Genomic DNA, 144,179 nt, shown 5'->3' with positions numbered 1-144,179 from the left:
AACCTTCACATGCTGTCTGACCACCTCAGCAGGGTGTCATTCAGAGGCAGGGGACAAAAAGCAAAGGTTTTGTTTAAGTAATTACTCCTCCATAAAGAAGGGTAAAATGTTTTCTGAAATGGTTTTTAGTGGGATGAAGACTTCAATTATTTTTAGACTGGAAGAAACAAAGTAACTAACCCATGCTTTTCCCTGGATTTGTGTTTTCTTCCTGAAGTTCTACTCGGTCAATTTGTTAGCATGCTAACAAACCACTATACAACAATTTTGAAACACAGAAATTAGAGTTTCTGCTCCACTTACTGTAGTGATCACAGGCCTTTTTGCTCCTCCTTCTCTTTTCTTAATGCAAGTCTTTGGCTTTTGAGCTTCTGCTTCTATTTTTTTTTTTCCTATCTGGTTTTAGTTTGGGGATCTGATACTGAGGCACTCCAGAGCTACTGGGGGCATTTGCTTGCAAAATGCTGGATTATATTTATTTTAGAAAAAGCACTTTAAATTATACCCAGAAAAAAAAAAAAAAGACACCTTAAATCTGTAGGAAAACTTTTTTTTTCCACTTTTAAAAGCAAGAGTAGAGAACCTGCCAGTAATACTCACTCTCCCTGCCAATATATAATGTTGCAGGCCACAGTATTGTCCAGGTTTTGAGACTTGTGATTTTCAGTATGAAAGAGATCCAGAAACTCGACTGCCAGGTTTGAAGAAGATGAGTTCAATACACTTCAAAATAATATGACAGTTCAGCTAAGTCTGCATATTCTGTTAGCAACTGAGAGCCAGACTTTTGATCCTTTCACTTTTAAATAAAGCCATTACACCAGGCAAAGAGGATTTCTGGATATGTTGATGTTACTTTTAAAAAAACATACCACTACTTCAGTTCATTTCTCTTTTTTAAATATGAGCTTAAGACTTGTGTTCTTTATTGCTAAAATCTGAATGCTTTTTTCCATTAGTTTGCGGAATTTCTTTTTACTGGAAATGTCCGTGTGTGGAATTTTCACTTCTTCCTCTTTTGGGGGGGAGGGAGGTAGAGGAAACTTTTGATTTTTTTTCTTGACTCACAAGTTTCCATCTATAAGAGGAACTGTATTCTGTTAAGAATAAACTGCTAAGAAGATCTTGTCAGTCTTAAGTTGTTCTGTTTTCTCGTACTTTTGGGAGGAAGAAAGTGAATTGCTGTGACTTCTCATGTGTGTTCTGTGCTTTTTTTTGTTTAGCCAATCAAAAACCCTCCTTCAGGGAAGAAGTATGTTAGATGTCAGTGTAATTGTCTTCTTATCTGTAAGGATACCTCTCGGAAGATAGGCTGTCCAAGACCAAACTGGTAAGAGTAACATCCATAATTTCCTGAAAAATTAATTATTGCAAATGCACAGGTTGCTCACTGTCTAATTCAGAGTGGGGAATTCAGAATGAAACAGGAAATGAAGTAGCAGGTTGGCTTCAGTCCTGCCCTCTTTTCTGTTACACTGAGCTTTCAATCTCTTCTTAGCCCTCAACTTTAATTTACATATTTTTTAGAACAGAAATGAGTGTGATTTCCATAGTGGGCATTCTTACTGTTGAGCTTACGGTGTTAAAGATCCCACTGAGGTAGGAGTGTTTCTTTTTCAAATGTTGCAGCCCAAATAAGAGAAACTGAAATGAAAGCTGGGTCTGCAGATACTTGAATAGAGACTACCACACTGAGTGCCCTAGTTACCAGTCTGTTGTCTCTTCTGGTTTTGAATCATAGTTTGAGACCTGGGGGGTGAGGGGGAGGATTTTTTTTTTTATTATTATTTATTTTGATTACTATGGTATTAGGGAAAACCAATAACATTGGGAATCTTTTTGTAGAGGGAAAAGTGTTCATGGGAAACTTCGGTTGTAATACATCCTACATTTGGTAAACAGGTTAAAGCAGACGGTCTCCAATTTTATTAAAATACTTCTTGAAAGACTGCATCTCAGCAGTTTTCCTAAGATAGCCTGTGTATTTGTCTTATTAAAAGACAAGTAAAATTGGAGCAGTTTGAAGCAAAAAGTTGGGGAGTATGATGTAAATGGAAGGCTCTAGTCTGAAGGGAGGCCGTCCAGCCTATGATGTTGGTTGCATAAGAGTAGATAAGATGTAGTACAAGTTAAATAATACTTTCATTTTTCCCCCCCTTTTTTTTTTTTCACGGTAGGAAGTCTGATCCTTGTTTTGCTTTTTGTTTCTTAATGTGGGTACTGTCATTTTGGATGACAAATTGTGTAATTAAGTTGGAAATGCGCTGAACATAAAAGCAAATGCTTACGAACTAATTTTTTCCTTCAGGTGAAATAATTGTGTATAGTCAAAATAGGGTGTTTTTCCTCTAATTCACTCAATTTGAACAGTGTTTTTACCTGCTGATGTTGACTTGTTTATCAGTAGTGTGGGAAGAAGCAGAATCTGACTTGGGAAGAAGAGTTAGATTATGAAAGAGCAGAGACTCTTTCAACATGTTTCACACAGGCATGTACCTTCCATTTCACAGGCTTGCTCAGCCTAGTTATTAAGACTTCTTTTTCCTGAGGAGTGTTTCTACCATCATATGACAAGTCTTTGATCTGTACAGGGTTCTGGCTTGTGTAGCTGATAGTGAAAGAATGTTTTTGAAATTGAATGAAGACACCTTAGAGAAAAAACAAAATGTGGTCCATAATCTCTTTAAAAAAACAAAACACTATTGTAGCTTAAAAGTATAACATATTTGGTAGTGACTGACTGAACTAATTGCTTCAGTGCATCATCCTTTTGCCTGCTTAATTACGTGTACATTTAATGTTCTTAACACAGTAGACGCATCATTACTCTTGGTCCAGTAATGCTGATCCCAGAAGAGCAGCCAGCTCAGCCTGCCTTGCCAGTTCAACCAGATGGAACTAGAGTGGTGTGTGGGCACTGTGGAAATACATTCCTTGTAAGTAAAGCACCAGATTCTCCTCACCAAAACATGGTATTGCTCAGGCTATTGTAAGCACTTCTAAGAACGTATTGTCTCACTCTGTGGCATCTTTGAGGAACTAAAGCTTCTTCTGTGCTCATATTGCTGTGGATATCTAGTCTGTATTGGTTAATCTTTGCATTTCAAGAAAATGTGTATTGGTTTTCCTGTGCATGCATGGGTAAAGCCCAAAGTCACTGTTTCCACTCAGTGGTACAAGAGTTGACAGTGCTGGAAGAGGAAGTTACACTTATTGGGTTCTGTTTGGATTCTCAATGATGGCTATGTTCTGCTGTGGCTAAGATGGCATAGTTTCTGCCTTTTCTGCATGGGACCCTGAACTCTGTTGATTATAGATAGTACTAAACCATTAATCTGTCTGTCAGTTGTTAATGATGTGGAGATTATGGCTTATATCCAAGGCTGAAAGTTTCTCCTGCTCTTGTAGTGGAAGGATGCAGAATACTCTTTTGTTGCAAAGGCATTTTTTTCTTTTATATGAATAAGGGTCTGCTGTACTTGAATTTTGAGTTGGGAACAGTCTCTGCGATGCAGTAAGTAAGGTTTAACTTTATTACCTAGCAGTGCTGAAATGTGTGTCAGTTTTCTTTGTTATGGGAAATGGTTAAGATCAGTGATACAGCTGAATGACCTGTATTTATCACTGGAGTGTTGTGCTCCTGAAACAAAGGACTGTAAGATATGTAAGGGCCAGAGAATACTCGAGTGCGTTTCATGAAAGGAAAAGGGAAGCTTAGAAGGTGGCACTGCATGTTGTACTGTATTAGCAGAGAGGGAAAGTGATAGGTTCTGTAATGGAATAGCCGTGTTGCTTCAAATCCTTGCATCAGGCTTATGGTTCAGTGGGGTGTGTAGTAACGGCTTAATTACTATGGTAGGTGAAGAATGCAAGGAGCAAGAGATGGCTCTTAGTTTTTTTTTAAAGGGGAAATAAGAATTTGGTTGGGAATTTACAAGTAATGTAGTATGGGAGAAACCATTAGATGCTTGAGAAATTCTTTCTAGAAACATATATATTTAATCCTATTATAAGCCCTACTGAAGAAGTCTATAGTTAGAGATAGCTGGAGTGGGTTTTCTGTTTGCTTTTATTTCTTTTAAATGCAAGTCTGCATGTGAACTTATTTTTAATATTATATTATTACTAATTAACGTTACTAACAGAAAATTACTGGACCTGTGGAAGAGAGGCTTTTTTTTTTTTTTTTTGAAGGTATTTTTTTAAGGTATTTTTTTTTGAAGGTATTTTTTTTTATTACCACCTTAGGTACTTGCATAAACACTGTAGTCTGATACAAAGTCGTAATTTTATTTTGTAATGTAGTTATATTGTTTAGCAGTGTTTTAAAACTGCATAGGCAAAAGTAATGCTGTAAAAGAGTTATGGTATTAAATTTTATTTTGTTAACAGGAAAAAAAAAATCTCCGTGGTTTAATCGTGTTTTTTTTTGTTGTTGTTGTTTTTTAATTAGTCAGAGTCACTGAAGTAAAAATCTTGTTAGTAAGTTGCTGGCCTAACTTTGGATGCTCTCATAAGCATGGGGTTTTTATTTTAGCCCCATTTTCTTTCTCTGCAGAGAGACCAAGTAAACTTGGTAGTTTACACCTTGAACTACTTTAGGTGAAATTCTTCTGTGAACAGTTAGGATAGCATAAGAAAAAAAAAAAAAAAAAAAACACAGGAGGCTAGTATTGTGCATAACTACCAGATTAGGCCTTAAAAAGCTAAGGTCTCTGATTGGGAATTTGTGCATGTGACTTCAGATCTGATGGTTGCTTTCATGAACTGCATAACTTTGAAATTTGTATTACTCCTACCTGCCAGTAAGACTGGTTTACACAGTGTTTTAAAAAGAAGCCCTCAAAATCATTAAAAATACGAGGCTTGCGTTCTCTTACGAGAAGCATGAAATAAACCTTTTTACTTTATACGGCTTTCCCACTTTTCTTTGCTTCAGTCTTTTTCTGTTACTAAGTTTAAGGTTCTACAAATGAACATTTTTCATTAGGAAAAATCAAATTAGTTGGGGTTGGGAGTGAGCAGGGAAGCAAAACATAGTAGCAGTGCTTTAGGAAACCTGGAAATTTGAGTTTTGTGAGGGTATATCTGTACGTTGGCATCTCTACACTGTAAAGCAAATACATAACACTAGATGCACCTCTCAGCAACTCCATAAGGTACCTCCTTTGATTCACGTAGCAGTAAGATCATTAAAATTGTATTTATATATATTATAAAAACTTTCTGTATAAAGAGAGAAATGTTATATATGTATATAATTTTAATATAAACTTTCTATGTATATAAACTTTATATATAAATGTAGTAGACAGGCAAAGCTAGAATGCCTGGGATGAGAAAGGCAAATTGCCAGTTGCTTTTTCTGTGTTGTCTTGTAAGAGTATCAACTTACCACCTTTCAAAGAGGTTATTTTTGTTATTAAAAAAAAGCATAATTATGGGCTGCTCCCTCATACCACGTGCGTACTGTTCATTTTAGCTTATTTTTTAGCTTATTAAAAGCACGCTATGCAGTGTCCTCAGGTTTCTCAACTGGGAAAATATATTAACACTGAAGTGATGGTGTAGCTGAACTATGATAGTTAGTTGCATTTTGTTCACCAGATTTTTTTTTTCTTGGATAACCTGATAGGAGCCTTATTTGTGTTAAAGTTTCCACTGTTTCTGGCAGATTTCAAAGTTGGACGTGTAGATAAAGTGGTAGAATAGAAATGGAGGGCAAGACAAGAGTTTAACCATTGTGCTAAATCTCAGTTTGATCTGGTTTGGGCATTTCTGAGAGCTTGTGGACTCGTTCTGTGGCTGAGTTACTGCTCCTGCCAGCAGTAAGTCACTCCCTGCATCCCTCTGCCAGGGGCTCTGCTGCTGATTTGTAGCCATCAGGGGGCTGAGCTGCATTTGGAAATGGTGGCAGGTGGGAGTGGGGGGCCTGTCCCCCCATCCGCCTGTGACCTTTCTGCTTCCAGAGACCCTTGAAGGTCGGAGCAGGCTGCATAAGGCACAGGCTGGGGGATAAGCACTGTGCTCTGTCAGTTTGGTTTGGTAAAACTAATCAAATACAAAAACAGTCTGAAATAATTTAATGACACAAAAAAAAAAATAGAAAAAAATTAAATGTTTTAATGTTTTAAAGAATTTAAATTTGCATAAGTGTCTTGCTTTCCTAAGGGAATCTTGGGGTGGTACTGGGGTTGAGTGAGGGGTTTTTTTGTCAGAAGCACCTGCATGTGCTTACACAGCCATGTAAGTCAATTAAAAAACCACACTTAGTCACTTTGTCTTGTACTGAATGCATTGAGAACTAATCCAGGCTCAGAAGGTTAAAAAGTTTTTTAATATTCTTCTAGTAATTCTTCCACCTGATGTCTCTCATTTTTATCCCTAGTTGAAATGTGTAAGATCTCTATAATTGTCTCCTAATTGGTGATTTGGGTAATCATTTATTGTGTTTCAGTTGGAGGGGGAGCAGTTTATATTGCTAATTTTCATGTATCTAAACTCAAGTTTTATTAACACCATGAAACAGTGTTAGGGTACTCCAAAGCACTCGGACATGTCCATTAAAATACCAGCTATAACTGTAACTTAAGCTACTTGTAAACACACCAAAACTCCAAGAATTAAGACACGTTAAAATGACCTTTCCCTACTCTGATAATGTGATCTGAATTCTTGTAGTTTGAATGTTGACACGTTTTTTGTTCTTTCTATGAGTATGTCCTGTGTGTGCAGAAAGCATCATAAAAGTTAGTGCTTCTGGTACTTCCAGGTAAACTGAAAACAGAATATAAACGCTTTTGAAGCTCAAATGCATTTGAGTTTATATCCATTAATGATTATGGTTAATAATTAATACGGAATCTTAAATAAAACCATAGAAAGATCATTAATGAATAACTTTGGAAATACAGTTGCCTACTCTGGAATAAAACAGTAAACAGAAATGAAGTTGAATTACAGGTATGCAAAATGAAAGCCCTGGATTTAGACTGGCTTCTATTTCTGGAACTGCAGTTTAAGTAGCTGAAAAACCATCGCTGAAGAGGCCTGGTGCTATCTCTGGTGCTGACCACTGCACGTTACCCACTGTCACTGAGGACACCTAAGGGAAATGAGAGTAGTTTTTGCCATGGATGCATGTAAATAATCAACTTCTCCCACAGTCCTGCCAGAGGAATTAGCTTTAATGCTCATAAGATGAGATGCTCAGGTGGGAGCAGAACTACAGAACCTTTCATTTTATCCTTTTAGGGATCAAACCGAACTGTGTTAAATCAGTTTGGTTGAGTCCTTGCCTTGTCCAGAACCAGGGGGAAAATCAGTGGAGAATTTTCCCCATTAGAAGTAATTAAAACTGAGGGATAGAGGCAGGAAAATGTACAGTAAGCATTATGAACCAGATCTTTGCTCACAGAAAAACCTACTGGTACCAGTTAGGCATTATAGGTTACATCCTCTGTTTGCTTGCAGAGAAGATTGTAAATTTGTTCTCGGTGCTGTGCTGTAGCCAGGTCCCATGTTCTCTGGGGCCTGTGTGTATGGGCTCTGATTTTGATTTGTGTTTATAGCAGTTAAAATAATACGATTTGCTTCAGTGGACTGACTCCTGATTTCTCACAGAGATAAGGAGGATCTGAATGGAGGCTTCAGTATCCTGGGCAATAGCTTCTAGGTGCTAGCAATTTGCAGTGTGACTCTTGCATGAATTATGAGGGGAGGAGAGAATTATGCTTAACAAGGGAACTGTGCTAACTACCTCCAGTTGGGAAAGGCAGCAGGGAAGAGCTGTAATTACACTATAAATATTTACAGAGTGAAGAGGGATGGTATCCTCTTGTTCGAGGCAAACATCTTTGAAATGGCTGCTTAATACTCACACTACCACAGAGTACAGTGTAAGAAATATTGCTGGTTTTGAACAGGTACATGACTGCATCCTTTGGTGGGCGTAGTGCTAGGTGTTACTTCTGCTAAGGCTGTTCCCAGGGAGACTTTAGTTTGTGCATGGAAGGCTGTGACTGTACGATGCATGGATTTATGTATCACCTTTTAAAGATGTTATCTTAAGTAGTCAATAGCATTCTTAATTTCATTTGTGTAAAACTTATATTTTAGAAAATAAGTGTCCTTGTTCTTTAATCTTTCAATGTTTAACTCAGTCTTCCCAAGTGATGCAATGGTTGGGGAAAGATGGGAAAATGAATCTATCGGTAATTATGCCAAAGAAAACACATTTATTTTGATTCAGGGTATGTTCGTAGACTTGGAAGAGAAAAAAAACTGTATTAATATTTTGTTGCCCATACTGTGCCTGTGGTTGAAACCACATTACGTCAAGTGAATCTTGTAATGCTAAGACGAGTCATGGGAAATTTTCACATGGAAATCGTAATCCTATGTTGCCACTGACAAAAGGGCACCCCATTTACGGAGGAAAGCAAGAAACAAGTCAAAGAAAGCCTGAGAAGCAAAAATGTTTTCACAGTGACGTTTAGCATGAAGTAAAACAAACATTTTCTCAGGCCAGTTTTTCAACCTTTTTTTTTTCTTTTTACAGTGGATGGAACTGAGGTTTAACACGCTAGCAAAATGCCCGCACTGCAAAAAAATGTAAGTTTTCCGAAAGCAAGGTTGCACAGTCTATCTTTAAAATAAGTTGCCAGTTTCTTCCATAGAAGTCGTTGGAGTAAAGTCTGTTTGTCATGCTGATTATTTTTGCCATGTTCATACGAATTTCAAGGCTCAACAGCATGTTACATTCACATGAATTTTCCACTGTATGTATGAGTCGGTAACTTCTGACAAATCCAACCTGCGTTTATTAAAGTGCTCTGGTTGACTTGTCAGAGGTAAAAATAAGCTGCTAACAATAGACAGAAATGGGTTGCTAAAATTAACGGAGGCTAGGATTTCTTCGTCTTGTCTTTTTTTCTTTCATCCTTGAAATTTTCCTGCTTCATGCAGTTAATCAGGTAACGCGTTTAAAAGTAGAATTTGAATTGTCTTATTGTGAATGACTGGAAGGAAATAAGCTTGTCTTAATTTCAAAGAGGCTTTACTGATTTCATAAACTCAACAACTACCTTACGTTAAGCATCTTATTAAGTTTGTGAGTTTAATATTTATAAACTGGAATAACTCGTCTACTTTTTTTGCTATTACTTCAGTAAGAGGGAAGTATTCCTTGTGAGTGAAAAATTAGAAGATGAGAGCTATAAAATGGCTTGGTTTTATTTGGCTTTTGTTTTCTTAGTTTTTTTGTTTGTTTTTTTTTTTTTTCTGAAGATTTGTTTTGCCATTTTTAGGAGAAGATGGCATTGGATTGGTATATATGGATTATTAGGTTGAAATAGCGTTGATCTTAAATGTTACAGTACCAACATTAAATTTGTATGGAATGTCAACCATAGTGTGTGGAATACAACTTGAAGATCTTACTTCAGAGGCTTCCTTATCCTGCCGATTTATTTACAAACTTGCCTTCCTTTGATAGGGAAGTCCAAGTTCCAGTTAAAGGAGCAAATATATTGGGAACAGAGAACTGCAGTTGTGTTGAAGGGAAACTAGCAGGTCCCTTAGGAAACAGGAGGCTTAGAATAAATGTACTTCAGCTGTTGGCATAGCTCGGACTTCAGAAGTGATAAAAATCTTTTAGCAGAGTATGTGATAGCGAAGTCTTTGTAGTGGTATGTCTGACCTCAGGGGTGTAAGTGATTGGCTATGGAACAGTGCATGTGTTTGAGTTTGCTGAGGTCAAATAAACTCAGGCTCTTAATGAGATATTACTTTGCAGGTTTTTTGTTTGTTTTTACTGGCTGCAGTCACATTCAGTTTTTTCCTTTTCAGGGCTGGGGGAAGGGCTGATACTTTGTAGGGTTTGTTTGTTTGTTTGTTTTTGAACTAGTTGCAGTTAATGTTTTATTTTTTTTATCACTTAACACTTGACAGTTAACCTCATGCCATCTTTCTTTCTGGACTGTCCTTAAGTACAGAATATTTAATTTGCTGTTTAACGTTTGGGGCTGTTGCTGTTGGGAAGTTTTTTTTTTTTTTTTCCTCTTCCCAAAAGTTACACCATGTGATCTCTTGGCCTGCCTGCTGTTGATTTATATTACTTGGATTTTAAAAGATAGCTGGAGTCAAAGATCCCTTAGCATTTTGTCTTCAAAGTGCAAAGCATGTTGTGTGTATGTAATAAAACTGGACTATCTCTGCAGTGCAGCCTGGGAAAGTGACAGCGTAAGCAGCAGCTGAGTTGCAGAATACAAAACAGATTTTAACAAATCACCTTTTCTGTCCATGAACTGAGGATGCAAATCATTAAATACTGTAATTTAACTTTGAATGGATTGCTTGGTCTCTTCCCGCCTTTGCGATGTGATGGCCAGGAGCTCTGCACTTCCAGCAGCATAAACACTTCTAATGCATGGATTTAGGGCACAGCATAGGTGAGGCAGAACTTTGAGCCATGGTGATGGAATAAACAACCGCAGTGACCTGCTGCTTTCTCTCAGCCCTTTGTTCAAGGTCACTGTATCTGTAGCCAGGTACACAGAAGGGAACCTGGGGTGTTGCCAACTAGTGCAAAACTTTCTTCATTAGTAGCTGACGGGTCAGGTGCAAAAGTGCTTCTTTCTTCTGTTGAACCAGTTGTGGATTGTCACTTAAAACAAGGATAGTATAGATTGAAACAAAAGGCACCTCAAATACTGCAACAGTAAGGCTTCCAAGAAGATATCTGTTGAGAATGAAATTCTCAAATACTCCTTGTGACTTTTTCCACAAATTTACACTGCAGTGAATCTCTGCAAATGGCTTTTGAAAAAGGAAAAAAAATAAAGAGAAAAAAAATTGTTAGGAAATGTAGGAAATGAGCTGTGATGCAGGTTATAATCACTTTTTTGTTAACCGACCAAATCTTTTTGGAGATGGATTACAAAGCTGCTGATGCCAATGTGGGTGAGGTGTTTGTGGAAGTCATGGCAACATGCACATTACCTACTGCATCAGGACAAACAAAGGTAGTTACTGAGGAAGTTGTTGCCATAGGTTTTTATTTTATCATATAGACGATGACCTAAGAGCAGGGTGCTAAAGTGTTTCTTTCACTGTTGTAGTGTTGTGTGTTTCAAAATACCCGTTGTTTTGTCAGCCTGTTCTCCCACCTCCCCACAGAAAAGGAACCCACATTGATTTTGCTATCTTTTTGCCTCCATAAAACCTGCAGGACCTTTAAGCAAGAGAGGGGTTGGGATTCTGGCATTATTGCAGCCTCTAGTTCCAGCAGTGCTTTTCACCTTCAAAATACTGGCATTTTGATTTTGCCTCTTAAAAACACTCCTAAAGGCACATCTGAAATCGTGGTAATAACTCCTATTATTTGGAACATAAAGAGGCCCTCTGTTCTTTTCTGGGCCACTTCTTTAATAGACTCGGTCCCTTGTGGTTTTCTGCTTGTTACCACCTGGTGCTTAATTGGCTTTGGTGTCTCCTGTACCTGCTACTGCTGCCTGAAGATCTGCAGGTGCCTCTGCTTCCTGAGCAGTAGCTTTTGTAAGACAGGATTCTAGATTAACAGAATGGTTTGGGTTGGAAGGGACCTTAAAGCCCACCCAGTTCCAGCCCCCTGCCATGGGCAGGGACACCTCCCACCAGCCCAGGTTGCCCAAAGCCCCATCCAGCCTGGCCTTGAGCACCTCCAGGGATGGGGCATCCACAGCTTCTCTGGACAGGTGGACTGCTGCCTTCTTGATGGTTTTGTGGTGTCTTCACCCTCTTTAGTCACACAATGAAAACAGCTTCTGCTATTGAAAAATGTTGTTTTGACCCTAGTTTTGTTATTTCTGAAGGTGACTGTCAAACCTAGTGCAGTTTGTAGGTTTTGGGATATGGTTCAGCTTTCTGTATTAAAATTAGATCGTATGATTGTGTGTCTAATTTGAGGTAGGTAGAATGAAACTTTAATACTTAGAGTGGCCCAGTGACTAGTATCACTGAAAACTAAATTCCTAATTTATCAGGATTGCTAAATATTCCCATGTTTATTATGTGATGTTAGAAATGTAATATTTGTACTTCAGCTTTCGGTAGGAGGGAAAAAATGCAGTTAAAATTAAATGAAGACTTTTTACTTTTCTTCCATCATTTGAGGACATTTCTCCCTCACCTTTTTTTTTATGGGTAGTAGGGGGCAAAGCTTGAGAGAAATATGGATGGAGAATAAACATGGCACCTTCACTACTATGATTACAAAAACAGGATCATAAGTCAGACAGCTCTGAAAGTGAAGGTTTCTCTCCTAGAATGAACTTTCCCTGTGAAATATGGAGTGCAGTAAATATCATGCATGTTTTAGGTGTGTTAACCATGATGTTTCTACCAGCTTGCTGGCTAGTTACTACAGATTTTAAATTATCCAGCTCCATAATGGAAATAACTTTGAGCATTGAGCTGGCAAGTTCTGCAGGAGGAAGGAACCTACAACCAATTTGGCAAGCTCAGTGCTCATCAACTCAATTTTTAGACACTTGACTCCCTTTTACACAGCTTCTGGTTGGTTTTGTTTTCCTTCAGCAGCTTGGAATCAGACAACACATTCCTCCTCTAGAATGACTGTGGAAGTATTTAAGGAGGTTTGGGGGAACTGTGTGTGTATGTCTGTGTTAAGATTTGTCTCTTGCTGATAGTGACCGTTAACCAGTGATCAGGGTGAGGGAATTTCCACTTGGGGAAATAGCAATACCTATGTGCAACCCTTGCCTTACAAGATGAAGCTCAACCTGTGTGCACTAGTTCGAGTTTTTTCCCTATTTTTTTTTTTTTTTTTTTTCCCTGGGGCATTTTAGAAATTCCTTGTAGAGGAATAAAATTGGAGTAAAGCTGCTTAAGTCACTCTATTTGAAGGCTTTCTAAGGTGAATGCTTTAAAAAATGCTAGTCACATGCAAAGCATATGAGGCCTTACTATGTGGTTAAGTAATTGGAGCCAGAAATTTGGTCAGTCATATGATGGATGCGCTACTTTAGTCCAGCAGGGCTTTCTTCTGTTATATGTTTATCTCAAATATGTTGAACCATCATGAGATGAAAATGACTTTCTCTTGCATCTTTGAACACAGTACAAGAATCCCAGTATTTCCAAAGGCATGCCAATCTCCCAGAGTGGGAGCAAGTACTTTAATGATGATGATATACTTCAGGTTGCTTTGAAACTACCTCAAAGACAGATCATAAATGTTACATGAAAGCATTTCAATCTGTTTGGCTTCTTCAGTTCTCTGTATTTCAAGGGAATCAAGTAATATTCCTCATTACTGTAGCTATATGTGATTGGAAATGCTTGACCAATAATCCTTAAGTCAACCAATGCTGAGCTTCTAGCCAAAACTTTCTAACCTGTAGTGAAGAATCTAACATTTTATTAGCATTTTGTATTCAATTTAGCTGAAGCACTATAATAGTTTGTTTAATGCAGTAGGCAGAGACTGCTGTCTCTCTTGGAGTTTGTAGCCTAGATGATGTGTGACAGAACTTCCAAAGGATTTATTTAACTTGGTTGCCAGCAGGGGTTTGCACAGCTAATTTAGCTTGCAGCAGAACTAAAAGAAAATTGGTAAGCAAAAATATCTTGTCAGATTTTTACAGTTACTACAACTGACTTAAATGTCTAAGGAATTCCTCGTGCTGAAAAGTTTTTGTCATGTTTCTGACTAAAACAGTTGGGGGGGAGGTTGTTTTGTCTGTGTGTTCATTTTTGCTCTTCAAGAAATGGGGTAGTGTTTAGCCAATTCACAATACTGAGTGAAATATTCCAGTAAATTGTGCAGGTTGTTACTGTTCAGACGTTTAGGGGCAGCAGAACTGATTTCCTGGTGCTTAGATGCAGTGGATGTATTAGAGATGTGTATTGATGTATTAAAAGACTAAAAAGTGTCTTACAACCTACACTGAAGCTTCAAAGCAAATTTAAGGGTTTTGCAATCCAAAGACTACTCAAGATTCTTACCTGGGTGCACTGTGAATCCTGGATGTGGATGCATACAAACCATAGGTGTGTTACTACTCTTTGTTGCAAGTATCTAGATATTGAGATTTTTTTCTTTTGTACATCTTCATTTATTGTGCTTCTTTAAACAAATGTAGACTGTCCTTCACTGTTTGATAAAATTGTAGAATTGCCCTTCAATTCCATAAACTCAAAATGGTGTATACGTATTGCCGTTCTCTCCCTTCCTCCCCTCCTTTTAGACTGAAGATACTTTTGTGTGGTTCTCTTTGAATTTAATGTGCCATTTATTTTCTAACAGTTCTTCTGTTGGAAGTGCGCTGCCTCGGAGACGTTGCTGTGCATATATTACAATTGGCATGATATGCATCTTCATTGGAGTTGGATTAACTGTGAGTGATGTACTGCTTTATGCTTGCAATGGTGCAGAGGAGCTCCCTGGATTTGAGCAAGACCTCTTAAATTTGTGTATTTTTGTCATCTCTGTTAAAACCATGGACTTAATCATTTGAGTTAGCTAGAGAAATGAAATGTTCCTAAAAGATCTTCACTCACTTGGAGATTATTTTCCTCCTGGTGTTAAATTGGACTTTTCATCTTTCTATGAAAAATAATTTTACTTCTTTTTAGAAATACCAGAACATCTTGATCTCACTAGGGCTCTTAAAGCTTCTAGGTTTCCAGAAATACATATTGATGCATAGCCAGGAATAAAAGTCTCACTGCAGTGGAGGGGAGTGGGCCTCCAAAAGAGTTGGAACTTGTACAAATTATAAAGGAAAATACATGTTTCTAAGGAGTAAAACCAGATAATAAGCTATTTACAAGTAATTTACAAATAAAAGTAACAAATTGTATTTACAATATAAATATTTACAGAAGACTCCTGCTGCTATTATTCTATTATTTAGAAAACTGTCTGGCTTGCTTCATGCTGAAGTATCTAGTAGTGATTATTAGAGCCACCTTTTTACCCCATAGTCACAAAAATAAATATTGGGAAATGCCATTAGTTGGATTCATGTGTGATTCTCTCTGTACCTCTAACTTGCGTTACAACCTGATAACTTATGTGTGTGAGCGTAAATGAGTTTTGAAGGATTTTTCCATTTTTTTTCCTACTAAAAACAGTTACAGCCAGAAATAAAGACAGATTTTTTTTTTGACAACCTTACTGAATTTGGTCAAAATGTTTCCTCATGAGGTATGCCCAAGAGGCTTGGCTTGTGCAGTCTCCATCCTTGGAAATTTTTGGGACCCAACCAAATTAGAACCCTGAGCAATTTGGCTGACCCTGCTTTGATCAAGAAGTTGGACTAGAGACCTCTTGATGTCCCTTCCAAGTTCATGATCACAATCCAATTTTATGACCATAAAATTGAGCTAATGAAATATTTGATTGATCCTTAACAAAGTGAAAAAGATGCTGAAATACTTTTTAATACTGTTTCTTCCCTGAAGAGCGGGTAGTGCTATGTTTCACACTGTTTATTTTTCTTTTTTTTTCAGGTTGGTACGCAAGATTTCGCCAGGAGATATCATGCAACATATGTTTCTTGGGCTATTGCTTATCTCTTAGGTTTAATCTGCCTCATCCGAGCCTGCTACTGGGGAGCCATAAAAGTCAGTTATCCAGAGCACAGTTTTGCATAGAAAAATTGTTAGGTTATAGCAGATGAGCATCTAGTAATTCTGGATATTACATCTTGGACACTTTTAAATCTTTCCTGTAAGGATTCCATTCTGTTCAAAGTAGTTCTAAGACTGGGGGTCTCTAAGAACAAATGTTCATTGCACTACATAATATGCAACTAGTTTGTTTTGCTGCTAGATTCCCTAGCTCTGAATACTAAAGCTGTGTTTACATGTTCATAACTCTGTCCTTATAGGTGTTGAATTTTATTTCAACAGACAGTATTAAGTTTTACATTTCCTTTGTTATGTTAAAATCAGTCTGCCATTTTTCTAGATGATCAGTAAGAATTCAAAAGCGAGAGTGTTTATAAGTGTTTCTACAGTAGCTTCACATTTGTACTTAACGTTTTAACTAAAATTACATTAAAGTGGCTTGCTTTAAAACCTAAGCAATAAGCATTTTGCTTGAACTGCTTACTGTATCTTTTGCCTAAGATCATAGTGACCTTATTCAGGAAATGAAAGTTACGAGTGTACTTCAAAAGACTGTGACACTGTTGCTAGAGAGACATTTGTAAACACTGTATGCTTTGAGATTTTCAGGTAAAGAGATGCTCTTTTGGTAGTCCAATTAAATTTCCACTTATCCAGGATTGGATTTCAGTTAGGATAAATGCTTTCTTCTCAAGGATCCTGGGACTTTGGTGGGTTTTTGTTTTTATGTTTTAACCGGCAAATCCTAAAAGCCATGCTCGGATTATGGAACTCCAGTTACTTGTGCAAGTTCCTTTACAGGGTCTAAGGGAAGCATTTCATATGACTTGTTTAGAAATACTCCAGCGTCATGTAGGTGACTATAAGGCGGTGATGGGTTGCCTCTTACTTTCCTTTGATCATGTCAGATTTTCCCTCTTTGGGAGAGTTATGCACGGGTCACTGCAAAGGGAGACACTGTAAATTCACATCTACTGCTGTAGTAAGAAAATGAGCATTACTTGGATCATTCCAAAGTAATTCAAAGTACATCTAGTCAATTTAGCACTGACTTAATAAGAGAATACGGAAACAGAAAGCTTTTTCTAATGATGTATTCACAAAGGATTGAGGGACCAGTTCTTGCACTGCTCATCTTTACAGTTTTAAACAAGTTTTTGCTAAATTCAGAAGGAATGTCCTGAGTAATTTAGACTGTAGTAATTTAGATAATGGGGTTGGATGAGTAAATTAATGTGGATGTTTCAGGGATACATGTAATTTAAATTATCTGTGTTTCTCCGAGGACAAAATGCTATTCAGATACGGATTTTGGAGCACAATAAATGTAAATGATCAAACTGTAAATGATCTGTCTTTGTATGATGCTAAATGTATAAAAGCAGTAGCTCAGGATTACATTGTACCTTTTACAAATAAACTAATAAAGAAATAAAGATTATTATTCAAACTTAATATATCTTGTTATTTATAAACAAAAATACAGAAGTGGAAGAATTCATTAATGATGTGTAGAAACAACATAGATATTGTGCAACAGGAGTGAGTTTTGCCTTTTTTCCAAATGGCAGCTTCAGGAACGTGAACAAGCTGCTGTTTTCCTCATGGTTTTGGTAGAATTTGGAGAAAATAAATAAGGGATGAGACCACTGTTGAGGTTAGTAAGGTTCTCCTTAGTCAATGGCTTATTGAGGGGAATATGGTAATGTACTCTGTGGATTACTGTGCTCCCTTGCATCTTAAACCTTTGAATACTTTTTTTCTGGTTGTATTTCAAAATACTGTACGCTATGTCCTGAAAAAAAGTAGATCAGGGTTGTACAGAAAATCACACAGAAAATCATCCACTGTTCTTGTAACTTAAGAGGTTAAAAAAAAAAAAAAAAGCTGGCTATAATGTTAGATCAATGAATCATTTTTTTTTTTTTTTCCCCTCTGTTAACCTGTGCTTTATTTCCTAGCTCATACTTCTTCTTTTTCTTCTCATTCACTTGAGTGGAAGGGAATATATATGGACAGCATAATTTATTTGTGCTATTGTCTTGATGAAGACAAAGTATCTACTACAGTTTCCTTTTGCAGAGTAAGCTGCTGTAGTTATTTCTATAAAAATATAAAATGTTGTCATTACATTTCAACCACTTTCTGGTACAGAAAAGTCATGATTTTAAAACACAAAGTTAATATAGAAATCAAAGGCACTTGAATCTATTCCAGTTCCTGGTAACTTGTAAGCAGGCTTGTTTGCAGGCAGTCCTTGTCTTCTGTGCCAGATTACATCTCAGTCCATTAAACCTTCCTCTAAGCTTTAAACGTAAAGAATCCTGTCCTGTCCTTCCGGAAAAAGTTCAAGGTTTGTTTTTAATCACCAGTTTATTTTGTTGACTCTTATTGGTCTCTTCTGTGATGGTATTATTTTGTATTGGGTAGAGAAATTGGCTTTCTGAACACAATGAAGGGCTCCTGTGCTTTCAGGTTTTATCTTTCCCCTTTTTGTTACTCTCCTTCCCACCCAAGAATTTTTATACAAACTGATTAAAAACTTAAAGAACTTAAAAACTGTATTTTCTAATTATGAGCACACTATGACCATCTTAATGGTTTTGTTTGAGTCCCTCATCAATGGTGAGATATCTTACTTTAAAAATAAAGACTAGAAGATAGCATTTCTGAAAGCATTTCAGTTTTTTTTTTTTGATTATCAGGAGATCTTTGACATCAGTAGCACGTTGAAAGGAGATAAAGGTTTCAAATCAGCCAGATAAGAAATTCATTCTGAAGTGCTTAGATAAGGTGCTGAAACAACCTTGGAGCCATTATTGTTGGAAACTGGGTGATGTGCAATATTTAATTTTTTTGTGGTCTTTCAAAGAGTGTACGTCTTCACACACAGAGGGCAAGACAAGGCAGCAGCTTACTATCAAACGTTAGAAAATCCCTGTAACTAACTATATGAACTTGAAAAAATAAATACTTGAGTAGCAGCAAAGATGAGTTGTCGTGTTAGATCAAGCTAACTGCCTTTCAAGGCAGGGCAAAAATATTGCACTGAATGCAGCGTGCCCCCTAATCATCAGCAAGGCTTCTAAAAATATTTGTGAAATGTTCTTCTAAGCCAGCTTATGAAGCACAGCAGTAAAATTATTCAAAATTATGAAACTGGGGGGAGGTAGTTGGCATGTATTTGCCACTTAGAAATACTTAATGCTCTTGTATAGTTTGTGTGTTCCTCACATAATGGGTTTCGTTTTTAGCTGATGATAAAAAGCTGATGCAAACTGAAAGCAAGTTGACCAGTTGGATTCAAAGTCAAATTCTTAAATTGAGGGAAAAATGCAAATAAATAAAATCCATTGCAAAATTCCGTAGCAAGGAAGGAATGCTTTCTAAAATGCCTTCACCAGCATGACAGTGGGCTGAGAGCACTGAGTAGGTGATGAAACTCATTTCTGCTTCTCTGCTGTATTGCAAAAGCCCTGGCTGAATCGCTATCTCCAGTTTGGGGTGGTGCATTTCAAGTAAGATAACAATTGATTGCTTCTAATATGGAAAACTGAAAAGGATAACTGGAGATATCGGTCTTCTCAGTCTTCTCATGCTTTTGGCAAGGGAACATTCAAATAAAGACAAGGCTGCAACACAACCAGGGGATAAAAAGTGGACATGGCAAAGACATGACATAGATTGCAAAACAGTCTTAAGTTAGACTAGAAACTTAGGCAAAACAGTAAGAAAAATTAAAATGCTGTTGTGAGGCAGCCATGAAGCTATAACAGTGCCCATTATGAATGGGATATTAATGTGCATAGTTGTGCCAGGAGAGGAAAAGTCACACCTCTCATAGCCTTGTTCCCCAGCATGGTGGTTCTAAGGTACTTCTGGTAGCTTCTGATGCCTAAAACACTGACTTATAAGTTTTTAAGCAATCATTAGAATAATTTATAGATGCATTAAAGATTATTGGAGATTATTATTATTTTTTTTAACTTAGGCCATCATGAAAACAAGGCACTTTTGACCAAGACCTTCAGATCTGGAACCAAGTTCCAGAAGACTGGATTGATGCAGTGCCATCCTTGCTACGTACCAACCTGGACAGTCTTCTGTGAAGGTCTCTTTATTGTATTATTGCTCTAACAGTGAAACAATATTTTCCCCTTAGATCATACCAGGAATTAAATACAAAGCAGTAAAACAAAGCCCAAACACCGTTTTTTTAATGCATGAAATCTTTCTTTCCCAGGGTTGTTGAAAGTCACTGAGGATTTCATTTTCTGATTTTTGCATGTGAGGAATGTGGAGATAAGAGAATGACAAATGATGACTGTTTGATTTGCATTAACCTTTTTTTTTTCTTTTCTTTTTTTTTTTTTTTTTCCCTGAAAAAAATGTGAAACATCAAATTTACTTTGCTGGTTTGCATTTTTGGCCAAAAAATTAGAGATTGACTTTATTTGCTCATCAGTACTCTGTCATAACATCTAAAATCCTTTCTTATTTCAAGCTTAGAAGAATTACAGTATCCAAAACAAGAGCTTCACAGAAGAGAGCTGCAGCTCAGTGCCTGTGCTGGAGGGCAGGCCAGTGAAGGGCTGTTTGCCTTGTGGCTTGGGGAATCGACCTGCATCATCTAGGGGGACAGTGGTGGGGGTGTGACTGTGAACTACAAAGGGCAAGGCTATAGGAAAGAAAATGTGAGTTTGTATTGAAAGCAAACTCAATCGGTTTACTCACTTGTGGAGCAAGCTGTTTGCTTTTCTGAGATTTTAAATATTTCAGTTAACCCAGCCTGTCTCTCTGCTTATTTTCTTTGTGTGATTTTGGTTCATGATGGCAGGGTCTGAGGTTTCTCTTTAAAAAAAATAAAAATAAAAAATGAAGAAATAGATCAGCGTTGAAGAAATGAGAATTGTTCTTTTATTTGCAATAGAAAACTTCAATCATGGCATTTGGTATGCTGTGTAATTTTTCAAAGCTGGATGCTCATTAAGCCATGTCAATACCAAGGATTCTTTTCTTTCTAATAAAGTTAAAATATGCATTTGTCTTAGCCAGGTCAGATTAAACTGTCCCCATTCCTTAGCCCTTCACTGGTGTCTGTCCCCGTACCGTGGCTCAGCAGCAGTGCTGTACTGTCAGAGGGCTGTCAGCAATTGCACTTTAAGAACATCACTGGAGGAAAAAGCTTAGTAGAAAATACCTTTAACACCATCTCGATTCAGATTGCTTTCAGTGATTTTGTTGGCGCGGTTGACATGCAGCTGATTGCTTGAAGATGAAGGAACAAAAGGCTGGAGGTCACGAAGGAGAGGGGAGAGAGGAACTTAAGCCAATTGAAATTGCTTGCAAGATTTTGTTATGGTTATTTGAGCCACCACGAAAGAATATCTAGACTCAGTTCCTTACAGCTTTAATCACAAAGGGGCTTTTTTGGGGGGAACAATGAAGCTATTTGTTAGCCTGATTAGCTCGCAGCTTGTCGTGTTACACTTCACTGGAAGCTTGAAAGGTTTGCTAGGGAGGTATCCCTCTGTCACTGTCTGCTTTTTGTTCATCTGTAGGCATTCTCTGTTGGCTGCTTTTGGAAAATAAAACAACAAAAAAGGACATTTGGGCTAAACAGTTCCTTGATCTGGGCCTGCACAGGTGTTTTTAGGGTTCCTTTTTAACAGATTATTAGCAAAAAGTGCATTCAGCTAAATCTCGCAAACAAACGTAGCAGCTCTGACGGCGTACTGGGAAGGAAATTGCTGATCTGGATGATGGATCAGATGTCGTTGCAATGATTTAGTAAAATGTTTATCCAATGGCTTTATTAAGAACACTAGCTATAAACAATGGCTAAAGGACAAAACTGGATGAGAAGCATGGGTTCATAAGGACAGTTGGATATTATGGTTTTATTCAATAAAAGTGCATCTCTTTTTATGGAGAAACAACAATTTATTTCAGAATAAATATAATAATAGCTCTTTGTATGGCTTTCTATTAATTTGTAATGAAATGATTGACATTCCAGCTTGCTTAAAGTTGAGTATGTTTCTTAATGTTAAAAAAAAATAATGGGGGAGGGATGGAGGATTGGGGTTAGAAAAACACCTCAGAGGGCATGCCTTGGACTATTTACTAGGAAAAATGATGTGGCTGATGGATTTTCAAGACTGACTGGAGTAGAAGCTCTGTGAGAAAGAAGTTGCTACTAGGCTCAGGGGTCCTGGCCTGAAGACATGCAGCACGTTACCTTCGTAGTAAGGCCAGGCTGAATTTGTAGTATTTCCAAAGCAACATCTTTAAACTTTCTCTGCTATTTAATGAAGTCTCTTACACATGTAATGTCCTTCTAGCTATGTTTTCAAACCTTTATTAAGGAAATTAATGTAGATACCTAAATAGAAAATTAGCAGAGAATTTGATTTTATGCTCTTTGCCCCCCCAGATTTTCCTATTTAATATTAATTTGAGTTCTTATTTTTGTAATGAGATTTTCTTTTCTTTATTCTTTTTTTTTTTTTTGGTATCATTTTCAATTTTATATCTGTAACTGATACTACTGTATGTAAAATCTGCCAGTCTCAAACTCTTGAAATACTTAGAATTTTTGTCTAATTAAGGGATTTCTTTATTCAAAGACGTAAAATACAAAGCACCTTGAAGGAATGAATCTCAAATAAAATTTCTATCAAATATCAATCAGAACAGTATCATGTACCTCCTGAGAAGCTCTGCAAGCTTGGAGCCTCTTACCCTGAGCAGGCTGCATGGCAAAGCACCCTAAACACCCCCCAGGTGAGCCAACAGAGAGCGTGCAGGTTTTCCAGAGGGGTCTGGGTCTGTGTTTCATTGGAAAGGCAATCACCTTAGGAGCCTTCCCTTCAGAAATCTGAGTTTGCTAAACTGGCATTCTCTGAATTTTTTCCCTGTCAAGAAATCACTCAGCCAGCCCTAATCTGTGCTGAAGAGGGCTGTAAGAGCCTGCAGTGCTGTCTGCAGTTTGTGTACCTTTGTTATTTAGGGAGGCAGAAGATGGTCCTGTACCCCTTAACACAAATGCACACTACTGTTATTTTGATGGGAAGGCCAATGAACTGGAAAGTGTGCTTTATAAAATTACATTTAGCTTTTTTTTTTTTTTTTTTTTTTTCTCTAAGATTTACCTGTCTTTTATTTCAGATTTGATGCTTGTAATGTCAAACATTAACCTTTTAGATGAAGAAAAATAAAATCCATCACAGGTGTCTGTCTCGGGCATATTTCCAGCGCAGTTTCAGTTTAAACAGTGCAGGTTTTTCCAGGAATGTGAGCAGGGGAAAAAAAAACACTATTTGTTTATGCTTTATAACAACAGAGCCAGAAAATTCCAGCTATCCCTACCCGATATGTTGACACACTTTCACAAGATTAGTTGGCATTCTGTCCAGCATGTTTTCAACTCTCCTGAGAACGTGTGCTGAAATATGGCTGAGTTACAAGACTCTGAAAAATTTCCCTTGTGTGTTCTCAGTAGATACTTGTTAGAAGATGTCAGCTGAAATCTCAGGAAATGTGTTTTATACTGGACAACTCCTGCTTCCTCTGAATCGATCAAATCAGTACCTTCATTCCAGACATACAAGAAATACAAATGGCTTTCCCTAACTCCTCCTCCTCCCATACCTGAGAGAAGAAAAAGATTGCCTCCTCCAGTGCTGTGGACTATTTCATTGGCTACGAGAAGGAAGAAAAGTAAAAAGGAGAGTGAGAATGAAGAAGTAGCCTGGATGAGGATAGGGATACAAAAGCAGATGCAGGAAGCACAGTTTGTGAGAGTCAGGCCAAGGAATAGGACTAGAGGAAATCACACTATGGAAAATGAAGAAGTAATACTTGATAATGTTGTTGATAACATTAATTTCTGCTTAAACCATGCCTTATGCAGGTTGCTCCTTTTCTGTGTGTTGGATGCCTTTTGGCATAGCATCTAGTCTGTGGTGGGTTGCAGCATCTCTGAGAAGTTTTAGTACTCCAAATCCCTATCCACCTGACTTCAAAGCCAAGGATGAGGATGGAGAGACCCTGGGCCACAAGCTGGGCTTTAATCTTTGCAACTGCTGCTGTCTGCATCTGTCTAGCTGGTGTCAGCTAACGGGAGCTGGAACACCTGCAGAAGCAAGAGCCCTCTCTGAGATTCAAGTGTGCTCATGATCCCCACATGTTCCCTCCATCAGCACCGTGTTATGTGACCGAGGGACTTTGGAACTCCAGGCAGAAGTGCCCTGAGCTTGACCGTGCCCGAGGACCTCCCACGTGTCCCAAGAGAGAGGGGAGCCAATATAAATTTTGGAGTTGAACCCATCACCCAAGGGCCAAAACAACTGAGGAAAAAGAGCTACAAGAGCAATCTTAGTTTTACATTTTTTTAATTATAATTGATTAAATGCCACTTCACAAAACCAATTCTATGCAATGCTATATTTAGATTGTCTAAATTGGACGCTTGGATAGAGCTAAGCACAATTGTTAAAAATGCATGTATGGTAAATGAAAAATCAAAGCGTGCTCTGAAATGGCTTAGATTTTGCCCAGAGATCTGGCGCACAGCAAAAAATAACCCACAACCCATAGGGTTCTCATCGTTGCAATGCATTAATCTCTTCCTAAGTTTGTGTGCTATCAGCCTTCTTCACTAGCCCCAGTAAGGTTAATGAAATGCACCCTGTAAGCATCACTATTTATGTACTGTTATATAGGGCTAGCACAAGAACTGTCCCCAAATCCATTGATTTTATTCTGATTAGAAAAACACTAGAGTGATCTTATTAATGTATTGCTGAACAAAGCAGATGCTGCAGATTTCCAGAAAAAAAATAAAAATATATATATAAATAAAATAAAATAACGAGAATCTGCGTTTCTATTCAAAATACTTGCAGTTTTGTTTAAAATGCCCTTTCACCAGTAAGGGAACTGGCATACAATAGGTTTCACTGACTGGTAGGCTTTCAGCAAATCAACATGGTTTGTGACTGTTAGCAAAAAGAAGACACAAACATTACATATGGGCTTTCCTTCCCAATTAGAAAGAATATAACGTAGCAGCTGCCATTTACAGTAAAGCCTCAGATGTACAAGCACACTGTGATTTATTTTGAAAAGGCAGAAATGGCCCAGTCATGAGACACGACATAGTTCTGGTATTGTGCTTATAGGAGGAAGCTTAACAAGAATGCTTTTACCACATTACCAAAGTAAAAAATGAAAATAAAAATAAAAATATTTTTTCTTCATCTTTGTTTTGAAGTAAAATGCAGAAAATGTAATTGTTAAATATATAGTGATTTTTAAACCAACTTCATAAAACCAGAACAAAAAATACTGTGCAGCCCCTTCTCCTTCAAGTTACATTACAGATGGTCTGGAGCTAAAGCAAAAGTTCATGCAATTTAGTGCAATTGGCTTGAAGAAAAAAAAATATTTAAAGAGATCCAAACTGAAAGCTTGGCATATATCTCATTTTGGGAGGGAGCAAATGAAAGCTTTCTAATCCCTAGTTTTCCACCTGACAGATTATAGAAAGAATATTGCCACCTCTAATTCAGGCTTTGTCAAGTGAACTGCTGCATTTCCCTGGGCTTTCAATGTTAAGAAGACAGAGCAGGTTAGGAGTGGAGGGTTTTTATGTCATGCTTCACTGGCTATGGATAAAGCAGTCTGCTGTCACGCACAGACCTAAGACTGGTGCTGTGGCGTGTGTGCCACTGCCCGTTCCTAAGCCAAAGATCCCGGCTGCCCCACACCCAGCCAGCAGTGCAGTGATGAGAGCAGGAACTTCAGCCCTGACAGCCAACACATTACCACAGAGCAGTTTGTAATCCTGTTATGCCCAAAATAGCTCACATTTTTTTTAATGCAGCATTAAGTGTATTGGACTGTTGCAAACGCTGATTTGATTTTTGAGAGCAGGCAAAGGAAGAAGATGATAAAATTTACAATTTAAATCTCTGAGTGTATGCTCAGAGAACAGCCTGGTTAACAAATGGTATTTCCTCCTTAGAAATAAGAACTTGATCTGACTTTTTATGTTTTCTTCTCATTTTTAGTGCAATGAGTCTAAAATCCTTCTGATTGTGCCAGTTAGGGGACCACAAAAATACCGTGCTCATTCTCAGTAATGTCAAAGACTTCCGCTGTTCGTTTTGCAGACAGAGAACTTTTTCCAATTTACACGCAAAACAGACTTGGGTATTCAAAAAATCAAATTATCTTTGATTCTTGTGGTGGTGGTAGGGCTTCAGTTCCAGAGTAAAGTTTCTAGGCACTATTTTTACTTTTTTGTGTGTGTGTGATTTTGATTAAACCTGTTTCGTTGAGGGCATCAACAATGATTTTGTTTCGTGCCTGCTCCTGTTCCCTATTTGTATTTGCTGTTTGGTGACCTCTGCCTTTCCCTCACCTTTGTCAGCGTTTCAGAAGAGCACAGTAAGTTACAGGATAAAACCCAGGCAAGGAAAACAACTTGGCCAGATCAACTTGCTGTCCGAAGTTATGTTACCAGCCAAAATTTGATGGGTCCGCTGCTACGATAAAATGGCAAGCTGAGGTGATTGAGTGTAAGTAAATGACGAATGTATAGGAGCATAAATATCACAGTTTCTGTCTTCTATTAGCTGGGTAATCTCCAGTAGGGAATGCCAAGCCCCACATTTTCCCTTGGTGAACCCCAGTACTGTTTCAGTTTTAGGCAAGACACAGTCTCACCCCTTGCTTTGTCCTTGCCCTGCTTCCAGAGGGAATTGGAGGCATGAATTGGGAAGAGGCTGCAGGGTGCTGCAGTAGTTCTCACTGTCCTTTTCCAAGATTAGCACGTATCTGCTGGATATTACACAATGCATGAGCCATTCTGGAGTACAAATACAGGTGCAAAGACAGAAGGACTGGAAAGCACTTCTGCTGTACAGTGCTTTAAAAACCCTTATACACATGTACATAGAAGAACACAGAACCAGAGACGACATTACGTAATGCAGAAGATCAGTAAGTGCTAAAGTTACACTCAGGCTGCTGTCTGGTAGTTTGTCATTGCTGTCAGATACACGCTACCACCTAGAAAAACAGAAGGAACTGTCTTAGGACAGATACTAAACTAAAAGCTATAGAAATATTAATCTCTTATAAGTAAATTAAAACTTGAATGGCAATACAGGTAAGAAACTTTCTTCTATTTCATTATAAAACAGTCCTACCTTGCATTTAGGAAAAGCTAAAAGAGGTCAGAATTCTTCCATTCCAATATTTGGTAATTTCCATTTAGCCATTTTACAAAAAATATATTTCAGGATGACAAAGCAAATTTCATTTCCAGGGGTGTATGGCAATATATTAATTTTCATTAATGTTATTCTTACCCTCATAAATATATACACTTACTGAATGCATAACAGTTATGTTGGAATTGTACTGCCTATTTGGCATGTAAAGGAAAATTGTCAACAATTTTGAAAACTACTTTTCCCATCTGTGACATAAACAGATTATCATTATCTCAGTCCTGAGAAACATGAATGAATAGTTTTAATGTGGATTAATTTTCATTCATGCATTCATTTATTCATTCTTAGTTGAATATTTTTAGGACCACAGATCTTTCCTACCTTTTCTTCTGCTTTTGTTAATACAAAATATGAAATAGGCAAACAATAGATATCTTGATATTTTCTGCTTGTCTGTGGATGTCCTCCTTCATACACAAAGGTAGTTAAGCTGGCAAGAGCAGTATAGCAGTTTTCCATCTCTAGGATCAACAATACCATGACATCTTCCACATTATCCAATGCAATTATACCAAAATAAAGCTCTGCATCTTAGATGTACTCTCCACATGCTAGCTCCTTCAAAAGACGTGAAGGTTAGCATCCCAAAACCAAAAGAGCAACTCAGAGAAGTGCTCAGCACCTGTGCTGGTGTGGCAGCAGCCCCTGATGCTCATGTAAAACCCGTGACATAACAGATCCTACTGGTTCCATTGGCATTTCTGCCTTCTAATCCTCCTGCCAGTAGCTTCTGAGATCTCCTCTGTGAAGCTGGAAGTGCAGGTGATTCTCAGAGCCTACAAAACAAGGTCAGCTGAAATTACGATGTTCAGTGTCTACAGTCATTGAGAATACTCAGTTCATACAGCTCTGAGGGCACCGTTCAGTTTAGGTTCTGTAATTTAGGTTCTGTAACACTGAAAATAATGTTTTTTCCTTTGTGCTGAATTTACTTTGAAAGTGGCTTTAGAAATAAAAATCTCACCCGAACAAGTAATGCTAAATAAATCATAGTTACATATGCAAATAAACTGATTGCACTTGGCTGCACAACTGATTGACAAATTACACTGAAAATGTCTTTTTAAACTTGCAGCTACAAGTCTGACTCCAGGCTAGTCTTTTCACTTAAGCACACAGACATTACTTTGCTACTACCTGCCATCCATTTGGAAACTAAAATCACGTAAATTACAATTACATGCTCACTTAGATGTGCAATTGCTCATTTTTACACGTTCAATATGGATATTGTCTTTCATAAATGTTTTATGTTTTCTTGAACTGTATCTACTAGAGCCACTAAGTGCGACTGTGTGATCTGCAGACTTCAGGAGCACAAATGTTAAAAAAATAAATAATAATCTATTAGTTCACCAAGTTGAAGCTATATTTTTCTTTATATGTGAATTTTGCTCACACCAATGCAAGCTTTATTTTTTCTACTTTGCTATATATAATTAATTTCTCACGAATAAATCTGTCATTGTTTCTTCAAATTAATCACTGTGTATATCGGATATTTGAGAGCAGAGTGGATAATCAACATGTAATGTAAGAACATAACATCAAAGGAAGTAGAAATTTCTACTAGGGTGGAACCAGCACCAGGAAAACTGGGAGGGAGTGGACAAAGTGGAAAAAGAAAACATTCACTTATGTTTTCAGTTGCCACAGTCAGGAGCAGGATGCTCTCTAAGCACAGGCAAAGTATGACAGCGGGTTGCTGGGCTCTACAAAATGGCTGTGGTCCAGTGCTCCCTCTCTGCCTATGGCATAATGCAGGAAAACTGGTCACACTGCTACTGCTGGTACTGCCAAGTCACGGGTGGCAGCGTGTGAGGTGATAACTGTTCCTGCTGGGATGGTCAGTGCCTCAAAACAGCCATTACCAGCCCTAATATTCCCATCTTCCCAGCAGGACCAGGAGCAACAAGCTTTCAAAATAGCTGGCGCACACAACTTCTTTCCACTTCATGCCCTATTTCTGCTCCTGCCAGTTCTCCTTCCATTATACACTGACAGCAGCAGCACAGCCTACAGCCCCTGTGAAATATACACGTAAGGTCTTTACTGTTTAATTTGTCCTTAGTGTATTTAACCCTGCAAAAATACTAGAAGGCTATATGAGACTACATCACTGTCTGTGTAACATTTTGATACATCAACCACATGAAAAATTGTGCTGAATTGTGGAAATCTGTTTTGCAGCGCTTGACACACTTCTTACAAAAGCACAACAGCCCTATGAGAAACTGTACCTTCATCTTTGTTGCCTCATTGATTTTTTTGTCAGGAGCTGTTCTGGAGTAGCAGGAGATATTTAACATTTATTTGTACATACATATTAGTAATTAGTGCTGATTTAGGTAAGGGAGATGGTTGACATGAGTAAAGAAATAACTGTTTTACATGATAATCTTGGGAGAATAGATGACATGAGTCAGAAGAAACATGTCTGAGTGTAATACACTTGGAAGAAATGACTTCAAGTCATATCAAAACGGCAGCAAGTGGGTTAGCATTAGTGTAAGAATGATGGTGCACTGTGCACCAGGAAACGAGCTGGAAGATGGTGTGTTATGAGACAAGGCTCCAAGAACACAACATCTTTATCTATCAGCCTCTACTTCAGGGACAGTATCCAATTCCGCATACCTGATTTCAAAAAAACAAAATTCAGAGGTTGCAGCAAAGAAAAACCAAGATGCTTGGTGAAACAAACAAGTCTTTATATATAAAAACTAAGATTTTAAGTATTAACAATGGATATTAGTAATTGAATGACTAATTTAATTTATTGAAATGCCTATATATACCTATATATCTGCCATATATGTAATGAAGTTGTATACTCAGTGTTACCTATTCTGAATCTCTGGAGTCAGTAAATGTTATGTTATATATATATATATATATATATATATAATATATAATATATATAATATACATATATAAATATAAATTTATATTTATATAAAATAATATATATAAGGTATGTATTTTTATATATAAATTATATATATATATAAATATATATATATATAATATATATATGTGTGTATATATATGCATTGAAAAAAAAAAAAGGATTTTTAATTAAGATCGTGTACTTAAGTAACAAATAAGGTGACTACCTGGAAAGGAAAAAATTAACAAAAGTGAATTTTAGCTGCCTCCTTGGTAGTTAGGCCTTATTCACTGTTGCCGTTGACCACATACGGCAACAAAAATATATTTAAATTTCAAAACCCTGCAGGACACTGTCACTTGTGTGCCTGAGAAGCTGGTGGCAGCTCCCTGGTGCCCTGTACCTGTGTGAGGGGCCGGTGCCTTTGGGCAGGTTGGCACGGGCAATTTCCAGGCTTACAAAACACCTGCCTGCTTTCTCCAGCCTCTGGATTTTGCTCTTCTGTCTGGACGGCTGTAGTTAGGGAGGATGAGTCACTCATTTCCTCCTTATTTCTACTGTTAACCTGTAATACCTGAAGAATGAGACCCCCATTTTGTAGGGGGGATGAGTGACTCGAGGAGCAAACAGACTGCGTTTCTGAACGAGTGGGAGACCCCATTAGCTGCCAGCACACCGAGGCAGCACCATATGAAGAAACCCTTTCTGTTCAGCCGCATCCAGACTCCAACTGACCCCAAACCTTGCTTTTTATGGTCACCACGGCAACCTGGCCAGAAGCCGGGGGGGTATACACACGCCCCACTCCCTCCCACCCGGGGCCGGAGCTCTGCCCTCCGACCGGCCTCGGGCCACCGTTCAACGGCTGGCGGCGACCCCACAGCCGGCTGTGGGAGCACCGTGGGGCCGGGGGCGCTGCCTGAGGCGAGGGGCGAGGGGAACTGCTCCGAGGGGCGGCCACAGCCCGGCTGGGCATCCCCAGGGGGCCCGCGGCCCGAAGGGGAGCCGGGGATTGGGGATGGCGGCTGGGCTGGGGCAGGCTGAGGTGGTGCTGGGGACAGCGTGGGTCCTGGGGGGCTGTGGGGTCAGGCTGAAACAGGGAGCCCCTCGGGGCAAGGTGGGGTGGTCTCTGTTCTGTACTTGTGTGCCCACCTCGGGGCTTGGGGATTTTTTTATAAGATTTTTATTAGTGCTCTTTTATGGAAGCATTGAGCCATGCTGGCCCTGTGGGGGACATGTTTGTGAGCTGGTTGCTGAGAATGCCCAGCTTCTTCAGATGCTCAAAAAGTAATCGTACAGAAATCCTCCTAGACCTTACTGCTTCTGCAGAGGGCTTCCTTCATGATGGGCCTTCATCTCTGGAGATGAAAAAAAGGAAATAACTTGGGAGAAATGATGTGGGCTTGGCAAGGGGAAGGCCTGGGGCTGCAGCAGGCGCCCCAGTGGCAATAGCCTCTCCTGAAGGCAGTTTGTTTCTTAGCTATTAGAGCTGATTTCTCACCACTTTTCTTGATTTTACTAGGACGTTATATTGCTAGGATAATTACTAGGATATTGTATAAATCCAGATCACTCTAGATCATTTGTTGAGAGCTCATCTAGCCTCCTCCTACTGAAAGGTCTTAAAAAGGAGGATGTGGAACTATTTCAATACCTTAATGGATGTCACCCTTTCCCAAACATGCTTCTCATATATATTTTTTCTTCTTCTGCCTGTTTTGGGAGTATGTGGCTTCCTAGACATTGTCCCCTCCGAAATCTGGGAGCGGAGATGAGGGGGAGAAGGAGAATTGTGTTGTTTTGTCATCACTACAAGTCATCTTGTTTCTAACTACAGGAGAAAGCTGAAAAAAATACAGGTCTCCTTCACTGGAGAAGTTACCCAGACTTTTACACATTTTTTGCTGTTCTGAAAAAGTGTGTGCATGTCATTTACAACCAGGATATGGAGGAAAGCTTGTATTTTTTTCATCTTGTGATGCAACAAACATTACTGTATTGCTTTATGTGGAAATGTAGTCTCTAGTATAAATGTAGTTTAAATAAGCATTCCTAATCTGGATGAAATGAAATTTATCTTCCAGGTCAGTAGTCTCAGTTCATTCACCTGCAAGAATTTTCCTTGTTGCTTTGACTACAGCTTTCAAGCCCTTCTTTTTAAGTTGAGAAGGTAGGGAAAACAGGGAATCAGATCTGTTTGTTTGTTTGTTTTTTTTTTTTTTTTGTTTTGTTTTGTTTTGTTTTTGTTTTTGTTTTCCTCTTGTTTCAGTTTAATTGTTTTAATTCAGACAGTAACTGACAGTTGGTTTGCTAGATCTGGATGCATTCAAATTGTGTATGTTGGAAAACTTACTTGAAAATAATAAAAGATCAATGTTCAAAAGATTGTAATGTACTAAATAAACAATTATTTTTTTTTTTTTTATAGTGCAGAGACCATATGAAATGAGAGGGAATACTGACTGATTCATATTTTAAATAACCTAACTTTTACTTTCTGTTCCATATCAGAATCCGATAATATCTCTATAGTTTCCCTTCTTGAACTTTATCATTTCCTTTGAATCTTTTTTTTCTTGTTTTTGCAATTCTTTGTGTTATAAAGTCTTTTTGGAAGAAAATGTATTTCAGTACTGTTAATTAGTATATGTGCTATTATGTATATGTGCTGGTTGTTGTTTTAGTGGCAAGGAGAAGGACTAAACACTAGTTAAGAGTAGCCATTTATTTACAATGGCAAACCTCGGCGGCTTTTGGTGTTTCTATAGCAGCTAAATTGAGTAGGAAGATGCAAATCTGTATTAATTTAACTAAACCAGACAGTAAAAAACAATTATGGAAGTACACATATGTACATATAAGGAACATACAGCCAGCAGACTGTAAAGGGTAGACCAATATTAATTAATTTACCCCCGTTTTGATGAAGTTAACTGTTAGAAAATGCCCGTGTTTCCATTGTGTGTCCCCATCTTCTGACATACCTACAAAAAGTCTTATTGAGAAGCAGCTATGGCAGCTCAGTTGGAGGGAAAAATGAGGGAAATGTCTGATTATGTCTTTGCAAATTTTATCCAGTGCATTTTGTTATCTAAGAAAGGTTCTGTTAGGGCTTGCTTTTCTTTCCTGCCTGATTACTTAATAAATAGTATATGCTCTTGTCACACGTGACTAACAAATGGTAGACTGCTCTTCTCTCTTAACATCCATATGTGAAGCTGAATACTTTGTGTTGATTTCTGCTGCTTTTTTAAAGTGTGGCACTTCAAAATGCTAAAGGGAGCTAAAAAGTTTGTTGGTAAATCCCTTCAGCCAGCACGACCTGTGCGTCATTTGCCTTCAAAACAAGGTGAGTAACTCACAAAGCCAAAACTCTTATTTAAAGAAATAAGAATGGTGTGTAAGGTTTATTGTCTTTTTTATTATTATATTTATTTATTTATTTTACTGCTTTGTTCACAATACAGTGATGCATAACTGTTGTGCTCTGTGTTGGTCTCACTACATCACCTCTGTGATAAAATCTGATTTTAAACTACATCAGGTTTATGCAGAACTCTTCTTGGTGTTACTTCTATAGTTTGGCATCTGAATTTATAGCATACTTCAGGAAGCTCAATCAGTCTTACCTATTAGATTTAGATTTCTTGGGTTAGTTGACTCCTGTTGAAAACATTAAATATGCGTAAGTTAACAAATGGATTATTTAATTCTATTGCAAATACAAAGTACTGCACCATACCATTGTTATCAGGCCTTCATAAAAGTTTTTTTTCCTATGTCTGACAAAGACCACACAGTATTTATATAAGGTGTATGTATTATATATTTTTTTAAAATGATCTGTTTATGCCTTTTTGATATTACGTATTACAGCTGTTATTAAGTTAGAAATCTTTGGTAACTAGAGAAACAATGCCAGCATCGCTGATGTGGACAGAAGCTAAGTGGCATCATAAACTTTTACTTCAAATTCATGGAAGAAATGGAAAGTTCTATGACGACATTCATGGAACTTTTAAAATGTGAATAGATGCCTGTAAAATCTCCTTGCAGTTGGATTTCATCCTGCTTGCAGGTATCATAGAGTAGAGTCTAGTTACAATATTTTTATCTTAATGTTTTCTTTTATCTTCACCAGCATCAACAATTACTTTTGAGTTTCAGACTGAGTTACCTAGCAACAGTCAAGTATGTTTGCAGAGTAAGGTTGACTGGGTGAGTACTGAGTAAATACTAAATGATGAAGTTGATGAAAGAGCGTGTTCTGGAGTGCCATAAATTGGAGGTCAGCTAATCCTTTATGTTGGCAAATGAAAGGTAGGGGGTATTTCCCCAACTAGCAATGTCCTTGAATCTGTAATAAAACAGAAGCATTAGAAGTGTTTAAAAAGAACTGACTTTGAAGAGTTCCTCAATATTTGTGTAGTACCTAAAAAATACATCTTATGAATTACTTATTTTTGAAAGTCTGTGTGGCTTTTGTTTCATCTTCACTGAATTTAAGAGAGAGCTCTCTTAAAGTACACAGAATCAGTCTTTCTTCAGTCTGTGTAAAGAATAATACCAGAAATATATGTACATATGAGTTAGCACAGGCAGAAATTAATTTGAGGCAGCAAACTCAGAAAACTAGGTATTTAAATTGTGTGTGTGTTCTGAGTTCAGTTTCATTGGCTGTGCCGGACTGGGCTACAAATGGGGCTTAGCATTCAAAAAATGAAAGAGCTCTAGTGCTTTCCTGCCCCCAGATACTTGGTTTTAGGTATGGTACAAAATGTCTTTCATACATGAAATTGGTTGTAGCTGTTTGCTGCAAACTGAAGTTTGTAGTATTACAACTGCAGTGCTTAATGTTCTGTAGTCTGAATTTGATTTTCTGTTGATACTGCTTTGACTGTCTCTCAGAGCATACTAGAAGTGTTGAATTATTTTGTTTTATTTATTTTATTTATTTTTTGTAGGGCCTGTTCCTTCATCTTTTGTTTGAGTAACAGTTTAATTATCCTATTGTCCTTTTATGTATTGTGTGAAGCTTCTGGAAGATGCCTTTGGCTTTCTTTTTTCTTTACTTTTTTTGGGGGTGTGTGTGTTAAACTCAAGGTGTTGGCAGGCAATTTAATGAACTCTAGAATTACTACAGCTACATATTTATCTTTGATCACAGGGAGGGAGATGAACCATTACACTTGTCTCTTGAGCAATGTGGCTGTAGAGAACAAACATTTAGAATAGTCCTGGGGTCAGCAATGCTGTAGTACTGAATTTCAGTTTCATCAGTGTTTGGCTTCATGTAGCTACATACTGCATTTCTTTGATGATGGTAGAGGTTTTTTTGTTCTTTAATTTTAACTTTTTTCTCCAGCATAAGATTCTGAGAAGGCTTTTAAATAATGCTCACTGTCAGCTGTTTTGTAGGTACTTCCAAATACCAGCTGATAAATAAGTACCCAGTGAACTTGTTGATTTTAGTTGACAGGCTAAGCTTAGCTTAGAGGCTGGCATAGCAGCTTCACAGAATGGTTTTCTTAGGACTATGCAGTAGCCAGTTCTGAAGATACCAAGACTCTGATGACCGAAGACTCTTGATGACATCAAGAATCTGATGACCCATGAAAACATGATGGCATGCAAATTGGTGTCTTGCCAAATATTCTCCTGTGTTTTAAAAAACATCGGTGGCCATCTGAGAAGGCTGTGTGCTGTTACGCATTTGCTTTTTGTCTGTTGATATGGTGAGATATGGTTCCCATTCCTAGAGCAAGATACATATTTCACTTCAAGAACCTGTTCTTCAAAATTATAATTCTATTAAAGGTGGTTTAAATCTTACTGCCTTTTTGGCAGGATAGTAATAGTGCTCTGTCTGTGCAATAATAAATCTTTAATTTTCCTTATCCCTTTTCATCCTTCCCCCAATGCATTTCCTTTTACACAAGATAAAGGAGCACACCGCAAGGTACCAAACAGGAATATGTTGACGTAACACTTCATATTACTAAATGGTCTTAAGTAATACTGACCTGTTAAATATCAGAGAATAAATATTCAAGTTGGCATAGATTAGGATACAGGAAAATTAGTTTAGCTTTGGAAGGCTTGGTGAAAGATGAAGTAAAAAATAAAGCAAATTGTATTTGCCACTAACATTGATAGATTTTAGAAAAATAAGCTGTAGAAATAAAAATAAGCCAGCTCTGACAAATGAGGTACCTAAAGCAGTGAAGGAACTAGGAAGAATATGGCAACAAGCTGCTTTACTCAGGGGTATTTAATGTGGACACTTAAAGCTGTTTAGATACCTACCAGGAAAAAAAAAAAAAACACAAAAAAACAACCCCACAACACATCATTGCACATCAGGAGGTATAACATTAACTCTGAGTAATCTAAAGAACAGTGAATTACAGTCTTAAAGCTGCCATCCAAGGAACTTACTATTGTCTAAGTTCTAGAAATGTAGAGAATATCTACTGTTAATAACGAGTACAGTGACAGTGCTTGTGTAGAAGGTATTAGCCTTGATTCTAGGCAATTTCCAGACAGTTTTCTAGTACAGGAGGCATTTTAGTAATAAGACTGCAGCGATTTTTCTGTTTCGTGTGGATGAATGGAATCAAACTGTTCTGTAGTCAGTTTTTGAGTAGTCAGAACAGGTAACTGTGAACGAAACGATTTACATTTGTTAAATTTAACAAAAAAATTAGTTGAGAGATGTAGCCTGTGGAAAATTTCCAGGTATTCATGTGCCACAATGCAAGTAATGTAGAAGTTTGGGCCTTCTCTACAGGTGCTGCTTGCAACAAATACTAGCTGTGAAACTACTTTTTGCTTTTGTAGTTTTACCAGACAAACTGATACTCAGTGGGTGGAAGTGTCTGAGCATCCGGATGGGGCTTCTCCTGGGTCTTGTACAGTGAATAAAACAAAGAATTATTTTTATTCCTTTATGGCATGCAAAGAATTTTCAAAGAAAAGATCTGGAGAGTGTTGAGTCGGCTACCTCATATCTTTTGGAGGGAGAGAGAAAGGCTTGAAAAGCCTCCGACAGTCAATATCAGTTCTAACTTGCTACTCCTTAAATACCATTTTAAAATGATGCTGAGCTTCGGAAAGACATGCACTGCTCAAGGGATATTCTTTATAGGTGAACTCCATTCTTAGTAGATTTATTTTGGATGAGAACGTGTTTGGGAGCGTTCTTGTGAGTGATACTCAAATATTTAAGTTTTGGGTTGAAAACCAAAAACAGTATAAATCTTGATATTATAAAGCTGTTGGCAGAGTTGGGAGCGTGGTGCAGGAAGAAATACAAATCTGTTGTGGTGACGTCTCACACATTGATGTTAATTATGCATGCCTGTTTCTTGTATTAACGCGTTCTTTGAGAATGTATTAATACTCTTTCCTTTATTGTACTTGGGAAGGTTTCCCTTTTTAATATCTAAGACTCAACAAGACTGGTTGAACATTACAAAGCAGTTAGAATTAGCAGTATGTCTCTCTATTAACTGAATCATCTGAAATTCTTAAATGTTTAAGGTATGTTTTTTTTTTCTTCCCCAGAATATTTAGACAAATCAGTGTGTCAACCACAGAAGTGGAAGTATGAGCAGAGTGGTGATAAGCTGATATTCTAGAAATATTTTGCCATTTCACAATTCCTACTCTCTGACTGCACTGTGGTCAGCTCACCACAAAAGCTAGGTAGAGCAGTTAAGATACAAATGTTGACTGCTGTCTCTGCCCAGAAAATGAGCTTTGCTTTTGACAAATGTAGGTGTTGGAGAGAACGTGAAAGAATGCCTGTCCTTATTTGTGTGTAACCAATAGTAACAAATGTCCTACAGGTTCACAGGAAACCTCTCAGACATTTTGCATTAACTCTATTCCTATTTACAGTTCTTTTCTGTGTATGGACAAGACCGTCATCTTTCATCCATCAGCTGTTATTAATAACTACAGTTCTGACTGTGGTTTAATTTGTGCAAGCCTGTTTCCATAAAGAGGATTGTTATGAAATTATGAAAAGTAAAACAAAACCAACAAAAACCCAACCTTGAATCCTCTTTCTTTTTTTTTTTTTTTCATGTTCACAGAAAGTGTAAAAGGTCTAAGATCTTGGCAGCTGGTAAAAGAAAAAAATTAGAATGCTAAAACTCTGCTATAACTTCTTTCAACTAAGAAACCCAGAAACATATATCCTCATTTTAATAACTTCAACAACAAGTTTCATAACATGTTTGTCAAATATATTAAAAAAAAAAAAGTTTACATAACTTTTTCTTTCCCGTTTTAGTTATCTGAAATGACTGAAATGAAGATCTTAACTCAAAACACGATGCCTTGTCAACCAAACCAGCATGAATTAGAGACAAAAAAAGGTAAAATATTGCAAGCAGATTTGTATTTTCTGGGTGGAAGACAAAGGAAATTTGCTGCATATTATTTTTTTCTGATTTGAGAGTTTGTCTTCCTTCTATACCACAATATGCGAATGTTATGAAACTTGACTGTTTTTCATGTGACATTCCAAAGTGTAAAAGTTGGCCATAACTGAGGTGGGAAACCTCCATTGGTAGACTTGGCTTGTATATAAAGATGTGTCTGGGCAATGTTTTGGGAGTTCCTGTCTTGTAAAAATTGAGCATAAACATTTTTTCATGCAAGTCCTGGTTTTGTGTAAGTTGCTTCTGTGTGTGGAAGTACAGGCTTGATTTGCATCCTCTGATCTGTTGCAGGGGGTCAGTCCTCTGCTGTCCTCAACAATCTTTAAGATTAAGATGGCATGCAAGTAATTTAAGAATTTAAGACTTTGGCTTCTTCCTGCTCTTACTACAGTGCTTCTGAAGTACTAATATCCTGATGGCTAGAAACCACTTACTTTCTTCCATGATTTAGTCCCATCGAGTTTGTTCTTTTGTCAACACTGTCCTTAAGGTTTGTTCCTCTTGCTTTCAGTGAGACTCTTTTCTTTCTGTACTGCTTGTCACTCAGTAGTCATAAAACATACTTTTTTTTTTTTTCTTGGTCATGGTTTGGTAGGATAAAGCCAAATGTTTACTTTTTTGTTCTTTAAGGTATGTTCTCAGATTCCAAAATTATTTTCACAGCTGTCCTCTGCACCATTTTGCTGTTTAATTCTTCATTCTTAAACATACCACAGGAACTGAGATAGTGATCCATATCAGGTCATCAATTCACTGAGATAATTTTTTCTCTGAATGTATGCACATAAACAGGCATCTAAATTCTTCATTTGTAATCTACAGTCCTTCAACCTGAAGACGTCACTTGTTCTGTTGTTCTTAATACTCAAGAATTGAAAGAATTATGTTCAATTTCACCAAGTCTTTCCTGTTTTTCCTCAGTCTGAGTTTATTGTCATCCAGGTTCTTGAACCGTAATTCTCCGCTGATGTGTGTTACTGACTTTAAGGTAAGGTTATTTATTTCGATCCTGGTAAATAAAATTACCTGCTCTTTCGGTCTAACTTGAATCGTAGAATCATAAAATCATAGGTTATCCCAAGTTGGAAGCAATCCACCAGGATCATTGAGCCCAACTCCTAGCTCCACACAGCACCACCCAAAAATCAGACCATGTGTCTGAGAGTGTTGTCCAAATGTTTCTTGAGCTTGGAGCTGTGACCACGTCCCTGGGGAGCCTGTCCCAGTGCCCGACCACCCTCTGGGTGCAGACCCTTTCCCTAACCCCCAGCCTGACCCTCCCCTGTCCCAGCTCCATGCCGTTCCCTCGGGTCCTGTCGCTGTCCCCAGAGAGCAGAGCTCAGCACCTGCCCCTCCGCCCTTCTTGTGAGGAAGCTGTGGGCCACCATGAGGCCTCCCCTCAGCCTGCTCTGCTGTGGGCTGAGCAAACCAAGGGACCTCAGCTACTCCTTGCAAATCTTCCCCTCCTGACCTTTCACCATATTTGTAGTCCTCCTTTGAATGCTCTTTAATAGCTTTATATTCTTCTTATAATGTGGTACCCAAGACTGTACAGTTCTGTGCTGGACTTGGCGATTTCTGTCTGATGGTGTGAGCTTTCTGATCTCATTGATTTTCCTTGCGTGTAGAGACCATTCTGTTTTACAAGATTTTAATTTGTTTCTCCTCAGATCCTGGTTTTTATAAGTCATCACTTTTTCAATCTTTTGTTAATTGTTGTCATCCATTACTTCAGAGTAACACAATTTTAGAGGTCCACTTTTTCAGCTACTGCCTATAAATGTCTCCTTATTTCTTTTTTCTTTTTTTTTTTTCCCCTCTCCTGCATCACAGTGTGTAATTTCCACTGCAACTCATTTTTTATGGAGTTTTACATTTTTAGCTGTACCTATAACTGTCACCTAGGATAAGAAGTAAAGTTTGTCCCTTCCTTGCCTCATTCCTTTCTCCTTCCTTCTGCTCTTTTTAAAGAGTATCTGCTTAAAGTATGAACCATGGGTAGATATATCTGAGGCTGTGCTAGAGATAGTGGTACAAACTTGAGTTCTAACATGCTCATTCTAAGCAAATCCCTTAACTGTTATTGAGTCTGTAAAACTCTCAGAACTATTTCACTGGTACAAATTTGTTTGCCAGTTTATGTATGGCAGATTTCATTTTTTTTTTTTTAATTGTTGAAAGACAACCAAGTAAAAGCTCCAAGAAGAGAGTGACTTGGGTCTTGTTACCTGTCTCACAGAAACGTGGCACTTTGGCGTAGGTTACAAAGAGACACACATGTCTCTTTGAGAGACATGTCTTCTAGGGCTTAAAAACCAACTTGTGGTTATAATGAGAACAAGCTATAGGGAGTCTGTCTGTAGCATAAAATTGGATTCACTTTTTTGTGTTCCTTTGTATTAAAGCAACAAACCTTTATTAGCTTGGAATAGTCCTCCTGATTAACTAAGTCAGTTTAATAGAATTAAGAGCAAGATGCTCCGTAATTTACTACAAACGTCCAATGTAAGACTTAAATTAGTATTGCTTTTAATACTGATTTTTACATACATACATACAGCATTTCCATCCTTTTAATGAGAAGCCAGATCAGTTCTCTGAATTCCAAACTTGAGTGCATTAAATGTCAACATTGAACTTAATTATGTGTATTCACAGAAAGGATCAAATACAGCAGAGATTTCCTTCTGGAGTTGTCAAGTGTTTCACTCTCTCAGAAGAAGCCAGAGTTTCTGCCTGATCATCCAATTGTACTTGAAAAACCGGTAAGTGTGTTTTTCCTGTTAAGTTATGAAAAAACAGTCATGGAGGTTTTCACTAGCCATTTCTTATCTTGTTAAGTCTTACTGTTTGCAAGGTCTGCTTTTAAACTTCTTACTCTGCTTTGTGTTGTATATGCGTAAGCCTCACCTGCATATGCCAGTTTATCATACAGATGGAAATAACTGAGTTCTCTGATTCTACTCTGCTGCAAATTGGGATGTAAATTATAAACCATTATTAGCCAGGATTTTGTTATGTAACAGCATGAAGTGTATCACTTAGCTATTGTTCCTGGTGTCTTCAGCACAAACTATGGGTAGATGAACAGGACACCAAAGTGACGTGGTAATAAGCATTTATGACCTTCTGTAAAAATGTTTTTTATTATCCTGTTTTTTATTATTTTGATGTGCTGTTTTAATAGAAAACTCTTTTCAACTTGTAGCTATGCAGAAATATTAATACTGTCTTTCTTTAGTTGGTCCTTTTATTCTCTGTCTTCTGAAACAGACAAGTCATTTCTTCAGATCATGGTTTCTGGTGGTCTCCATGTACAACTACGTTAAGACTTTCAGGTGTCAAGTCAGTTGCTATTGCAGCTATGTTTTGTCTTTTTTTTCCTTCTTTTGCCTGACATATCACATACCAGTAATTGTTCTCCTGGTAAAGTATTTTATTTTTTGTGGGTGTTTGTTGTTGTTGTACAGTTTTCCTAGGTACATTGTATACAGTGTCGCTAGTCTGGGTCAGAATTTTCTTTTTCCCCTTCAATTTCATTTAAGGAAGTGGTTTTGGCATTAAATAAATCTTGTGAGAATTCCTGTTGCCATATACTGAAATAAAAATTTTGTGGTATGCATGTGCCCTGCCCAACTAGTCACTTTCTATTAAAAACTTTTAAGTACTTGGGGATGTGAAGTTTTTCTATATGGGAATCCAGGTGTAAGAACCTGAATAGAACAGAAGCTGAATCCTATCCAAGGAATGCCTTTACTCTGCCTGTTGTGAGTTAAACATCAGTTGGCAGCAAAACATCACAGCTGCTTGCTCACTGCTCCCCAGTGAAATGGGAAGGGCAAAAGAATTGGAAGGGAAAAAGTGAGAAAATTCGTGGGTTGAGATAAAGGCAGTTCGCTATGTAAAGCCAAAGCTGTGAGCACAAACAAAACAAAATATTTATTCACTACTTCCCATCAGTAGGCAGATGTTTAACTATTTCTAGAAAGGGTTTCTTCACGCATAATGGCTATTTAGGAAGACAGATGCCATCGCTCTGAATGTGTCTGTTCATGTACCTGTCCCCACCTCCCACCAGCTTTGCTGAATGTGACATCATGTGGTAGGGAATATCCCTTGGGCCAGGTTGGGGCTGTTATCCAGGATGAGGCAGGCCTCTGCCAACTTCTTGTGCACCCTCAGCATACTTGTGGGGTGGCAGGTTGAGAAACAGAGGGCTGTGATGGTGTGTAAGCATTGCTCAGCAATAGCTTTAACAACCACAAATCCAAACCAGCACTGTACCAGCTACTGTGAAGAAAATTGACTCTCTCCCAGCCAAAACCAGTACATCTGTCAACTAATAGATCCTACTTTCAGGCCTCAGAGGTTACTGTGAAAAGGTGCATGTTTAACTTTAAAAATAAGGAGTAATAAAGTACATTTCAAAATCAGAAGAAAAAAATAAGCATTTTATGTGACAGGCAAAGACCTGCATTATTTCCTCTTCTGTGTTGACTGCTTCTATTGGAAAACAGTGATAAGACTTAAATGAAATATAAAATTGATTTTTCAGCATGGAAATAGAAGAGACTTTGGTCTGATTAGAGTGTGGGAATCATTGGTGTGTAGGTCCCCTTAAAATAGTGACACTGAGTAAGCAATTTTTCTATCCAAGTGGGGATTTATCTCAAATAAGAATGTTCAGAGCCCAATATCCCATAAACGGATTGCGCCTGTTAAAGATTTTTCGTAGTGCTTCTTAAAATGTATGAATGGGAGAAAAGCATTTCATACTTCCCGATCATGTAATCTGAGAAAGTACCTGGAATTGAAGAAGTAAAGATAAATTCAAAACTATTTTAGCCAGTAAAGTGAAGGAATTTAGTCAGTGATTTCAGGCTCCTTCTCATGCAAAGGTGTGAAAGCTGTGTCTCCCTTTAGATCTTACAGAATGTCTAAGTCTAAATATATGTGTTTTTAAGTTCCCATTAGTTTAAAAAAAATAATTCTTACTCATAGCATTTGTGATTTCTAGAAGAATGGGAGAGACACAGACTGATTTTAATGACATCCTGTAAAGGAGTGCACTGCAAGACAATTTACTTGAACTGAACAGTAAATGGTGTTCAATTATTTCATTATCCATCCTCAGCCCTCTTCACTTGAGTTTCCTTCATGCAGCAGACCCTGTAATTACATGCGAAAATTCCCTAGTGTTAAATGATCCCACAGCACTCATTTTTCTACTTAGAAACCAGAGGGATTGATGAGATGCATGTATAAATTAAATAAATGATGTTTAAAAGGGGCAGAAGGAGCCCTCCAAATACCTGATGAGAAACATGCAATACTGCAGCACATCAGTAGCTTGTATTTCAGGAGCAGGCGGCTATCAAGAGTTTGCTGAATTGAATAGTTAAATAGCTTTTACCCATTTTAAAACTTTTGGTTGTGAGGTCATGACTGAAGTATATACCCATATATAAGTGAAAGCCATAATTTCCGATGGAGGAAGCTTCCTAGAATGACTTTTACAAGGGAGATGTGTTGTTACAATTAGTTACCTGTGGGTTACGTTTGTCCCTAAAGGCACTGTCTTTTTTTGAGAGAGGGGATCAGCCCTACATGTACATAACTCAGCATCTGAGCTGTACTGACGTAACTGTGTTGACAAATTATGCCAGGAAGATTTCAGATCAAGTCTGCACTGCTAATGGAAGTAGAACAGTTTGAATACCCCACCCCTGGAAGTGTTCATGGCCAGGCTGGATGGGGCCTTGGGCAACCTCATCAAGGTGTTTCTGCCCATGGCAGGGGAGTTGGAATTAGGTGATCTTTAAGATCATTTCCAATCTAAGCCATTCTATGAATTAATCTGAAAAATATCAAGTTGTTAAATGTATATGGAGTAGAAAAGGCTTATAAAAGTAGACTTGTGGAAACTTGGTTGAAATGATCTCTTATTGCTGAACTAACTTGAGGGTTTGTTTGTCTTGCAGGAATACAGCAACCCTTTTGTTGACATATGCAAGAAGTGACAGGTAGTTTGGAAGATGAGAAATCCGTCAGTGAAGGAGCTACATATAATGTAGAAATTCAGGATTCTTAAAGGTGCCTAGAGATGAAAACAGGACCTTACAAAATCTGTGGAAATGCCTGTTTCTATCTATAATTTCCAGAATGCTCTAAAAGGCAAACTACTTTGTAGTACCTGAAATGGTCATACAGTTGCAGTGAAAATAAATTATTTTACACTTTGGTGTGACAGATTTTTTTCTTCTGCATTTGTGTTATATAGTTATATGGTTTGTCTGACTATAAACTTTAAACCAATACTTGACTGAGGCTTCTTGCTTGCTCCTGACTTCCTTTCTTATCAGTAATAATAGAACAACAAATACTGCATCAAATCTCAAATGTGTTAGGATATGCAGTCTTCTTTTTTTCTTTTTTCTTTTATCTTTTTTCCTTTTTGTCAGAACTTCAGTTGCTTTCTCTCTTCACTTGAAATCTCTCTGTTGACAGAGGAGATTCCTTAATATTCTGTGGATGCACACAGTCTTTCAAGGTATGGAGTACCTTGTTGCTAACAGTTTCCCTAAAATGAGAACTGTTCTTACCACAGGTCAGAACACAGGAACTAGCTAAGCACTGTGTTTCTTGAAGCTCATTGTAAATAATTGCCCAGTGTTCTTGACTTTTCAAAGAGGAAGCAATGGGCAGCATTGAGGAACAAGACAGGTTTTCATCACTTGTGTCAGTAAAGTGTATACCAGAACATAGCGGATGCTGTAATTTATTTTTGTTCAATTAGAACAGTATTTAAAAGTGATAGCACTAGTTTATTTCTTTACAGTACCCTTCAGTTAACAAGCACCAATAATTGTTCTTTTGTGCAAATGTAGTCATCTTCGAAACCTGCATTCAGACCTGCAGTAACATACTTTGGGTGGTGAAAGCAATTTTTAAACCTCTGTGGCAAATAGAAGCTAAATCAGATTATGTTGAATAGTGACTGCAACAGTGCAGAAGACTTTCAAGTTGACTTTGATAGACCCTTGATTTTTTCCTAGAAGTATGGAATTATGGTAATAAACTAGTCATCTTTTTTTTTTTTAATATATATAATATATATTTAGCGTTAACTGTTCAATTAAAATAAGCTTGCAAGTATGTTCTGTTTGTGTACTGTTTGCAAGTGTGCTGGTTTAATACCAGCAGGTAGCTGAGCTCCACCACACTGCTCTCACTCCACCTCTGCAAAAGGACAAGGGTAGGAAATAGGATGAAAAAAAGCGCGTGCGTTGAGATAAGGGCAGGGAGATGACTCACCAGTTATTGTCACAGGCAAAACAGCATAGGAAGATTAATGTAATTTACTATGTATTGATAACAGACTAGAACAGTGAGAAGTAAAAGCAAATTCAAAACAACTTCCCCCCATTCACCCCCTTCTACGACCACCCCACAAGTGAGCGGCGCAGGGGAACGGGGGAATGGGGCTGTGGTCAGTCCATGATGCTTCATCTCTGCTGCTCCTTCACGGTCCCTCTCTGCCCCTGCTCCACGTGGGGTCCCTCCCATGGGATGCCGTCCTTCCCAAACTGAGCCTGCAAGGGCTGCCCACAGGCAGCAGATCTTCAAGCACTGCTTCCACACGGCTCCGTCCCACGGGGTCCATCCATCCCCCCAGAGCAAACTGCTCCAGCACGGGTCCCCCACGGGCGGCAGCTCCCCCCAGCCCCCTGCTCCTGCGTGGGCTCCTCTCCACGGGCTGCAGCTCCGGCCCGGGGCCTGCTCCTGCAGGGGCTCTCCATGGGCCGCAGCCTCCTCCAGGCCACATCCACCTGCTCCACCGTGGTTTTGGAGCCGTCTGGAGCGGGCTCTGACCTGACATGGGGCAGCTGCTGGGCTCTGCTCACAGAGGCCACCCCTGCAGCCCCCCTGCTACCAAAACCTATCAGGTAAACCTGATAGGGTAAGTAATGTTACAAAGAATGTTTGTTTGTTTATTTTTAATCACTGGTAGTCTCTTATAGTCCTGTGGGTCTTTTCCCCCAGTATGCATCGAAGGTAATTTCTGTCTGTTGCTCTCTCAAAACTCTCAAATGACAGAAACTTTTCAAACTTGTTCTTGTGAATGATTCATTCAAGGGTTTGTTTGCTAGCAAGCAAATGAAGACTTTCTATTAGGAGGACTTGTGGCCTACTCGAGTGTCTTTCTCTCTTCCAGCACCTGTTTGACACGAAGTTCTAAGGAGGTAATTTCTTACAACTGAAAAGTAAAAACATGACAAGCCTGAGTGTACCATGTCAGTTTTCACTTAACAAATGAGCCTGCATCACTGTATTTCCTTTCTTGCTAGATCAGTAGTGACAAGAAACCATGCCGTACACTAGGCTGACGTCATGGCATGGTAAATAAATCAGCCAGACCTTCAGGAAAATGAGCAGTTTTAATTTTACTTTGCTACAGAGGAGAAAGATTTAAACTCATCAGTGATCTATCATTTCGGAGTGTAATATGGCTATTGGAGTGCCTTTTCAGGATAAGCAAATTTGCTGGATCACGCAGTATCTCTGTACATAACATTGTCTGTGTCATTAAAGGAACAAGTGATGGAGAAGAAAGCTGCAGCTGATACTAATTCAGTATGGGAAAGCTTTGGACTCAGAAACATTTACTTTTGCTGAGATGCTGTAAGAAGATTTAAAGCTGAAATTTGGATCAAATGCGCACACTTAAATTTAGGTGTGTAGCCATCACTCTCTGACACCCATGTTTGCTCAGAGAACTGGTCTGCATTGACTTTGTTGCTCAAGGGTTTGATTCAGTTGCCTAAAGGCAACTATGCCTTGTGAGCCATGTAGGATAGCTGAAGGAGCACCATGGGGCTGGTGTATATGACACACAGCCTATAGGAAACTTGTGTCCTTCTCAGCTAGGAGCTGGAGGCAAGGCGGGATGCCCAACCTCACCTGCACTACATGCTTTTGTTTAGGCAATTATTTTTAACTTAGAACACCACTGATAAGATGCCTTGGTTACATGCAAGTACCTAAATGTGACACCTTTCTGAATTTTGGGCTCAGTCCAGTCCACAGCTTCTGGATTACAGAACCATAGTGCAATGAAGATTGCCTCTTTTTAGTCTAAATTTCCGAGTTTTAATTACGTGTGTCAGCGTGATATCTGAGGTGAAATAAAAATGGAGAAACACTACAGGGAAGAAGATATTTTATTGAATGTGACTTTCGAATTATTTTTGGGTACTGTTTGTAACCAGGGACTGCTAGGTGAGTGGAGAGTGGTATTTTAGTGTGTAGAGCTTGCCAACCTGTCACAGAGGTGTGAGATTGGCACCTGAGCAGTACACACACCACCCAGCCCAGGAACAAAAACCAAGAAGTGACAGGTACAAAGAGACAACAGCAAGTCTTGTTAGGGAAGAAAACATTTCTGCTTCCAGGATTGTGGTTGTGTGTGCTGTAGTAGCAGTTTCTCTAATGACTTCTCAGTGCAGTGCCAGTGTTAGGAGCTGATCTAACAGAAGGATTTGCAGAATGCTCAAGACATTGGGTCAAAGCACATCAGCTGTGAAACATTAGATCTGCAGATTCAAAGCAGCTAGGCAGACAGGCACACATTTCCTCTTGTGAGGAAGGGGAGAGGGCAGGGGCAATAGGGGCTGTGAAAAGAAAATGACATTGCCTTGTTTTTTGTCTTGGGCAGAAAATTTCCTGAATGAATGTATTAACAAAAAGAAGTTGTCCCAACATTTATTCTCTTAATTAATGACTTACAGATTCCCTGAAGCATCAGGCATTTATGAAAATATGTGTTCATGTTTATGCCTGTTTCTTCTGTAAAAGGAAAAAACAACAGCTTTAAGTAACCATTGTTTATTAATACAAGACTAAAAGTATTCACAAATACTTGGTCACGCCAATCAAGATGCACTTTTCTGTGATAGCTTGTCTGAACTAAATGTACACCATAAACAATTTAGCATAGTTGTCTTATTTAAGTTTTTACAATGCATTATTTCACTGAACTAGCCACAGCAATAGAAGGCAATAAACATGTTATTTTCCAAATTTTAAAATGGAAAAGATCGCATCCATAATATTGAGCAGCATCACATCAAGTATCTCTAACCTAGCACACCTGTATACTGCTAAATTGGTGTTATTGTAATGAAAAACACAACACGACTGACGTTACTTGGAGCCACAGCTTCTAGTTGTTGTTGAGGACCCACCACGATGCTGAAAAGAGAGAAGAATTCATTTATTTATTTCCATAAGCAGTGTTTCTTTTTCTACCTCAAGTAAAAATCCTAAATAAAGTAGCTGTAATGTATATGTCACTGCTGGTTAAAGAAACGTTCATTATATATGCAACTCTATGATAGCTGTATACTTAAGAACAAAACTTCTCCATACAGAGGAAGAGTAGATTGGCCTGAAGCAACTTCATCAATTAACAGGTGTGCAGATGATTATAATAGGTCATGGTTCCTATTAACTGACAGTAAATAAATTTGCTTTAGGATCTAACAGTCCTGAAAGCACACGTCTTCCTGAGTCATTCTTAGCCAGGTAAGCATTCATTAGGATTAATCAGAGGAGTACAGACTCGGGTTGTAGCTTTTGTTGAGTCAGATTTGGATTGTCATGTAGAACTGAGTCAGTTCTTACTTACCAAGATGCATGAAAAGGTGTGTTGCATCTGAGCTACAGTAAATCTGTTTGGAGAATAGAGCCTATCTATGTACTCATTGAACAGGTTGTTTTGTTTTTTCTTCCTGATTTTACAATGATACCAGATTACTGTGTCTAAAACTTTTCCATAAAACCCACCTGTAGCATTGCAGCCAGCATTTGATGCTTCACAAGCACATGCTGACTGTCACGTACAAATATGATTTGTATATCTTATGTATGGAAAATACTTCCCCCCCAGAAAAAACCCACACCACCACCACCACCAAACAAACAAGCAAAAATATCCTATAGATATCCACAGAGACTTCTACATTATCTATAATCTACAAAGCTGTGAAAACAGCTGTGAGCACATCACTCTGCGCTGCGCCACCCCGTAAGGAGCCAAGGTTGGGAGATGGAGTTTCTATGGCAACTGGCAGGATGCAGAGCTGGGGACCGAAATCCTTCTTAGCAGGCAGGGGGGATGCTCTTTTGAATCCAATTTCAGACACCTCTGTATTTAGTCATTTATAAATGATGCATACATTTTATTTTGTATTAATTGGATTTTCCCTTTCGCTAAGCAAACCACTCCTGGTCATACCCAGTCTGGCTCTTGGACACAAAGATGTGGTAAAGTGCTGCATTTTTTCCTATAGCCAAGTTTCTCTTAAATCCAGTAATTTCCCACTAAGACATAAGATTTGAAGGGATTCTTGGTTCATTAAGTGCAATCCCTTGCTACTGCAGGAACCCCTGACATATAATTGCAGGCTCATGAATTCTGAAAATTTCTTGGCATTTTTTAATTATATATATATAAAGGTAACCTTAGGTATAGGACTAGATACTTATTTTTATTTTTAATTATGTGGATTTTTTATTATTTTTAATTTAGGCTGTAGTCAGACATATTGGAAATCAGGGCCCTGCAGTGTGTCTCTTAGCTATCATCTCTCTGAAAAGGAAGATGCTGTATGCTCACTCGTTTGCATTGGAAATAATAATCTCAAATCTTTAACACCCTGCTTTTCCAAATTAGTTTTTTTCTTTGTTTGTTTTGTTCTGTTTTTCTCACCACACTTTATGATAGCAGGAAAGGTGTACAGTAAATTGGTTAGTAAGTATCAATAATTAACAACTAAGGCTCCCTTCTATCATTGTAAATACGATTAAACTGAGTCTTTATCAAGAGACATTTTTTTGCCTGAAAATCTTGAATGGGGTCTATTTACTATTCACCAATAGTATTGCATATTCTAGATATTTTCTTAAATAGAATGTGCAATTGTAATACCTTGCACTGTATGAAATAAAACATTGTGGGTTTCGTTCATGCTGATGCATTTTATGTCTCTCTGCTTAAAATAAATAATAATAATAAAAAAAAACCATTTGAGTCCCTTTCTCTTGCATATTTGACAAAACAGAGCCAACTAAGGGTAGACATGCACAAGGAACACACTAGTATAACAGAACTCTTCATATACAATAAATAAAATATTGTGGGAAAAAAAAGATATTTACCAGGGACTAGCATTGTTGTAATGAGCTCTGGAGTTTCCAAGAAGTCCACGTTACTTCTCTGGAATGTCTTGCTGTAATTTGTTTGAAGGTGGCTAAATCATTGTAAAAATGAGAATATACCAAATTTGAATGGACTAAATATATTTATGTGCATCAGATTTGTTACAATTCATGCCGTAAGATAGATTTTGTGTTCCAAAAGTTAGACAGTGATGACAGTGGGAGAGGAGATCACGTTATATGCAATGAAAGAACATGTCATTCTTGCATGTTCTGTTAAAAACACATTTTTTTCTGTACTGTTAACTGTTACTCTGATGTTCACCTCTTGGTTTTGACCCAGTATAGCAGTCCTTATTCCAAATGTGTTGACCTGTATTACTTCAGTCTTTCTGACAGTAACCTTACCTGTCTTGAACTGGGGCTGTGTTCAGAAGGGAAGATACTAAAGCTTCTCCATCTGGTTTCAGAACAGGGCAGATTTAGGACCTTAGGGTTGGTTTTTATTTTGATTTTTTTAATATTAGTTATGGAAAATCTTTTTGTCTCCACTCATTTTCTTAGCTATCTGCCTGCTGCAGGCTAGAAATCAGCTGGTAAGATTTTAGATTACCACAACTTAATCCTTCAGTCCCTAAGACACATTTTGAGAATCTGTCTGATGAGATTTTGTGCTGTGGGTTTGGGAGACCTGGGCAGAGGTCCTAATGATTGCTCATATGCTCACATGTGTTGCAGGGTGGTGGTGCACCTCCTCACTCCTTCGTTGGCCCCTGTTGCATCCCATGTTATCACCACTGAACTATGCTGAAGTTGTTTCCCCACTCATCTCTGATCAGCTACTACCCATCTGATGCTGTACCTTTCTCTATTCACTTTCAGACTTTTTCTGTCTGGAACTGGCTGTGTCTCTCTGCTGATTTTATCTATGACCTTCAGTATAATAGAAATTGAAGTGGTTTCTCTCTTTTTTTTTTTTTTTTTTCTCCTGAAGTGTTGTATATTCAGCAAGAGATTGATTGGCAGTAGTTAATTCATATTCAGTTCTTTTACGCAATTGCTCTCTAACCTTCAAAACCTTCCCTCTCCCTCTAAACCAAACAAAACAAAACCCACACAACTTACCTATTCCAGGCATTGCTGTTCTCCCAGAACTCATAAACAATGAAGCGGGAATCATTTGGAAGTTTCTGTATGGAAACACTAGGAAATGGAGGGCAGAACGAATTGAGTCAAGTGTAACAGAGCTACTGCGTGTATGCATCTTTTCCCACATGCCCCAAGAGTATGAATCAAATACAGGAATTTTTGAAAGAAAACTACAACAAAACAACAATTGAACACTTCATGAATTTTGAGAAGAAAGCTGCAAATTATCTGAGCTTTTTTTTTTTAAAAAAAAACACAAACAAAAAAAAACAAACAAAAAAAAACAACCAACATGAGATTTTAAAGGGTAGTTTCATGGCTTTTTATTTATTAACTTTAAAACTGGTAACTTTAATGATGGACTCATTTATGAAGCTCATTTTTCATATTGCTCCATTAGTGTCATTTATCCAAAGCAATGCCAATCAGTAATACAGAAAATTAATCAGACAACTGTGGTTCAAAGCAAATCAACTAATATAGCCCATTGCACGTAGAGAACAGCTCAAGGAGGTTTAGAGAGTGACTTGTGCACCTTCACTGAGGATTTACTTTGTGAAGTTTGCCCTGTTCTGTGAGGGGTACCCTAGGTGCCTTGGAAGCAAATAGCAGCAGAGAATAAAGACAGGTCGATGTCTATGGAAGATAAACTATGAAAATAATAACTTTTGCTATTATTTACTTGTTTTTATGTTATTCAGGTTATTTATCATGAGTAAAAGGTGACCCATGAAATACTTCTCATCCTCTACACAGAATCATCCTGCTTATTATCCTGAACATATCAGCTTTATTACATGTAGGGTAGTTATGCATTTGGGTACTCAACGTGGTGTTTAGATGTATAGCACAAAAAACATATATATGTATTTCTCCGAGTACCTGAGATTTCTCTGATCTTGCTACTGATGTGCTTGAAAACTGGTCTCTGATTATGTTTAACACCATAATATGTAATGAATTTATAGGAATGACTAGATTTTTCCTGCTATATGCAAAAGTACGTTGTAAAATATCAAAAATTATCAAGAACTGTTGGGAAAAAAAAAAAAAATCATGTCAAAAGCATAAACTCAAAACCAACCAGTAGGTGGCATTGCAGACTTACCAAATGCGTGTAAACTTCGGAAGGAAACTCAGTTTTTGCCATCGTTTATTAAGTTGTATTCTGAAGTGGTGTAAGCTCTCTCCCTGACAGGTCTGCATCGCTGCAGCGTTTTGTTGGATGTTCATTTTCAGAAGGATGGGGAGTGTCGATCATTGTTCTTTCAGCTAACTTTTCTTTTTCTGGTTTGTGTGAACACTACTGATACGATCATCGTAAGTGTGATGATCTCGTAGCAGTAAGACGCACAAATTAGGGATGTGGCATACAGCCACTGAAGCCTTTGAATATATAGGAACCATATTGTGTACACACTATAAAAATATCTATTTCATCGTGGTCTACATAGTCATGGTGGTACACATAGTGGAAATGCGTATGTTAGTAGCTTTCTCAAGTCTGTTAAATTTAGAAATTCAGTACAGTGGTGAGTCACTGAAACTTATTCTTAACTCAGTTCTAATGTTTTCGTTCATTCTAAAAGGAACAAAGCAAAAATACATTTTGTTTTAATGAAAATTTTGCTTTTTAATTTTTTTTTCATTCTTTATTATGAATGATATTTTATTTTTAATGACACCTTAAGGGAAAGATATTCAAAGCTTCCAAGCAAAGAAGTGGCAAACAAGTTGCTACATTGCTCGCTTACCAGGTGAGCAGAAATGCTGGATGGCAAATACAGTTTTCCAGTAAAGCTGAAACCCTAGGAGCTTCCAGAAGCTGTGAACTGGCAACCTGCAGAGCCTTTAAAAATTTTGTAGTATCTTTGGGATATCCTGTATGGCTTTGGCGGGGGGCTTGTACACAGAAGCGGGATTTTTTTCACAGCAAGATTCAATGTTTTTGAACATTGATTTTGTGCTTCCGATGAAAGTTCACACATCTGCTTCAACATCCCTTTCTGATTTTTGGTGTCTTTGAAAAGTTCTGTCTTAATACACATGCATAACCAGCCAGGAAAGAAGATACTACAGGTTCTTCATTAATAATCCATCTCTGCTTAGAGGTTATTCAAGAAAATAGATTATATTCCTGTGTTTGGCCCCAGGAGAGTAGCATTGTACTTACTGCAAGCAGCCGCCCTGAGCAGAAGCAGACTCCACGTACTGCTTCAGAGCAAGACGAAATTCCTCGATTTCCTCTTCTACCACTGACATTTGACGTTGAACAATCATTATGTGCTGGTGCAAAAATAAATAAATAAATAACAAAGATAAATAACATATGTATATGTATGTATATTGCCATATCATTCTATGAACTCCTTATACTTTAAACTAAGAAAAGTCTACTGCAAAACAACAGAAAATGAAATTATCAAAGAAAACCCTCAGAAGTTCCTTTGAAGTTTGCAATCCCTGTTTTAGCCCTAAAATAGAGAAGCAGAATTGCTTGTGGGATTGGCAGTACAGAAGACCTATTTACTCTGAATAATTGTGATTATTATTTAGCTGTCGTAAGTAGTTTACACACTGATTCAACCACTGAAGCTTGTCAACTTTACTAATGAAGTATATAAAGAAAGTCCATGTGCTTCCTAATTAGCACATCTTGACCTTTTGCACACATTTTGACTCATTTCTGCTTTGATTTTCAATACTGTTGTCTCACGGATTTCACAAGCAATCTGTCTAGCAATATTGTATAATCTCTTTTGGGTCTGAAATTTCAAAAATATTCAAATACATTAGCGCTCCTATATTCAGGGCGTTGAACCTAACAAAATGCAAATCAAATGCATTTGAAAAAATATCCAAAATAGATGATCCATAAAATTCCTTATTTTATCACAGAGTTACAAAGTTGTGGGGTCTCCTCCTTGGAGACCTTTAGAAGCCGCGTGGACATGATGCTGGGCACCCTGCTCTGGGTGTCCCTGCTTGGGCCCAGGTGGCACCAGGTGGCTCCAGAGGGCCCTGCCAGACTCCGCCATCCTGGGATTTTATGTTTATTGCTTTATGCTTGATGCTCTCCCATCTTTCTTGATAAGGTTTCCTATGGCAGATTTGGCAGGAAGGGAGACTGTACTATATTTGAAGTATCTATGTAGTATTAGATGATCAGGAGCAGAGAAGCTTAAATCTCATAGACTCTTTTGCCAAATCTGGTAAATCTTGCTAATGATGCCTTTTTCCTTTTTACAGAAGCTGAGTTTTTGTCTGATTGTATCCTCTGAAAATAATATAAAAAATAGTATAAGATTTTTGCATGGGTATTTTAAATTTTATTCTGTTGCCTCTTACACAACGTATTCTGCTAACTAAAATGAATTCTTTTTTTTAACAGAGATAAGGTGAGATTGTCATGTCAATACCTAGCATTGAAAATCAAACATTTATTATCTTGAAGAACACTTACAGATCTTGCATTTTCTTCCAAAACTTCTTCTTCAAATGGCTCAAGCTTTAAGTCCTTACAGGCAAATAAAAAGAAAGAAAAAAAAAGTGTAAGTGCAATGCTGCAATACTACAGATGTATTCTAGTCCTAGCTTTTAACAAACTATTCCAATACTTAGCTTCTGTTATATATCCAGAAATTATAATTAAATTTCTTCTCTATCAGCTGTAAGCCAAACACAAGCGTTGCTGAATCTTGTCTGTTTCAGTGGTTAAGTTCAACCCAGGCTGTTTGTAAAGTTATTTTTATTTTTATTATTATTTTTTTTTATAATGCTGAGCAGGTAGCTTTTCATTTGTAGCTAATCCCCTTGTTCATAAGCGTACGTTGGACTTCAGAGAAGAGAGATGTGACATGGAGAGGAGCAAGGATGGTAATTCGAAATAAACTCTCAGCTCCTATTATATCATCAGAAAACTTTATACAGATGAAACTTCTTTAGGTATGTTGTTTATAAGTAACTACTTTCTAGCATGGAAAACACATTCACAATGCTTCAGGTGAGACTTCTGATCTGATACCCTAGCCTCTGAGGACAGACGGAGCAGCAGCAAACAGATGCCTTAGTGAGGAAGCAGCATGCTGGCTGAACACACAACTGGGTGCGTGCTCCATGAGTCAGTGATTCATGCAAACACCATCCAGCACTGCACACAAAATTAACATTTTTGTACTAGGAACTCACAGTACTTGCTAACCCAGCGACATATGGATGTTCTAGTGCCTGAACCCCCCACACAACTATTTGCAATAGCAGCTGGAGCAAAAATCAGTGCTAGTGATGCTTCACTTCTTCTTGCAAACATTTCTTGTGTCACAAAGATTAAAAAAAATGAGCCTACAGCCGAGTGAGGATTGATTTATCTCAGGTAGCAGGCATTTTGCCAGCACAAATCCCCTGCTGGCTGCAAAGCCACCGAGAGGTGGGTGGGTGGAATTAAGATGGACACAGGGACTCCAGCAGCGGCAGCCACACATGAGCTGCTGTGCAGCTGTACCCTTCCTGCAGGCCTTGCATAGAACATCAAGGAGTGATGGGGAATTTTGATAGCTCATTTGTCAGCGCAGGCACCTCAGATAGTCCCTGAGGGAAAATGCATATTCCTGTGGTTCTCCTATATTTTCAATGCAAACTTTTTCTAGGGAAAGTTATGGAAAAAAGAAGCAAGGAATGACTCAAGTTGTACTGCAAACTGTCTCTTAAGATAGCGAGATTATATTTTTTCGGTATAACTTTAGAATTTGATGGAAAGAAATGACTTATGAGACTTATTCGTAGTTGAGTTCACCTTTGACAGAAGACAGATTGAGTTAGACAGCACTTTTAAGAGGCAATTTTCCTTGCTTCTTCTTCTGCTCTTCTTTATCCCCCCCCAAACAAACAAACAACAAAAAAACCTCACCACACAAAGACATAAACTGAATTTTAAAACCTAAGGTAGCAACAAATATGAGTGGAAAAAAGATATTAAATAGACATTTTCTGTACAGACTAATGCTACTCGTCCTTTTACAAGCCATTGGAAGCCTTGGTATCATTGGATTAGAGGCGGGTCATTGCCAGACTTTCCAGCATAAGAAAAGGCGACAATATGCTCCAGTCATACAGAAATGTGATATCAGATGTTTATAAATAGTTGTGTCTATTTATAAGGGAAGTGTATGAAAAGCTGCCAGTGGTAAGACTGTGGTGTATTCCTTGTGGTGAACTCAGTTTCTCATGGTGGGGCTTGTGGATGGGGAATAAGTAGTTATGAAAATGTCCAGTAATTTTTTTTCAGATTTTTTTAGAATTTTGATTGAATTCATCCAAAAAACTTTGTCTATGGAGTTGGGTTGAGTTTGAGGAAGGGAAAGCATGCAGAAAACCCAAACTTTTGGATCAAAATTTATGTTTTTATTTTTTTTTTCATTTGAAGCTATGCTTCCATTTTCAAGTTGTTATGTGTTTTGTAGGAAGGGTTAAAATCCCTCAAAGCAAAATAAAATGCTTATTTTTTAATTTGCCATATTGTTTTGTCAAAATGAGTTATTTTTGTTTTTATCTAGAAAATAAAAAAATTAGTTAATCTTGTAGCTTTACATGAAGCCTGAGTTTTATCTATTATTTTAGTCATTTTCTTCCAAACTGTGTTACACAGGCAATGACCTTAACTGTCCCAGGATGCTATTTTTGTGTATTATTAGTATTATTGCTGTTATATGCATGGAGTGTGCTTTATGTACATACTGTATGTGCACATACAATATTAAATACACTTGACAATTTGTCAGCTCCAAAAATGAGTTCTGTATATGTTTAGTAGATCGTGCTTTCATGAAAGAGAAATGAAGAAAGTAAAAGGAAAATGTAGGCACATAATGAGTGTTAGCTCACTTAGGTGGTGTTGAAGTTTCAGGCACTATTGATTGGGAAGATTGTCACTGGGACATTGACGAGCATTTGTAGTTTCAGGATTGCATCATAAATCTTTACTGAGAGTGAGCGAACAACCAGAAGAACAGAAATGCACACCTTCTTTTCCAGCCTGTCAATCAGCTTCTGGAGTCTGTTTATCTGGGTCATCCACTGGCTGTCTTCCTCAGTCCAGCCTTTGAAAAACATAAATAATGAAGAATAAAGTGTTACTAAATGCTGGAACATAGTACTTTCATTTATTTTGTAGAAATGTTTAACTTAGCTTGCAAATGATTTTGTTTCTCAAAAGAATGTGCTGCAATTATTTCAATGTTCATTTTGGTGTAACTAAGGCAAAGCATGATTTTGTCTGTATGAACGATTTTCTTTCTTCTTAAGATACAGTAGAAATCCAACACAGAAAGAAAACTACATGCTGATGTTACCCTGGGCTGATGTTTCCCTGGGCTGCATTAGGCAAAGTATCACAAGCAAGTCACGGGAGGTGATCCTGCCCCTCTGTTCAGCACTGGTAAGGCCACACCTGCAGCAGTGTGTCCAGTTCTGGGGGCCTCCAGTACAAGAGAGACCTGGACATACTGGAGAGAGTCCAGCAAAGGGCCATGAAGATGATCAAGGGCCTGGAGCAGCTCTCCTAGAAGGAAAGGGGCTGGGACTGCTCAGCATGGAGAAGAGGAGGCCCAGGGGATCTCATCACTGTCTGCAAATCCCTGAGGGGAGGGTGCAGGGAGGATGGAGCCAGGCTGTGTGCAGTGGTGCCCAGTGCCAGGACAGGAGGCCTTGGGCACAACCTGGCCCCCAGGAGGCTCCCCCTGAGCACCAGGAGCCCTTCTGTGCTGTGCGGGTGACGGAGCCCTGGCACAGGCTGCCCAGAGGCTGTGGGGTCTCCTCCTTGGAGCCCTTCAGCAGCCGCCTGGACGTGGTGCTGGGCACCCTGCTCTGGGTGTCCCTGCTTCGGCATGGGTGGCACCGGGTGGCCAGCCTCAGCCACCCTGGGAGTCTGTGATTATTTTCAAGTATATCCCACAGATGCTGTATCAGATTTTTTTTTTTTGTATAACCTTTAACAATTTAATAAATGAAATACTTCTTTTCCTTCAGATTTTGTATTTTCCTTTTCTGTTTCTCATTTGTTCCCCTCAGCTGGGATGTAAGTCATCCCATGAGAATTTGCTTCCATATAAGTTATGTTCTCACTGTTTCACTCTTATCTACAGGCTATAAATATTACCTAAGAAACGCTGGCTCAACCACCAGCCCCAAAACAATATCCCAATTTGGCCCCTATTTACATATATATGTATATTTTTCGCTTCATATCTTTGGCTACATTTATTTTCCCTACAGTTTGAGCTAATATCTCCTGTATTAAATTGAAGGTTTCTGCCAGTAAAGCACCTGAATGAGTTTGCACATCTACATTAAAGCTTTGAGAGGAAGATAAACATATATTTTTCTCTGTGTGTGTGTTTATGCATATGTTTTGTATATATTTAAAATGTGATATGCCTTACCTGTGTTAAAATGAGGGCTGTTTGGCGATAGGCTGTTGTTCCTTTGCAGCCTTCGAGCTGAGCGTTTTCCTGGCCACTGAACTGAGAGCACCTCTGGTTTTATTGGACCTTGTCTACACAGAAACACAGGACAGTTCATAAGTAATGTGTGTGGGAGAGCATGTCTCCTCTTTGTGTTTTCAGAAGTATGTTTTAATGTCCTTGTATCTGCTCCTTTAAATTAAAAAAGGACACAGAGCTACTGAGGCTACTGAATTCTTTTCCAGATTTTCACTACAAATAATCATTTCTGTTTTTAATGACTTTAATGACTAGACTAGATCACTAGGCATTAAAGATGGGAAAAAAAAGGGAAGGTTATGTTGTCCTAAACCTATCTTTTAGGGAAGGAAAACTTGAGGTCTGCCTGTGGTTCTTCCCCAGTCTGAGGAGCCAGTCTCCCAGTGTCTTCTTGTGGTTCATAAGAGTTTTCTCTCACCTCTGCAGAGGAACTGGGATCATAAGAAGAGCTGAACATGAGAGATGAACTTTAAATTGAGAAGATTTAACTATATTAAGGAGATATTTTAGGATGGTACTTGCTGCAGCACACGAACAGGATAAAATCTCTTAACTGTAAGCCAAATTATGGCAGTTCCCCAGTGTGAAGACTCTTAAATTAGCTTAGGAGTGCCTTAGTGGGTCAGACAGTTTGCCCCTCAGTTAAGTTAAGCATAATTAAAGATGATTTTACAAAAGGTCTCAGGCATCTGCAGTAGAAAATAACCCCATTTTCTCCAAAATAGCTGTAGTTAAAGTTCTGACTCTGTCTGGCTTTTCTATTGCTACCTCAGAAAATGGGGAATATACTTGGCTCAAAAGTATCACAGCTCCTTATGCTATACACCCAAGTTAATGGGTCAAGTTTCAAAGATACTTCCCACACTTTTTTCTAGATAGTTTTTCTACAGGGGCTACCCTAAAAGGCAAGTCAGAGAAGAAGCCTGTGATTACTGCACAGGATGGTTTAGAGTTAAGCTCTAGCTCTGAACTGGCCATTAGAGACTTCTTTCTCTCCTACTAAGTGTGTGGGGAGCCTAGAAAGAAGTACACATGAATAGATGGGTACTTATACTGTGCATACCCTGTACACCCCCATCCTCCAAAACCTGCTTGATCCTATGGTCAAGCTGCCAGCACAAAACCCCACCCAGCATGTCGTCCATGTACTTCAGAAACCTCATATCCAACAGCAAAGCAATCAAGAAAATGTCATTTCCAAGAAAAAGCTATGTGTTATGAAACATACGAAGCACTGAGTTCTTCTTTGCCCATGAAAAAACAGTTTGTACTTTGCTTTCCCTATCATCTTAAACAATAACATACCAAGGAAAACAAATCCATGAAGCCAAGTTCCTTTTCAAAAATGTTGTGGTCCTTGATCTTACAAATTCTCATCTATGAGGTGATGCTATTAAATTCAGCTAAACCTGTATATAGATTGAGCAGGTGATGGAGAATTTATAGACTTAGGTGTAAACCAATACTGTAGGCCCCGTGTTACAGCAAGACCCTGGCTGTTTCTCAATGTTGGGACTGTTGTGCAAACAGGATTGAAAAAAACACAAAACAACATAAAGCTGGAAGAAGCAAACAAGGAGGCAGTCAATGATGTTGGTAATTTCAGAGCTCTTCACCTTGCATTGCTCTGGTTTCTGCATTTGATATGAAATAGTCAATGGATTTTACAAGAAGTCAAAGGAGCAGAGGCTAGGGTGCAACAAAATGATCTCACTCAGCAGTTTCTCAGTCCTACATGCAGCCCACTATAGGATCAGAGCGGAAACCGCCTGTATTCAATATGAGGAAAACTCCTATTACTATCAATGAGTTCCATTGTGGAATAAAAAATATATCCTCGTTTCTCTGGTGATTCCCTACATCAGGGTGCTGGATGAAACATTAAATGGTCTCGGAGGTTGGTGGTGACCCCACTCACCCCTCACTGCAGTTTGCTGACCTTTCCTGCCGAGTCTGCTCCTCTGTGGTCTCCATGGCACACTCCAGGGAGGTCTGGAGGGACTGAAGCTGGTTCAGTGTTTCCTTCAGAAGAAAGCGAGTCACAAACTGCTCCAAATTAGAAGCTTCTTGATAGTCCTAAAAATTGAATTAAAAAAAAAGAAAAAAAAAAAAAAAGAAAAGAAAAGGTAAGGATCTGCCTACTATGTTAGAAATATGAGAGGAAAGATTCAGGTTTAGTTCAGAAAGGAGGCAGCTGGATGTTTTGGTGCTTATACATGCAAACTGCACAGGCAACCTGTATGCTTATGGATGAAAGGACCTCTGAATTTTCAGGTATGGATGCTGAATCCACCCAAGCTCAGAGAGGCCCAGGTACATGTGGAGGAATGGTTAAGTGAAGTAAGTCATGTGAATGTTGAGCAACTAGGAGGTCGCGAGCTAAAAAAGTATCGAACGCAGCTCATATGAGTCTGAGAAAGTACGTAACGTCTGGAAGCTAATCAGGCACAAGGACACGATATCTGTTGGAGGTTTGGGAAAGTACTAACTGTGTTATTTCGGTTGATGGGAGTGAGAAACTAGCTGATAAAATAGAGAAATGCACTAACCAATCATGAGCTTAGCTTTTGCAATATGTACGAGCTAATTATATTGAATTAGATAAAAGACGACTGAGCTATCCAATAAATCGAAGTTCACTGATCACTCATATTGAGCGTCTGTGTCTTCCTTCCATCGATAACAAATGTCCTCGCAACAGGCACACACTTCCACAACATCGTTTCTACTAAAAAAAAATCTACCTTTTCTGCACATTTCCTAACTCCAGTTGATTGCAATACCACATTACTTCTTAAGTATGGAAAAAACAAGATACGATTGACAGCTATAGAAGTGAATTTAAAATTTTTATTCACATCAACTCTTGTAAAAAGCCATTTCTCTAGTCAAGTGGCCTGTCTCTCTCCCATTGATTACGGGATGAGGCTTTGAGCAGGACACGTGTTGAGGGATGCTGCCTTGAAAAGCACCAGCAGTTTGGCTCAAGGACTGCCAGTGCCAGAAATGGTGTCTTTTGAATGTTGCAGTCCTTGACAGACTTTTGTTCCTGTAATTTGCTTAATTATTTTTGAAACTGTATATCTACTTATTTCATAATTATATGAAATGTGTCTAAGTGTTCTTTCAGTTGAAACTTGCTTATTATTGTACCTATATTTATCAGTCTGTAATGTTTCTTTGTACAACTACATTTTCAGTATATTTAATGTGTTCAAAAATATTTGTGCCTATTTTGCTTATATAATTAGATAGAGGTTTTGCCCTTGTACTTATTCTTTGATAGAGATATTTTATTTCTGGCGGAACTAAGAAGTTCAGACCAGTCTGTGACTTAAAGCCCTTGCACATCTTTCCCCAGGTTCCTTGTATCCATGATTTCATTCACAATTTCCTTTCTTTTTTTTTTTTTTTTTTTTCCTTTTTTTTTCTTTTTTTTTTTTCCCCCCATTCTTCCAGTTTTTCCTCCCTACTGCTTACAGGCAGTAGAACATTCAGCACAATGATGCCCATCTGGGCTTTTCTTTAAACTTATTAATGAATCTAGCATTTGTCTTGCTCTGAGCCAGTGTAAGACATGCCCTGATTTGAAAGTTCCACTTGATCCCATCAAGATCTGCAACAAAATCAGCTCCATGTTTGAACACAGGCTTAAAACAGAAAAATGTCTTTGAAAAATTCATAGAGCTGCTCTCTCCATCACACAAGGAATCAGATTTTAAGCTCTCCCCTTGTCTTCCCAATGTGAATTACAGCTGAAACGTTTTTCTGACTTTTAGACTTCTCTTTGAATTTGTTTGATTTTCACATGTACATGTTTGTAATCAGAACACAAATATGGGATGTTTTGAAATTTAAATGTAAAGCAAAAGATTGTATGATAATTGCTTCAAAAGCACCTTCTCTCTATTCACAATATAGGCTATTAAGCTGGTTCTTGCTGCAAGACTGCTACAGAAAACTTACATGTTGAGCCACCCATGAACCATCAGAGTTACTTATGTGACCAGGACCTTCATACTCATCTATATTTATTTTTTCTGCCTTCAAATGAATCAGGTGTGAGGCACTCACTCTACAACCAAAAAACTTCTTATTTATAAATTTTTAAAAGAGAGGTACTCGTGACAGATTATCTGTCTACCTTTTGCACAAATACCTGAGACTTATAACAGTCCTGTAAAGAACATTTTGGCAACCTTTATGAGTAGCGCATCTTATTATGCAACAGGAAAGCTATTTTTTTTTCCTTTGGCTAAATTTTCTGACCCCTCCATTGCAACTGATTCCAAACTCTGTTGCACCTGACAGAGATCATTCAATTTCCAACAGTTCTGTTGCTCTGTGCCATATAAGAACAATGTGTGTGAATCTGTGTAGTATGAGCAGCTAAGTAACATCCTGCAGCTGAGATCCCTGGTAAGTTTCTTTTCTCAGTTTTCACCAGTGCTTGGAAATGAACAAAATATGATAGAACTGACCGTTTCTTATAAATTTTTAAATATAAAGCAATATCACAAGGAGAGGAGGATAATCAGTGTGTCTTAAAATTTTGTGTATCCAAAAAGTAATCCCTACAGATACTTCTTTATAGCTTCCTGCTTGTAGTCATGGGAAGTAAGATACCAGCATGCTGAATTACAGCTTAAATTCACATCATTTTGCAAACTGCTCAGGCAGGCCCTTGCTGATGGGGGATGATATAAACTATGTAATACTTGCCAACACTTGTCTGAAGTTGGCTGCTTCCTAACTCCTTCAGAAATGCTTTCCTGCATGTGAAAGCTCTTAATGGATTTTTAATAAGACTGACTTCAGGTTTATGCATACACCAGGAGTTAGCCCTTTTTGTTCTGGTTCTGTTGTCCTTTAGTTGCATCTTTACAGGCTTCCCTGTGGAAAAAGTCCTTGTGATTTCTGAAAATGATTTAGGGCTACCTTTTCAGGTACATAGAGTCTTTATGAAAAGAAAGGTTAGGCAGGATGCTAACATCAACTGTGGGAGTCTAGAATTATCAAAGACTTTTTCCTTATATTTATATTTTATGAAAATATTGGTGTTTCCAACACATCTTGCCAGTTGGGCAAATGGCTATTCAATATTTTTCTTTAATTACTAAGAGAATTAAAAAAAAATAAAAATAATTTCTACAGATATCATTTAAATTTCCATTTAACTTTCCATCATATTTACAAACATGGTTAATTCATAGACTGAAACCAGTGGGAATATTTCCATTGCTTTAAATGGGGTGTCTCTGTATACCCCAATCAAAGAGTTCAACAGGCAACATCCCTTCTACATGGATTTGATGTGGCTCCCATGTAAGTGGGATTTTAAGATTTAACCAGCTTGCTGGTGTCCAAACTCCTACCCACTGACAGCTAACTACTCCTAATGGTCCTTGTAAAATTCTTTTGTAAAAAAGATTATGCAAGGAAGTACTTTGCATATATAAATCATTAACATTATCATAATTCAAGCCATGGAGGGAAAAAGACTTTCAGTTACAATTCCAATTACATCTCAACTGCAATTCTTAGCAATGAGGAATTACCAACCATGCTTTGTCATTTCACCATTCTCTTTCCTATAGAAAAAGGCCTTAATTTCCATTTTGCTAAATGGGCACTCTTACAACATTTCACCAGATGAAAGAAAATGTTAATTTTGAATTAAGAAAAGTGTGTACCAATTTATTAAGTGTATATTATGTTAGAATCAGCTTAGCTGGCAAGCAGAGCATTTGTATTGTTAGCCTACTGCACTGCCAATTAATAATGGGACACACTGATGGTCTCTGTACATAAACTAGAAAAATGGCCCGTTTCCTGAATGTCATTAACTGTAAATTACAGTTCATTAGCATACACATTATACTGCACAACAGTTTGGGCAGTCCAAATGAAACAAGTCTGTGTTAACATATCGCTCTGGTTGTCGGTTTTACTGATTGTGAATGAATGAGGGCAATTTTCCATATCGCCTTCATCAAGAGACAACTGTGACCTTTGTGAGCAGCTAAGATATGAGTTTCTATTAATGCTAGTGAAAATACATAAAATGAATGATTTCCCTGTGGAAAAGGTCACTGTGTTCTTTAAAATTGGCTTACAGCTACCTTAAAAGGTGCAGAAAAGGTTCTCCTTGTACAAAGGTGGAGTAGGAGTCTCCTGAGGGAGTTTACATCTCAGAGATGCTACAGATTAAGTGACTCTCTGGATCCTCTTAAGCCCTGGTTCCAGCCCCCAACCTCTTGATAGACCTGGTGCAGCACTGACCCATTTATCAGAAAAGCAGAAAGCTGAGATGGGGAAGGAGAGGGATGCCTGTCTTCATTTACTTGGGGCAAGCCAACTAAACATGTCTAGAAGAAAGAGAAAACTTAACTCATTTAGAATGGGTGGGATCAGAGGCAAAATCCCCACAAGCTTACTTGTAAAGGCCATCTGGCAGTCATGTAGCCCAGCCTCTGTTCAGAGCAGGGCCAACTTCTAAGCTAGGCTGCTCTGGGCTGTCCAGCTGAGCTCTGAACATCTCTGTGGATGGAGATTTTGCTGTCTCTCTGGGCAGCCTGGTCTGGTGTTGTGCCATCCTCACTGTGAAAATTATTTTCCATACATCTAGTCAGACTTTTCCTTTCTGCAAGCTGTAGCTGTTGCCTCTTGTTCTTTTGCTATGCACCCCCAAACAATTGTGCTGCCTTTTCCACAGCACTCCTTCAGGTAGAAGAATTATGTCTTCCCTCAGCCTCTTGTCCAGTCTGAACAAATTTAGTTCCCTTGGCCTCTCCTTCCTATATTTCTGTTTTACTATATATTAGTTTATGTCATATAACACCATTTTACATTTTTGTACCTTATTTGTAGCACTACTTATAGCATTTATTACCGTCATATGGCTGCAATTTTCTATTTCCTATTTTATGTGTCATATCAAAATAATTTAATAAAAAATTGCTTACATGTCTTTACAGAAAACACCTTCAAGCAACTGAAAAGTTCTTATCATTGAGTCAAAATCAGTAAAGAATAATCTATTTAAATTGTCACTGGTCATAGAAGGGCAGCAGACCTGCCCTGTATGTTTAAAGCCTACATTAATGGGATAGTGCCCCAGGTTATGATTTTAAAATGAGGATATAAAAGTAATCAGAGTAGCTGTGCTGAAATGAAGAACAATTCATGCCCTTTTCATTTCATTGTGTTGTCTTATGACTGCACACAAATGCAACTTTCACAGTATCCTCCTTATAAGAGTGAGTGAATGCATAATATCTCAAACTATTAGGTAGATTCAAATTCAATTTTAAAATGTGGCACAAATGTTACAAGTTTATTAAGGTATTATATTTCAAATAAATTGCATGTTTAAATTCTGTCTAGAGACATAACAACTTACAATGCTGATGTAAGACCAATGACATATGAACGGCCTTAAGTTGCACCAGGGGAGGTTTAGGTTGGAAATGAGGAGACATTTCTTCTCAGAAAGAGCAGTCAGGCACTGGGACAGGTTGCCCAGTGGAGTCACCATCCCTGGGGGTGTTCAAGGAAAGGTTGGACATGGTGCTTAGGGACATGGTCTGGTGACATTGGTAGTGGGGTGGTGGTCGGACCGGATCGTAAGTCTTTGCCAACCCTAATGATTCTATGGTTTTATAAAAAGTATCCACCAGCACTGTCTAACACTCTCCTTTACTGGGATTATTGAAAGGGTAATACAATAGTATCTTGTTACATCTTACAACAATAATATGTACAAAATTCACGGATGAATAAGAAGTAACTCTTATTTAAATCCTACTAAGACCACCAGGTAGCTTAAAGAAACGTAGCTGTGCTTTTGCTGTGTTTCATATCATCAGGTAGCAGAAATATCTGTAATACTGCTACTGGGAGAAAGTCGTAAGAATAAAAGTGTCAAAGCTGTTGGGGGTTTTGATAGATATTGACAGGAAAATGGCTAGATTTTTTTTCTTCCTGTTATGAAGTTATTTCTATGCACTTTCACACTTTCACGCTTAAAGACATGGTTATTAATTTACTTAATATATATATTTTTAAGACTATTAGCATATCTCTACTATCAGGAAAATCTGAACATTGTCTCCTTCTGACCCAGTAACTATCAAAGATCAAAAAAAGATCAAAAGAGTTCCCAAGAGTTTTCATTACACTGATAAGGACCTAGAAAGAGAGGAAAGGGGTGAATCTCTGGAATATGCCTGCACAAGTTCTTAGAATTCATTGCTTGAAGCTTTTTGAGTTAATCTGCGTTTGACTTGACTCACAATAGCAATCATTATATTAAATTTTATAGATAGAAAATAGTGTGCAATGAAATTCTAAAATTTCATTTAATAATGTCCCTAGATAAAAATAGCTGTTCAGTCATAGGATCCTCTCTGCCTCCTAGCAGATATATCACTATTCGGATGATATATTTAGCATACATATATATTTAGTACTGTCACCAGCATCCCTCTCCTCAGGTAAGTTTACAACAAACAGCTGATAAACAGTCGAGCATATATATTTATGCAAAAAGGATCCAGACTCCAATTCTAACCCCTGGCAAGACTGTATCACAAAAAATTAGGGAATGCAAAGAAATCAACCCATAGAATTTAGGTCATGACATCCATGGTCAAAAGAAAAGATTTGTGGATGGTTCTTTGTAGACTGCATTTAATCAGTTTTATAGCTATATTAGCTGGAAGGAGAATATGAGAACCAACTGTGCCTGCAAAGGGGAACAATTCCTAAAAGATAGATGCAGCAGGAGCTTAGTGACAAGTTAATTTATTACTCTGATATATTGTTGTTACCATTTTCTATCTTTGTTCAGTTTAAAAGGATTGTTGAAAAATTCCCATCAAAATTTTAACTTGCATCAAAGGCATCAGCTTTACTCCACTCTTTTCAATTTTCTTTTGTTCAAAACTTTTGACAATTCTTCAGGGTTCAGACAAGAAAGTCTAGTCTTTAGAACTTAATGTTTATTCAATATAACAAAGCTTTCTTTAGAATCCTCTCTCCTTATGTAGATGTAACTATGAACACTGTTAATATTTTAAAGGGGATATGCTTGGTCTGATACTACAGCTGAATGATGCGCCTGTGAGAAATAGAGAAATTTCTTTGCATGGGCAGTATGTAAGGGTTTCAGATCCTTTTTTTTTTTTTTTTCCCTAGAATGAAAAAGGAACTGTTTTTTATTTTATTTATTTATTTTTACTAAAATTATCTTCTTTTGTTCTTCTTTTGGCCAAAGAATTAACACCCCCCTTTTTTTTTCCCTGTAACAAGGCCAACTTCTGTCCAGAAGGGTAGGATGTTCCTCCTCAATTCAACTTTGTATTCTTGAGGTTGGCCACTGGCAGTGCAGGTCACATAAAGGCTAATGAGTAGGCAGCCACATCTTTCACTTGCTTCCTGTCTGACTTTCCCTTTGTCTTCTCTGTGAAAACCATGAATTTACAGAAAATCTTTCAACATTCATTCCCTGACGTAGTATTAGATAATAAATATTTTGTGAGGTTTTCTAACGTGATATTTAGAAAGGGTTAATTCTTCCTGAAACTCTCTCCTTTGTCTATGATCTTTTAATTGATGTCTTACCCCTGCTAGATAATTATGAGATTCAAAACACCTTCTAAATAATTACAAGAATCAAAACCCCTTGTCACTGTAGCGGAAGGACCTACAATATATGGCCAGTTAAACTAGTGTAATAGGGTTAACTGTAATTAAAAGATAGCCTGAAGCAATCAAATATACAAGAAGAATTAACTGTGAGCAGTTAAGAAACGCATTAGGTTGCGGTAATGTATTTTTATCAGTTGCCTTACACTATTAAAAATAGTCACTGCATACTGCCTTATTTCCACAGCTGCTCCCTCTGTCTTGAACTTCACTTGTCTACCTTCAGTCTCTTATGTAATCTTCATCACGAAAAGATTTATCTTTCTTTATAAGGAATACTACAGGGTGCTCCTTTTTGCTCTGCTTTTCACTTCCAATGGAATCTGGTTGTTTTGTCCACTTTAAAACATCAAAATACTAGATGGCTATGGTATTTTAGACTGAAACTGACCTGAAAAAATATATTGATGAATGTAAGGGACAAATGAACTGGATTCAAAGCAGAATAAGCATGAATAAGCAGGATAAACTAATACCTACCTGATATTATTCTCAGGTAGCAGGGATGTAATACAGTTTACACTGATTCTGAAGAAGGTGCGTTTGCAAAAAGTGCAATTTCAATGAGACCAAGACTATGATTCTATAAAATCTGATAATAAATTCTAGTCATGGGCAAAAACTGGTGCCAGCTGATTTAACACAGATTTTGACAAAACAAAACAACAAAAAAAACCCAACAATTTGAAACTTCATTTTCACTCAAACAGAATGTTAGACATGGAGTTCTATTGTTGACATTTGCTTATCTATTTTTTTTCTTCACAGTTATTTTGTTTGGGATTATAATTTACATAATAGCTACTGTTACTATTACTCAAATATGCAATTAAAAAAATCAAGGTATTCTGGTTTATAATAGGTATCAACCTACAAAAGAGCAGTGATTTACATAATTACTATAAATGCACCATTGGTAACTAAATTGCATGTCCCTGTATTACTGTTTCAGCTCCTATAATCTTCTCTCTTACTTTGACTGGTTCTTATTTTTAGACTATTCAAGAAGTTTTCCAATAATAACAAGGCTGCATTGATTTCCTTAGACTTTTTTTTGAGCAAAGCAGAAAAATAAATGATTTCATAGAAGCAAAGAATTAGACTTGCTATGTCAGTCAATGAATGCAGCATCTTATTCTTGCATAAAACACACTTCCTTTCCTACGTTATTATAAGCAACATGTAAAAAGCAGTGTGTTTTGGTTTTCTTTTAATGGTGGTGGTTTTGGTTTTGTTGGTTGTTTTGTTTTGTTTTGTTTTTCTTTTTGTCCCAAGTGATTGACAGACTATTTCAGAACTTGATTGCTCTAGAAAATAGAAATCATCTTTCATTTCCATCTTTTTTAAGAAATGTTTTACACATTTAAATGCTCGGTATGAAGCAGTCATTTTTATTGCTGCTTAAGAGCTGCTTGCTAGCTCACTGAGGCTGGTCCCCAGCTATCAGAGACAGATCATTTGGTCTCCCTCACAGAATAGTTTCAAAGGAGGAAGAAAAGTTCCTCCAAAGAAAAGACTGCAGTTTGAAAAGGAGAAATTTTGCAGCATCCCATCCCTCATTTTGTATGTTTGGCTGCCCTTCCTTTCAATGTAAGTTTGCAGTGCTTTTGTCTCCAAAAGAAAACCTGCAGAACTGTATTTAAAAGAGAACAGTGCACCCAGAGGTCATTTCTTTCTTGATTCAGTTTTGAAAAAGTACTTAGTATTTATTCTGTACTTATAAGTACTTAGTACTTATTCTGGCCAAAGGACTTTCTGGCTTTCATCTGTGGAGGAAACTTCTTGCTGTACTTTTGAAGAAGAAAAGAGGTATAAGACATGGAATGAAAACAATGAAATAAGGATGATGAAAAGAAGACAAAGAGGTAAAGATTAAGGGGGACTTCTCCAATATTTGTTTTAAAAAAGTCCTATTGTGCTGACAAGTCTGTCCAGGAGGTTGCTATTGTGTTACAGTTCATATAGACGGCAAGTGCCATCTACAATGTGTGTGTGGGGGTGTTCCACATTATTTAAATACTTTTTACCCCGCATTAAAACTATTTTAGAATCTGACTGAATATGTGTTATGTTGATGAGGCAGCAGTGCCTAAAGTAATATTCTCTTCTTATCTCACTTTTTATGGACTGCATGGAAATGATCAGCCTTGGGCCTAGAACAGAATAGGCTCCAATTAAAACATGCTGGCTTTATTGGATTTGCATTTCAGAAAGTTATACAGGGTCAAGCTCCACTCTTACCCACTGGATGAAAGTTTCATTTTATAAGCACTGTTAACTATGTAAGCCAGTTGTACTTTACATTTTTTAAAAATATAGGAGCTATTCCATAATTTGCTCTTGGGATTAAAATATCTGATCTAATATGTATACTCAATATAATATAAGAAACAGCTTAGGTATGAAGCTTTATATTGCTGAAGGTCAGATCACTCTTACAACAGGTCTAGTGGTCTTAAGTCACTTTGGAGACAGCTCCATGAGTGGTACAGACTGCATTTGTGGGGAAAAAGGAAAAAGCACATGGCCACTTAGGGCTGTTCTCCCAAGGAAGCATCTCTGCCGGGGTCAGTTGCTCTCACAATTCCCAATTTCTACTGTTTCACCAACAGGCTGATGCAAAAAGTCTGAATTTTAATTGTTACTCCAGTATGATAAGAGTTGGTACCCTGTATGTCAGGGCCATTGTCATGTCCATGGTAGAGTAATAGGTTAGGAGAGGCTCAAGCCAACAGCCATGGAAATCACGGAGAAGGAAGCATGTCCCATCCTGAAATCCCCCAGCACAGTCACTTGGCCACCTGACACCTGTGGTTAGACTTCCAGCAGCACAGATGTATGAAATTTTCTGAAATGGCCCCTGCTTCTCTCTCAAGACCTCACTGCATGGGTGTTAGTGATGGTGATGGGGACACATGGGAACACGTGGGGACCAGGCCTGGCTGGAGAATGACTTCTTGTCAAAAAGGAAGGATGGAGGCAGGAGGACAGGGAAGTGTGCTAAAGCTAGTAATAAAAAAGAAAAAAAAAAAAAAGAAATAAAAAAGAACCTAGGATGGGTGTTTTGACTTCTTGTTACAGGAACTGTTGGACCAGGGTAAGCTGTCACCATGTCTTCCTCTGTGTGACATCTCCCCTGGGAAAAATGCTTCAGTAACCTCAGAGCTATTCAGGTACATAAAATGGAGTCTCGTGCCCAGAGAGGGCTTCATGCTTCACCTGGGTCTCCTGGAAGTTCTCCTGGAGGTCCTGTGTCCTATTTGCCAGGCTCGTGGAGACATCTTGGACATACTGAAGAACCCAGGTTTTCTAAATATCACTAGATGCCTCTGTTTAACCCCCAAATATCTCTACATTGTCAACTTCATTTCATATGAAAATGATATTTTTTGTGATTAAATGAGCTTTTGCATGTTCACTGAGCCTAGATTAGTTCACTACCATCAGCAGGATGCATTTGCCATAAACTATAGACTACAGGGAATACAAATGATAGAACAAAACTTGTTCTTACTGAGTAGCTGACAAATAGCAGCACTTTTATGGTATGATAACTTACAGAAGAAAGATGCTTTCATCTGTTAGTTTCTGATTTTCAGTATTCACAAGTTGCCCATTGAAGTCAATTGAAACAACATGTCAAGCACCTAGAAATACCTGCTCTATTTTCATCTACGTACCTCTTTACTCAGTGACTGATTGTATGCTGTCAGTTACAGTGTTTCTCTTCATAATATTTTTATGTGACTGGAATAAAAATGCAGCTTGCCAAAAGTGTTATGTTTATTTGGTTAATGGAAATGTTAAGATCAAATATTTTAATTGACTATACTTCCGTGTCTTGTTATAAAAGATGTCAGAAGAAAAAAAAAAAAAGAAAAAGAAAGAAGCCTTCCAGTGCCTCTGTAAATGTTTGTCGAGTCTTTAAATTTTAATATTTCCTGTATATAAGATGAAGAACAAACAGGAAACACAGAACTATCCCAGCTTGTACTTTGATCAGGAAAATATCAACCTGGCAGGTACAAGAAAAATAAGTGATGAGAAAAATGTCCTCACCACTCCTGGAAAAGCAACTTGCACACACTCTCCATCCTGAGGAGAGAAATAATGAAATATTAAATAGCACAAGTTCCTCTAAAAGTCCACAGGCGCATTACCCTTCCTCAAATAACGATAAAACACAAGGGATCAGCACCAAAACAGAAGGGCTATAGCTATCAGGCATACTCTCGTAAGATGTCTTTTGTATTTAAAGTATGTTGTATACTAATGTAAAGTTTGCAATTACAAGAAAAAAAAAAAAGTATTTTCCCTGCTAGAAGGTGTTCCTTTCTACATCTGCATTTTCTGCCTGCATTTTTAGCTTAGCACCTTCCCTTCAAGCGGCAGAGCACTAGCCATTCATATACCAACGAGGGTTTCCTGTTCTCCCACCTGATATACTGGCCTGTAAGTCTTTATCTCAGCAAAAAAGTCTGAAATTTGGATTTTTCTCCCCTCCTACTCATTGTACCACATCAAGATCTGGGAACATTCACACTTGCTTGAATAAGACTACCAAAACAGTCAGCTGCTGCTTAGTTTGGTTAGGCTGGAAGGATCTGACCCCAGAATAGCAAAGAAAGCCTGGTTTCAAAGCGTTTTGAAATTGCTGGAAGACTGGAATGTTTTGTCCTGCAGATGACTCAATATTTTCATTTTTCAGATAGTACAGGACTGGAAGACTAGAAAAAAGTTCATTTTAGGAAAGCTGTACTTGCTGTACTGACAACCTTTTCAAACCACAGAGGTCAATGTAGTACACAGCAATTACACTCTAATTGCCTTGTAGGAGTCTGTTATCTGCTAATCTGTTGGTTCAAAAATATCTACACCTGGAAATAATTTGAAGAAACAGGGACAATTTGGTTGATCATGATTTAAAACTAAGGGTCTGTAGTTAAGCTGAACTTGAATTGCTCTCTGTGGGAGATTTTTCTGACTTAAGGCTGAACAGGTTGGGAATGTTTGTGAACAACACCTGAAGTGTTTATTCATCACTGTATATGATTTCCAAGACTCATGGTGAGTTAAAAACAAACAAAACTCCACAAGACAATGTGAAGAGTCGAATCTATTTCATGTACAAAGCTCTTTTGGTGTATGATTTTGTACTAGATTTAAGGATGTGAGTCAAGTAATTTCACACAATTTGGTTTTATCAAATTTAGTTATGTGTATGCCAAAAAAGTATAGAGACTTTTTTTTGTTTTAATTTGGGGTTTTATGTCTGGAATAAGGAACGCTTATGTATTACATTTTAATATTTTTCAGACATTCTGATCTGCTGTTTAGCTTTTCCTTGAAGACTGACATGTCATCTTTGTCAGGAGTTTCCTTGGAAACGAGCTGAGCAGTTTATTTCAGGCTCCAGATCTGTAGCTGCTTCTAATGCAAAGTATCTACTGAGAACCAGCAATAAAAATTGATTGGAAAGCAGAGATTTCCTATAGGAAGGACTGAGTGGTGATTGTTCATCTGACCATGAACTGAATAAATAAAATGAATAAGATACGAAATTGCTCCTTTTCCTTCTAGATATATAAGACTGCCTATGTGAAATGGTACTTTCTCTGGGAAAGTTTAGCAGAGCCTGACAGAGGCACCAAGATTTTCCAAATCCACGAAAAGTCAAACGGGACAGAAAGCATGCGGCAACCTTGAAGACTGATTTGTAGTCAGCCTCATGTTCTGTGGAGTGGAGTTCAGGTTCAGTCTGAGCTTTTACTGTCAACCAAAGGACACAGACATGTATAAATGAAAATGTTTTCTAAATATAGCCAGTATTCTGGTAAAATACTCATCTTTTGCTGTGTCTGACAGTATGCATTACCTTTGCATTTTATTGCTGATAATGAGATGTAGTACTGAAACCTCTATGTGCCATTTATTGATTTTGGAAGAACAGGGGCCTGGACTTAGCTTTTGGTTTCTAATAGGAGATAATTTGGTCCTAGGAAATTTCATCCTGGTCATTAAAAATGGAGTCTGCCACTCTAGATTCACCATGTCTTTGTAGCTGTCAAAGGGTGTAGGTCTTCAGTTTTGGGCTTCTCTTCTATATAGGATTTTTCTAGTTAGATTTTTGCTTAGAAGATGGTAGTAAATACTCTAGTGACTTTATTAAGGACTAATAGTGACTATTTAAGGAACTAGATTGGTACAATGTCAGTTTTTTTTGTTTGTTTGTTTGTTTTTTTGCATTAGGAGTGGAAGCCCAGCCCTTGCTTTGGGTACAAATCACTTCAGAGTTCTTGTTCATTTGGGCTGGGGAGTCAACTTGAGCTAGGAGATGCATAACATCTTGTGTCTTATGGGCAAGGAACATCATCTCTTCATTCTATCTAAATATGCTAACTAGGTTTGGCTGAACCTCCAGATCTGATTTTAGGTGGATATATCTTTCATATTTTTGATCAGTAACTTCACTAAAAGCTTGGAATATTAAAGATGGGAATTTTAATAGTTGCACTGCAATGGTTTGATTAGGTAGTCAGGTGTCCTGCTTTCATCTGTGATAGAGTTAATTTACTTCCTAGTAGCTGGCATCATGCTGTGCTTGAGATTTAAGATGAGGATAATACTGATAACATACTGATGTTTTAGTTGTTGCAGAGCAGTGCTTGCACTAAGCCGAAGACTTCTCAGCCTTTCACAGTTCCCTGCCAGTGAGGAGGCTGGGGGTGCACAAGGAGCTGGGAGGAGACAGAGCTAGGACAGCTGGCCCAGACTGGCCAAAGGGATGTCCCATAATATGTGGCACCATGCTGAACAATAAAACTAGGAGTTGTCTGGGGTGGGTGGGTGTCGTTCAGGGATGAGTTGGGCATCGGTATGTGGGTGGTGAGCAACTGCATTGTACATCACTTGCTTTGTGTATTCTTCTATTATTTTCCCTTCCTTTTCTGTTCTATTAAACTGTCTTTATCTCAGCCCATGAGTTTTACCTCTGTTCTGGTTCTCTCCCCCATCCCATTGTGAGACTGTGTGGTGCTGAGCTGCCTGCCAGGTGAAGCTACAACAGCAGGTTACACAGTATATCTGTTTCAGACATCTCACTTGAGAACTGAGATCCTGTTATGACTGCTCCTAGGACTGAATTGGGAATTTAGTTTCTGTACAAAAACGTAGTCGATGGGTATATCCTTGGCAGAAAGCTCTCCTTTAGAATATTCAAGGACATGCTTCATATTTGGTGTTCACATACTGTGTCTACTAAATGGAATTAAAAGTTTTTTTTGTTTTTTTTTTTTTCAGTGTTAGCTTTGCTTTAGTTTTACTGCCCTTAAAGTATAATCAATTGGGATATTCCTGCAAGACAGAAAACTCGTTAAGCTTAAATCTTTAGTCAGGAAGATAAAACTTAAAGTTCTTTTCTTCTTCTTTTTTTTTTTTTTTTTTTTTTTTGAGGGGTGGGAGGTGGGGAGGAGGTTCCTCAAACAAGTATAACATTTATTAATATTCCAGATTTTCTTGCCCACTTTCTAGTCAGGCCAATGCTTACTTCTTACAACTGATCACTGGGACTTCTCCTCTGTAATTAATTTCTGAAGTAATTCTTAAACGCTGTGCTCTATTTACTTCCAGTAGTTATCATATGATGAGTCCTGCCCTTTAGCAGCATTTTATACATGTGGCTAATCAAGCAATTTTGATTTTTATTCTTGTTGTTGCTGTTTTTTGAATTCTGTGTAGCTTGCATGAACTAATCTGTTCCTCTTTAGCATCCAGCCCAACGAGGCGGTGAGTCAGTGCGCGTTCACTCCATTAGGAATGGAAGATGCACAGTGTGAACTGAGAGACATTCAGCTCACTGGCTAAAGCTCTAAATAAACAAGCTACACTTCCAGGGTTTTATTTCGGCAGTTCATGTAAAATGTATGAGTGCTGTACTCTTGCAAATGCCTGAATGCCAAAGATAACAGCTTCGCTAGAGAAGCACAGCTTTCTCCCCATTGATTGCTGATTGACTGAAGGATACAGACTTTTTCCCCCATGAGATCTCAGCAAATACTTAGGCTAAAATTTTTAGACTGTTGATGGCTTGCCTTCCAGTCAATAGCCTTGTGGTGAGGGTAGCCAAGGAAAAAGAGCGTATTACCAGATCTCTTTATGTACTTATGATCAGACACCTGCCTGGGATATGGGCATGAGCAGGTGTGACCGCGGTGAATTGAGCCACTACAGTCCTTTTAAATCTTTTTAAAACTATACTGGAGTCTACATTTAACAATAGCACTAATACAATGCCCCAGTATGTCTCCAGGAGTCACTTGCCTACCTAATTTAATGTCAGTTAGTAGCGTAGTTTGGTATTTAATTTTTTTACTGACATTTTCTATTTCAAAAAACTTGGATTATTTTTTCAAATTCAGACTATTTCCAAAAGTTGATAGTACTTTCCCAAATTTGGCCTGGGACATGGAACCCTCTCTGGGTACTACAATATGAAGAACATCCTTCTGATCATTCACAAAGACAATTTTGATTATATCCAAATTGTACTTTAGAGCTGATACTTACCATTTTCACAAGCCTTCTCCTCCTGGACTTTGCTACAAAACCAAGTATACTTGGAAGAACTTAAATATGAATTATCAACTTTGTCTAGATAAAAAAAAAAAAAAAAAAAAAGGATACATATTCAACTAAACAAAATGAAAAGACCTCACAATTGTTACTTACCTTCTTTGTTTTGTCCATTGCCTTCAGTATGGTAATGTTTAAGTCTTCCAAGACAGATAGAACATTTTCATACTCTCCTAAGTGCTGGGAAAAATATTCTGAAAGAAGAAGAAACCCAAGTCACCTACTCATGACCTGAAAGATTGGTATTTCCTTAAATATCAATTTAATCAATTCTGAAATCAGTTATAATTTTACTGTTACCTATCTAAAAATATAAATTGTGCAAGACTTACAATGAAAGAGATGATTTTACTTTGAAATTTTGTTAATATTTCCCTCAAAACCATTTCTGGAGTACTTAAAAAAACCAACCAAACAAAAAAACAACACCAAAATCAGTCTTTCAAATCTTTTCAAATCAATAGATGAATTGCCATATTGACAAAGATTAAAGTATCAGTTTGAGAGCTGAAATAGACCTATTTTCAAAATGCCTACAGTTTATTTCTAAAATGGATTTTTAGTTTAGAAATCTACTTCATAGTTACTAGAAGGAAATTAAGTTTCCATGTATATGTACTAAATCTCATTATATTTACATTATTACAAAAATGAATAACTCTTTTAAAGCCTTTAGATGAGGTGAGATGAAGCCAGGGTTGTTGTGAGTTGGGGTCAGCTAAGACCAGTTGTTTTTCTCTGAGAAGTGAAGAGACTGAGTTGGTCAGTTAAGCTTTTGGACTCAGGTACTGAGAGTATATTTTCAATAAATATAATGCATACAAAATATTTTTAGCAAAAATAATGTAAATAAATAACACATTGTAGAATGTCCTTGTATACCTGTTCCATTTAAAGGATATCTCATCAGCAAGAGACAATATCAAATCATAGGACATAATTCAAATAGATCAAGAATAGAATACATGCAAAACAGTGTAAAAGTTGTATTTACTAATGTCCTACTTATATTTGTATCTGACTAAAATATCATAAAATAAAATACAACTACTTTTTTACAAATAGGGTTTAGCGATTCCATTATGTAAACTAATAAGCTTTTAAAAAGGCACACAAACACAAAGTAGGTCTGACTGCTATTTATGGAATAAATCAGGGCCAAGGAGACATACTATCAGACAGTTAATAGTGTGTGGAAAAAGGGATCTACAAGGAATCTACTAGTCAAGAGAGAAGACCAATGTTGCCTGTAAACACAGGTGATACTAAATCAGAGCATGAGGGAGGAGGAAGGTTGGTGTGACACCTGTGAGGCATCTCAGGAGGATACAAACCAGGAAGGTAGCTCAGAGTCAGAGGGTTACATCAAGAGGAAACGAACCTCACTTGGTCAGTGTCAAGTGAAATACAGCAGAGGGAGGCACAGGAGGGAAGATGTAAGAAAAAAAAAAGAAAACCATGCTAAAGATAGTGATTGTGTTAGATGAGACATTTAGACATAGATTGTCTAGACGAAGATGAAAAATAATATCTAAATGACAGATAGGAAGAGCAAGCTTAGATGGGAGCTTTTTGAAATAATAAATAGCATACTTTGAGGCTTTTAAGAGGTCAGAGCGTTTCTCTGGGGAGTCATGAACGCATGAGGTTTCAGGAGCACTGGTGACAAAAGCTGGTATTGCTGAGTGGTTGAATTAAATGATTTAGGGAGAAAATGCGTCATGCATTAGTATCCTGGAAATGAATCTTTGTTTTGGAGGAGCTATGGAGATGAGTCAGAGAAAGATGGAGACTAAATATGTGTTGGGTAAACTCAGTACCAGATTCACAAATGAGAAACACTCTAGTGGCAACCTGGGAAAAGATTTACAAGGAAGCTGAAGAGCTCAGATATCAAGAGGACTGCTAAAGCTGCACATCTTTAATCAAAACAGTCAGAAAACAAAGTCAACGCTGGGCTGAGACCCTGCCAAGCCCTCTGGTGAACTGGTGGTGGGGTGGCGGTACTGAGCAAGCCTCCAGTGCAAAAAACAAACAAACAAACAAAAACTAAAGCTGTAAATCATTTGTGGAAAAAGGCCATGTTATTCCTTGGCCAGGATGGCCTAATTTTGGTCAGATAGATTCTCAGCTAGCAGAAGTCATCACAGCCCAATTGACTTTATCAAAACGATTCTATATTTATAAGCCACACAATGAGATGCCTCTCAGTGGATTCTTGAGCATGAGCAGAGTCACCTTGTGGGCAAGTAAATGAGCTAGCACTCAAATCTACAGCATTTTCAGCTTTTGAAAGTCTTCAGCATTATTGACCTTGGGAAAATTCAGCAGGCCACTATTTGCCACTTTTCCCAGAAATAGGCTGTTTTTGACAAGTATGACTTTTTTTTGACATTTTGTGGGAGGACTTGCAGAAATTTTCTGTGAATTCTTTCCTGCTGCAAGCAGCGCCCCTAAATCAGGTGCCGTAAAACCAGGGGGAGAGAAATCAGGTGCCGTAAAACCAGGGGGAGAGAAATCAGGGTCTCAGGGAAAAAGCTTAATTACTCACAGCCTGGACAGGGCACAGAGGTAGGTCAGTGGGTCAAACATGAGGACAATCAAACTGCTGTTCTTACTGGACCGAGTTGGAGGAAAGTTCATTGCTTTCCTCCAGTTGGATATTAATATGGAAATCTTTTTCTTTCAAAATTACCAAAACACTATTACCTTTGAAAACAATGAACTAACTAGAAAAAATATCTTGTATGACAGGGAAACAAGGTAAAGGTACCTGTCCTTTCATCAGAACAGAGAGAGACATTTTTTAAAGCTCAGCAAATGTGAAGCATGAATTAAGAAAAAATATTTTCAAGGTGTTATCTGCATCTAATGGATGACAGTCTGAAAAATAATAAGCCATCTGCATTCTTCCAGTGTAGTTCTTTCAGTGTAATTTAAATATTTTCTGTCTGAGTTACAAAGGTTAAACAGAAAAAAGTATCATAACACATGGTATGTTCACTTGCACAGGGCTGCTGCTGGCATAGATTATGTTCTTGCTCATCAAGGAACTTACCACAGAGCTCTTCTGTGTCAAGATTGCTGGAAAGATAAAAAGATAGAGGGTTAATGAGCAAAGTAATGGTTTTTGTTTGCATCACCAGAATTTTTTATTTTTTTTCCCCCACCTGCACTCCTCTTCTGTGTCTGTCATGCTGGACAGCACAGATCATTGCTCAGCCCTCCGTGCTAAACGAGGGAAAACCCAATGTCTTTCTCCCATTTGTACTCATCACCAGGCAATAGTCCTCCACAAGACAGAGTACAACAAGAGGTCAAAAACAGACACAGCCTGTCACCACAAAATCTTACTAAGTCTTTCTGGCCATACAAAACAGTTTCACCAGTAGTAACTGCAACAAAATGTAGCAGCAAAATTAATCACGTGAAAATAATAATTGTATTGCCATATTGCTAGGAAACACATATAAACATATGATATAAATACATAAATGTATGTAATTATTCTATAAAATTCAAAACTGTTTATTTTACATAAAATTAATCCTGATCAACTTTTAAGCAGTCTTTCTCTCTCAGGTTTTAATAGTCAAAAGATAAACCCTCTGACCTACAGCTCAATTCTGAAAGTTATCATATTGACTTTTTTCCCAGGGAGGAAAAGAAGCTGATTATTAAAGAAACTTAAAAGCATGAATGTCCTTTCTGAATCTTGCTGATGGGTGAATATTGAACGGCTGATTGCACTTAGGATTTTTTCACTTATCTTTTTAATGGGATTTTTTATTGACCTTTAATAAAATGATGACACAGTATTATCTTAAAGTCAATTTCTCCAATGTTAACTTTCATGTATTTGGCTTTTACTCACAAGGAAGACAGAAACAGACAAAAATTGCAGGATCCTGGGTTCTTACAAACTTGCATAGTCAGGGCTATAAAAACTTCTGAGCATTTTTAATTGATGAAGTAAATGAACCTTTACAAAAACTTTTATTAGCTTAAGGTCATCATCTGAACTGAATTTGTATGGGCCAAGTGGAATGGCTACAAATGGGTCTTGCATCTGTTTTTTCCAATGACCTTGGTGGCAGGTATAGTGAAATTCATAGTCTTTAAGAATCAGTGCTGAAGCTGGGGAACTTAACCTAGGTCAGCAAACTATCTGATGGAAGAAGGGTCTACGAATCCTTAAAGCTGTTCACCACGGGTCACTGTGGCATCAATGATCAACCCAATTGCAATCACTTCCAGAACTCAGCAGTCATTTTTGAAACACCCCAGATGTTCACTCCTCAAATGCAGACTGAGATTGTGAAGGCTGGAAAAACACCTGAGTCAAAAAACAGAAGCAAAATGCTACTATTACATGACAGGTTGTTATGTTGCCCACATTTTATTCACTGTCCCTATATTTTCTGCCTCTTCACATCTTCACGACTTCTCTTTGTACACAACACTTCTGAATTTTCTAATTTGCATCCTGATAGCTGAGTTTAAATCAACTTCTAACATTGTTAGCCAGTCAAATTTGCTCTCTGTTTTTAAATTTCATATTAAAATCCATTCTGGTCCTTCTTATTCTGCACTATCCTCAGCAGTGTGGTAGTGGTATAGCACCATGATATGGCTCAGAGGCTTTCAGCATTACTGTCATCAAAACATCTCTGTTAGTTCCACTGACAAAAGCGATACAGCTGCAAAATGGACCGAAAATGGAAATGTATTTAGATGCTGGATTGGTTTTCATTTGGAATTGGGCACCTGAATAATTAGAAAATTACCATCCAAAGTGATTTGTGCAACAGCCTTCAGGAAGTCTGTGACAGAACATAGAAATGACAAAAAGAGCATGGATTTCACTCTAGCAAACTCTCTGTCTTTCCTTTTATATTATAAATATCCTTTGAAGCTCCATTGTTCTTGGCATCCTGTTTGAAGGGGATGCTGTTCTAGGCAGGGACACTATAATTTTGTGTGCCACTGATTATTTCATTCTTTCAGAAATAATAACATGTTTCTTCAAGCAACACAGTTGTGAACAAACTCAGGCATTCTTTTTCTGCACACAAACAACTTTGAGCACCCTGCAGGATGCTACAGAAGCAATTAAATAAGTTTGGAATATATTTAATAGTACAGGAGTGAGGTACACACCAAGGGGCTGTTTCTGCAGCTCAGTACTTACAGTGGGCACCTGTTTGTCACTTCAGTGAGTATATATGCCAAGGATGCTTCTGCTTAGACCTATAATCTGGCAGTGCTGAACATGTAATTTGCAATATTTGCTGGATGACTCACATCCAGGCTCCAGCACTCCACTCTTGATAAGCACCCAAAGCACAGAGTGTAGCCAAATTCATTCATGTCACGTCAGCACAATCATCTTTTTGTAAACCTCTGCTCTCAATTTGCTTTCTAACTACTAAATGCAGTCCTTTTACATGCCTGCCTTTTGTCTACAGTGCTCTCTACCTAACAACATGAACATATGCCAGGGACATATGCCACTGACACAAGGTTGATATTACCTGTAGCTCTGTGGCAGACAGGTAAGCAAATTCACCTGAATGAACTTTGGCCAAAATACCTGTTTGTGATACCTCTGGAAGAGGCCTCACATGTAGGCATGCAAACCAGCTGTGAGCACTCCTGGGTTCTGCCCACATTGGTCAGCTGTGGGGTGGGACCAGCCAAAGTGGGAAGGTCAAAGCCACTTGACCCATCCACCGATGTGAACCCAGTGATCCACAGCTCCAGCAGCTGACCCAACACATACTGACCCTGGCATGAAAGGCACCTCTAGGCAGAGGTGCCAGCACATCTGTGTGTTTTCCCCAGGCCATGAGAGGAGTCACTGCCATGTCTTCAGCACAGGAATGATATGCGGTGTGCACTCTGTCTAGAGCTGTGATACTATTGAAGAATCCAATACTATAAGAAAGATTTTATAAACTAATTTCATTTAGGAAATTCATTGCTACTCCTGTCATAGTTGGAGGAGAATAAAACTTTCTTCTTCAAGTCTACTCTCAATACTGAGAATGATTGATTTCAGAGGCTTGAACCAACTCTTTTTTTGGTCCCATTTGCATGTCTCTGATAAATTTGGTTTCAGGGAGGAAAGTTGGAGGCTGGCATCTACTATTGTTAAGTCGAAGCATATAATTTGTGAATGAAAGGAATGAAGTGTTACTTAGACTGCGCAAGGGCAGCTGAACAATCATCTGTGGACACTCTCAGCCAAAAAGCTGTATGCTCTTTGCAGGTCTTGCATCCCATTCTGCTTCAAGTCAGCCAAATGAGATAAGTGCTCCAACACTGCAGAGAGTATTGTGCAAAGACTTAGAATATGTGCCCTTCCATTTTAAGAATATGCTGCTTCACAGCTCCTTTGCAATATCAAGGACATTTTTTGCTCAGGTTTGCTCAAGGTCTCTTATTATTGGAGGCAAAACTGTCTTCTGCCATTAGGAGGACAAGGCATTGGCATCTTGCCACAGAAAAGGGAGGGGAGGAAGAAGGGGCAAAATGGGGCAGAGCTCCTGGGGCTGATCCCTGGGAAGCCAAATTTCTTGCTTCTGCAAGGACACTGCTGCTCTTCACCCCAGGGCTAAATGGACCATACACCCTCTGGCCTCTCAAACATGGCAGCCAGCTTGGCTTTCACAGCTCTGACATGGGCAGTGGGGCTGATGGCTGTTTTACTGTCCCATGTTTTTCTGTACTAAATAATTATCTAGTTTGCTTATACTTAGCTCCAGACCAAGCAATAACTTCAGAGTTGTCACTTAATGCTCTACGTGTGGCAGGACTACAGGAGAGAATTTATTTTTTTTTCCCTGACAAAGCTCACCTAAAAATTCCTTAGTCCTTTACATTAGGCCAGGATGCAATGAACTTGTCTAGCCACCTTAATGATCCTAGCCGTATCTCTGTTTTTAAAAGAGTCTTAATAATACTATTACAAGTTGTGGATACTAAAATCTGTAGAGAACTGTGCAAGGGTGATTTTTTAACAGATTCTCAGTCACACAGTCCAAAACAGGGAGATTTGAGGCACCATCATGGTGGCTTTTTTGCCACAAACTAGGCAAATTTCAGAGTTGATACCCTCCAGTAGATGATAATGATGTTTCAACTTCTGATTTTGTTCCAAAATGATGGTTTTACTTTTTTTTTTTTTTTTTTTTTTTTTAAACTAAGATTCAACCATTCATTGTTACCCAAAACATAATGTTCCATATCGGTTTATTAAAGTGTTTATAAATGCATGTGTTGATAGAGATACTGAACTGCTGTGGTTCTCTGGGAAACTTGGATTTATGGAAGAGACCAGGCCCTCAAACTACACCAACAATTAAGTAATGAGCACAATACTAAGACGCTAATGCTGTCTCCTGAAGAACTGATCTGAAATGAAGCATTCTAGGTCAGCTCCATTTAGGTCAGTGCAATTGAAGCTATTCATTACATTTTGATTTTCCCACTGTGAGCGAGTCTCTTATTTTCTGCAGAAAACTGATTTTTATGTTATAAATAACCATTCATATGAAAAATTTCCAAGCAACTCTATTTCCAGCTTTTTTTTGTCTGAGCAGAGGATATGTGTTAATATCAGAACTGTGTAAGCAATTCTCATTAAACTTATTTTGTTCAGTCATGAAATACTAAACTGTATCAGCTCCTTCTGAACAGTATCTGTACTTAATTTTCAACTTTGAATTCTTATCTGTACTTAATTTTCAAACTGATTTCTGTAGCTAATGTCTTGAAAAGTCTGAGAATTAAAGCCAACACATTGAATTATCTCTTTTAAATAGTAGAAAACATACCTTCCTCATGTCAGTGCTGCACCATGTAAAGATCTAGCTTTAGAAGATGGTCAAAACTCGATGTATTGTTTCCCTCCTGCATTTTTTTTCCCCATGGAATAATTGTTTTTTTGAAAAAATACTTTTCACTCTCTTGCAGTTCATGTAATTATAGAGTTTGTCTGTATCTCATGCTGTTTTTTAATAAATCTTTTTTGTTTCCTGATTGTATTTCCAAATTCATTATTTTTTCTGTGTACTTGCATTGGACAGTGATAAATCGTCAACAGCATGAGACCAAAATATGCCTCTCAACTGAAACAAAAGCACGTTATCCAAGGGACAGATAATTACTATTCTTAGACTACTGTCAAATTACTGAGGACTCATCATTATTATCTTTACAACCAGAGTCCTGAGGGAAGTTCTGTGGTCCCATATAGCATGCATTTCATTGTAGTTACACTGCTCAGTACTGGGTTGAAGGCTAGTGCAGGTGGATGGGTTTCCATGGTTGCAAGGATAATGCTGACCAACACCTCCATCTCAAGCATCAAGTTGGCATCCTTTTGGAATGTATTGTTAGAGCATATAGTCTCAGCACTTCTCTTTTGCCCCAGTGGAGGAAGTAGAGCTCTGCTTATGAAGACCTGGACAGGAGGAGGGAGGAAGATTCACTTTGGGGCTCAGAGTCCTAAATGTCCTAAATCCACATATGCAGTGTGTGTCACAGAACCATAGAGTAATTAAGGTTGGAAAAGACCTCCAACATCATCTGGTCCAACCATCCCCCTACCACCAATGTCACCCACCAAACTGTGTCCCTAAGCATCATGTCCAACCTTTCCTTGAACCCCCCCAGGGACGGTGACTCCACCACCTCCCTGGGCAACCCATTCCAATGCCTAACTTTGGAGAAGAAATGTCTGCTCATTTCCAACCTGAACCTCCTCTGGTGCAACTTGAGGCCATTCCCTCTAGTCCTATCACTGGTTATCTGTGAGAAGCCAACCCCCAGCTCCACACACTTTCCTTTCAGGTAGCTGTAGAGAACAATAAGGTTTCCCCTAAGCCTCCTCTGCTCCAGACCAAACACCCTCAGTTCCTTCAGCTGCTTCTCACAGGACTTGTGCTCCAGGCCCTGCACCAGCTTCACAGCCCTTCTCTGGACATGCTCCAGGGCCTCGATGTCCTTCTTGTAGTGAGGGGCCCAAAGCTGAACACAGTACTCGAGGTGCGGCCTCACCAGAGCTGAGTAAAGGGGGATGATCATCTCCCTGGTCCTGCTGGCTACACTATTCCTGATACAAGTGTCCAGCCTACCCTACCATACAAAGGAGCCCTGGTGCATTCAATGGAGTGAGTGACTTTTCAGCACACCAGCCAGAAGGAGCTTAATTGGACATAGGCACCTAGTGTTGTTTCAGATGCTCCAGCATCTTTCCCTCACCATTCATGTCCAATTGCACCTTCTGTGTCATCCTGTCTGCCTTGGGCAGGTGTCTCAGGCTGACAATGAGGTAGACAGGCACTCTGCTGACACATACACATGCAAGTGTAGATGTGTCTTTATAGTACCAAGTCCCACCCTACATGTGCAGTGTGATGGACTCTCTCAAATGCCCAGCACCTGCTGGGAGCTGTTGGTGGCCAAAGCTCTCAGTCCCTCACCAAACTTGTCTCTGGTTTGTGAGTATTTTATCTGCTTTAACTTGTGCCACACACAAAGGCTTAATGTGATACCTGCCTTCAGGAAGTTGTGTGCGCCCCAGGTCTGCCTCAATAGTCCTAGCACACCTTGTAACAAAGATCCTGACGGAGGGCTTCATTTTGCCAATGAGAAAAGTGAGAAAAACAAGTTTGATTCCCCACTGATTCATATGAGTCAGTAATCAGCGAAGCATTTATCGCACTATCTCTCCGGCAGTGCTGCAGACTGAATCCCCTCGAGATCTTCTGCATATCTCTTAGTTTGTAACTTTGCCAAATATTCTCATTATCTTCTGACACCTTTTCCCTGAGGATGCCATTATGCAAAAAACAATTTCTATGAAAGTTATGAGTGGGGGGAGGGAAAGCAGAAGGGTAAGAGCAAAAGGGAGATGTACATTTGCAAAGACTGCTAAAACCTATTCACTGAGCCATTAACCATTTCAAGGATTCTTGCTCTGCTGAAACATGGACTTGCCACAGCTGAGAGAATTTGTCAGGGGCAGATTTACCAGAGAAATGAGCTGTAAAAGCATTCACCCCACTAACCCCAAATTTCAAAATTCTCCTGCTTAATTCTAACCATGTATAAAAAGATCTGTGCTAATACTTTCCTCTGCTTTAAGGACAATAATACAGGTAAACAAAATAGATGTACTTCTGCAGAACTACCTCCTCTGAAGCTGAACTGTGCTCCAATACTCTTGCATAATCAAGCTGCTTAGTGTTCAGTAAAGGTAGATATGAATGACAGTTAATGGAATTTATTAGTTGTTGAGAACATGCTAAGCCCACAAGTAAGGTTTTTCTGAGTTAGGATGATTGTGTTTAAACAGTTTCTTCAGCAGTATTACAACCCCCAGGTAGTAGCACTGAACATATGCACAATTAGATTTAGAAAACATATGGGTGCTCATAGAAGTACTAAAATATAAACTAGGTAGTAGAAACAATGCACACATTATTGAAATACTTCAAATATCAAGTTAATAATAAAAATACCACTTATTTTCCTGATGCAGAAGTAAGAAGATCTTCAGATCTGGGTTTGGTATTTAATATTATATATTTATTATTTAGTATTGGCATTTAGTAATATTTATTTACTATTATTTGGTGATATAGTGATTCAAAAGGGCCAAGAAACAAAAGAACAACTGAAATGTCACAAAAAATATTATTTAATATTTTAAAGTTGAAAGTCAGCAAAAGCCAGTCACATTCAAAGATTCCTCATCCTAATTAATCTGTAAAATATTCTTGTGCTCCACTTTGCTCCTAAGTATAGTACTTAGGAGAATATGTAAGAACCACAACACTTAAGGTGGCAAGACAACTCTACTCTTTTCAGCTTTATACTTCCCAAATATTGCCTTTGTAATTTTTATAAAGATAAAATGTCTCTTATAGTTAACATAACCAGCTTGCTTTCCCCATCTTCAGATAGTTTTTAGCATTAGTCTCTGATAGCCTTTGGCTTGAGATGTATCTAGTCATTTATGCTTCTGCCGTGACAGTACAAACTGAAACACAGTCAAAATGAACATTTCATGGTCATTTGACAGAGGAGTTAAAAAACAGAATGCTCAAAGACAGCAGAACATGTGGTTATTCAGCTTCAAAATTTCTCAAGCTATGGCCTTCAGACTACGTCCTCCATGAGCTGCCTGGTGTCATCCTCCTTGTCAGCCCTGAAAAAACCTCTGATGCCTTTCCAGCACCTCTATTTGCTTCCAACACCCTCTCCAAATATGTGCCCAATTGGGAGGCAAAGATAAGCTCTTTCTCTTGCTCCTTCCCTTCACACATCTGTGCCCTCATGTTGGTCTACATCATGCCATGGTGAGCTGGCTTCTACCCTGCATGCTGCAGGTTCTAGTTTGGCCTCCTAACAGCCCTCAAGAGACCTTAAGATGTAGCCCAGATGCTCACAGTGTGCTTGGTACTGGGGTATCTGTAAAATGTTTAAAATGTTATGAATAAGGGGGAAAGGATCATTGTACAAGCCTAGGTTGAAACTGAACTCTTGAACAACCACTGCTGTTGATTTCTTGCTTATATTACTTTTTTAAAGGGTCTTTTCATACAAGAAGGACCCAATTTAGCAGTAGATGCAAATGCTAAGTGCTGCACACTAGGAAACAACAGGCAACAAGCCAAGGCATTCAGTGTCACCTCTGGTGAGATGCCTGATCTGTCCTTCAGGGGCAGCAGGAGATCCGGCTGTGACTGCCCAGACCTAATCCCTGCTGCAACCATGCAAAGCCTTGTCTCACAAGGGTGGAGTGCGGGTGTCTGAGCCAGGACTCGCCTAACAACTGCTTTATACAATTTAATGGTGTGTGATAGAGTAGGCATTGACCAAAGGTTTTGTGAGATCATAGAAAGCAGAAATACAGGAGACTTTCAGTTGAAAGTCACTTTTTCAGTGTGTAAGTGGTCCAGTCTCCTCTTGTTTCTGTGTGGTCTTTTAGGACGCTTAAAACAAAACAAAAAACTAAACTAAACAAAAAACCATCAACAACAACAACGACCATGCAAACCAATAACAAAAACAACTATGTGAAGCCCTTGTGAACAAGTATGAGCTACTCCGAGCATGGGGGGAAATATGGTGTAACTGTGCATCTAGGGGCACAGTTTAGGGATGTGTTTTAGTTGGTAATATTGGTTGTAGGGGGACAGTTGAACCAGATGAACTTGGAGCTCTTTTCCAACCTTAAAGATTCTATGATCCTATGATCTAGTAGTTGGCCTATGAACTAGTTATTATATTGCTTTAAGGTTCAGTAGACAGAAGAGTCCTCCACAAATGTAATTGTTTACTGTTTATATTTTTGATTGCTAGCTCTTACAAATACAGTTCTTGTATTAAAACAACCACAAGAAAGGTAAAAAACATAGAAGTACTAAAATATGGGGAAAAAAGACCTTCATTTTTTCATGAACACACTATTTCACCCATTCTGGCTGTCTAAATAGTGATGGCATCATTATTAATATCTTTTATTCCTTATTTATTTCTTACATTTGTTTCCGTCTGTAAAAAGAAAAAGGTAATGGAAGTTAAAACAGTCAAGGTATCAATTTGTATGGTATGTCTTTCCTCATATTTACTCAATGATTAAGATTTTATAAAAAACATACATAGATTTTAGGAAATAAATGGTCAGCCTATGTATAGCACACTCATAGATCACAAGATAAATATTCCAAATTACGTACTGAGGAAAAATCCACATAAAATGTAAACTTTCAGTAAAAGCAATGATCTCCCCTGGATGAATGACCTGTACTGCAGGTCCTAGACAAATTGTAAATATAAATTCATCCCAGCATAGTGACCTTCAGTTCTACCTATCTTTTGGAAATTTTATACAGCGATACCTAATTCCAACTTAATCTTTTTTTCCTGGTTATTACGGTCAATTTAGCCTCAATTGACTCTTTCTAAAAAGATAAGACCTCTCTACACCAAATAGCAAGGTGCAGCAATCATAGTCAGTTAGGCAGACACAACCTTAATTACTGGAAAATTAATTCCCCCTATTTTTGTCCTACTATTACTTTGAAAATGATAACCACTCATTTTAGAGGTACGCCACAGCCTATCTTCTTTGTACCAGGTGTGTTGCATTAGCTTGGTTTGTTAATAATAGCTGGTTAATTTAGGTCTCTTAGGGGTGTTAAACCCGTGGAAGTCCCTTATACTTGTGCATCTTTTCTTTTTGAAAGAGTGTTGTAGCAGAGTTGAGAAGGGAATTCAGGTTTCCCAAGGTCCACAAAAATCACTCCAAGGCCACCTTCCATTTTCTGTCTTCAGGCTTTGAAGCACAAAGATTCATGCACACAGAAAGTGAGGTTTTGAATGCAGGCAGAATTAAAAGATTTAGTGCAGGTAGAAACAACCTGAAGTCTGCTCTTGTGGCAAACTGGCTATGAGGTCTTGAGGTACTCCAGAAATGATCTATCAATCATGACATACTTCCTTAGCTCTCTGTCCTAGGCACTTACATGCAGTGTAAATCACTGCGGTATATGAACACTGCATAACCTCTATCCTTACCAAACATTCCTGGGATAAAGGAGCTACAGTCTGCATTTTGTTAATAAGGGCATGAAGTACAGAGAAGATACACGATTTGCTAGAGTTTGAAAAAGTCTGTATTTAACTGGTAAGAAAGACTAAATAATCTGTACAAATCTACCAGAGACATAACTGAGTAGATTTTCTCATCTTCCCTGACTGAAAAAAAGCCATGAACTACTTGGAGATTACAGGCACATACGAAGATTATCATTTCATTCCCTTGGGCAATTTTCAAATGAAAACATCACATAATAGATAGTTTTAGGATTATTTAATATGTACATGATTCTTCTAATGCTTGCATTACAAAATTTTCCAAGGTTCAATGAACATTTTGCTGCTTTTCTTAGCCAGCTGGTTAATTTAAGACATTTTACATAATCTGCCCTTTTCAGTAAATGCCAGTGAGTAAACTTTCAGCCTCCTTATTATATTTGCTTCATGTGATTTTTGTTGGAAAGCTATCCTAATAAGGAATTCCTATTATACTGCCCAAGCTGTCTCTCTTTGCTGTATCCATCTGATATTTGGCATGCTTTATCTTGCTGCCTGCCTGATGACAGGGTTTTCAAAAGCAAAAAGGTGCTAAGGAAAGCCTTTACAAGTTCTTTTTAAAGCCTTCCCTCTCTTAAAGAGAGATCAAGTGGCATAGAATGCTCTTCAGCTCCAAAGTCAGGCATTAAGCGTTTTAACAGTTAAAGATTTCAGGAAAAAAAAAAAGAAAAAAGAAAAAAAAAAAAACTCAGCTTCTTATTACTGTTTAAATTTAAGCATGTTTTCTTATCATCTATAGCTAGACTCTACTCTCTAATAAATGATAACCAGGCAAAAGAAAGCACCCTCTCTTCTTGTTGAAAAAGGTAATTTAGTAGGTTTTCCTAGTCTTCCACCTCTTCAACCCTCTGAAATACATGAAAATCTGATCTTTCACAGTACATACTCTCTGTGACTTTTGTGCCATGCTTTTTGCGAGACTTTTCCCAGTCAGTGAGACTTCTCTTTCTCTGATGGCTGCTGTGCCCCTTGCATTAACTACTCTCAGCTAACAACTCCAGCCTTTGCAAAGCCTCACCACTTTCCCAGGAGGAAAACCATGTTATTCTCACTTTTTTACATATTCTTCATATCCAGATATTCTCCAGTACAGAGAAAAAGCTTTACAAATAGTAATAACACAAACGTTACAAGTAATTTTTAAAGGCATTACAAATAAAAAGAAAATAAAAATAGGTATAAAGCATCTATCTTTTTCTCAGAGTTCTTACATTGAGGATATTTATCCCATTCAGGATGTTCCCTGGCAAATGCAGATGTGCAATCATGGTAATGTAAACTCACTCTCATGCACATATGTGGTAACATGAGGAAGTCCTGCCCTGTATGAATGAGTCTTTGAATAACAGGGATAAAAAAATATGAGAAGTATAATAGACTAAGCAAATTCCCATGGTGTTCCAAGAAGCATGTGATTTATTTTGCCAGGATTAGGTAGACTGCATACGTTGTATTTGTTCCTCAGCCCTGGTCACTGGTTTTAAGAATCCTGAAGAAATTAAAATGTTGCACTTATTTCTCCTGTACACAGTGCATAATTACTCAGCAGTAATTTCTGCAGCCTTTGGCTTTAAATTTATAGTACTTAAGTACTTTAGGGTAATATGGTAAATTAGGTAAATAATGATTGGCTTCTCTTATTTTCTTATGCTAAAACATAACCTGTTTATATTGTTCCTTCTCCTGTCCTGTCTACAAAGGTGAATGATATATCAGGGAAACCTGTTTCTATGTAGCATCACAATACTGAGGGTCTTCAATAATGGATACTTTAGGATGGTCTTGTGATAAATACTCCAATGTTTCCATGTTGTGTGGGCTGAAACATAATGATTCTGGGAAGGCTTTTCCCGATTTACAGAAGCATACATAACTGAGCTAAGAAACAGACCAACAGAGTTGTATAGACCTTAACTCCTAGGGGATATATCCCTACATTTATATCAATTAGGTACCTATGTGAGTGCTACTAGGAATGCACAGAACAGATCCCAAGAAGGAATCCTAACTATAGGCATTTCATGTCTTCGTATAATCACACTGAAATTACTGCAAATGAAAAGCACTTCATACACCTTTATAAAAAAACAACTAAGCCCTTTAGACACCAAAGACCTGTGCTTCCCTGTGTAAACTGCATATTTAAATAGCTTGAAGTAAGCAGCACTTTGAATAGTTAACGTGAATTCATTTAATTGTTTTTCTGTTTTGGTTTGGTTTTGTTCCTCCCACCCCTAATAAACATTTTTATAATGGCTAATGAGAAACTAAAAACTTATTTAGAATTTTGATGTTTATTTGCCTGGAAGATGTCCATAAAAGATCAGAAACTAAGATGCGTATTTTCTAGCATATACTTGTGAAATATTGATCAGATCTCGGACTTCAATGGATTTCCTTGTTTTCTTTACACTTTCTGGAAAAGAAGAGTAATTCCACCTAGACCAACAGGAGGCAAAATTTGTAGGAGGATACATTTTATTAGACTAATAAGGGTGGAAAAAAATAGACAAGATTTTAAGCACACAAGGGCTTGAGTGAGGCTGCTTTGGAAGAATGAACTTTGAAATGTTTCCCACAAAACTTCAGGCATTATGCTGCAAGGGCAATTGGAAAGTCAATGGCCAGCATCACATCTGGTCATTTATAGGTCTCCAGGGCAATGGGCCCAAGCTGATATTTAGGGCTAATGATTCATAACAGCCATGGGAACTGGATGTTTGCAGGGGAAGAGCAGCAGAAACTGAGGACAAGGGGAAAAAGGAAGGTTGCAGTGATGTAATCCAGGGGAGAAAAAGTCACAGGAGAGTGCTGTCAGGATCTAGCCAAGGGGAAAGGCCTGTCTGGAACTACCTGGGTTAATGTGCAAGTCCTAAATATTAAAGTGATTGCTGAGTTCATGAGTGTGAGGAAGAAAGGTAGTAAAACCTCACTCTGTGTTAGTGTCTGGATTTTTATGAAGTACATGAATTACAAAATACCAGCCTGTTGGTTTTGTTTGCCTGTGGAAAGTAAGATAAACCCCAGGGACACAGCAGAGTTTGATACTGGATGAGATAAGGTCCTATTACACTGTCCTGGGTTTTCTTATAGCAAACATAGAAGGCTGGGCTGTGATAGCATCTTCATACACGTTACTCCACTGTACACAGATGGGAAAAGCAATACTGACTTACTATGTAATCACTGCTTGTAAAGAGAAACACAACCCATGCTGTGATTGCTAACTAATGTCTCCATAACCTCCAAGAGAAAGAAATAAACAACCTTCTTTACCACAAAAACAGTCCAGTTTAAAAACCACTAGCTTAATAACACCCTCCTAATTAAGAAGAGCTGTGAGACCTGCTGTGAATAACTGCTGATGGCCAGAAAGGGGATAAAAGGAAATTAATTCTCTTCTTCAATCACTGTACATAAGAAAAAAATAGCACAAGAGATAATACAATGGCACAATTTGAATCTACTGAAAGTAATGAGCAAGGTTCTTTGTACCCTTAGCCTGTTGCCTTGTTTAGCCCAACTGTAATGGGGACATCCAAATCTCCTAAGTGTTGACACCAACACTTGGTATCCCATGTATCACTTGGTATCTTTGCATGAGTTTCTCAATTCTTGACCGTGGTTCACAGAAATGAGTACTTGGACCAAATGTTGAGCAAGGAAAAAAATAACCAAAGCAATCGTTGTCCAAGTACTTATTTCTGTGAAGGTGCATCAAGAGCTGAGAAACTCATATTTAAGCCTGTAGGAAGCCACAGACCCACTTCCTTACTGACATGATAGGAGAACAGTGAAGGAATCAAGTTTCCACCCCATGTTCTTAGTGCACAAATCATATTTATTGGAACATACGTGTATTTCTGAAATGTTTAGAAATAGTGAAGTTGTAAGGTTTAGAGCAGTATGACACAGTCTAGCTTCCCAGAAGCAGCTTTCTTCTTAGGCTTGTTTTCTAAAATCATCCTGATATCTTTTTTCCATTCTCAGGTGCAGACAGTAGCACTTTGATTGTAAGAAGTGGACACTTACTCAGTATTGTGTGTATCGATTGTGTGAAAAAGTTCATGCAGTTCTTCTCCACTCAGAATTCCATCAGCAAAGTAAGCTTTGAATTCATCAAAGGACAGTTTTCCATCATCTGGAAAAGAAAAAGAAAAAAAAAAGAAGAAATGGAATGTGCCATTGTTTCATTTGTGGTTTTGCTTTTTTACTTCAAGCAATAGAAGAGGGAGCTATTAAAAAAAACAAACACTAGCTCTTCAGATTAAACGTATAAACTTTATATATTTAATCAAGTCTTGTAAAGAACACGTTAAATGCATCAGCTGTTGTAGTTTCAGTTCTCATTTTGCCTGGTAATTCTGTCATTCTTCCTTCTTCTCATCTTTCAAACAAAGATAGTTTGGATTTAGTAAGTCTTTACTGACAAACACATAAAGACAATCCTCCTGTCTTTGCTCTTAACCCATTCATTGTGGCTTCTCCCCATGCTGTCCCACACTTGCTTGCTCCCTGTCCTTGCTTCCTCCAATGCTGTCCTGCTTGTTCCCTGTCCATGTCTCTGTCCACCTCTGCATGGAAGATAAACGGCTTCTAGAGAGAGAGAAACCCCAGGAAACTGCAAAACCAGATTTCTTGAAGGAACATAGTATATCAATGAAGCTGTCACTGAAATAAATAGAGCTATCTATTTATTTCCCTTTCCTTTTTATTTTTTATTGTTTATTATTTTATTTTTATTTTATTTCTTTCTGCTCACTGCCTCCTGCATGTGAGACTGCAACTCAAATGCACAATGTAACCCTGGCTCTTCTGTCTGTATAAGAATGTTAATAAATACACAGCGCTGGTTTGCAGCATTTTGATTCTCTCTTTCTTCATAAAATATGTTTTTTCAAAAAGCTCTGTGCTTGGAGTGAAACTAACAAAACAAATTTAAAAAGCTTGACTGGAATAGGAATGGAATAAGAAGCCAGCTTTGTGTCCTCTTCCACTACAAAGAATTTCAATTAATTTCCTTGGTCAGCACAGAAAATACATTTTATTTGCCAGCATGTAACTTGTCTGGTGATTACATAAAACTTCAGGAATGAGAAAACTATTTTGGACATATATCAGAAGTTAGTCAAGATCTGCAGATGGATTTTCACACAGAATTCAAATTGACCATGTAATATATAGTGAAACCCAACTACGAAGAAGTTGACTTTTTATTGTCTGGTGATAATGTTTGTTTGGGACAAAAACAATCTCCACATGGATCTTGATCATCATCAATGACATGTTCATGTTGTTTGGAAGTGCCTACAGGACTAATGGAATTCAGAGGGAGGGGAAGTACCATATGATAACATTTAGAAGAACAGTAAACAGATGTACACTGAATCAAGAGGAAAGAGTCCTTATTACAATCTCTACTACATTATTTAGCAGAGTCTGTTTCATCTTTGTCTTAATTTAGCTTTAATTATAGCAAGCCCTTGACTACATGAGACAAAATCCTTGAGCTGAGATGTGTTAAGACAAGATTAATTATCTGGTATTTCCAGGCTGTTACCACTTTATGTTGAGGTTCTACCCTGCTTTTGTCAGACCAGTCTGTGCACAACCGTGAATACTTTCTAAAGTATCTATTATATTTTCTACTATGCTATCTATTATACTAATACACTTTCTAAATTAATCTAATGAATACTGCAGTGTTTCATTGAAGTAAGGATCATATATCTACTTCACTTCCCTTAGGCATGTCTGAAATTCCAGAGAAGATACTCTACTGAAGATACCCTTTAATAAACACGGATTTTTCATGGTTTGTTTGTTTGGTTAGTTTTGTTTATTCATTTTGTTGTTGTTGTTTGATTAATGACACGAGAAATGGATAAAATGTACCACAATTTGGACAGCCCATCCCACCCATAGGCTGGCCATAGCTGCAGTGACAGAAGAAGCAGACTCAGGCTATTGTTTGCTCTGGGATGCAGGGAACATTAGACTCTATCAACTCATGTCTCTGATCGTATCAAAGTGAGTATTTAAACAAAAAACGGCAGGCAACACAACTATTTTTTTTTTTATTATTTTGTTTTTGAATATATAATTCCAGGCTAAGGCTAAGGAACCATTTAAAGGAAAAAATGTATGATAATTCTGGTTGCTGAAATGAACTAGAGTCTAGATGGGTCTTTGAATAACATTGTATAGAAGATGATGTCAGAAACCAACCAATGCTTGTCAGAAGGGAGAGGATATTTAAAAACAAACAAACAAAAAAAAAAGTAAAAGAAAAGTTATAAATTAAAAGCTGATCCCTCTGAGGCCCATGAGATTTCATCAGGGATCCCTCAGCAGCAGCAGCAATTTGCTTCTGTCCTGAAGAGGCAGTGTCCTCTTTTCTTCTCTGGTCAGGGGAGACTTTGGAAGAAGTCCCTAGGTCAGGCTGAGACAAATCCATGACCCCATGTAAAGAGTTATGGCGATTTGATCCTTGTTGACTAGTGTATCTGACTGAGGTTTAAATGTAAGATTGATAATGAATAAACAAAAGCCACAGAAAGAAGATCCACCTTTTGCTATACTTAGAAGTTGGAATGGTTAAGCAGTAACTTAAAAGTTAAATATTAACTTATCTAAATTTATTGAGCCTTTGCATGAAGCACAGACAATAATTTCAGAGACTAATAGTTTGTAAGTCTGTTTGGGTAGCACTAAATTTAAGTTCACTTGGCTCTTTTTCTTCATTCAGTAACTTAATGAATCACTCATAGGCCACAACACAACTGTAGAGGATAAGGCTAAGATGCCGTAAGCACCAAACGAGTTCACAATATTGCAGCTTAATTTTATAGCAGTGAAGATTCCATTATAAAGGCGGCATCTGAACCCTGTAACTACATGATGCATGGCAGCATGAACATTTGAAGAGCAGAGATGAGGAGTTTCTTCACTTTTTTACTTGTTCTTATTTCATAATTTCTTTGATCTGAATATATGGCTTCAAGTATGTAATATTCAAGAGGATTCAAATTGGACTAATTGAATGTCTGCTTCAACAAAAACATTTTGAAATGTTTCATATGAAAAGACAGATTGTAGCTGGAGATAATCATCATTATGATCAAAATATAATGGCAAGATCTAGAAGAGCTATAAACCAAGATGGCACAATACTGTGCTGAAGGTAGGCAATTTTCTTTGACAGAACTGCTATGATTACCTAATTGGCAATCTAAATACATCTGCCATTTGGCACTGGTTACAGAGAACGAATATTAAATACTGAGTGTACTGAAACAAGCTTATTTTCACAGCTATGCTTCCCTTGGCTTATTACAGACATAATCAATTGCTTAATCAAACTGCCTCTGTACCTTTAGCCTCTGCTGGGCAAGGTGTTTTGCACACACCCAAGAAACCGGTGATTGTTGGCAACTTTTCTGAGGTAAACATATGAGTTTACTCATAGAACAGACTGGGTATGACAAAAAATAAAATAAATAAAAACCTGAAACATCTGTCTATTTATCTCTTTTCTTCAGGATCATTGGCTTTACATAAATCCACAAAATCATTGATCTGCCAATAGCCAGATTGGGCACGTCAGCTATCTTCTCCGTATTTTATCATCCAAAAACAGAGATTCCCTTTTGCTTTGTTGCTATTTATTCTCAATAGGACTTCGAAAGGCCTATCTCTGACACATCACTAAGGTTATTGCTGGCAAAAACTAAGGAGCTTTGAACCTATTTGCTTACTTACAGACTTCATGCAGTTGTGTTTACCGAAAAGAAAAAAAAAATAAGAACTGATTTTTCAGGTTATTTCTCTAATTTTGTATAACTGTATAGCTACAGTAAGTAGGGTCTGAGCTGCTGGCGGTCCAGGCCACCCCAGCATCTCTTTGCTGCTCAGATGAAGCTCAGACCCAATCTGCTAGCAAGTGTTCCTTGTACTGTTTAATTGAAGACATGCTTTCCTAGATGAGGTGCTTTTCTAGTTTCCAACATGACTTTTATTTTAAAGGCTGCATTACATCCCCTCAGCACTCTCTCCCCATGCGCACGCTTTGCTGCTCAAAGCAAAGTCCCAGATAAATCCTGTCCGGTTTAAGCGCTTCAGAGCAGCTGAGCTGGAACGTTTCTTACAGATGCTTCAATCTTTGTCACTGGCAAAATGACAGGGGATGGATGATTTGTGAAAGAGAAACTTTCCTGAAGCTAAACATCCCTTGGACAAATCAGCCTTCAGCAATGTTTGCACTGGCAACATTATCTCCAAGAAGCTGTTTTGCAAGCCTTGCTTGCTCTTGAGTGTCTTTGATGGTTTTCAAAAGCATAATTTCTTCAAAAACAAGCACAGTTCCCTGACTTCCTTGGAGCTCAAAGGCTCACAACTGGCAGACAGAAATATAAACAATAAAATGTTATCTCTCCATGTAGCACTTGCAAGTTTTATATTTACATGGTATTTCGGAGGAGGCTTCCTTCAGGATTCTTACATTTATTCCCTTAAAACTCATCTTTCTGTTGAAAGGAGTCTGTGCTATGAAGGCTTTGCCTTACAATACCCATTTTATCAGTACCAATAGAACAATTTGGGAGCTCAAATCTGCAATGAAGCTATTTGGAGAATTTCTGTGTTCTGACTCCAATTCAGGATATATTTTCTTTGAAATGATCTGTTAGACATACAGCTCATACAGGGCCACTGTGATAATAAGACCTGGACATTATCACGTCACTTAGAGCTTCAACAAGGGATTCCTGCATGTAGGTGTTTTTCTCAAGGAAGAGCCCACTGGACGTGGGTCACCCTGTCATGCTGTGATATCTGGTCAGCCCATGCATACAGAGGGAAGAGCCCATGCACTGCTGCAGCTAACACTGAGCAGAGCTGCTGGGGCAGTCTGTGGGCAAGCTGGAAATCTCATAAGATGCCAGGACATTGGGGCTTCAGATTAGGAGATGCTGGACTAGGGAAAAATACTGAAATCAGGGACATGGCATACGTTGTTTTGGTGTAATTCTAAAATTTTCCTTAAAAATAAAATATATTTATCTAAGTGGAAATCTTCATAAAGCCTCCAGACTGACTCTGGTGGTCCACATTAGAGTGATTCAAGGGATCACCTCCCTGGGGTGCTTCCCCAGCATATTCACTCTGTCCTCAGGGATGGCTTAAGTTAGCACTCTGGGTTACAAACTAGACCTGCTAAATCAGTACCTGAGGACTGCTGTCGGGAGGCAGCCAGACAGGCAGGGAGCTGTGCCAGAGCCCACCTGCAGTCACCAGCTGGCAGAGCTGCCAGAGGACTCATCTGCAGAGCCAGTGTTTGTTCTGCAACGACACTGTCAGTGAATAATGAATATGAAAACATCTACTTTGACCTTTGCCAAATTGAGTCTAGACTGAGAATTGTGAGATTTCCTCTTGATCACAGCGCAGGTGCAGCGCTGTGGCTTTTTGGTTATTCTGTGGAAATCTTGGCAGGTGACTCACATGTGCACTCCGTGAATCAGCCCTGTTGGTCGCTGAAGATAGCAGAAGCCATAGGATGTCACCACTGCACTCTGTTACCTTATTCTACAGAATCCTTTACTGATGACTCCCAGTCTCTTGTCAGGCTATCGTTTCAGGCATGGTTTCAGAGCTGTACTGAAATCCCCAGGCCATTGTAATCCACAACAGTTTTGCTCAAGGTTTTTTGCAGTGGGCACTGGAGGACTTTTCATCTGTTTCTTACGTTAAAGGCAGGAGAGAAGGTGCTGTTGATATTATGACACTATTTTTTACAATTTGAATTCTACATGTAAAAAGAAATGCTACGTCCCTGCTATGTACCATGGACATTACTGGGTGCTGAATGAAGACATATGACAGAAAAAGACTAGCTTCATCTGGCTGCAGTTTATATTTTACAGGTTCTATTTCAATTAAATAATTAAAATTTATATATTTTAGAGGGGAAAAAAAGCTTCGAGTGAGTGCTTGTTTGACATGCCAGAGATAAAAAATAAACCAAACATAAATGCTTTGATTTTGGTATTATAACATTTTGTTGTTCTGTACTGGGTGTTTGATATTTAGGTTCAGCCTTCTCTGGAGACTTAGTCTTGCTCTGTGTAGTCATTTTTTAAATTTTCCCTCATCATTTGGTTGCAGTTATTCTTGACTGCCTCTAGCATAATGTTTGCTGTGCTCCTTCCAGTTAAGGCTTTTTTTTTTTTTAAGTCTCTGCTTCTATAGAAATTATTAACTTTGGTGTTTTCAAATATTTTCCTCTTAGGAGCTTTAAGGATATTTGAGATACTGCTTATACTCAGTGTCTCGGTGTTTGTTCATAACAGTTGAGCTGTATTTGCAAATCAATGACGGTGACTGCATACAAACCATCTTCTCTGAGCCCGTTGTATTAGAGCTGCCCCTTTGAGTTCACTCCTGCTTGGGGCTGATCCAAGGGATTAGGGGTGGGAGCTATACACTTGGAAGGAGACCATAAATATCAACTCATAACTTGTGGAGCACAATATGCTGGTGGGCTTGAGGTAATTTTTTTCCCACCTCCATAGGAGTTTAGATCTGAGGCAGCCAGGCTGCCATCAGGAACAAGCTGGAGATGATAAAAGTAGAAACACTGCCAAAAGGCAAGAGCAACCTCCTTCTCCCACAGGAGGATGGGAACAGAAATGACCCCCCATGACACAGGCAAAGGGAGACATGGGCATTTTGACATCCGGACTGTTCACAATAGGATTTTTGCAAGAGTCTGTACCTAAATTTCCCTTCCTGTGCTAACAGGAAGGAATTATTGTATGAGGCCATGCTAGCAGGGTGCACATCAAAGCTACGAGGGCAGAATGGGCCCCACAGTGACCTTTACCAACAACTGACATTGTCTCATTCATTGGCAAATCACTGCGAAGCTCATGGGGTGCCTCAGGTCCCTTTTAGCATATCAGAAGGTCACACACATGTGGCAACCATTGCTGACTGTGAGATGAGGGTGTAGGGTTTTTTTTTTTTTTTTTTTTCTTTGTTAGGAAAGACCGAATTTAGCAATTCCAGTTTTGCATATTTCTGTACTTCACCCATGCTAGGTGGGGACAGGATTTTACTTTTTGAAAGGAATTCAGTGACTTTAATTTTGCTTTAAATAGAAAAAGTAATTAAATTAAGATCTTTCTTTCAGCTGATTTTCTTCCAAATTAATTCTGTTCGAATCCACATTGTTTCCTTTGAACACACGGAGTTTTGTAAAGCAAACCAGACCAAAACTTCACTTTGACACACAAAACCAAAACTTCTCCTTTTATAAAAATGTTGATGTGTAACATCTCACCTTTACAAAATTGCTTTTTTTCCTCAGGGTTTTCTGTGGCTTTTGTTAATATCTCAAACCATATATTTCTTAGAAATGTGATATTCCTTCTGTGTGCCATGATCTCCCTCTAAGAAACTCAAGCGACCTTTTCAGCTGCTGGAAAAGTGTTGATCTGATCCATACCAAGTGGAGCTGCTCAACCATGAACTACAAATAGAGTTTATGAAACTGATCGTCTTGAGAAAGCTGTGGATACTTCCAGAAATGGACTGGTAACAGAACGATACACATACCTGGGCTGGCAGAGAAAGAAGCCACCACCACGAAAAAAATAGATTTTGTATGGCTTCTTTTAAATGGGGAAATGACTATTTGATAGTTACTCATTTAAACCCAGTTGTCATAAATCATTGTGATATTTTTGAGTAACAGCAAATCAGTAGGACTCCTTGGCTCTGGAGCTCTCATTTTATTTTCTTCCTTGCTGTGGAAGGCAAACCTGAAATCTCACAGTCCACACATTCATGGTAAGAACACTCATAATGCTCCCATCTTTCAGTTCGATCCAACTTTCTGAACACATTTTTTTTTTGTTGTCAAAAAAATACCTAGTAAGGTTTTTGAAGATTGGCTGCTTTGGGGGAATTATAATCTCACAGGAGAATGAATATGGCAGCTCTGAGAGAGTCCTATTAAAAGTGTATGGGAGAACTTAACAGGTCATGTCAGGGACAGGAACTTAGTATTTGTTACTGTAAGCCAATACTTGTTTTTCCATAGCACAGAAAGGTAACACTGAAATTGTAAATAATCCATTAATTAACAAGAGCTAATTATCTGTGTTGACAGCAGCACAAACATGTTAGATATGTGTTCAAATTTCCAATAACCTTTCTGAGAAGCTACTTAGCATCCCAGCCTTAAAGCCAATCTGCTCCCTAATAATGTGGCAGGAGCTTGTGCAGTGCTAGATTAGCAAAGTGGAAGTCCCACAGGCAATTGATGGTTGAGCAAACACAATTAAGCACATAAGAGCTGAAACCATTTCAAGTTTATGGACTCGAATTAATTGAACTAAAGCGGCTGATCTCAGCCACATTTCCCCCAATAAGATGTTGTACAGCATCCGTATGTAGCTGTGAACTCCAGTGACTCAAGTCTCTAGGGTTGATGTGGCATCTGGAGCAAGCAAATTTGTCACTGATTGTGCGAACTGTTTCCCCTATCTTAGTAGTAAAGTATAAGTAATAAACGGGGGTAAACTGAAATAGGGCTGGAAGTCCTCACCACTGAAGTGCTGTGGATCCACCAGGGCTGGGACAGAGCACTGAGCTCTCAGCATGGGCCTGCTATGGTTTATTGGGAAATGGTGGGTACTGCACACAAGCTGGGGCAGGAACACTCCGTCAGAGGTGGGCTGTGGGGTGGGACTGCCCTCTTGTTTGACAGGCTTGGCTATACCACCAAGCTGCTTGGTAGCCCCTTACTGCCCTGTGTGGCCTCCTGGAAAGCTAGCCTCTCTATGTTCTCAATGGCATTCATTGTGCCTTCAAATAATGGGGTGAACTTTATCAAAACTGCCCAATACCTGACTTCTGAGGACTGACTGGGAGTTACTCACCTTGGTTAAACCTGTCTGCACTGTGGGTTCAGTGCTTCAGGAGAAGACCAAAGTCTGGCACGTGCTTTTGCAAGAAGTCACATCTACCTTCTTCCTGTGCTTTGGTATTGCAGGGATATCAGGGAGCTTATATTTCCTTCCTATCCTGTAAGATCTGTCTCTGGTTATCTGTGTGATAGGGTAAGGTCTTCTGTGGTAGTAGCAAAGTTCGTAACACTCCATCTCACACTCTCTGTGGCAGTGGTGTCATTTCTCTGGTATGGACGTGGCACAAAATGACAATGTAATTTGTCCAACATTGGGTGGTAATTCTGAGATGGGATAAGGAGTTAAAGTCGGGTTCAAGCCCATGACTATGCTTACCAGCCAGAATTCCAGTGGTTCCCTGTGTGGCCCTTACAGCAAAGCCCTTCCCCTACTACAGCCATCATGGGAGAATTTGTGCATTCGAAGACTTGTATGATCCAACTCTCTGCGTGTGAATAGGGGAGCAATACATGTGGAAAGGAAATCAGTCTGTAGCACTAGGGTAAAACTTAAAATTAACATCATAGTAAGAAAGCTCTGTCTTGTAAATATACAAGTTGAATTCAAGGCTTTACTCTGCCTGCTGACGTGCAGAACAAATATATAAATGCAAAATGTAGGAAACACAAATGTGACTACCAGATACAGCCTCTGGTGTTTTTAAAAAGTAGTAAGATGGAGCTACTACCAAATATTTCAAAACTTCTTAGGAACATAATATCGCTAAGAAAACACCCACATGCAGCCAAAGTGCAAATCAAACACACATGCCGAATTGTGAAAGCAAGAGATCTGTCCTTAAGGAACACATCAGGAGGATCAGTGCACGACAATATACATGACACTGAACCTACAGAAAGCATCAAATGACATGAGAGATGGCTGTTTTTCTGGTGAGGATGTTTTAAAGCATGATTTCAAAGGCTGTATCAATGATGGGTATTTTTTCCAAAGGAAGGGGAGAAGACAAGTGAGTAGTCTTACCATTCTTGTCTGCTCTTCTCAGTATCTAAATAAAAAGAGAGAGAAAGGAATCACTTTTTTAGCATGGGTTAGTAGCACACAATGCTGTGTTTAATGGGCATTAACGGTTTGAGTGCTGCACCATGTTTCATGAGGCTGCATAAAACTGAAAAGCCCTTAGCATGCCTCCATCCTTCTCTCACAGTATCATTTTCTTTAACTCCTCCTGTGCTGTGTGTAGAGAAAAACAAAACTATAAGAAACAGCTTTATTTTCTATTTTGTATATAGCTTGTGAGGGTGACGTCCAGGCACAAAACATGATACCATATGGCCATGGTGATTCTGGACTTGGGGCTGAGAGAAGCAGTGTAAGGAAGCATAGTGAGGGCGATAACTGTGAGGATGCTCTGTGCATCCGAGATGGTGAGAAAGACACAGGGCCTGGGTGGGTGGAGGAGGCAAGGGGAGAAGGCAGGAGAGGAGCTGGGTGGCACGAAGGGATCAGACTGGGGGTGGGAGGCAGCGATGTCAGCTGTGTGGGAGCAAATCTCGGGTTGCTCTGATAGTAGAAAAAAAGATTTAGAAGAAAGGGGAGAGGGAAAGAAGGAGGAAATAGCAAAACTGTGACCCACTTCCATAATTTCATTTATGGCCCCTGTGCTGAATTTTTCACTAGGCCCAGTTTATGACATGTGCAGTGTGACATAACTTAGCAAGATGACACCTACCCACCCTGTATTTTCAGATAAATCAGTTCTCAGTATGAGGATTGGACTGTTGAAAGTTTTTAAATATTTACTGTAGGCTGGAAATTTCCTCCTAATGCTAACTAAAACCATTTGGCCAAAAAACTAAATGCAGAGCAAAAGAAAGACCATTCAAAGCATTTTTATTAGAATACAATAAAATCTTTCTAGAGTCTTTAATGCATAAAACTCCATCTTAGATTCATGGTTTGGCTGGATTTTGAAGGGGGTGAGTTGTTAGTCATTCTCCCCTACTATGGGCAAGCAACCTTCTTTCCTTTCCTGTCACCCAAAGGAAAAGTCAGAGTGCTTGGTGGTGTGCCCACCAGCCAGGACTGCACGGTGCTCCAGAGGAGAGAATGTATGTGAGCAAGGATGGCAAAGAGAGCTACAGCACTGAAAAGTTTGAAGGTTTGGCATGTTTTGCGTATGTGCAAGCATCTCTGATAGGAAAGGGAAAGATGTGCTTCTGAGAGGTAACAAATATGCCCAACATGGAACCAAGCATTCTTAATGGATTAAAAGTGGGTGTGCCACAAGAAGCAATGGCCTAGGCAGAGCCAAACTGTGCATTACAGCCAAACCAGGTGATGCATCTCACACCTTGGGCTAGCCACCTATGTGAGCAAGAGCACTGGCTGCTCCATCTTATGGATGTGTAGGGTTGGGAGCTTCAATTGACTAGAGGTGCCCTACAACTATGGGTCAAAGGTGGCAAAAAAATCTGGATAAGTACATTTTTGGTGAAAAAGTAGCACTGCCATCCTATGGAAATGTTAAAATTGTTTGGACACTTGGTAGGAATTTTGACGCAAAAGCAGGAAGGACGTTGCATTACAATCAGGACTCGTTCCCATTAGGTCTCTGCTTAACTCCCAGTGGGACCAGGACCTCAGCATTTGCCCTTTCTGTGCAGCCCTACCAGCAATCTCTTGCTGCTGGCCTAAGTGCTTCTGCAGGTGGAGATAATTCAATGAGGGGTCATCAGAGAGCTGCAGACCCCAGCATATCTGTAATACAAATGTGCTCCCACAGGAGGAAGGGCCTCCAGCATCCAGTCCCTGCTCTCAAGCAGGCAGAGCTGGGATTTCAATTCAAGTATTCAAGCTTTTCTGTTGCATTTAGGAGCAGAAGTGCAGATGCAGCCCCCCCATCCCTTTTCTAGTTTTGTGAATGGCACAAATCCATAAATCAAAACCTGACAATGGTTTTAAAATTGCTAAAATTACACAAGTGATTTTAATTTGAATGAAATGTTTTACTTTGGGTGAAATAAGTTTTCAGTTTGTCAGATATTCTGCCCATCTGCAGCTTCCCAACCCCGTGTACTGAATTAAACTGGGCACAAGCTCCACTTCCAGATTTTGTAACTCTTTCATGGCACCCTGTGTTTCTCTTCTGTCTTTGCAATCTATGCTTATAATTTTCCTGCTTCTCTTTAAAGAAATAATTATGAGACTAAAAAGCTGCATTTTCATTATACACTTGAATGGAAATAGTAAGTCAACAAAGAGTCTATTTTAAATTATTTCTTACAGAGGCTAGAGAAATCAGTAGGTGAGCAGACATGGCTTAAGTAAGATGCTGTTCGAAATAATTTGGGGAAAATCCTTGAGAAGTGAATGTGGTTGCATTAGATAAAAAATCTAGACATAAGGCCCTTAAGACAAGCTTTAACACAGAACATGCCCTTTCCAGCTCAAGTTCTGGACTAACCCTGGTATAAGAGTTGGTCTGAAGTAGATCAGAGCTATTGGTAGGCTGTGAATGGTATGAAGGGACGTAGGTACACACATATAAGATTTTTAAGACTCCTGAAGGACAGAGGATACTTTAGAGATTGTTGGGCTGGAGTTTGCCTTTTATGCTCGACTTGCGTTGGACCAAAAAAATGCTCCGTACAGGGCAAAAACCATTGTGCCTGCACCCTGTGAGATGCTGAGCCCTTAGCGATGGTCCAGCACAGCACCCCTGAGGGGCAGGATGGACAAGTGCTGCGGCTGCTGCCTCACTCAGCTCCTTTTTAGAGGGCTGAGGGCTCAGTGCTACTTTTCATATTGACCCTGGGCACCTCAAATCCACCAGGGTCTAATGGGACACTTTGGGAAAAGCTCCATACTTCTGCAGGGTGAGAAATTCTTTAGTGAAAAGCTCGGGGAAAAAAAAAAAAAGTATAAATCCAAGCAACACATTTTGAAAAATGACAGTGTTTTCACCCAGTGCTTCTCCCAACCAGCCCCAAGTTGCTAACCTGCTCTCCTGAGGCATGCACACTGTTGGAAAGAAACTCATTCCCCAACATAGATATTGGACAAAAAAAAAAAAAAAAAAAACAGAGAAAAGAAGGAAAAGGGGGAAAAGGAAAGAAGGGGAAGGGGAAGGGAAAGGGAAAGGGAAAGGGAAAGGGAAAGGGAAAGGGGAAGGGAAAGGGAAAGGGAAAGGGAAAGGGGAAGGGAAAGGGAGAGGGTGAGGGTGAGGGAGAGGGTGAGGGTGAGGGAGAGGAAGAAGGGAAAGAAAAAGGAAGAAAAAGAAGAGGAAAGAGAAGTGAAAAGAGAAAGAAGGGAAAGGAAACAGGAAAAGAGAAAAAAAGGAAAAAAAAAGGAAAAAAAAAGGAAAAAAAGGAAAAAAAGGAAAAGGAAAAGGAAAAGGAAAAGGAAAAGGAAAAGGAAAAGGAAAAGGAAAAGGAAAAGGAAAAGACACACAGCCTTGCCTGGCTTCACCCCCTTCCACCCTGATGAGGAAATCAAATCCCACAAAAGGAAAAAAAAAAAAAAAAAAAAAGAGAGAGAGAGAGAAAAGAGACCCTCATCCGTCAAACGCCTGCAGTCGCTGCCTTTGGGGGTCATGACGGCAAGGGTGCCCCGTACTCACATCGCGGAAGATGCGCAGCCCCGCGCCCAGCTCCGCCGCCATCCGCCCGCCGCAGCCGCCGCCACCGCCCGGAGCGGCGGGGCCGGGAGGCGAAGGGGGGCGGCAGCCCCGGCACCCCCGGCCCCCTCCCGGCCCCGCCGCCGCTCCCCCGGCCCCGGGGATGGCTGCTTTGCCGGGGGGCCGGGCCGCAAGCTCCGCCCGTCGGTGCCTGGGTCCTCGTGTGCGTCCTCCGTGCTGTGGGGCAAGTCACTGGGAGAAAGGGAAGAAAGAAGGAAGGAAAGAGAAGAAAGAAAGAAGGAAAGAAAAGAAAGAAAGAGAAGAAAGAGAAGAAAGAGAAGAAAGAGAGAAAGAGAGAAAGAGAGAAAGAGAGAAAGGAAAGAAGGAAGGAAGGAAGGAAGGAAGGAAGGAAGGAAGGAAGGAAGGAAGGAAGGAAGGAAGGAAGGAAGGAAGGAAGGAAGGAAGGAAGGAAAAGAAAGAAAGAAAGAAAGAAAGAAAGAAAGAAAGAAAGAAAGAAAGAAAGAAAGAAAGAAAGAAAGAAAGAAAGAAAGAAAGAAAGAAAGAGAAAGAAAGAAAGAAAGAAAGAAAGAAAGAAAGAAAGAAAGAAAGAAAGAAAGAAAGAAAGAAAGAAAGAAAGAAAGAAAGAAAGAAAGAAAGAAAGAAAAAGAAAAAAATGCCCCCAAAGACCTCAAGGAATCAGATGGCCTCTTTCTGGAAGCCTGCCCTGGTACATCTCTCCCCAGGTGGTGTGCTCCAGTTTGGGAGGTTTTCCCTCAGTTTTCCTAGCTGCACTCAAAGGATGCCACTTGCTTCTTCTCACCCTTGTGGGTGCAGGGAAGAGCTTGTCCTGTTTTGTTCCACAGCTGCCTTTTAGCTTATTGAATGTGCTTTCATGGCTAAACCTGCCTTTTCTTGAAGAAAGAAACGTGGTTCTTGCAGATTTCCTTTATCAGGGCATGTTTTCTGTTTTCCCCAACATTTTGGTTGATTTCCCGTCTGATCTGGTCATTTGAGGGAGGTCTCACTTCAGCTACGAGACCCCAGACTGAACATCCCTTGGGGTCTTGGCAGCACAGACAGGCAAGTGGGACTGTGTTCCTACTTCTCCAACATAGGCATCATGATGAGTTGATTTCAGCAAAAGCACGTGGTCTTTAAAATAAGGTTCTTGACTGTAATATGCCCCACAAGGTGACTTGGCCAAAATCAGGGGCAGGGACCTGGAAGCACTGAGGTCTCTTGGGTGGAGCAAGTGGGGAGCTGTGAGACAGAGCAGGGTGTGGGTAGGTGAGGAGGATGCCAGGGTGATGGGGAGTGCATCTTTGGGGGAAACTCCCCCTGTGTAATTTCAGACACAAGCTGAGACATTATTCGTGTAAAGGGGGAATTCACCATGTGCTGCAAGCTTTAACTTCAACTTTCACCATTCCTGTCAATTAAAGACAGGGTCTCAATGCTATTTTATCATGGCTTGCTCTGTGCAGATGCTCCTGCTTCTTCCACTCCTATTTTCAGGTTTCAAAAGAAAATCTGACAGAGCAGAGAGATTCGTCCAAGAGGAAAGACAAGGCATTTCACAGGGTGAGAAATTTGTATCCCACTTGCTACAGATGGCTTGAAAGAGATGGAAAATCATCTCAGGTTATTTTTGCCTTTTTAATAATACTGAAAGGCTTTTTTTTAATCTGCTTCTTCTGACAGAAGTATGGATTGCCATTTTTTTCCAGACAGAGAAAAGAAAAAAAGGCTGAAGGCTGTCTCTAGAGCCAGGATGGTGAATGGAGATAGGGAAAAGCTTCTCTAGACTGTAGATGGGCTTTTTTTTTGTTAAGTGTTATTAGAAGAAGAGGAATAGTGATGCATATTTAATTTCTATCTTGGAATTAAAAGACATTTATTGAAGAAATAATATATTTCCCCTTTATATTTCCCCTTTGATTAGTATTAACATTCACTGTGAATATTTTATATCTGTCTAGAGAAACTATTCTTAAAAGCAGTGCAAAAAAATACAGATTTATCATTTTTTAAAGTATTATCTCAATTTTAATAGTGCAAGCAGGGCAAAAGCTCTGAATTTCACTGGCTTCCCCAATGCATTCAGTGATTCCTCTCCATCTCTGAGCAAGAGGCTACTGGGAGGAGGGCAGGGGGAATGCAGCCTGTGCAGCTGTGGTTTGTGCTGTGTAGCATGGTGGGCTGCTGAAATATCCTCGTGGGGTTAACAGAAGTCAGCACGCAATGATCTGGTCACTTGGGCAGCCACAAGCAGCCACAAAGCTGTGCTGTTGGTAATCTATTAAAAGAAATGGAGTTGTTTTGTGTGTGTATGAGGATAAAGCATAAAGCTGTTCCCTCTTTTTCTTGCTGTGTGCCACATCATTAAACTTTCATTTAGAAACCAGCCTACTGTATCAGCATCTTCACTCATGTGAAAGGAAAAGAAGTGGCCAGCCAGTACCTAATGATTTTGCCCTTTTATCTGGAAAAACAAACACACGAAAACCCGCAGCAACATCTACCTTACACTTAGTGTGCAGCGGGCTATGCAGCAGGAGCCATCAGCACTGAGATAAATATAAAAGCTTCTTTTATACCGAGGAAATGTAAGCTGTCTAACTCTCTAACACAGTTTCTAAATCACTCTCTGATGGGTAGCTATGTGTGTTGCTTTTAAATGTCAGGAAGAACACTATATAATCCTCATGCCAACGTATAACCTTTCTGACAGAAGAGCAGCTCGCACGCTACAGTAGCCCATGGGTCTGTAATGAAAAGCACTCTGGGTCTGTAAAGAAAAGCACTCTTTGTCCCTAGCAAAGGAAACGGATCCTCTCAATGGTCCTTTTTTGACTACAGGAGTGGGATGGTACTTACCAAAAGAGCTCAGTTAGCACAATACAATGTCCCTCTACCTTTCAAAACATGTTGTTTCATCTTGGATTGAATGCCTGGTCTGGTGCCCTGTAGACCAACCCCCAGACAGCTCTGGTTTGATTGTGCTCCCTCATGGCTTTTCTTGACTATAACAAGCTATAACAACAGAAAAATTTCATGTTATATGTGTGGCCATGGCTTGTTATGTGAGTGGTAGCAGGGGATGTTAGAGGCCACCTTCCTTTTCCATCACCTTGTGTCCTGAATATGGACTAACTCGACCTTACTGAGGAACCAGTATCTTCACAGCTCCATGTTTCCATGGGTGGGAGTGTGAGGATGGAAAAGTGAGTCCCTTTCCACAGGGATGTGACAGTAAGGATAAATGAATTAAATCACATAAGCAGTGATGATGTGCCTGGCAAAATGTTGTGTCCATTGCCTGTACAGGGGTATGTGGCTATGTCTAGCTCATCAGACGAAAACTGCCCCAAAGTTCCCAGCCCCAGGAGCTCACTTTGCCCTGATCCCCCCTGGAGCACGACCTGAGCCTGGCCCCACAGCCCACTCCTTTCCCTCTGGTCCCATGCCCACTGTTTGCTGAAAAGGAAACCCAAACACGAGCTGGACCACTGCCACAGTGCTCTGCAACAGGAATCTAGCATAGACAAGTAGGATAAGGGGTGTATATCAGCAGGTGAATCTAGATGCTGTCTGTATTGGAGCTCTTTTCTAGTTCACCAGGGAAAGAAACTCAGCATAAAGCCATAATTAAACATGGGGAATTCAGGGAGATGCTGGTTTCCATGTTGATAAGTGCTTTTGCAAGAGGAAACCATACAGCTTGCACTGTAACATTATTTTGCTTTTCTTATTTATGTTCTCTTGTTTATTTGCTGCTCTTCCTATACCTGTTTGGGAAAATCACTGACAGCCTACTCATTCAATCCAGTTTTCACATAGGTTCCCAACATTGTTTTTTCTTAACAGTTCAGTGCCTTTGACTGACTTACCACCGAGAGGAAATGCAAGGCTTGGGATCTTGGGCAGACTTTGGAACAGCAGCTATGGATCTTGCTCTGTGCCCCCTCCTTTTCATCTGTAGGAGACACAAAATACTCCTGGGATGGAAAAGGATCAGTATGAATATAAATGTAGTAAAGGTTGTAATTACTGAGTCCTGCATTACTGAGTCAGTAATGCATAGCAGTGCACTAAAAGTGCCTGGGTAAACTACATGGGCATCATTGTACATGGAATATTGGTTATGCATTACAAGATGTAAAACACATGTTTTCATTTATTTATTTATAACTAACTAACTAAATACAAATATCTTATTTATTTATTTATTTATTATTTTCACACACTTTCACATACAGCCAGACAATTTGGTAGCTTTCAGGACAACTTCTTAGGGACATGTGAAATGCACAAGATGTGTGTGTTAATTAATATACCACATTGACTGCTCTATGCACATCATTCTGTTTATGACCAGCCCTGCAGGAGCATTTTGGAAGCAAACAGTGCAATAAAAATGACTGTAATGGGGCACCCAACAGAGACTATAGCTCATGTTGAGAAGAAGCCTGCTGTGTGGCTGGATGCCTAAGCCAGATATTTACTTAAAAGATCTAAGAAAAGGAACAAAGGAAAAGATCAAAACATGACAGAGTCAGAAGCATAACAGCACAACAGCACAGTGAAAGAGAAACACTTTCATTCCTTGCATTTGCAACATTCCCAGGAAATAAATAAAAAATAAAGTAGGAGGAAATGGCTATTGACAGTCTGCAACTATAGATAATTTCATTTTTGATCCAAACACAAAGGAATCCAGTTCCCAGTGCTTGTCAGACTCAGATATAAGCAATGGTCCTGAGCAGACCATAAACCTCATCTCCTTTCTCCTTCAGAAGGGGGATCAACTAGCAAAAAAGGAGTACTTCTTTTGGAGACCACTGCAGATACATCTATGTCGATGATCTCAGGCAGCAGCCCCCAAGGACAGGGCAGCTCTCCTGGGAATGGCATATCTTTCTCACCTGTGTGTGTTCAGCAAGCCCAAGCCATGCTGTACCAGGTCAAGGGGTGAGGTGGTCTCACCCCGCCATGCACAGCCTTCTGGCCAGGCAGTTGCACTCCTGGGCTTCTGGAAGCTGGGAGGAAAGGAAAAGAGGTCAGGCAGTAGGTAACAGAGGAGAACAAAACAACAGAAAACCATGCCTCATTGGCTTCTGAATTTCAGCAAGCACATGTGAAGATTGGACTGGAGCAACTGGACCACTCCTGGTACCACTTGTAATGGCAAATTCCCACTCCTACAGAAGATGTTTAATGTGCAATACGACAATCTGGATCGGTGTGTAAGAACTATGACACAAAGTTCATTTAGTTGGCTGAATATGAGCCAGCAGTGTGCTCAGGTGGCCAAGAAGGCCAGCAGCATCCTGGCTTGTATCAGAAACAGTGTGACCAGCAGGGCTAGGGAGGTGATCGTCCCCCTGTACTCGGCTCTGGTGAGGCCACACCTCGAGTACTGTGTTCAGTTTTGGGCCCCTCGCTACAAGAAGGACATCAAGGTGCTTGAGCGGGTCCAGAGAAGGGCAACAAAGCTGGTGAGGGGCCTGGAGAACAAGTCCTATGAGGAGCGGCTGAGGGAGCTGGGCTTGTTCAGCCTGGAGAAAAGGAGGCTCAGGGGTGACCTTATCGCTCTTTACAGATACCTTAAAGGAGGCTGTAGCGAGGTGGGGGTTGGTCTATTCTCCCACGTGCCTGGTGACAGGACAAGGGGGAATGGGCTTAAGCTGCACCAGGGGAGTTTTAGGTTGGATATTAGGAAAAGCTTCTTTACCGAAAGGGTTGTTAGACATTGGAACAGTCTGCCCAGGGAAGTGGTGGAGTCACCATTCCTGGAAGTCTTTAAAAGACGTTTAGATGTAGAGCTTAGGGATATGGTTTAGTGGGGACTGTTAGCGTTAGGTCAGAGGTTGGACTCGATGATCTTGAGTTCTCTTCCAACCTAGAAATTCTGTGATTCTGTGAAAGTCATGCCCTGCTTGTCCTCTGAACCTGTGTCAATTTTGGATTCATTTATTTATGACTACTTATGCTAGAAACTTTCAAAGGCAGGTTACCCTCAGCAAAAGCTATTTTTCAGGAGGTGAGAGCAAGGTGAGTCTCCTTGGGGTGAGCAAGAACTGAGACAGGGTTTTTTAGGTGTGTTTGAACCATCACTTTGTTGGCGTGCAGTTGGTGTGTTCTGATATTACCATGCTGTTGTATGAGACAAGCAAAAGGTTGTCTTGCTTCTGGGTTTATATGTGAGCTTGTTTTTGGACTTTGGCAAAGCATAGGTGCGTAACTTCTGCCTTTGGTGCCCAAATATTTTATTAGGTGCAAGCCATCATTCTTCATATGCAACAGTGCTTTAAATATATTGAGCTAACAGCAATGTCATGCATCTGGGTTTCTCAAATATAATTCTCTAGCTGGATTTCAGAAAATTGGGAATTTTTTTAGCAATATAGTATTATTACAGGGGTTTTGTAAAGGTAGAGAGAATGTTCTCTCTACCTTTGCTAAGCTGCCTCTGCTCATGAGGTACATATCTCCCATGAAACAGTACCTGATGCAAGGATGCCAGCTCTATTCCTTGCTTTTCAGCTTGGTCTCCCCCAGCAGTTGTTGATATTCTGCAGCCAGGAACAGCCACCTGGCTTCTTCCAGCTCAGTGATTTCATCCCTTACAATTACACGTAGAGCTCAGTGCCTGCTGGCAGGCCCCTCTCTTTCCCTCCCAGAGGGCAATGCTCACAGCCTGGTGGCATGTCCTCTGGTACTTCTTACCTGAAGGAAAGCCAAGAGCTCTTCAATATCTTAAGACTGATGTTTGTGATCCTACTATTACAGTGGTAGCTGACACTCTGTTTTGCTTTCAAAGGATTTTTATTTTTTATTTTTTTCCAGGGACTGATTTTTTTTTTTCCAGTAAAAGCAGATAAGGAGCCATCTTATTTCAAAACAATCTCTAGCAACTTTATACTGCCAGAGTATTTGGTGACAAGTGCTCTGCTTGCTCCCCAGCTGTTATCATGTTCAATTCTAGGCTAAGGAGAATAATGCAACAAAAGACACAAAAAGAAGGGGGTGGAATTAGGGTGTGATGTTCTCTGCTGCTGATTTTAACAATAATGAGTGCAATTAATAGGTGTCTACTTGAAGAAATATATGTTTCAGTTCAGCTAAATGACGGAAACACAATCATTAATCCAAACAGAGTGCAGCTTTGGAGGAATTAGTGTCCTGGGTAAATTTCTACTCAACTGCAACTCTGGGTTAGAATTCAAGATAATTTCTAGCAATGAAAGTCAAAGTTTTGGCCTGCTTCTGCATATCATGCTTCTTTGGAGAAATTACACACAAATTATTCCCAGAGAGATTCTTCTTACAGATGGAATTTGAGACTGAGAATAACTGTAAATGATTTGCAGAAACACATCCCAGTAATGCTGTATTTATCCCAGAGCCAGGCCAGTGAAGGGTGGTTCTATGCCACCAGGCTAGCCCAACACCAAAATAACCAGGTTACAGTCCTGGCCATATGACAGACTTTCTGTAAGGTCTTAGACCACTAGCTTAGTGGCACTGGTATGCCTACGAGCCCTCAGGAGCAGGAATTACCCTGTCCCATCATCCAGGTCATTAATGAAAACGTTAAACAGTACCGACCCTGGTACCTGGGTACACCCTAGTGACTGGCCTCCAGCTGGCCTGGAGAGGCTGAGAGAGCTGGGACTGGTCCACCTGGGGAGAGAAGGCTCAAGGGGGAGTCTCATCAGTGCTTATAGATACACAGAAGGGTAGGGGCAGGAAAACAGATTTCTACAGATGTATGATCTCAAAGCGTGCTCCCTCTCTGCAGTGCTAGCAGGGAGCCATAAACAAGACTCTCAAGTGTGTGTTCTCTACAGAGGCCAAAATAGACAAACCTAATCATCAGAGTATGCAACAAAACAACAGAGACAGTACATGTTTTTCATTGTGAGAGACATTTTTAGCATTCAGCGGCTGATTGTACAAATGACATTAAAATTAATGGGAATTGCAAGACTGAGTTTTCTACATGAGATACTTATCCTCTCTGAAATTTTAAAGACTCTCTTATCCTCAGTTAAAAACTAAATAGGTTATACTTCTTCAGTCTGTTTCAGTCTGGGTTACATTCATAGAAGAAAATAATAATTATATCCTTTGGTGTCAGTTTGTTGATCTCTGGAGAGTGCCCTGAAGCAATGCTGCTGGTGTGATTGCAGGATCTAGTGGTACGAGATAAGAAGTTGGCTCCTTGCATTTCGGTTAGCATGAGACTTTTAGGAATCAATCAGTATTCCCTTCCCTTCCCTTCCCTTCCCTTCCCTTCCCTTCCCTTCCCTTCCCTTCCCTTCCCTTCCCTTCCCTTCCCTTCCCTTCCCTTCCCTTCCCTTCCCTTCCCTTCCCTTCCCTTCCCTTCCCTTCCCTTCCCTTCCCTTCCCTTCCCTTCCCTTCCCTTCCCTTCCCTTCCCTTTTTCTATCCTTCCCCTTTCCTATCCTTCCCACTCTTACCTTTCCCCTTCCCCTTCCCTTTCTCCCCTTCCCCTTCTCCCCTTACCCTTACCCTTATCCTTACACTTACCCTTGTTCAGAGCTTTAAGTATGCATTGCTTCCCTGGGAAAGATTTTAATCTGAAGACTCACCCCCCCACATTATTATGGGATTCCTGGAACTGCATTCTCTGTTTGGAGGATTAAGCCCTAAAGTAGATATAATGCTGCCATGCATGGAAATGACACAAATATGGGAAGACCCAGAGGGGGAAGAGCATTATGTGTTCAGATCCCTCAGGTTGTTCTGAAAATTTTATCCATGATTACCAATGAATGTCAATGACTCATATTCTTATACTAGGATAATACTTACAAATATCATGCCAAGCACAGCAATAACAGTCACAGGCATTTTACAGTTAAAATAAGGGAGGCTGTCAACCCAGATGAAAAACTTCCTAATTAAAGTTTCAGATCTCATTAAAAAAAAAAAAAAAAAAAAAAAGTAGCCTTTTGAGAATCATCTCACTTTCCAAGGCAGAGAATGGTTTGCCTAGATGAAATGCAGCAACTTTGGAAAGGAGAGTTTTTCATTTGGATGCTAGACAGAATTCTGATTTTCTACAGGAGGACCTGACTAATAAAGTTACTATATTCCTCCCCTTTGGATAAAGATTAGATGACTAGATACAGATATTTCTGATGAGCATATATTGATATTTAATGAGTTTATACTTAGAATGAAATTATTTTGCCATAATGAGACCTCTCCAAATCTCTGGCATTTGTGACAATTAGCAATGAATATGACAGTATACAAATGGATAAAAAGAATATTTTTATTGCAGACACTCCTAGAAATCTTAATCAGGGATCATCACCCTATTATGCTAAATACTGAACAAGTACAGGACAAATGACAAAAATAGCTGGTGAATGGTACAAACCACCCCAATAATATTAAAAAGAACAATACAAGTATAATGAAATTCCACCTCCTTGCATAGTCCTCAACATATGTCTGCTTCTCTTTACCTCCAATCATATCTTCATTTGTAAGGGAGATAATAAAAGACATATGCTAGAGATAATAAACTACACTATCCAGTTCCCTGAGATACATTGCTGGAGTAATGGCTGGGTTAAATTTCCATAATATTTTCTGGGTCATTCAGAGCAGTGCATTTATATCCCATAAACCCATGTTAGTAATACTATTGTCTCACAGAGAGTATTCATTGCCTCGTGGATTGTTTTATAAAAAGACTGTTTTCAAAAGTTCATTGGTATCTGAGATTGAATTAGGGATTTCTCTCAATTTCTTTTGCTATTCAGAAGAGGAAAGTAGTTGCAAATGGAGTTGTCTATGGGATAGGAAGAGCTGTTGGTATTAAACAATTTTGCAGCTTTAAAAAAATGTATCACTAAAAAGCTATGTTTTAATCATTGTAAAATTCCACTAAAAAGTATCTAAAGTTGTAGGAGTCTATCACATTTTAAATGAGACTGGTTTCCTTGTTCAAAAATCCTTTCTGCTTTGAAATGTTATTTTTTGGTAAATATATAAGTAGAGGGTTATTGAAAATAAAAGATTTCAGATTTCTCTGTAGCTTATGGGCTCAAAGATCATTGCTCTTCAATTAGAAATAAGAGCTTTTTCATCAAAATAAGATATATTTTTGTTTCACTCCCCTCATTTATATCTAATTGGTATCAAATACTGTGTTAATATTTAATTGTAATCTGTTCATGTTGGCCTGACTTATGCAGTTACATATAGCTACTACAGCTGTGCCATCTTGTGGTCTGCACAAAACTTGGAAGGTTTTGTGGACTGGGAATTTATCAAAAGTGAAACAACTTGTCGTCACTTTGGGGCCCTTTACTACAAGAAAGATATTGAGTTACTGGAACTCATTCAGAGAAGTGCAACAAAGCTGGTGAAGAGAATGGAAAACGAGTTATGAGGATTGACTGAGGGAATTGAGGTTGTTTAGTCTGAAGAAGAGGAGGGGAGACCTCATTGCTCTTTTTTAATGCGTGAGAGGAGATTGCAGTGAGGAGGGAATTGGTTTCTTTTCTCAGGTGACAACTGATAGGACATGAGGAAACAGCCTCAAGCTGCACCAGGGGAGGTTTGGATTGGACATTAGGAAGAATTTCTTCATGGAAAGGATGATTATGCATTGGAGTGAGCTGCCCAGGGAAATGGTGGAGTCCCCTTCTCCAGAGGTATTTAAGAGATATGTGGATGTGGTGCTTAGGGACATGGTTTAGTGGTGGACTTTGTAGTGTTAGGTTGTTGCTTGGACTTGAAGATCTTAAGGTTTTTACAGCCTAAATAAGTCTATAATCAACCACAGGCAAGAAAGCACAAATTAAATGATACACCCCCGAGCAATATTCCAAATGCTTTGTTAAGCAGAGAATCCTTCACAGACAGATATATATGTCCAAAGTTTCAGGTCAGCACGATCCTTGCTTGGCGTGCAGGGAGATCAAGGATTGTCATTGTGACAACCTGGTCCATCATGACCCCAATGGTCTTTCCATCTTCAAAACGCATACATGTCCTACTTAGACTCTCATGACAAAAGTATATGTAGACTTACTTACAATGTCCTGTCTTTTTTTTTTTTCTTCCCCTGAAACACAGTTTTATTAACACATCCTTTGCTATTGTGGTTCAGCTTAGGTTGGATCTGAAGGTTGGTTGAAGTTACTTATCATGGTCTCCTTGCTCTTCAGCCCATTCCTTGTTTTTAGGAGAAGCAGCAGGTGGGTCTACAGGGGCTAAACAGAAGACTTGATTCCAGTTTCGCTTATAACTCCAGAGCAAAGAAATTGCCTGTTTGGGTGTAGGAATAGCTTTTTAATTTCAGTGTAGTAGCCTGTGCTTAGAGAGGAGCTTTTCCCCTTAAGAGGAGAAGAGGTGGTTTAACTTATCATCAGAAAGTTTGGTCTTCCTTGGGTTTCTATGCAGCCACCTACAAAATAGAAATACCTTATGGCTTCTTTTTCCTCCTCTAGCATGGCAGTGTTCAAGGTGGGACTTTTATATGCTAATGACATGCTGTCCTGAAATTGCATAAGCTTTTATTTGCCTCTACTTGGGGACAACCTGGCTCACTGATGGTTGGGAATCTTTCCCTGCTTTCTAGCTTAAACATATTCATGGCCAGTTTATACCCATGTCAGCTAAAAAGTCCTTTTCCTTGATGAGGTTTGGTCTTGATAGATTTACAGAGAATGATTGATTCTTAGTCCAACCTTGATTTTGCTGGACTAACCAAGCTAAATGCTTGAGTGTTCCTCTCATTAAGAGAAGTTGTCAGCTCTCTCATTCTGTCTGTATTCTCTGCACTGGTTCAGGTTTGCTCCTCTTTTTTAAAGCAAGGGACAAGGATTTTATGCCATCTTCCTGAAAGAGCTTACAAGGAACCATTCCATGCTTCCTCCTCTTTGCTAGAAGTAGCTCAGACAATAGTATCTATGTACATTTGCCTCTTGAAAAAAGCATTTCCAATGATGAACTCCCGATCTGTAACACAAATCCTAGTGTACGTCCAAAGGACATGATTTTACAATATATTTGACAGAAAGTCATTGCTCTGCTGTGACTCCATGCCCTAAGGTCCTCCATTACTCCTGAATGATACTGCAGTCTGCTGTTTTGTCACATCTGTAATCTTAATTAGAAATAAAGTTTTAAGGGTAAGAATGAAAGCCATATCTCTGTGTTCATTATTAGCCTCCATCCAACACAGGAACCAATTTTCTTTATCAATTCAAAGCTGACCTAGCAGTGCTATCAGCTGGATTTAGGACAACAGGTTTTGCTGTGTTTGTGCAGTCCTTTGGAGCTCTTCTGAAAGTGTCTATGCTTGAAGACAGTGGGAAGCATTGCCACTCCTGCACTTGCTGGGTACTGAAGCACTCCCTGGAGCACCTGCAGCCCAGGTGAGGATTCCCCAGTGAGGAAGGGAAGGGGATTGCTATTCCAGCTCCCACTGGCTGGGTGACATAGCCCAGGGTCCAAGGCAGCATTGCATTTGTTTGCTGAGCAGCCCTAGAGCATCTGCTAAATAATAACCCAGGCACCTCTACACAGGAAAAGTATAAATACTGTTACAGATGACTGAACCCACTACAAATCCTTGGGGATCTCTACCAATAACCTCCTTCCATTATACATGTAGTTATTTTCCTTTCAGCAGAATCTGATTGTCATTTTTCCTCTTCCGAACCACATTCACTTTTATAGTTCCTTTATGAGTTCCTTTCCCATTCTTCTAGCAGACATGGTCCCATGCGGCATTGTATTAAATGTTTTCCTAAAGTTCAGATAGATGAGATCTGCATTCCCTATGCAGATCTGTTTGCACATCAAAGAAGCTTAGTCTGGCATGATCTACCATTGGTAAACACATGCTGCCTTTGATCTCATTTTCTATTAACCTCCGTGAGCTAAAATGATAATAAAATGATGTGCAGTGTTTCTAACTAGAAATCAGAGTTCCCACGAGTCTCATTTTTATTTCTACTTTAATGGTTTCCTTTTGTTCCCTTCACTCTTGCTTTTATATTCATGAGTATCAGTGTGAGGATAAACAAATATACATATAGTGTTCCTGAAAAGCAGGGGATTAACAGCTGGGCTGCTGAATACCATTAAACTACAGATCAGGTACAGCACAGTCTACAGCCTTAGGAATTGTGCTCACATCTACCGCAGACTGCACTAGAGAATCTTGGACAAAAATATTGGGTGCAAAGGGTCCAGATGACAGCATCTGCAACAGCAAGAGTCTGGGTAGCTTGCAGGCTGAGCTCAACAGCTGTATACCAACTTGGTCGTAAATAATCAATGGAATTTGGGGTAGGTCTGTCTTGCCTGTGGGGTGCCACTGCAGTGTATGGGCTTGTACCGAACTTTGTCCCTTGGGCAGAGCCACCAGCTGTCCCCCAGCCACAGAAATAAACACTGTCTCTTATGGGCCACACTATCAAGTCTCTGAAGAGCATGTAGTTCTCAGATTTTCCTTTTAGTCTACTCATATCTTGGATATCATTTTTTTTTTTTATTATTTTTTTTTTTTAATCTCTGTTGTAGTTTTGCTGTAAAAAGCATATGAACTCAAGCTGTTTTCAGCTTGAGAGCAGAATGACCCAGGCTGCAGAAATGCCCTGGTCTTCCATCTACCCTCTAATCTGCCACGGAAGGATTGCTCTTCTTTTAATTTAGATTTTATTTGTTACACTGCAGCTTAATACTGTCTAAGTGAAAGCTTTAGGGAATTTCCTCCAGTCTGTCCTAATTAAAGTGCTAGAACAGCGTATTTTCAGCAAATGTGCCTTATTCTGGCTCTTAACCAGAGCTGTTGAATGGAATATTTGAGTAATCTTTCCAACTTTCCACATTAGAGTGTTTGCTCAGATCTAAACAAGTAAATCATCAAACATGCTTGTGAATAATACATTTGATGATATCTGTAGTACATTAAAATTACATTGACAAATACTCAGATCATTCTCCCTTAAAATGTAGAAGGAACAAGATACTTATTTCACCTTATTTGAAAATAGTTTACAAAACTCCAATTTATATTTAAAAGTATAAGTATGGTGCCTATATTAATTTTAATTAATTAATTTTAAATAAAAATCAGAATTGTGATCATTTAGCAGCACAAAAGTGGTTTGAACAACATAACTTATTTATTGGCTTTGTCATTCCCAGTGAGTGTCTGAAACTGAACACTTCAGAAGAAATTCTGAATCTTCTCTACCAAGTCATTAAAATAAGATTTAAAGCTGTGCAAAGCTAGCCTCATGCTCTCATCTGCATGACATTCAGTGGGGTCTTTTAGTCTTTAGCAAGCCATGGTGCACAGAAAGAGATTTACCATTCACATCTGGTTCCCATCTGATATTCTTTTCTTTCTCTCCGTTTTGCATTTATATTTCTACCACTGGAAGGACATGAAAAGGTTAGATCAGAGCAGTGGAAATTAAATGTATACATATACAAGCTCCATTTGCACAATGAACATTGTCCACACTTACCTTTCTCACAGATAAGGACTTGGGATTCAAAGTAGTTGAGGTGTATTTGACTAAACCATGAAAGCAGTGAACAAGTTTATGACTTAATATACCTGCTAATGAATGATCAAACAATGTATACAAACAACAAATTAAAGCAGGGAAAGCACTCTCTCTGTTGTCCATATGAAGACAAGGATGTAAACTGTTTGCAGAAGCTGGCATGGTCTGATGAACGCACCTCTCTTCTCAGCGACACAGTGTGTTCAGTTTGGTTATCTTTAATAACTCAAAGCTGTTGGCTCCTGATTCTTTTTCTCAATGTAGAAAGTGAGTAAATTATCAGGAGTGATTACAAGGAGGGAGCTTTTATTCTGGTGAATGTAATAAGAAAGCCTGTGAAGGATGCAATGCACAAGAAAAACTAAGGAAGTGCAAGATTTAATCCTTTACCAATCTGTCTTTACTCAGCACTTGATTTGCCAATGTGAATATTCTTGGACTATTCCAGTTTCTTGGCTGAGAGGGGATTTAGTGTCTGACACCCCCGTATAGATGAGAAAGTTTGTGGAGGTGTATGGCATATATATATATGGATCATTTTCAGGATCCCAGCTGGTGCCACTTTTATCTATAACAGGCAAGATCCTCACAGAGCAGGACTTTGGTCCAGAGAACTCTCCTCATTCATCTAGGTCCGCAGGTCTGCAGGACCCTGCCAGCTTGCTTCCTACAGATCTTTGTTCTCCATGCTTTTCAAAGTATTGCAGTATCATAGAATCGTAGAATGGTTTGGATTAGATGGTCCTTTTTAAGTTCACCTTCAGGACCACCTAATTCCAACCCCCTGCCATGGTCAGGGACATCTCCCACCAGACCAGGTTGCCCAAAGCCCCATCCAGCCTGGCCTTGAACACCTCCAGAGATGGGGCACCCACAGCTTCTCTGGGCAGCCTGTACCACTGCCTCACCCCCCTCAGAGTGAAGAATTTCTTCCAAATATCTAATCTAAATCTACCCTCTTTTAGTTTAAAGCCATTCCCCCTTGTCTTATCCCTGCACCCCCTGACAAAGAGTCCCTCTCCAGCTTTCCTGTAGGCACTGGAAGGCCGCTGTAAGGTCTCCATGGAGCCTTCTCTTCTCCAGGCTGAACAACCCAACTCCCTTAGCCTGCCTTCTGAGGAGAGATGCTACAACTCCTTGGTGGTCCTTGTGGCCTCCTTGGGAATCATTGTAAGTGCCCCACATCCTTCTTGTGCTGGGGGCCCCAGAGCTGAATGCAGGGCTCCAGGTGGGGTCTCACTAGAGCAGAGCAGAGGGGGACAATCACCTCCCTCACCCTGCTGGCCACGCTGCTTTTGGTGCAGCCCAGGAAAGAATAGTACTGACAAGCCTCGTCCTGACCATCCTGCCTACTTACTAAGCAAATGTGTGTGGAAAATAGGAGTCTGCCTGGGGGTTGGCACAGACCAGAGGAACATCGACTCTGAATTTAGTGTTAGCTGGTGTATGAGTTATATAAACGTCCTTTCACATCTTGTACAGTAAAATTGCTTTTTGGGGCAGAGTCCTTAACTCCCAGCATAGCCTTAAGAGACAGCGTAGAGTTACTGTCCCATTTTGCTTTTTGTGAGATCCTGGGAATAACTCCTCTGCCAACTCTGGACTGTCTCAAGTAAGGTCTGGTGTGCCTGCTGAAGATGAAGATCCTGGACTCCAGCCAGATCTTACTCACCTCACTGAATTGGTGACATGCCAGTGCTGCAAAGGGAGTGTACATCCTCTCCTCCACCCTAGGACAACATGTACTATTTACTAAGTAAGTGCCACGTGCATGGACAGAGGGTGTCAGTTCCCCTATTACAAACAGTGATTCAGCCACTTCTTGTACTAGTGTCCTCTTCCAGTGGGTAAGCTGCAATGTTTGCAGAGCGTGTACTCTGATCGTATCTTCACAGCAAAGGTCAGATGTCCATGTGTGTGTTCAGTAATAAATGCCTGTGATTTCTAGCAATTCAGCCTTGATTCTTGTGTTGGTATTTTTTTTCCACTTGATTCATTCCTGTCCTTCAGAACAGATGTTGGGTCTGAATCTACCCCAAACAGCCCAGCAAATATTTGTCAGTTTTTGACTTTCCTTTGACTTTCCTGCTCACAAATCTTTTGCTTTGACTCTCTGGTTCTGCTGCACCCAGCCTGCACCTATGGCTGAACAATATTTCTTACATTTTTTCTCTATCTTCAGGACTAAAGGAAACTTCATCAACTTCGTTTTCAAGAGCAGACAGTGAAATTACACAACTGGTCCCTAGTGCTACTTCATCCTCTCTCTAATTCCACATTACCCAAAAGAGAACCAATTAATTTTTTTCACCCTGTTCTAAGCACACCCACTCTCTAGAAAGCTTTCCATGTTAATTGAGAGACAGTCTGTGTATTTTGCAACTTCAAGCCTTATTCTTCCCTCCTAATTTTTCAGTTAAGCTTCTTTTCCTAATCTACCAATTTTCTGTGATCCTCTCTCACAAAGAAAGAGGGCCTCATTTAGTAAAAAATTGCTTCCAACATACAAAGCTAGATTTATACTTTGAAGATTGTCTAAGGTTTAATGTCTAAGGGTTAAATATTGATGCCAAACTATAACAGTAAATTCTGTAAATCTACAGCTCACCTCAGCTTTGAATCTAGCTTTGCCATAAACATAGAGCTGTAGTGCCTGTGTTGTAATACACTTTTGTACTGGCAGATGGAGTAAGAGACTCACACCCAGAAAAAGTAGTGGTGGTGGTAGAAATGTCTGTGCTCAGCACATTGTACAATTGAATTTCAGATGAACAGAGTTTAGAAAACAAAGAGTGAAACTGAAAAAATAAAAAATTAAACACAGGAAAATTTCTCCCCTGGGAAAGGAAAATTTGTTAAAAACCAAACTTTCTGAAAAAATCTTTGGTTTTCATTAAATGATACAATGAAAAGAAATGACAAGTGCTTTAATAATGTCTGTGTGCTTAATTTGGATCTTTTCTAAAACAAATTTTCTGTGTTTGAAACTCAAAGCTATTAATTAGCTTTGCATTATCTTATGCATTATCTTAGGGAATTGCATTTGAATTTTCCTAAAACAGCATCTCCTCCAGAAACCTGATTTTAAGAAACTATAAAAAGTTCCCATTCTGAATGAGCATATCATTCAGAGTCAGAATTTTCCTACAAATTCCAATTGTTGAACCACAGAAAATAATTGGGATGATGAAGTATTCTGAGAGTTTCAGTGGAGACAATAAGAATGTTTAGAAATCAACTCCAAGCTAGTAAATAGGTAGTCACATTCTTCCATCAATTCTGCCAAAGTATATTTCCCATTTATTATTATTTTCTTTCTTTGGGTCTTATCACTAAATTGTATGATCCTGATGTGAACTGTTACAGATGCCCACGTTTCAAAGAGATACTCAGTTGAAATGTAATTTCAGGGTTAATTTGTTCTTTACTCAACAAGCATGATGACACAACATAGGAAGTTATAAAATAATGAAAATCAATAATTAATTAACTACGTGAAAAGATATAACTATATTCTGAAAACCCTAGAGGACCTTGTAGGAAAAAACAAAAACAACAACAAAAAACAAACAAACAAACAAACAAAAACAAAACAAACAAACAAACAAACAAAAACAAATAAACAAACAAAAACAAACAAACAAACAAAAACAAACAAACAAACAAACAAAAACGACAAAAAAAAACACGTTGTGGAATTTTTTTTTTATAACAAATGCTCACTTTGTAAGGAAAATGTTGCTCATAAGAGTACTGACTTCCTAGGAAATGACAAGTCATTCTCTTGTTGATCTAAACTTAATACTGATGTTAATCTAGATCTGTACTGTTGCAAGTGATGACTGAATCCAAGTATTTGGTCTTCATTTTAACTCTGGGGACCTATGTTTCACAGGAATGTGCTGGTGTTAAACACTGCATATCATAGAATCATAGAATCACAGAATCGTAGAATGGCTTGGGGTGGAAGGCACATTAAAGATCATCTGGTTTTAACCCCACTGCCATGGGCAGGGATGCCACCCACTAGATCAGGTTGCCCAGAGCCTCATCTAAACTGGTCTTGAACACCTCCAGGTATGGGGCATCCACAACCTCTCTGGGCAACCTGTTTCAGTGCCTCACCGCCCTCTGAGTGAAGAATTTCCTCTGCACCTCTAATCTAAGTCTCCCCTCTCTTAGTTTAAAACCATTCCCCTTGACCTGTCATTATCTGATTGAGCAAAGAGTTGCCCTCCATCTATTTTATAAGTCCCCTTTAAGTACTGAAAAGCCACAATAAGGTCCCCCTGGAACCTTCTCTTCTTCAGGCTGAACAGCCCCAACTCTCTCAGCCTTTCTTTGTAGGTGAGGTGCTCCAGCCTTCTGATCATCTTTGTAGCCCTCCTCTGGACTCACTCTAATAGGTCCACATCCTTCTCGTGCTGGGGGCCCCAGACCTGGACTCAGGACTCCAAATGGGGCCTCAAAAGGGCAGAGCAGAGGGGGACAATCACCTCCTTCTACTGGCTGGCTATGCCTCTGTTGATGCAGCCCAGGATGCAGTTGGCCTTCTGGGCTGCAAGCACGCACTGCTGGCTCATGTTAAGCTTTTTGTCCACCAGAACCCCCAAGTCCTTCTCTGCAGGACTGCTCTCAGTGAGTTCTTCTCCCAGTCTGTACTCATGTCCAGGATTGCCCCAGCCCAGGTGCAACACCTTGCATTTGGCCTTGTTGAACCACATTATGTTCATGTGGGCCCACTTCTCAACCTTTTCCAGGTTCCTTTGGATGGCATCCCTCCTTTCTGGTGTATCAGCTGTACCACTCAGCTCAGTGTCATCTGCAAACTTGCTGAGGGTGCACTCAATCCCACTGTCTATGTCATTAAAGAAGTTGGTAAATAGCAGTGGTCACAGCAATATTCATTAATGGTTTCACCAGTGGAATACATCACTGGGGCACACATCATTGGGGCACACATCAGGGATAGGTATTTAATTGTATATTGTACAGCCCACAGGTCACTTCTGTCCCCTGCATCATCATTGCTTAAAAACTCTGCACTTGGAAATCTGCTGATTTTGGGAATGTTACTGATAGTTCATGAGGCAGAGGAAAATGCTGCCTAGTTCTGCTGCTTATACAGTTTTAACAAATGAGGGTAAATCTTTGCTTTGTTTCCAAAACAAGCCAATTCAAACAAAGCTATACAGAGGAAGGGTATGGTTAGTCTCTGATGAGATGCACAAATTCTATTTGGGTTAGCACATCACCAGTTATATTACAATCAGGTGATAAAAACAATTTCTTTTTCATTATCAAGGTGGTGACTGATTATTCATTATTACACATTGTACATATTACATATACTATACTGTATATATATATTACATATATACTATATATATATACTGTAATATGTATACAAGTACATATACATATTATACATAATACATATTACGTAGCATTTAATTTTGTTAGTGGGAATTGGTGAAGTTTTTTGGTTGGGTGAAGTTTTTCTATTGCTCTGATCACCTCACCTCACCATTCTTTGAGATGTCATGCCAACACAGGTCCTTCCTCCTCTCTGCATAAGTTTCAACCTGTTTCTGTCTCTGTCCATGGCTCTGTTTCACTTAATTCCTTCCAAAAACTTTGCTACTGTTATTCTTTTTCATCGCCACTTAGAACAGCAAGGAGAGTACTGCTTACTAAAAGCTTTTCTCTGAATGGCCTATTTTTTGGGCAGCACTTCTAGTTTTAGCCAGAATTCTGGATCCAAGTACAAGTCTTTGTTTTGATTTTATACTTCAGAAATAGCAGCCAGAGGTGTCCTTGGTGCTTATGAAGTGCTTTCCGCAAACAAACTCTTCCCTTTCCTCCTTCTCCTCCTGCCCTCTTCCTTTCCCAGGTCCCACTGGCAAGTCCTTTGAGTAACTGCAATGTAATTAGTACCAATTAATATCTCCATCTTTGGTTTGAAGGATAAAAATGGTTCTTGATGACAGAAGGAAGAGAATATGGGGAAGGATCATTTCATCTAGAAGATGGGATCTGAGATCAGGGATGGGAAAACCTCAGCCCCCATCCCCATGTTGGACTGCATGAGGTTGTTTGGGAAAGCCAGTTCAGAGCTGAAGATGACATTCTGATTCATTGGCAAGATCTCTTGTAGACAAGTTGTCTCACTTTTGAAATACTGGAGTTTAGCAGAGTATGAATTTGGTAGCTGTTGACAATTAAAAGAATAGAAAACAAGAATTCAGACTTCCTTGTTGTACAGATATTTTTTGCCATCAAAGCAGGCAAGAGATTTCTATTTCTCTCTTTTCCTTTGTGTTTATATTTAAGGAATTAGAGTTTGTAAACTCTCAAACTGTCCATAAACACTGAAAAATGCTCCCTTGTACGGTTTGGCAGAGGTTCTGAGAAAAAAAAAAAAAAAAAGCAGTGGTGGAAAGGCATTTGATGCATATTTGTTGGCACAGCAGTAAATATGAAAAAAAAACCTGTACCTGGAAATATCTTTTGTGAGCAGGGAAATAGCTTCACAACTGTCCACTTCACTGAGAATTTCATACTTAATCAGTGACAAAATTACAGATTTATTCATTTTCTGCTGTGCTAAAGAAACCATAAGGGCTTGAGCTTCCCCTCATTTGGCTGTCCTGTGAGATTTGCTCTGCTAGTCCTTCTCAGCTGAGCAGTTACCAAAGCCCCACATATTCATGGGCCAGAAACCCTGGTCTCTTGTGGGCTTCAGCTGCACTTGGAAGTGCTCACAAACCCATTGCTGAGTATTTTGAGTATTTCTCAAAGCCTACTCCCCTGTCATTTTACCTATGCTTTCCCTTTCCAGTGTCCGTTATCACAAGGAGTCAAGCTTAATAATTTATTTTTGGTAAACAGTAAAGAGAATATTCCAGGTGTTGAATAACCTGAACTAAACAGATTATTTTAAATATAAATAGCAACAAAATCTAAATCAAACATCAGCATATCTTTTATTGCATGTGCTGTATTTGTACTGCTTTTTCTCTTAGGCTTTCCAGCTCTGACTATTCCTATTTTCTTTTTCTTTAGCTCTAAAGCTGGTTATTGAAAATTTACTACTCTATAAAAAAAATATAGTTGTGCTGAATTGTAACTACTGTGCAAGCTTACATGGAGGTAAACTTTCTCAAAAGTGTCTAGGAATAGGCAAGAGACTAAGGGTTTGTACCAAGATCTCATACATGTTTCTCTCTGCTTACAACAGCCCAAATCTCTCATGATAAGGGATTAAGGCTGCAAAATCCTAGTGTATTTTTTCCACCTGTGCACCTGGCCCAATTCAATTAGAAGTTGAGCTCCATGAATAGGTGAGTGTCTGTACCCACTGCAGTGTACACACCCAATCAAGGGCATCATAATGGACCCAAACAAGGGAATCACAACGGACATTTCAGTCTCCGAAGACCCAAAGTTGCTGGGCTGTGGGAGATCCATAGAGGATGCGTCCTTGATGGGTTCTTGGGCTTATATTGTATACAACACAGGTAAAACCAAGACTTCATAAAGGGCAAAGACTAATAATACATGTATGCTCTCCGAGAAAATCTGACTGGCATGCTGATACAGTGAACACCACATGAGGACAGCTAGAATAAATTATGGAGGGACACAACAGCTCAGGCAGATTAATTTCACTTTGAGCCTCTTCTAAAAAGTATGCCAGCATCTTTCAATGGATTGACTTTTAACGCTTTTAAAGGAGCCATACTGTGTGCTGTGTCTGTCACGAAAGTTGCAAAGGAGATGTCCTTCAAATTTATCTCTTGATTCTTGTCCAACTGTTAAACAAGTGTCTTTTTCCAGAACCTGCTCTGCACTGGCTAGCTAATAAAAGCTCAGGAAACAAGAGAATAATTTCCTGTTTCTTATTTTTAACATATTCCATTACTGAATTAACATCTTATGATGATAACGTCATAACTTAATCTTATTTTTTTCCTTTATTTTGGGTTATGTTTTTAGCTGTACTGAAAAGTGATATCCAAAACAAGCTCTGGGAAAAATCTCTTTTCCACTGCTACCCTTTGCTAGAGCTGTACAAGATGTACAGGCTCTTTTATATGGCTGCTATAGTAGCCTTGCAGCCTCCAGCCAATTTTTACAAGTCATCTCAATTTTTTAGGAATTTATTTCAGTGCTACATCTGTAGTTCAGTACTAATTTTAGTCTGTTCCACACTGAAACAGGACTATGTAGTTCAATTCAGAAGGCTCATGAGGTTATTTCCTTTGCAGGAGGCTCTGCTGTCTTAAAGTCTTGTTTGGGAAAAAAAAAAAAAAAAAAAAAAAGGTGAGGCAAAGCTGCAAGGTGTAATAACATTTCCAAATTTAATCTCTATGAGTTAGAAAACTCAAAATAAGTTTGAGCACTTCTCTGTAAGTTTTAATTGCTCTGTTGTAGAAATATAGGGAATAAAGTGTAACTGCTACAATAGGAGCACTAGTTGTGTTAGTTTGGAGTACACAGAAATTTAATTAAAAAAATGAAAATGGAGAATCACATTGGATGGTAATTTATACCTGAAAGGACTTCAGTGAGACTCAGTGTGGTACAGCCCCTGCAGAGAGGAAGAACCGTAAAGTTCAGCCATTTCCCAAGTTTCCCCAAAAGCAAAGATCTGCTAGAGGACTGGCTGGCTGGCCTCCCTCCAACATGATTTTCTTCTAATGCTCACACATGGTTGTGTTCTGCTCTGAGAGATCTTGGTATTCAGTGTCTTCACCATTCTTTGGCACATTTTTTCTTATTCAAGCTCTGAGATAGGAGAAATCTCTTGATTCTATAGTTTGTCCCCTCGGTTGACCAGACTTTCCTTCTTTTCTTCTCCTGGTAACACAGATTCTGTTCCAGACCACATAGTGGTGACCTTTGCCACAAACAAGCTGAATCCACAAGGGTCGCATAACAGCAGGGCAACTTTTTCACTCTTTTGTAGACCTGTGGGCACATCAGTACCCTGTTGCCACATTAAATGTCTCCCTTGTATTGTGCTGCTTTGAAATCACAGCTTCCTTCTCTGGTTTGTTTTCCAAACCACAGGGACAGTTGCATTCTGTGAAAAGACAGGAAATAAGTGGAGAAATATTTTGTGGCTTCTTACACTTGCTTTGCACTGATCAAAATGCTGGCATGTGGAGGAGTAGTTTATTGTCCAGTTATACAGGGTATAAATCCACTTTTTCCAAACTCAGGTAACCTACTCTATACTTTTCTTAACAAACTGCTTGAAAACAGCTGCTTTTAAGTTATCAGAAGGAAATGCAGGTTACATATGTGAACCTACTTTCTTGGGAGCTCTGGGTGAACTGTGAATCCCACACTTGTTTCCAGGGGTGGCAAGTGCAGACTGTTCCCTCTCACACAAAAAGAAGGGCCTTCTAGGCTCTGAAAATAGTCCTGTCAAAACTGTGCAGATCAAAGTATATCATGAAGGCGTTGGGTGCTTGTGCCAAAAAAAAAAAAAAAAAAAAATCTCCTTAAAACTCTCATTTTGTTGAAGTTCTCTCTTGTGTGCTTCCCTGGGACTTCTCATTATTTTCCCAGCTTCAGTCATAATTAATCATATTTAACTCATTCACTCACCATCCTCCCCATGTAATTTCCCAATGAGGTTAGCAACAGTAAGTTGCTGTAATGATAAATAATAAAAAATCAACCCTTTTATGATTTGGTTGTTGCTTATTTTCCCTAGAGTATACCAATAAAACAAAAAGAGGTCCCCTGAGCAGCACACACGAGAATCTGGAATGCTTTTAAGTGTAACAGGTTAGAAGGGGCTCTTAGACAGAATGTCCAGCATTTTTTGAAAATAATTCCTTTGGGAAAATTCTAAATAATTCTTCATAATTAGAAATTCGTTACTTGCTGCAGTGGAATTAAAGCTACTTTATTATGCCAGTTGTTGAAGCAGCCTTTTGTTACATTAAAGACTAGTAAGCCACCAAACTGGTGCTGTGTTTCCTGGCTTTTCTGCTCATGCAAAACCACCAATGTCAAAGAGGATAACTTGTCCTAGAGCTGTCGTAATGCTGTATTGAATAAGATCAAGTCTTCAGCTATGTAACTACTTGTTTCATAGTCTTTTTATTAACCTCTATCCTTCATTTTGTTATCTGTTTAGGGAAAGAGTTGTCTGTGAGGACAACAGCCTGCAGGTAGGGCTTACTGGGAGAGGCAGGATGGCAAAGAGGGAAGGGGAACAGCTTGGGTGGCTCCTGTCCTTCTCCGTCTCCCTACCCATCCGTCCTTAGTTTCATCCTGTGTGGCACACAAATTCAGACACACAATGTGAGGTCTCACACACAGCCCAGTGCCCAGATCTGGATGGATCAGTGTTGGATCCAGTCCTTCTTATGTTTGTTTTATATTGTTGAAATGATTTATTCATAGTTTACGTATTGTATCATAAAATATGTGATGAGAAAGGTGTAGCAGCAATGAAAAAAATATACTCTGATGAAATACTTTCTGCATATTTTCTAAGAGGCACACAGTGCAAATAAAGCCCTCTGGGAACATGAAGGAGAAGAAAATGACTTGGAGCAGTCAGCATTGATTTACCAAGGGTAAATCATGCCTGATCAACTTGATTATCTTCAATGGACTCCATCTGTGGTTTATGAGAGAAAGGAATACCAACAAAGATAGGAAAGGGTTGCTTAAACTAAGATAAGTAACATGCTAAATAAAGCCTAGACATGAAAAAATAAATGACTCTCTCATGGATTCCAAAAGGCAATGCAATGAGTTGTTCCTGTTCCAGACACACCTGAGTTGGTGTGTATGTAAAAGATAACTGCAAAAATCTTCCGCATCTCTCAGGAAGCTACTGGGATCAACTTCATCACTACCCACTGGATTTATAATCAGTTGTCTTAATTCTGAAACCATATCCAAAGGTGTTGCCTAAGTCAGCTTTGTAGTCAGCTACTTAGTCAGCTGTTACCTTTGGCCAAATGGACAACTGAATATTGAAACAACAGGAACACCTGAAGGGTTGAAAGTTTAAAGTACATGACAAATTTTAAAGAAGGGTGCAACTAGGCAAACATGAGGAAGAAATCACAAAAACTGAAGGTCTTACACAGACCCAAGATACTTGACCTCTGCAGGAGCTTAATACTTCACATCCAGTTTTCTCCTTTCTTCATGGAACTTCATAATACTTTCATTTCCACCTCCATGTAAGAAAGAAAAAAAAAATCCATGAAAAAATAATAATAACTACTGCAAAAGAAAACAAACAAACAAACCAAATTCTAAATCTGTTTAATGACATGCATGCAAATAAGAAAGGCATAATCCTCCTCCACACTTGCCAACCTCTATTAGCACATTAACTAAGTGTAAGCCAGACACGTAGTTTGTGTTTGTAACACAAAATGCATAGGAATTAGCAAAATAAATTGAATTGGGTGTTGACAGCTTGGGACATCTGCACATGTGATGTCACTGCCACTGAGGGTAGCAGAGGTCCTGAGGGACAGCAAGTTTGCCCATGAATTCAGAGCAGAGGTAATTTACGTCTCTGTCATTGCTGGAGTGTGGGTCCAGATACAATCTAGAAAATGATTTAGGAGAAAATGGCTTACAACATCTGCTTTGTGAGGAAGTAAATGCTTTTGCAGCAATCCAGCAGTTCTGTTGGCACCTTGGACCAATGATACATGAAACATTTATAACTTCATAGGTCAAGAAAAAAGGCACCACCACCTCTTTGCTATAATTGCAGTATGTTATTGTGGAATGGAAATGCTCATAATAGAGCATGCCATAGTCTTATTCCAGTCATAATTAGCAAGTAGCATACCAGTTCCTTCAATAATACGATGTATTTCAGGTTATCATGGCAGCATATATACTCGGTTTAGCAGTGTAACTTGGTCTGCTTTGTATTGAGGGACGCTGGTATCCCACATTGTAACTATTTGCTCAAATTAAAAACAAATCCAAATATATTTCAGTGATTTTTCATCTTTTTGTTTTTCCTGTCAAATGATTTTTTCATGGATATTTTGTGCAGTTTAGAGGAGGTGAGATCGACTTTGTGCTTTAAAATGTAACTCCCATAGCAATTGTTTTTTAAACAACATTCTTGTATGTCTTTCTAGATGTAAAACTAATCTGAGAGGTCCTGCTGCACAAATAAAAAATTAGGAATGCTTCAGATTAAGGCAAATTTTGTACTGAAGTGGTGTGGAGTTGCATTCAGGACCCATTAAAGAATTATATGTACATGTCTTTGTAATGGCTCTTCAGTATTTCTGTTGGTACAAAATTAGTCCTGTCTCACAGACAATTATTATTACCACATATAAAGAAGAGTGAAACTAGATTGTAATTAAAATAAATATATCTGGTTAGGTTATCCAGTTTCCAGTGTGGAATTTAACAGTGCCTCTGTTGTAAGGATGGAATGGCATCTCAGCTGGTCCTGGCTCAGGACTGGTGCCTGCTGTCCATCTGGCAGTAAAGTGATAAAGAAGCAACAGCTGCTAAGGGGCATGGAGAACTTAATTGGAAGAGATATGCATGCCTGAAGTAGCTGGTATGACTGCTTGAAGAAGTAATATATGCCTGCTACCCCATGGCCATAGGCAGAATGCCAGGAAGGAGACAGTGGAGGAAGGAAAACATAGAACCACCCACTGTTAAGTGTAAAGAGGAAATAAAGGATGATGTTGAGCGTTACTACTGGGACCACACATAATGGTGAAAGCTAATGTTTTCCTAAAGATGGAACAGTATGATATATCTGTATGTTACTAAAGAATGCTATTTCACGAAGGAATACAAAGTACTTTGAAACAGAGTTTTCAGAATATTTAAAACAAACTGAGAAATATGAAGAAATTTGGGGAAAGTTTTCTTCTTGCACAAACTTATCATGGAATCATAGAATCATACAATATGCCAAGCTGGAAGGGACCCACAAGGATCATTGAGTCTAACTCCTGGGTCCCTATAGGACCTCCCCAAAAAAATCAGACCATGTGTCTGAAAGCATTGTCCAAACACTTCTTGAAGTCCAGCAGCCTCGGTGTCTTGACCACTGCCCTGGGGAGCCTGTCCCAGTGCCCGACCACCCTCTAGGTGCAGACCCTTTCCCTAACCACTAGCCTGACCCTCCCCTGTCCCAGTTCCATGCCGTTCCCTCGGGTCCTGTTGCTGTCTCCAGAGAGCAGAGCTCAGCACCTGCCCCTCTGCTCCCCTTGTGAGGGAGCTGCAGGCCGCCATGAGGCCTCCCCTCAGCCCTCTGGGATGATCAAACCAAGGGACCTCAGCTATTCCTCACATGTCTTGCCCTCTAGAGCCTTCACCATCTTTACAACCCTCATTTGGACTCTCTCTAATAGTTTTATGTCCCAGTACTGCACACAGGACTCAAGGTGAGGCTGCACAGCACAGAGCAGAGCAGGACAATCCCTTGACCAACTAGCAATGCCATTCTTGATGCACCCCAGGTTACAGCTGGCCCTCCTGGACACCAAAGAATGCTGCTGGCTCATGTTCAACTTGCTGTTGACCAAAATCCCCAGATCCCTTTCTGTGGGGCTGATCTCCAGCATCTCAGTCCCCAGTCTGTATATATAGCCAGGGTTGTCCAGGTGCAGAATCCTGAACTTTCTTTTGAAAGAAAAAATATGTTCATCTTTGAACTTGTTATGGAAAATAACTCACAAAAATTAAATTTGTATAATAGAAGAAAAGAACTACTGGGATTTCAAATCCCAGTTTTTGTAATAACTAACTTTGTGTCCAACTTAACCCTCTGCCTTATTTCTATTTCTGTTCACAAGAAGTAAACAATCAAGCAAACACATTACCTCCTACATAGAGGTTTTTTAAAGACAGCTGGGTCAGTGTTGGAGAAAGCTTTTAAGGTGCGCTTTCAATGAAGAAGAAATTATCTCCCTGAGTTAGGACTTGCTACAATGGGTCATATAATAATTTGTGTTGCTTTGGGAGGAATAATGTGGAAAGACTGCATTTTGTGGCTGGGAACATCTTCCTGGGCTATCTTTGATACGCTGCTGATGCGTTTATTTTCTAAAGGGGTAGCTGGGTTTGCAGGCTGCCTGTTTCATTTGACGACTTGGAAAGCACTTTAAAGCAGATTCATTCAAATGTATAATGTGCTTAATTTAATGCATGCATATTTTATAAAAGTAATTTTAAGTGCTCCAAGGGACAGATGGAGGCAATAAATCCAACAGTAAATGCTTATATAGTGTTTTGGGAAAGCAACATACGGGAAAGTCAGACGGTTGAAAGATTTGTTGTAGTCCAGTGGAAACTATTGAAGTTTGTTAAATAAAGATTGAGCAGCAATGGTGTAGACGGCTTAAAACTCCTACCAACCACCTACACCAACAAACCCCAAATGCAGGTAAAGATCCGAGCTGAGGAAGAGATAAGCTGTAAAGCTCAGCAGTGGAAACCTCTGGATGCTTTCAAGTTTTGCGGAAGTCTATGCCCGAACATGTCTATCAGTGACATGCAGCTTTTCTGTTTGTTTAGTAATGCTGTAGCCAACTGTCTACAATTTTTATTTGAATTTTATTGGCTGCGGAAAGAGGGTAGACCAAAGTGCCTCCTTGTATGACTAAAATTCATGTCATGCTAAGTCTTTGCAAGATCAGCTTTGGGATCCTTTTTATTTTTTAGTTTTATCTAACAACATCATTTAAACCAGGTTTACTAAATAACCTTAGTTTAAACACATGCTTTCGGGTATCATTGTTAAAGCAGTTTAAGTCAATCCTAGAATCAATACGTAGTTTCAACATGTCATAAGGTTTTTTAACTCAGCTATTCTGGCTCTGTTGAGCTGAGTAAGAGGTTCAGTTTGGGAATGTTTGTTTTCAAAAGTCCAAATTGCCATGCACCTGGACTCCTACTTGCATAAGCTGTGTGCCCTATAGAGATCTGCTCTGTACACAGGTTTCATATTTAGCAAACACATTAATCTTAATTACTGTGTATAGGGTTGTCTCTTTCAGCCTTAGAGGTTCCTCCTCATTATACAAAAGCTGCCCTCAAGTGTAGAAAAGGGCACAAGGATGGTGCCCTGGACAAAGTACTTTGGGGCTGGAGAGAAGGACATAGCCCCTGTCCCTCTGTCATGTCTCTTGTAGCCTCTCATGCGTGACTCCATTTAGAGTTACCAAAGAGCATTTCTGTGTTTTCGGCACCTTTTGTGTCTTGAGGGGGATGGGGAAGAAAAAAAAAAAAAAAAGAACACAGCCCTTTTTCACGTGGTTTACTATCAACATATTTTCTTTAAGTCCTGTTGGCTCTCACTCTCTCATCTATTCATCTATCAATCATATTTGTTTGTATTCTCCGTCTGTCTCCTAAGCTGCTTGATGTGGAGCACCTCTTAGGAGTTCCTGAGTGTTTGCTAAGCCTGCTGTGGACTACGGAATGCTTCAAAAGAAAGAGAGGACACTCCAAGCCTTTAACAAAATCTTTATTTTGAGCCTAATGGATTGCTGCTCTTTCAACTATGTGGTGTTTGTGATCCCAGCTGTTAGAGGAGCTGTGTGGACACCAGATCACAGAAAAAGCTGGCAAGAAGTGGAGTCTTCCACACTTTCCATGTCTCAGTCTTAGCACTTAAGAGGTGAGACCACTTAGAATGGACTGGGAACCATTTTCTGAACTCAGCCATAATCTGCCACTCCTCTAAACACAGCAGAGGAGGGTTGGGCAGTGTGCCAAACTCTGACTTACAGGGCTTTGAATTAAAATGTTCTTTTGCATGGGGCTAGGACCATAATAACTAGAATGGGAAGCAAATTAGGCTTTTTTTTTTTTTTTTAATTTATATTTTTTATTATTTTTCCACTGGTATCTAATGTAAAATATGAATGTACCCTCAGAGGAAGTTTGTACTCATTAGTTTGTCTGGCTGGAAACTAAGGAAAACAAACAATTTAATAGATATACTACAAGCAGGATTGTAAACATGTAGATTGATGTAACTGTGTTTTGTTGCAGTAACAGTGCCTGATATAGTGTAATGCTTAGACAAGAATTCTGCCATTGATTTTAGAAACTGGAAATTTTTCAATCCTCATCCTTCTTCAGAGGCATAAAAAAAAAAAACACAAAAAAACACAGCTCAATGCCTGCCGGCATTTACCACATTGTGGTTTCTCAGATAAAGGAATAACAACAAAGATGGGAAAGAGCGGCTTAAACTTCACTACTTAAAAGCTAATTATAAATCAAGACAACATATAAAAAATAAATCCATTGAGCTTCTTTCTGATCTTTGACTACTGCAACTGAGATCAATGGCCTGCTTTGTACCAGCAAACTTTTAAATATGTGTTTGTTTATCCAACCCACAAACTCAAATACAATGTTCTGCTTCAGTGCTGCCTTGAAACTAATGTTAAAGCTGCTTGACAAAGCTTAACGGGAAAACTCAGTCAAATATTACTGTGCTGTTAAGCCAGAATCTTTGGATCTTGGGTTAACCTTTAATGGTAAATACTTTTACAAAAATCACTAGTCCAAAAATATAATGAGAAACTGACCTTCAGTTGATAACCTGCTAGAACTATACCCTTGCCATAGAAACAGTAAAAATGCAGTCTATTTTTCTTTGCTTTTCAACTCAGTCTAGAATGCTTTAAAATGAGATAGATATGTCTTTTACTCCTGGGATTGGGTTAAAAGTGTTGCAGATGTATCAAAACAAATGTGATAGCTTGTTGTAAGTTATGCTGCTAGAAAACCATGGAAGCATGGGAATGTGGTATTACGGATATGTTAACATTTCCATTTTCCTAAACTCCTTCCATTAAAAGTGCCCTGACTATGGTATGTATTTAGATATGTTTCTTTTAGTTACTTTTAAGTGGAGAAGAGACTATGTAAGCAACCTCACCAAATTACTTTGCTAAAACAGTTACCTATTTCTTAAGTATGCTTTGCTCACCATGCATTATTCCATGTCATCTAAAATGCATTTTGAAATGCATTTCAAACAAATCTTCCAAACAAAACAGCATTTCTAAACATTAGTGCTCTCAAGAACTTCATCAGGTATTGTGCTGCACGAGAACATAGAGTTCTCACTTGTGGCCCCAGTAAAAATAAGTAATTCCACAGTAAACATTGTGAGGTACATCCCACTTCTGCACAGTGCAATTCAGGAAGACAGTATGAATATAATAAGGGGTCTTTCTTCTACAGCTTACCTCTTTCCAGGGCTGCCAATGCTAGCTTGGTCCTCAAGACCATTTTCATGACTTCCAAACTTTTGGCTAGCTATACTACATTGCACCAACTGCCCCTGACTAATGTGGTCTTTTGGCAACAAAGCAGTCATCTAATGGAACGAAAAATAGGCGGAAGTTTCTTCTATTAACCTAAGGATATCCTTTTGTGAGAAAAAATCCCATGTGAGTCTTTAAAAAGAATTATCTTAAGCTTTCTGTTACTGAAACTGCTGAAAGCAGATATAAATGTACCAAGCATATCGCTGTATTTTTGCTTTATGTATAGGAAAGTTTTAGATTTCTCATTTACTCTTTCTTGGCTAGGACACTCCAAGGAATATCCTGTAAACCCTCACAAATTTCCATAGTTCAACTGAAATGGACTTGTTTAAGCTCTGGCACTATTTATAAAATATCTAATACCAGAGTGATGTCTCAGAATCTTCCCTTCAATGTAAATATGTCAGCACATTGCTTAACGCATTTAATTTTCTTCATGCCTTACATACAGCTCATACAGCTCTAGAAAATCTGTTTGTACTGTGTAGCTTTTTTTTTTTGTTTTAATTGCTGTATTAACCACGTTTTCTGTACTAACATGTATGAAAATGCATCAAGTTTCTGAATTATAGGAGTTTATGACAGTAAATCAAATCATTGAATGATTTTAACATGATTGTATGGCACTCAGCTGGGCAGCTGGGACTATAAATAAAGTAATAAAGTTTCTAGTCCTATATGTAGACACTTAATCAATCAAGCTGCAAAATAACAGTCTGGATTCCCACTCTACGACTTAACAAATAGTACTCTCTATGGGCACATTCATTGAGTTTTATGGGTATTCCATTTTTTATGTTTATGTCTTTTATTTAAAAATTTAAATAGCTCCAGGTGAAAGCCATGCAAACTTTGTTACATCTCAATCAATATTTGTCCAAAAAACAAATGGATGATCCTAATGTGCTAATAGTGTTGATTTTGTTCTTCCACCTCCTGTTCCTGACACAACATCCGAACTACCACCTTTCACTGGATAATTAAAAAAAACATATAAAGCTACATGATAGCTTTTTATCCTTTAGCATTATCCTTCAGCATAGTTCTCATTCACTGACAAAGTTGTGAATGCAAATATAACATTCCTGACTGAACAGGCTAAATCAGTGGTGCCCAACCCGGAGCCTGCGGACCTACTTTGGTCTACCAGAATACCTTTTCTGGTCATAGCTTGCTCCTTGTTAATATTTTCCCCAAAATATTTGCAACTCATCCTCTGTTAAACAGCAAAATCTGCATTGCCTGCATGAGCAAAGTGTTGCTCCTTTCTCCATATGGACGTGGAGGACAAATGACAAGGAACACTGCAGATAAGATGGAGGCACTTCTGCTGACAAAATCAGTTTGCTGGGGTCAAAAAGCAGATAATCCTGACAAAAATATCCTGGACCTACAAAACAGGCCTGGAAGAAGACTCACATGATGAAACTTCTTCAATATCCAGTACAACCTACCACATCATGAGAGCACCTTCCTATAGAAACACATTTTCTTGGAGAAGGTGTCAAATTGAATTGCTGGCATATAGTAAAATAAAATATAAAGAGAGGAAAAAAAATACCCTAAATGATAGATGAAGTACCTCAACCTGAGGAAGTAAAGGAGTAGTCCCAACTGATGTAATGTAAATATTTAAACTCACATGTACTAAACCTGTAACTTTTATTTTGACTACTTCATATAATTTCTGAGGCATACAAGGCCAGATGTGTCTTTTTAAAGAACAGGTTAGACAACATTTGTTGGAAATTATTTACTAAATCAACTAACTTACTTGGAAAGTAAGGAAAAAAAAAAAAAAAAGCTATCTTTTGGAGCACAGAATGTCCAGGAACAGTGTGCGCAAGAGCCAAGAGCTTGTGTTTTTTTTTTGTTTTTGTTTGTTTGTTTGTTTGTTTGTTTTGGTGGTGGTTGTTGTTTTTTGTTTGTTTTATTTTGTTTTGTTTTATGTATAGTGATTAGTCTATCAAAAGCCAACTGCCTTCCCTTACAGATCTTGCCTTTCTTATATCATCAGTCCACTGCAACTACTTCATCCCTGCTATAGGAATACTTTATGACTCAGTGACTAGTAAGTCTGAAAGGCGGACCATTTAGCCCAGCAGCTGGCAATTTTTCAAGGGTGAGGTTGCTTTTTGGCCCCTTCAGATGATAAGAAAGTAGGCATGCTGGCAAGACTCGCAGGAGCCAGCCGATGCTGCCTCTCAGCTCTGTGGCTGCACTGGCTCTGCATGCAGGAGAGACTCCCAGTTCTGCTGGGCTCCTGCTGAACCCCCTGTGGCCTCACTTGGATGTTTATCCCAAGATGTTTCAGTTCTTGCTTCGTGACCATGCTCAGCGTCACCCAAAATCTGTGTGCTGTCTTTGCTTCCTGAGCTGTCACTCCGAGGATCTGTATAATGACGAGATTAGCCATTTTAGGGGAGGCAGTGGGTGAGATCAAGGAATTCTATCCTTCATCCTCAGGACAGTAGAAGAATCTCCACTAATGACCTAGATACAATAATTTTATAGATTGGAGTCTAATATCAGCACTGTAACTGAGGTGGGCCATTGTGTTACTCGTACACTTTTGCAGTCCTTTTTCAGATCTGCTTTCTGTGATTATAAATACAGAACCCTGCAACCTTCAGGAGTGGCAGCAGATGATTCATGACAGCTCTGAGCACAAGGTGATGCATTTTAAATGGAGAAATATAGGGGCAGTGTAAAGTATGCAACTCTGAAAGACGTTTCCACTCAGGCTTTTTCATTGCCTGTGGAAGCAAGGGTACTGAACAGAAATATAGACAAGCTGAATCTGCTTGTAAGTAATATGTGATCTTAGTATAAAACCAGAAATTAATATTTTATATTCTTGGTATTCTGCTGAACTTACCTTACCACTTCTCCCCAGTTTGCCTTACTGAAAGTGTAAGTATGCCCTTCATCCTTCATGAGCAGGGATGCTGGGTTTTCTTGACATTATCATTTATACATACCCTGCCTGTGTTTGCATCGTGAGAAAAGGGCACACACAAAATCAGATCATATTCAGATAGAGATAACAGGAAAAAAAAAAAAAAAAGGAAAAAGAAAAAAAAAAACCACAACTGATTATGCCATGGGTATTTATCTGCAGCTTCCCTGCTGTACAGTCTGCCAGGATTGTTTCATTCTGCTGTGGTGCTCAAAGACATCTGTCATTTTCTTAGGCTGATTTGTTGGATTACCCAGGTTATATCATTTTGGGTGGCATATTTTGCAAGTGAACATATTTGTGGTATGTTCCTGAAGACACGTTCTTCATTTTGAGATTTGGGTATTTTTATTTTTTTTTTGTTTAATCATCTTTTAACCTTTACAACTCCCACACACATTCTCATTTTGTATCCGCTGGTAAATTTCCCAGCAGAAAAATATAACTCCACCGGAGCATATTGTACTTTTAAATGCTGTAAAGAAAACAGAACCCTTTCTGCACTGTGCTGTTGCTATCATTAGTAACGCCAGAGCAATAGTGAAGCGCGAAGCCCGCGAGCAGAGGCGAGGCTTCTGAGAAAACACCCATCTCAAATATGCCCTCCCTG

The 144,179-nt window shown here is 38.9% G+C and overlaps 3 protein-coding genes across 3 annotated transcripts in view; 2 read left to right on the top strand and 1 right to left on the bottom strand.

Annotated features, from left to right (window-relative positions):
- Window positions 1-17,024, top strand: part of PIP4P2 (phosphatidylinositol-4,5-bisphosphate 4-phosphatase 2) — a 23,158-nt gene extending 6,134 nt beyond the window's left edge. Inside the window, exons 3-7 of the mRNA XM_084307034.1 lie at window positions 1,224-1,330; window positions 2,813-2,936; window positions 8,561-8,613; window positions 14,309-14,399; window positions 15,517-17,024. Coding sequence (XP_084163160.1) covers window positions 1,224-1,330; window positions 2,813-2,936; window positions 8,561-8,613; window positions 14,309-14,399; window positions 15,517-15,660 — 519 coding nt within the window. The 3' untranslated portion in view covers window positions 15,661-17,024. The remainder of the gene's footprint in view (window positions 1-1,223; window positions 1,331-2,812; window positions 2,937-8,560; window positions 8,614-14,308; window positions 14,400-15,516) is intronic.
- A 16,078-nt stretch (window positions 17,025-33,102) lies between these two features.
- LOC311222373 (uncharacterized protein C8orf88) lies at window positions 33,103-44,437 on the top strand (the record flags this gene model as incomplete). The annotated part of the gene is made up of 5 exons (XM_084306632.1): window positions 33,103-33,181; window positions 33,974-34,050; window positions 38,132-38,216; window positions 40,941-41,047; window positions 44,264-44,437. The coding sequence occupies 5 exons, from the start codon at window positions 33,103-33,105 to the stop codon at window positions 44,300-44,302; spliced, it is 387 nt and encodes a 128-aa protein (XP_084162758.1). The 3' UTR covers window positions 44,303-44,437.
- Window positions 44,438-48,504: 4,067 nt separating this feature from the next.
- Window positions 48,505-108,751, bottom strand: NECAB1 (N-terminal EF-hand calcium binding protein 1; the record flags this gene model as incomplete). The annotated part of the gene is made up of 13 exons (XM_084281461.1): window positions 48,505-48,533; window positions 50,502-50,593; window positions 51,627-51,704; window positions 53,824-53,936; window positions 55,114-55,167; window positions 57,669-57,745; window positions 59,087-59,199; window positions 61,086-61,222; window positions 77,582-77,679; window positions 80,544-80,569; window positions 95,189-95,297; window positions 105,112-105,136; window positions 108,710-108,751. 13 exons carry the CDS (start codon window positions 108,749-108,751, stop codon window positions 48,505-48,507), a joined length of 993 nt encoding a protein of 330 aa, XP_084137587.1.
- Between the last annotated feature and the right edge of the window lie 35,428 nt (window positions 108,752-144,179).

Source organism: Netta rufina (genome assembly GCF_964035555.1).
Source record: "Netta rufina genome assembly, chromosome: 2".
NCBI classification, from domain to species: Eukaryota; Metazoa; Chordata; class Aves; order Anseriformes; family Anatidae; genus Netta; species Netta rufina.
This window is presented reverse-complemented; position numbering and strand designations above follow the sequence as displayed.